The following is a 140580-nucleotide window of genomic DNA, read 5'->3' as shown; positions in this document are numbered from 1 at the left end:
CAGTCTACAGAGGTCTTTGAAAAACCTCCTCAGCCCCAAGCTGGAGAGAGAATGATAACAGCTGAGGCAGCTTCCCCCATGGAGACTGCCTTCCGCACTCCCTCATGGGCCAGCGAGGAAACCCAGGGAGTCATGGGAGGACCCCTACCTGGTGGCATCCTTAAGCCCTCAGAGGTCCCTCTGACTAGTCAGGGAGACAAGCCACCTTCTCAGACCCCTACGTACAACTTTGTGGGCAGAATCTGGCACAATGAGCATATCATGGGGGCTGACAAAGGCAGCCTGGAGCCTTGGAGCAGTCCAAGTCCAGCAATGGCCAGCAATGAGCCACAGGAGAAAGCTGGGGGGTGGGCTTTCCCAGACTCCTACTCTGGTGTGACAGTGGTCGAACTTGATGAAAGGTCCCAATCTTCCATGGAACAAGAGGCCATGGGGGAGGACTCTGGTTGGAAAAGTACTTTTGAATCTTGCTTGCTGATCAAATCGCAAAGTAATAATATGGATTTGAGGAGATCACAGTCTCCAAAATCCAATAAATGCTTCTCATTGAATACAAAGTCTGTTGCCTCAAGTTTAGAAGATCTACACTTTGAGGCACAGCTTCATAAGCTTGAGTGCCAAGGTTTCACAGATAAGCAGAAACAGGCTCAAGGCCAGGCCACTGATGTGCTCCTTCAAGACTGTGAAACTGGGGCCACTAGCACGCTTCTCAAAAACTGTCGCTCAGATATGTTCATTGCTGCAAACAACTTGCCTTCTCAGGAATCCCTGTCCTGTTCCCAGACCTTGTCCAGTGGAGGCACGACCAATTCCCAGATGCTCTATGATGTTTCATCAACCGGAGGGAGCAGCCAGGGGCAGCAGGAGGCCCTAAGGTGGCAGCCCCAACGTATGTGCCAGAGCAAGAAGTTTGTCCCCACTGATGGGAGAGGGAATTACAGGAGGTCCAAACTAGGACAGCGTAAAAAAGGATTGGCAGAACGGAGGGCCTACCAGGCCCGCAGGATGAACCACTCTGGCCAGGAAAAGGAATCAGCAGAGTCACTAAGAAGCAAGTCCCACCAATTTACCTTGAAGAAGGGACAGGTCCCTATAGAAAGCCACTTCAGAAAATGGATTAAGCAGCTTCTACAGTGGGTTTTCCCCAATAAAAGCAAAAGACCAGAAGAGCACCTGCAACGAGGCCAGCCTGTAGCAGCCACTACTGGCTACAGTAGCCACTACAGCAGCTACCAGACCCAGGAACCAGTCAAAAGTAGATTGATTACAGACAGCAGGACTGCTGAGGCTCAAGTTCTCATGACGGCTGTTGGAAAGATCCTAAAGGAGAAAATGGTATTTCACTATAGGCCTCATTCCTCGGAGTTAAATTGGTGCCGAGGAGAACTCTGGGCCCCATTAGGTCCACGTTACTGCTATCATAGGTTTTCCTCCTACCAAGAGCAAAGGAGAGTGGTGGGAGATACATCCTGCCATCACCAAGCTACCCCAATGGGCCACAGCTGTTCTAAAAACAGTGAGTGGACCAGTGCCAGGGGCACCAAATGGGCTGCCCTACCCAGGGAGCCAGGTCCCCCTCTAGGCAGAACTTGCCAGCATAGATCAAGAGTGACAAGTGTCTCCAGCCATAGCCTCCACTGTCCAAGGCACTGTCTTTTTCAGAAATAAACCTCTTTTGGTCAATCAGAACACACTTGTCACAGCTTTCCTGGTAGGAAATCTCTTCTCCAAGGAAAAAAAATGCATACCATTCAGATAAAAACTTTTTCTCTCATGTTAGCACATCATCTGTGTGCTAATGGCTTCTTCCTACCACAAATTTTATTGCTTCCTGAAATAATTCTTGTTTCTCATGAGAAGGGGTAGCCTATCTGTGCCACCGGGGGAAGGGAAGGGATCAGGGTCCACTCTTCCCAGGTGCCAGCTTTATCTTCCAGATGGGACAGGGCCGTGGAGGGAGGGTGACCCCAGTGTGGATGCTCACCCTCACCCCAATTCCCTCACTGCACCTTCAGTTTCCATAATACCAGCATTATGGAAACGAGCAACGGCATTCAGGACGTGTCAAGGTGAACTAGACTTAAAGACCTCCCCCTTCTCAGGATCCAGCTCAGCCCTCTCTCCCTCTCGTTCTCTACCTTGAACTTGTGCAGTGTAGGGGAGGGCTTGGCAGAGGCTGAAATTCCCCTCAGGCTCCAGAAAGTGTCAGAAATAAGTTCACATGTCAGAATAAGAGAGGAGTTTGGGGGTATGAGAAACCTCTTCCTCATGTCATGGGGGAGGGGGATAGATGACACTGCCCTGAAATCCCCTTCTTTCCTGGAAGGAGCTGGGATTGAGATTGGCCAGGAGTGTCACCCTCTCTCTGCCCTTCTTTTACTCTGGAGCAGTGGTGAGGACAAAGATCATACGTTCCCAGCTCCGAGAGTGTGTGGCGGGGAGCATGCACGCTCCCGAGGCTTCACCCACTCCTGCCCTGGAGGAGAGGACAGCCCTGCTCACGGACCCGCCTCGCATGGGGGGAGGGAAGGAGTGTCACTGTGTGTGCACTCACCTCACCATCTGGGGGTGGGACCCTGTGCCCTTAGGGTGGGATAGAGAGGAAGGAGGCTGGTGGCAGAGATGCCCGTAGATGTGCAGGGTATCACTGATCCTGCTCACAGTGCCGATTGTTTTGCTGTTCGCACTGTTCACCGAACCCAGGGTAGGCAAAGCTTGAGCTAAGAGTTTGGAAGAAGACTCAAGGAGCCATAGGAACTGCAGACACGTTTGTTCTCTCCTGGCTGGCACGGCAGCCATAACGCAGCCTCTCTCCTGGCCCCTGTAGTGGCAGCCATAACATAACCATAACATTGCCATGATACCACTCCAATGGAGCGCCGATACAGCCGCAGCCAGGGCTCGTAGTGAAGCTCACCCGGGTGCACCGCACACAACCCTCATATAACATAACCATGGTGTCCCTCCAGTCTAGCCCCTGTGGAGTAGCAGCCAGCGCTTTCATGGGAAAGCTCATACAAGTGTACTGCACAAAGCAGCCCGTGACTAAGCAAGTCCCTCATGATGTGCAAACGCAGTGCTGTAAGTGATCTCAGCCATTATATAACCATGCAAAGTTATTGTTTATAGAACATGGGGTAAGAGGGCATGAGAGCATGGGATGAGAGAACCTGATTGGTGCCATCTTGTTAATTTCCCCACATGCAGAGATCAAAGAGCCCTGGCATTCCACCACTGCCTACAGGCCCAGAGGAAAGAAGTTAGGAGCCTGGTGGCTCCTGGTGGCCCCACCTGAGTCTCCCCCTACTCTAGCTCCCAGAGCCCAGACAGAGAACATCTGGAGCTCATCCACAGAGGGCCAGGTTCCCAGAGGCAGTAGAGCCTCCGAGAAGGGAAGCTTCACTTCTCCACAAGTATAAATAATCAGCTTTCACAGGACCAGAAGCTTGGGACAGACTTCTGGTCTGTGACCTCTACCTACACCTGTGGCCCAAGGAGGCTTCCGGTGAGAGATAGGACTCAACAGGCCCAGGGACCATTCAAGGGTCATAGGAAGTCTCACCTGCTATCAGCCTTGCTCACCCCAGAGCTCAGAAGGGGAAGAAGAGGCCAGCAGACAGGATATGTCACCCATTGGTTGGAAAGTGACCTGTAGGTAGAAGGATGCCATCAGCTTACTTCCTTGGGCCTGTCCACACTGGAAAGTGGGGAGACAGGAGCAGTTCCCTAGAGCAATTCATGACTGTGTCACGGTCATTCCTGTGATGGAGAGACCTGCTCCAGGAGAGGCCCCTGATCCTTGAGACAGCAGGAATGGCCCTGCCCTTATGCCTGTCAGGACCCCACCATGTGGGACCTGGACCTAAGGTGTGGGGATCATCGGTGTGGGGATCATTGGCAACAGGCCTGCTTGTGCTGTGGTTTCTCCCAAAAGCCAGGTCCTGCCTCTGGATCTCATCCTTTAGGGAGAGCACAGCAGTGGGGACTTAGCCAATGCCTGAGAGAGGGGCTGGGACCCAGGCCACAGAATGCTCCCCCCAACTCTGGAGCTCAGGAGACAGTCCAGAGTTCCCCAGCATGGACCCTAGTCTGGCTGCTGCTGGGTCCTCTCATGGGCACCAAGACATGAGGGCGGGGGGTTGGGGGAGCTGGACCCCCAAGGCACTTGTCCAGAAGGATCACAGAAGAGCAAAACCAAGCAGGGGCACGTCCCTTCACCCTTCTGCTGTCGTAGGGGAAGAAAGGTGACCCACGGAGGTCCCCCCACTAAGAGTACCCACACTGACCCCACACGGGGACCTCCCACACACCCACCCTGAGAAATCTCACCCAGAGACTTCTCCAATCATCCCACAGAGACCTCTCTGAGACCTCCCACACACACCTCACAAGTGTTCTTCAGGCCCTGAGTATCCACCCCTGACAGGTCCTTCATAGGTCTGATGTCACTTAAACTGACAGCACAGAGAAGAAGGACCATCAACTGTTCCCTGACACCCGCTCCCCGAACTCTAAGACATCCGGGCATTGTAAGCATTTCCCCAAATGGGCTTCTCTGCCTGGAGAAACGCTCATCATTTTTGATCTTTTGTAACCACTGCCTCTGAATAGAAGAATTACAACAGACTTGCAAGTCTTGCCACAGATCTTCATTAGCTAGAGCTCTACCCCAAGACTTGTTGTTGTTGTTGTCTAGTCACTAAGTCATGCCCAACTCTTTGCAACCCCATGGACTATAACCTGCCAGGCTCCTCTGTGCATGGGATTTCCCAGGCAAGAATACTGGAGTGGGTTTCCATTTCCCTCTCCAGGGCATCTTCCTGATCCAGGGAACGAAACCAAGTCTCCTGCATTGGCAGTCGCTGAGCCACCACAGAAGCCTGTCCCACTGCTTAGTGAATCACAGATTTTAAATGTGAATAAAATGCTGTCAAACTCCAATGAGAGAAAGTATCTTAGTCACTTCCAGGGAGACGGGGTCAATATATATGTGTGTATATATATATAATTTCTTGGGATATCTGAATTGAATTTGGCAGATTTCCTTACTTGGAAACAAGGTAAAGACTTGCAGCAAATGGGCTCTAGGAATAAAATAAACCAACAAAGAATGTGGAGTTTCACTCACCTCCAAGGGGGCCGTGCGACTAACACAATATTTTGTATATAACAGCTTGTGTCAGGCTTGGGTTTTGTTTTATTTTTAAATGAAACAGGCTAAAGATTATGTGAAGATTTTTCAAATGAATCATGTATCTAGCTATATTCTTTTTTTTCCCTCTGACAAGAATATACTTTTTTTTTTTCTTAAAATGTGGTAATGCCCTCAAATGGAATTAGGCATATTTCCAAGATACGGTAAGGTCCTCATGTCCAGGTAACATAGATTAAATTGATGAGCTATTTAGAAAGATTCATTTTTAAAAATAATTCTTTTAAAATGTATAGTTTCCAAAAGTGAAGCAGGCTCCATTTTACGTTCACTACAGGGCTAAAAAAGGACGTTTTCCTTTAAATTGTGTGGAATCTTACAAAAGGTATCATTTAATCTATGCTTGATGTATGTGTGTATGTGCTCAGTCATGTCTGACTCTTTGCAACCGCATGTTCTGTAGACTGTCAGGCTCCTCTGTCCATGGAATTTTCCAGGCAAGAATACTGGAGTGGGTTGCCATTTCCTTCTCCAGGGGGATCTTCCCCCACACAGGGATTGAATCTGCATCTCCTGCATTGGCAAGTGGATTCTTTACCGGTGCGCCATCTGGGAACCATATGCTTGATATATACACATGACCTGATAAAATTGCCAGAAGGGACTTCTTCACTTCTGAATTGAAGAAAATGTACATAAATAATCAAAGTGAGAATTATAGTAAACAAAGTGTACATAAATCATCAAAATTCTTACTTTGTATATTCAGCCCTTTCCAAAGAGAGCACGTTAGTGATAATACATATGTATTTCTTGTTGCCCATAAACAACTAGGTTTCTTTGCCTTGTTAAAATCTACTTTAACGATAGCTGAAGAGCATTAGTTGTTGGTTCAGGCAGATTATCCATCAGGATGACAATATCACAATATCACAGTCCTTCCTCTAAGAGAAGCAGAGCTGACATGGGGGCTCTTTTGGCCTATTTATTTCAACAAAAATTCCCTTCTTGTATTTTCTATGATTTACAAATTTATAACTAATTTTCTATTTTACTTCCTTACTATCTCATTGAATCACAGCATAACGGAATGTGGTTGTTGATGTCCTTTAGTATTCTACTGGGTGGTATTTTTTTTGTAGTGAAAATTATGCAGTTAAGTTTCATGATCATAATAAAATGGGACCGATTAGAAAAAATTCCATACAGGAAATGCTTACAAAGTATATTATTTCCTTTTCAAGTTGACTGTCTTAACATTATTAGACTGATTATTCAGTCCTTTGAATTTGAATAAACTTAAAACTGAAGTTGAATAAACTTCAGTTGAATAAACTTAAAACTGAAAACAGACAAATGTTCATATTAAATAGTTTACTGCAATGACGTGTGAATGTGATTTCCCCCCCTTGGTAATTCACAGTTCAATAAACTGTGCAAAACTGCAATGAACAGTTGTGCAGTAAAGAAACATTCCCACCAATAATTGCATGTACATCTGTCATATGTTGCCTCAGATGATTTGTGTGTCCGACTTCCATGGCACAAACTTGCACCTTTACCCTGGATGAAACCTTCAAGGGGATTCTATCAATTAAAAAAAATTGTCAGTATTGCCAGACTTTATGGTCACCCATATTTTATTTTTAACAAGATTCACCTACAGCAAATATTATAAATGTTTTACCATTTATATATACCAAACTGAAAGGGATGCCCAAAAGTAAGATAATGGAGAAGATAGCAAGTCTTTTGTTTTTGACATTTTTTACATGAAAACGTGATTTCTAATCTACAGATTAAAGGCTGTCTCCATGATATTCAGAAACTCTTAAAAGTTTGGGTTTTATTTATTTATTTTTTTCCTTTATTTTTATTAGTTGGAGGCTAATTACTTTACAATATTGTAGTGGTTTTTGCCATACATTGACATGAATCAGCCCTGGATTTACATTGGTTGATGTTTCAAACAATTCTCACACTGATTATAATGAACCAGGAATTCTAGGGGAAAAAAAAAAAACATGGAGGGTGGCAATTATGTGATGACTTCTTAATACTCCAAGGGGTAAATTTGTTTCCCCAAATTGGCAGGAAACAAAACAAATAAAAGTAGCCAGTCTATCATATTAACCCTGAAGAGCTCCTCTTGATTGACTGCAACGCTATTTTCAGTTTCATACTTTTATTTTATAATGAACTCCCACAGGAAGTAGTTTTGGCAGTGTTTCCAAATACATACAAGTACATTTTCTGCTATACTCACACCATGGATACAATAGAGAATATCAAGGTCTGGATGATCCAGAAGCAAAAGGACTGCCTCTTTGAGATCAGTCAGATTCATAGTCTAGTAGCCTTAATCCCCGAATCCTCTGGGTTTCCAAAATATTAATTATGTTGTGACTTTTTAGTAAGTCCTTTCTAAACACCTGACATTCAAGGTTTTCAGGCCTCCTAACTTGTGCTCTCGCATCTTCCAAAAGTTGTTGGCTTATCTGTCTACTCTTTTTAGTTGGCTTAGCAAGTTTCATTAAAATGCAAAATTTACACATTCTTGATACTGCAATGTAAACCGGAAGTCTCTAGGAAAAAAGGAAGGAAGGGAGGAAGGAGAGAAGGAAGGAAAGGAAAGAGGGAGGGACTGAGGAAGTAGGGAAAGAAGGAGAGAAGGAGGTGAGGGAGGGAGGGAAGAAGGGGTGGGTGAGAGACCAAAACCAACTATTGTCATTTTTCAAGGGTCTGCTAAGTTTATAACTAAATCAAGTACCTTAGTTGGAAAGAGGATTCTACAATGATATTCCTTTCTTCTTATTATTGGTGTGTGAAACTGAAGAGAGCAGACTGTGATCTGAATCAAAAAGATAAAAATAAAGTTACCCATATCACTAAAATTACAACAATTAAATTATTTCTTAAGGCCAAAAAATTATACTTGTTAGACAAAAACATAGTAAAACTTAAACTGTCACAGTGCTGAAAAAATATTTTTAATAATTTAAATCTATACTTTAAGTTTCTACAAACAAAATATAGGTATAGTGCCGGGAGCCAGCACATGAGATCCTACCCATGACAAGGTCATGAGGGAGAAAACCTGACAGGCAAGGCGGATCAGGTTTTCAGGGATTCCGAAAAGCTGCCCCCGGCGCTCACCTTAAAGACGATATCTGTCTTTCTGATGCTTGCTTCAATAGACTACTCCCTAATTTCTGTGACACAGGCAGAAGGCCTTCCCCTGCTGCTGCTGCTAAGTCACTTCAGTCGTGTCCGACTCTGTGCGACCCCACCCCTGGGATTCTCCAGGCAAGAACACTGGAGTGGGTTGCCATTTCCTTCTTCACTGCATGAAAGTGAAAACTGAAAGTGAAGTCGCTCAGTCATGTCCGACTCTTTGCGACCCCATGGATTGCAGCCTACCAGGCTCCTCCGTCCGTGGGATTTTCCAGGCAAGAGTACTGGAGTGGGGTGCCATTGCCTTCTCCGGCCTTCTCCTATCTCTTTCCAAATAAGGATCAATTTAGAACTTTAATCAATAAGTTTGCTGGGTGGTGGAATTTTATGAGATTATCCAGGGTGAAAGGAGTGTTTTAATTTAAACTCCTTCGCTGGTATTTTACTTTGTTTGGCAAATACGTTTATGCCCTTGGTACTAATATGCATGACTGCTCATAATATCCTAATCATAAAATTGCATAAAGGACCTGATCATATAAAGGCCCTAATAAACATAGAGCCCTTTGGGGGGTGAGGAAGCCCTATTAGAAAACACAATAAAAATTATTCTAAAAGTAGCTATTGGGTTAACATTTGCTTGCTGTGTTTTTGCTCTTAATGTGCTAAGGTTGTATTATGGAAACCATTGTTAATATAGTTAAAGATCTAGAAAAATAAGAGCTTAGCCCTAGTGTGGTAACAATGAGATGGTTGTTAATCGTCAGCCAGGAGTGCTAGGCAGAGGCTGCCTTACTGAAGCCACACAGTCTGTGTGGGGTAAACCTCTTAGATAAATTCAACTGACAACTTCTGCAGAAGAATTGACTTTTATGGTTAACAAGGTTATACTTCTACTATGTTGTGACATGCTGTACTGTTGCCCTATGAGACTGTAACTTTTCTGTTAAGATCACCACAGAAACGGAAAATAGGTTTACATTCACCTGACTTGCATAAAATGTTAATAGGCCCCAAGGCCAGAAGATAATGTACAAGACCCTCATAAACAAAGAAGTATGCAGAAAACACCCTGGTTTCGTGAAGGACAAGCTGATGTAATGCTAAACTATCTTCCCCTTAGAAATGTACTAACTTAGGGTATAAAAGCTACGGTAAAAAATAAAGCTTTGCCAGACCCTGCTGCAAACACCCTGTCTGGTCTCTCTCTCTCTCTCTCTCTTTTTCTCGCCGATGCCGTTCATCCTGAGGGTACCCCTGGATCCTGCTGGGGCTGGACCCCGGCAGTATAGTTCATATACTTTACTTCAATTTGGTTATTTTAAAATCTGAGCCATAGCATATAGACTGCATAAAAGAATATTAATCATGAACATGAATCATGAATTTGAAAGATATTTTCAGTAAATAGATATATGAACAGAATTTTCAAAAGATTCTTTCTAACTTGTGCTAGAAATATAGTAGGAGGGATGTATGACTATAATTATGTAGAAATATATTAATTTTAGAGGGTTCAGCAAGATTTTGTGAATACTAATAATCTAAAAATAGGCTCAGGTAATTTAGATTACATTTCTTAAATTAAACTTCACAAGCATATAAAATTTAGCAGTCTATATGATATAAAATTTATATTTCCTAGGAAATAGTGGAAAACACATTTTGAAATGGAAAGAATTGGGTGCTTACAGATGTTACTGAGGAATAAAGTTTGATTGTAAATGAAGGTGCTACACAGTTGAGCAGAGCATGTAAGTATATAGACTTGAAGAATGGCGAACACCATGGAGAAAAAATTACAAAAAGAAATTGTCGTCCTCTGTGGCTCTCTTCTTCTCCTGCCTTCAGTCTTTCCCAGCATTAGGGTCTTTTCCGATGAGTCAGCTCTTTGCATCAGGTGTCCAAAGTATTGAATCTTCACCTTTAGTATCGATTTCTCAAGAGTCTTCTCCAGCACTGTAATTCAAAAGCATCAATTCTTTCATCAGCCTTCTTTATTATCCAACTCTCACACCAGTGCATCGACTTCTTTTTTATTCCTGCATTCCCTCATCTGCCCTTTGGAACTCAGAGAAGGTCTAGAAAAACTTTTTTCCCTCAAATAAAAAACAAGAGCACAGAAATGCTTTTGTATCTGGGACGGCCCCATAGGGCTGTGCTTGGCCACTCCATCTGTCCAGTATTGTCATTTATTCAGGGCAGGCATCTCTCCCTATCAATGGGGTGATCAGAGGCAACTGAATCCCTTCTCAGGGGATTCAATTTTGAATATTATTAGATTCAATATTATATTGGGGTTGCCAATATTGGCAGCCACAAGGAGCCTGATAAACCTAAGTCATGTGCTCTGCTGAGAGCTCTCCAGAGTCTTCTCTCCATAGCCAGCTGTCAGCAGCCACTTCCTGCTTCTGGGAGCCCCCTCCCGCCACCCCACTCCCCGCCTCCCACCCCGCCCCAGCATTTATCCCTGCTGTGACCTTCCCAGCACACTCTACAGATCCCCGCTGCACACTTTGCTTATTCCGTGTATGTTTTGGCTCAAATGTCAGTTTTCAGCCACTTTTGCCAAGCAGTCTACTTAGACTTCTAAGCCTCACTGCATATCCACCCCTTCCTGTCTTCTTTTCTTTGTAGAACTCACCATCAGCATCTGTGTGCTTTACTCACTTGTTTGCTTTTCTGCCTCCCCGTGGGAAGGAATTTTGTGCTTAGTGAAGCTTTTCGTGGTCAGCAGAGTATGTGGTCATGTTTTAACTTCTCTTTGCCACCTGGCCTGGGTGGCTCTCTTTGCTCACTTTCTAGCTCGGTTGCACGTTTAAAAGGTGGTTATCGGGGTGCTAGTCAGGGTGGGAATGTGTTTGCATAGTCCCCCTGTGGCTGGACCCAGAAATCCCCAAAAGTGGGAGTCATTCCTATTGTCAGTGAGAACTTGCTGGGGACTTCGCGACATCATCTCCAAGAGCTAGTCTCAGGGAGATCTTAGGGTGCCTAGGCAATAATTGTCAACATGGCTTTTTGAGATTCTAAGCTATATGAAGAATGCTGACAGCCTGTTTGCTAAGGTACATGGGGCTGTAACCATTGTAGGTCTAGTAACATCATCTTGGACATAAACAATATTTTCACTCCTAAGAGCTACAGTTGTATGTATACCTATGTATATGTATGCATACCTATGTATATGTATGTATACCTGTGGCTGATTCATGTTGATGTTTGACAGGAAACAATAAAATTCTGTAAAGTAATTATCCTTCAATTAAAAAAATAAAGTTTACAAAATTAAATTATATTTAAAAAAATCTACAGTTAGATATTATGTTCTTGACTGCTACTCAAATGTTTTATTTCCTGGACTCTAAGGAAAAGCATGGGTGGCAGCTTTAGCTCTCTTTTAATTTGGAGAAGACAACACTACATCATGAATATGACCCAGTAAAGCCTGAGCAGTGAAATTGAAAAGTGCCTGACTCTTTGCCACCCAATGAGAATTCCAGTCCATGGAATTCTCCAGGCCAGAATACTGGAGTGGGTAGCCTTTCCCTTCTCCAGGGGATCTTCCCAATCCAGGGATTGAACCAAGGTCTCCAGGATTTCAAACAAATTCTTTACCAGCTGAGCCACAAGGGAAACCCAAGAATACTGGAGTGGGTAACCCGTCCCTTCTCCGGCGGATCTTCCTGACCCAGGAATTGAGCCAGGGTCTCCTGCATTGCAGGCGGATTCTTTACCAATTGAGCTACGAGGGAAACCCAAAAGAGTGCCTGAGCAGGCATGAATGAAATACTCATTATGCAGTGCTTTTAGCAAAATTAAATTTGGAATGGGTGAAAGTATAGGTGTGTGTGGTAATTGTTATGCTTCATGGCAAGCAAATCACTGAGTAATATCAGTTTGCAAGATAAACCAGAAGTTTATATTTCTTCTCCTTTTTGTTTGTTATATGTTAGTGTTCACTTTGTCTCTGATACTTGTGGTTAATGATCATCGAGCCACCTTAGCGATTACAACTATAGACCCCAAACCGTCTTATCCATCTGTATCTTAGACACAGTTTGCTAGGAACTCACCAAATATTTGTTGAATGAGTGAATGAATCCCACTTCAGCTTCCTGCCAGCTCTGGTCTAGTGGTCTGTGCCTTTCCTCACTGAGTCCTGCATAGACCCAGTGTCCTAGTCCCGGGCCAACAGGCTAAGCTTGGAGCAGCCTCTCCCTTGTGCTTTGGAAGTCACTGTCACTCCTCATTTTTTAAGAGAACAGGCCAGGCTCAGATGCAGGACTGAAGGTGGAGGGTAGTGTGGAGGGTGCTGTGGGACTGAGGCAGGAGCATCTCCAGTCTCCTCTGCCCAGCCAGGGCCTTGATACCCACAGTGAGGAACGCCAGTGTCCAGGGCGTCCTGAAATCATCACTTCCTATCTCTGTCAATACAGGAAATGCTCCTGGTGGATTTGGAACCAGAAGAATAAAATTCTGCAATTTTTAAGTTTTCTGAACATGCATAACTTTATAAACAAACAAAAAAAAAATGGTTAAAACACACCACACACACAGCGTCCCGTGAGTCTTCGGACAGCAGAGTTGGCAGGAAGGTTAAGAGGTATTTGATTTTTTTTTTTCTTTGTGACTTAATGTTCTTTAAAAACCTGTCAGAATTTACCTTCAGGAAATGGAATGCTTTAGATTGTTTGGGAATGTAAAGATTCACACATCGTATAATATTAAAATGTATTTCATGTGTGATGAACATATAAATATTTCAGTCCTTGTGTCTTTGATTATGGGTTGTATATATCTGATTGTTTTAATGGTTGTTAATGATTTTTTAAAATATTGTGTCAATTTATTTTAATTGGAGGATAGTTACCTTAATATAGTAATGGTTTTTGCCATACATCAGTATGAATCGGCCACAGGTATACATGTGTCCCCTCCATCCTGGACCTGCTTCTCACCCCCCTCCCCACCACATCCCTCAAGATTATCACAGAGCACCGATTTTGGGTGCTCTGCATCACACGGCAAACTCGCACTGGCCATCTGTTTTACATATCCTAAGGTATTTGTTTCATTGCTATTCTTTCAAATCATCCCACCCTCTCCTTCTCCCACTGAGTCCCAAAGTCTGTTCTTTACGTCTGTATCTTCTTTGCCGCCCTGCACGTAATATTATGGGTACCATTTTACTAGATTCCATACATATGCGTTAATATATGGTATTTGTCTTTCCCTTTCTGACTTACTTCACTCTGTAAAATAGGCTCTAGGTTCATCCACCTCATTGGAACTGACTCAATGATTTTTCGAAAGATCTTATCTTTAACAGGAATTTAATTTGGGATTACTGTGTAATGAAGTATTTAGCCACCAGGTGGCGGTGTTACACAATGCAGACCTGGCCTAGGGTCTGATGAGACTAAAAACCGAAAATCAAACTGGGATTCCGTGGAACTGAACACCTTGAAATATGTTCATGTTAAAGCTCTACAGCAGTAAATGTGACCAAAACACTCAAGACAAAAAATAAAATAAAAATAAAATTTCCAAATAGGAGTTATTCATTCTTTGTTAATGTTTAGTATTTTTAGTTTCAAGTTCCAAGTAAAGTATATGTACAGTATACAAAAATTATATTAAAAGATTTAAGTACTATCCAAAATCAAAGAATACACATATAGGTATACACACATAAATATATAAATCTTACTGTTGTAGTTACAGCAGGAAACAATGACCTCTTTTGCCATAAGACGGCATTTAATTTTTCCACATTATTTATCTTTTTCTCAGCTATCAAAAAAGTAGCAATGAAGTTTATTTACTTATTTATTTTGTCTATACAGTTGCTAATTGCAAAATTGATAACTTGGACCGTCAGGAAAGGTAAAATTACATGTCAAAATGTCTTTTGAAAGTTCTGTCATGCTAATTACAGTTCTGTTGTAATGCAAAACTTAAAAATCCTTGCTCTGAGTACATTGTGTTACTATTTATTTGCTTGTTCATTTAAATTAGAAATAACCCCCCAAAATCATGCACATCTTTTGTGTTGTTTATTTTTAAGAAAAGTGCTATCTATGATATGTCTGTGGGAATTCAGAACAGTTACTAGTCAGTGAAAATCAGGTTCTTAGGTGCCATTTCCCTGACTAGAGAATGAATGATGGGTGCTGTCCTCTGGCTGTGGAGACAATTGATAACATTGCTCTGAATCCATCTGGGGCCAGCATGGATACTTATGTAGGAAGGCTCCTCAAACAAGGTTATTCTCGCTCTGCCAGAATAACTCATCACTCGGGTTTCATACTTTGCTGTTTTTGATGGACATGGAGGAATTCGAGCCTCAAAATTTGCCGCACAGAATTTGCATCAGAACTTAATCAGGAAATTTCCTAAAGGAGATGTAATCAGTGTAGAGAAAACCGTGAAAAGATGCCTTCTGGACACCTTCAAGCATACTGATGAAGAGTTCCTTCATCAGTGGGTTGCTGTAGGAAGCAACCAGTGGGTTGCTGTAGGAAGAAAGGTTCTCTACAAGTACCCAGGAAACACAGGACCCGAGAATGAGCTTTTCTTCACCAACCCACTCTGCGGTGATGTGCAGATTTGGAAAAGCTTTGGAAACTGGTTCCCCAGGCCCAGAAGGACGATGCCAAGCCCAGGGAAGCTCCCTGGGGTGGTGTCTCCTGAGTGGTCCTGCAGAGGTCAATGCCCATCAGGCTTGGAAGAGCTGCCCAGAGTCCTGGAGTGCTTAAAACCTTGGTCATCCCTTCCTCAGCCATCCATCCAGCTGTCCCTCTGACTCACATTTATGGAGGGCCTGTGTGTGTTGTGTCTTCTGCTTACAGAGGAGGGGACCAGGCAAGGGTGTGGATGGAGGGTGAGCGCAGGACTGGGCTCTGTAGGGAATTTAGGCTCCATGGTCTGTGGGAGTTGAAATATTCCTGCTTTAAGAATGAGTGAGCCATCACAAGTGCCCCTGATGCTGAGACATCAAGCACAAGGGGCCTGGAATGGCATACAAGGCTAGGGCACCGTCATACGGGCTGATTGGTGGAGGGCGTGTATATGCACTGTGAGTGGGTGGAGTGGTGGGTGGAAGATGGGGAAATAAGGATCCTCCACGACTTTGACTGTGACTAGTGGAAGAGAGATGGGTGCTGCAGCAAGAAGCTGACTCAGGTTGGAAAAGGAAAGTAGCTGCAGGTACCTTATGACATCCCCAGAGTCAGAAAGCTTACACACTCTGAAAAAAAAGAAGGCCATCTTCCCTCACTCTAATGGAAAACTCCACGTAACATCTGGAGCTAAGATCCTGTTGTCCAAATCCACATTCACTTCCAGGAATTTTCACCTGGTCTCAGGAGAGAGATGCTAGTTCCCAGTTATGGTGCTCCCCCATGTTCTTGTCAACAAAATGAATATGAACTATGAAATACCAACACAAAGAAAATAAGTAAAGAGTCATTAAAGTAAAAAGAAAGTGAAGTCACTCGGTCATGTCCGACTCTTTTCAACCCCATGGACTGTAGCCTACCAGGCTCCTCCGTCCATGGGATTTTCCAGGCAAGAGTACTGGAGTGGGTTGCCATTTCCTTCTCCAGGAGATCTTCCCAACCCAGGGATTGAACCCAGGTCTCTCACATTGCAGGCAGATGCTTTACCCTCTAAGCTACCAGGGAAGCCTAAAAGAGTCATTGCAAAATAAATAAATAAATAAATAAACCCAGAAGAAAAATGAAACCAACCCAAGGAAGAAAGGAATAGAGAGGGTGAAACCTGATCTAAAATAATGTTTGCCCCTTGGTACAGCTGTGCTTGATGCTTGATATTGATTATATTGGTTACACAAGTTGAGACTGTCCCTCCTGCTAGAGCAGGTTTGAATTGCATCTGTCCTCTATATTCAAAGTAGTCTAGGTTCACTGATGTGTCTGTTCTTTGAAAATTCAGGAACATTTCTATGGTTGCCTGGACTTTTAATACATCAGTTTCAAGAAAAGAAATGTTGAACTCTTCTAGTATTGTTTTTTTCTGAAATTTACTCATAACATAAAGAAATAAGGGAACTGAACAGAATGAAAAAATTATGATAGGACCAAACATAATGTTTAAGATAGAAAAAGACAATTGCTTTATAATCCATTGAATAAACTACTAATAACAATGATGATCTGCAGATTTTCATAATTTTCTCCAAATAAATTAGTCCACTATGAATCTGTTACTAGGTTATCTGTGTGTGATTATTTCATTCATTCAGTTCAGTTCAGTCACTCAGTCGTGTCCGACTCTTTGTGACTGCCTGGACTGCAGCACCCAGGCCTCCCTGTCCATCATCAGTTCCCAGAGTTTATTCAAACTCATGTCCATTGAGTCAGTGATGCCATCAAACCACCTCATCCTCTGTCGTCCCTTCTCCTCCCACCTTCAATTTTTCCCACCATCAGGGCGTTTCAAATGAGTCAGCTCTTTGCATCAGGTGGCCAAAGTACTGGAGTTTCAGTTTCAACATCAGTCCTTCCAAAGAATATTCAGGACTGATCTCCTTTAGGATGGACTGGTTGGATCTCGTTGCAGTCCAAGGGACTCTCAAGAGTCTTCTCCAATACCACAATTTAAAAACATCAATTCTTTAGCGCTCAGCTTTCTTTGTAGTCCAACTCTCACATCCATACATGACCACTGGACAAACCATAGCCTTGACTAGATGGACCTTTTTTGGCAAAGAAATGTCTCTGCTTTTTAATATGCTGCTAGGTCGGTCATAACTTTTCTTCCAAGGAGTAAGTGCCTTTTAATTTCATGGCTGCAATCACCATCTGCAGTGATTTTGGAGGCCCCCCTCCAAAAAAAGTCTGTCACTGTTTCCACTGTTTCCCCATCTATTTGCCATGAAGTGATGGGACCAGATGCCATAATCTTAGTTTTCTGAATGTTGAGCTTTAAGTCAACTTTTTCACTCTCCTCTTTCACTTTCATCAAGAGGCTCTTTAGGTCTTCACATTCTGCCATAAGGGTGGTGTCATCTGCATATCTGAGATTATTGGTATTTATCCTGGCAATCTTGCTTCCAGCTTGTGCTTCACCCAGCCCAGCAATTCTCATGATGTACTTTGACTATAAGCTAAATAAGCAGGGTGACAATATACAGCCTTGACATACTCCTTTTCCTCTTTGGAACCAGCATGTTTTTCCATGTCCAGTTCTAACTGTTACTTCCTGACTTGCATACGGATTTTTCAAGAGGCAGGTCAGGTGGTCTGGTATTCCCATCTCTTGAAGAATTTTCCAGTTTATTGTGATGCATACAGTCAAAGGCTTTGGTATAGTCAATAAAGCAGAAGTAGATGTTTTTCTGGAACTCTCTTGCTTTTTCAATGATCCAACAGATGTTGGCAATTTGATCTCTGGTCCCTCTGCCTTTTCTGAAACCAGCTTGAACATCTGGAAGTTCACAGTTCACATATTGTTGAAGCCTGGCTTGGAGAATTTTTAGCATTACTTTACTAGTGTGTGAGATGAGTGTAATTGTGTGGTAGTTTGAGCATTCTTTGGCATTGTCTTTCTTTGGTATTGGAATGAAAACTGACTTCATTATTCCCTGTTTTATTGGGTTGGCAAAAAAGGACGTCACCAGATGGTCAATACCGAAATCAGGTTGATTGTATTCTTTGCCAGCTGAAGATGGTGAAGCTCTATACAGTCAGAAAAAAAAAAACCTGGCACTGTCTGTGGCTGAGATCATCAACTTCTTATTGCAAAATCCAGACTTAAATTGAAGAAAGTAGGGAAAACCCCCAGGCCATTCAGGTATGACCTAAATCGAATCCCTTATGATTATACAGTGGAAGTGACAAATAGATTCCAGAGATCAGACTTGGTAGACAGAGTGCCTGAAAAACTATGGACAGAGGTTCATAACATTGTATAGGACGCAGTGACCCAGACCATTACCAAGAAAAAGAAATACAAGAAGTCAAAGTGGTTGTCTGAGGAGGCTTTACAAGTAGCTGAGGAAAGAAGAGAAGTGAAAGGCAAGAGAAAAAGTGAAAGATATACCCAACTGAATGTGGAGTTCCAGAAGGTATCGGGAGAAGAAAGAAAGCCTTCTAAGTGAACAATGCAAAGAAACAGAGGAAATGAATAGAATGGAAAAGACCAGAAAACTCTTCAGGAAAGCTGGAGTTATCAAGGGAACACATCATACAAGAATGGATGTGATAAACGACAGAAGCAGTAAGGACCTAAGCAGAAGATAGTAAGAAGAGGTGGCAAGAATACACAAAAGATCTATACAAGAAAGCTCTTCATGACCCAGATAACCATGATGGAGTGGTCACTCATCTAGAGTCAGACATCCTGGAGGGTGAAGTCAAGTGGGCTTTAGGAAACATTACTACAAACAAAGCTAGTGGAGGTGATGGAATTCTAGCTGAGCTATTTTAAATAATAAAAGATGATGCTCTTAAAGTGCTGCACTCAATATGTCAGCAAATTTGGAAAACTCAGCACTGGCCACAGGACTGGAAAAGGTCAGTTTTCATTCCAATGCCAAAGAATGTCTTAACTACAGTACAATTGCATTCATTTCACTGCTAGTAAGGGTAAGCTCAAAATCCTTCAAACTAGGCTACAGCAGTGTATGAACTGAAAGCTTCCAGATGTACAAGCTGGGTTTAGAAAAGGCAGAGGAACCAGAGATCAAACTGCCAACATCCACTGGATCATCGAAAAAGCAAGGGAATTCTACAAAAACATCTATTTCTGCTTCACTGACTATGCAAAAGCCTTTGACTATGTGGATCACAACAAATTGTGGAAAATTCCTAAAGAGATGGGAATACCAGACCACCTTACCTGTCTCCTGAGAAACCTGTGAGGTCAAGAAGCAACAGTTAGAACTGGACATGGAACAACAGACTGGTTCAAAATAGGGAAAGTAGTACGTCAAGGCTGTATATTGTCACTCTGCTTATTTAACGTATATGTAGAGTACATTATGTCAAAGGCCAGGCTGGATGAAGCACAAGCTGGAATCAAGATTGCCAGGAGAAATATCAATAACCTCAGATATGCAGATAACACCACCCTTATGGCAGAAAGTGAAGAGGAACTAAAGAGCCTCTTGATGAAGGTGAAAGAGGAGAGTGAAAAAGCTGGCTTAAAATTCAACATGCAAAAAACAAAGATCGTGGCATCCAGTCCCATCACTTCAAGGCAAATAGAAGGGGAAAAAGTGGAATCAGGTTTTATTTTCTTAGGCTCCAAAATCATTGTGGAATGGTGACTGCAGTTATGAAATTAAAAGACACTTAGTCCTTGAAATGAAAGCTATGACGAACCTAAACAGTGTATTCAAAAGCAGAGACATTACTTTGCCACCAAATGTCTGTATAGTCAAAGCTATGGTTTTTGCAGTAGTTGTGTATGGATGTAAGAGTTGGACTATAAAGAATACTGAGCACCGAAGAATTGATGCTTTTGATTTATGGTGCTGGAGAAGACTCCTGAGAGTCCCTTGGACAACAAGGAGATCCAACTAGTCAGTTCTAAAGGAAATCAGTCCTGAATATTCATTGGAAGGACTGATGCTGAAGCCGAAGCTCCAATACTTTGGCCACCTGATGTGAAGTGCCGACTCACTGGAAAAGACCCTGATGCTGGGAAAAATTGAAGGCAGGAGGAGAAGAGAGCCGCAGAGGAAAGAATGGTTAGATAGCATCACCGACTCCCCTGAGAGCCAGAGGAACAAAGGAAGAGGTTGGTGTTCTCACAATCAGAAAGCTTGTAAGAGGATGCTAAAAAATTGAGATCCAGACCTCTGAGAAAAGGGCATTTCTTTCTTGGTGTCAATACCACTGAATGGAATGCATCATTCTGGGAGTGAATGGAAAGAAGATAGCATCAGCTGCTGTTAGAATCCACTATTGCTACCAGGGAGCAGAGCTGATGCTGGAAAGACGGAAACAGATGAACAAGGAGGGTCTTTTGCCATTTCCTCTTGCTTGACAGCCTTACTCTGATGCCCACTAGTCACAGGACCTAACAAGGAAAGAAGTGGCCCAAGGGAAAGAGTTTGCAGAGTACCAGCCCCAATCAGTGTTTCCAAGCCAGGTGTGGAAGAGTGACCTTGGAGCCCAGAAGCAATGTTTAATGCCCAATGTCACTGTAAACAAAGAAGTACATGTTACAAATATATTTACATATCCAATTTATATGGATCTGTGAAATAGTTTGGAGAAGGAAATGGCAACCCACTCCAGTGTTCTTGCCTGGAGAATCCCAGGGACAGAGGAGCCTGGTGGGCTGCCGTCTATGGGGTAGCACAGAGTCAGACATGACTGTAGTGACTTAGCAGCAGCAGTAAAATAGTTATTGTTACAGATTCAGTAAGTGTGCATTCTTGTACACTACTGGTAGATGAGTAAATTAAGTCCTAAAGTGGTTATATCAATCAATATTTTTGCTTTCAGAAATTTATCCCTAAAGACACAATGAAAATTATGATGTAAGAGTTATGTACAAACAATTTACTAGGGTGTTGCTCATACTAATAAAAATCTTAATAACCCAAATAAGAAATGGTTAAGTACATTAAGGAGCATAAATATTATTTTATGCAATAGTTTAAAATTAGGTTTACAATGCAATTTATGGACAAAACGTTTATGGTGTAATGATTGAGATGTCATCTTTTCACTTAATAAATTTACCACAAGCATTGTTATTACTTTTTATTTTCTCCTCTCTATTGCTATATATTGTTTCTTATAATATATTCTATTAATAATAATAAAATAGTGCAAATAATAAAGTTAAAAAAATAGCATCACTGACTCAATGGACATGAATTGAGCAAACGCCAAGAGATAGAGGTGCAAAGGGGAGCCTGGTGTGCTGTAGTCCATGGCATCACAGAGTCAAACATAACTTAGTGACTGAACAACAACAAAAATTCCTTTGGTTTTTAAAATAAAAATAAAAGACATTTTTCATTTTCACAAAGAACTCTTCAAGTAGTATTTCAATTTCATTGAGTACAAAATGAAAAGAATGTTTTACTGCTAATAGGTCTTAAGGATTAAACGATGGAATATAACATTGGCTAGCTGTGAAAACAGCAATAGCCACAAACATATTGACTGATCATTATGTACCAGAAATTATTCTAGATATTTTCCTGTCTATCCATATGTTATATATCCTCAGGAGATTTGTCTTAAATAGTTTCCTAAAACATGAGAGACACAAAAAGTTTAGAGGAGCTTCTTGAAATGTAAAATTATAGAAGCCCTTTTATATCATTATATGAAGTGTAGTCTTTCTATTCAAAGCAACAGAGTCTGAGAACTTTTAAGCAAGGTTATAACTGTAATCATATATTTTTAGAGAGTTTAGAGGAAATTCCAGTAAAAGTGCTTCAATAGATTACCACATAGATGCAAATCTTCTGTTCCCAATATGCCAATATTTTATGGATAAAATACATAAGAGAAAAGCAAAGAGAAATACATAAGCTCTTAAGCAAAATCCACAATACCATGGACAAGAATGGGGCGAAAAGCAGTGAGTGAGCCTGAAGTCATGAAGCTAATGCCTGCCAGGTTCTGGGAATGAGGTCAATACCTGCAGGGAACAGGGGGATGTGTTTTACAAAACAATGTTCAGCTCTTGAAACCAGAGGCTGAAGTGGGACTTTTCACTCCTGGAATAAGAAGAAAAGTTACTGATGCCATCTGAGCCTGCAGCGTCCATGAAACAACCGATGAGAGAAGCAGGGATTCAAAGACCAGACCCCTGACCAGGATCTGAACCAAGCCAGTGCTGGGCTGTGGTGTCCCCAGCATCCCCAGGGGACAGGAGCTCTGAGTCACACTAGAACCTGATCCTGGGCTGAGAAGTCTAGGAGCCTGGTGGAAACAAGGACAAAACCATAAATACACCCATACACTGTATACACACATACACACAGACACACATACACACACACACACACACACTCACACACAATCTCTCACACCATACACACTCACACACAGATACAGACTCATTGTGTACACACTCATGCACACGTACAGACACACACCTCATAGACTCTACACACACACATCATAAACCATATCACTCACCACACACAGAGCTCACAGGCTGAAGATCCCTCTGCTCAAATGAGCCTACAAATTAAAGTTTAATTAAAATTAAGTTTAATTTTAAACTCTAAAGAAATCCAATGCTAAGAAAAACAGCAAACTTAAATTTTAAAAGAGTATTATTTCCAAATTTTGTGAGAAAATACTTCTCATTGTCAATGTTACACATTCCACAGTGTGCATTAACCCTATGCACTTTAAGTTCTATGCATATTAAGTTCATAGCTTTCTATAATACAGAAAAAAAGTGATCAGTATTCCTTGCAACTGAATTGAGAGGATAAATCTGCAAAAGGATGATGTGGTTTCCTAGTACCCTTTAGCTCTTGTGAGATATTACACTTTAAATGCATTGGTTGTTGATGGCAGTGGTGGAAAATTGTGACTAATGAAGAAAAAGATGCTTGCATAGGCCTTTGGACCAAAGGTCCCATGAAACAGGTCCTTATTAACTTCTGAGTCTCCAGCTCAGTACAAGGAGACTTTTGTTGGCTGTGAGTTTCTCCATTTGGTAAGTGTGGTTTCTACTCTGAGCGCTTTGTTGTTGTCAGTCACTCAGAAGTGTCCAACTCTTTGCGACTCCATGGACTGCAGCACGCCAGGCTTCCCTGTCCTTCACTATCTCTCAGAGTTTGCTCAAACTCATGTCCACTGAGTCAGTGATGCCATCCAACCATCTCGTCCTCTGTCGTCCCCTTCTCCTCCTGCCTTCAATCTTCCCCAGCATCAGACTCTTTTCCAATGAGTTGGCTCTTTGCATCAGGTGGCCAAAGTATTGGAGCTTCAGCTTTAGCATCAGTCCTTCCAATGAATATTTACCGTTGATTTCCTCTAGGATTGACTGGTTTGATCTCCTTGTAATATAAATAACTCTAAAAATCATAAAAGGTGTAATTGTGTACTTAGAGTATGTAAAGGGATCTCTTTCTTTGGGGGTGAAACTGATAACACAGAAAGATTTGAAACTCAAATGAGAAAACTGCTCCTGAAAATCAGTGAAAGAGGACAAGTCGACCTGCACTTGAACAAAGAGCTTAATGATGGGGTCTATTCTGAAGGGAGGATTTGAAGGAGCAGAAAGCGCAGTTAGGTGAATGACGAAATGATCAGTAAAACTTGTGGTACAAACCATGAGAAGACATGATATGGCAGGGACAGTTCTTTCATTATTTTCATTGCTTTAATTAACGTTAAGGAGTCATGCTATAATAGGAGAGTTTTACATAAATCATAACATAATATCAAGTTTGGTATTAAGTAAGGCGTTAAAATACATTTGCCAAACAGACTCATGGACTTTAGAAACAAGCTTAGCGTTACCAAAGGGGAAACATGGTGAGGTGGGATAAACCAGGGGCTTGGGATTAACAAACACACACACACTATATATAAAACTGGAGACGGCAACGGCGCCCACTCCAGTACCCCTGCCTGGAAAAGCCCACGGACCGAGGAGCCTGGTGGGCTGCAGTCCATGCGGTCGAGAAGAGTTGGACACGACTGAGAGACTTCACTTTCACTTTTCACTTTCATGTGTTGGAGAAGGAAATGGCAACCCACTCCAGTGTTCTTGCCTGGAGAATCCTAGGGACGGTGGAGCCTGGTGGGCTGCCGTCTATGGGGTTGCACAGGGTCAGACATGACTGAAGTGACTTAGCAGCAGCAGCATATATAACATAGATAATCAACAAGGACCTACCATATAGCACAGAGAGCTCTTCTTAATACTATGTAATAACCTATATGGGAAAAGAATCTGAAAAAGAATGGTTACATGCATATGTACAAATGAATCATCACTTTGGTGATTTTGTAAATCTACATGAAAAAGTCTGTTAATTGGAATGCATAGTAAAGATGTAACTTCTTCTTAATATCTTTGGAAATTTGACAAATGTCCCAAATCTCTTGCATTTACTATTAATTTCTAGTTGCATTTTTTCTCCACGGTGTTTGCCATTCTTCAAGTCTATATACTTATAAGTTCTGCTCAACTGTGTAGCATCTTCACTTACAATCTAACTTTATTTCCCAGTAATTTCTGTAAGCATCCAGTTCTTTCAATTTCAAAATATATTTTCTACTATTTCCTAGGAAAGAAAATTTTTTTATCATAAAAACTGTGAAATTTTATATGCTTTTGAAGTCTAATTTAAGAAATGTGATCTAAATTACCTGAGCCTGTTTTTAATTTATTTTAATTTGAGGATAATTGCTTTACAGTATTGTGTTGGTTTATGCCATATATATACATATGTATGTGTATATATATGTGTGTGTGTATATATATATATCCCCTCCCTTTTGAACTTCCCTCCCTCCCCACACCCCATGTCAACCCTCCTCTAGGCTGTCTAAGCCTATTTTTAGATTATTAGTATTAACAAAATCTTGATGAACCCTCTAGAATTGATTTAATTATATTTATACATATTTAAAGGCTTACATGTCTTCAACAATATTTATAAGACAAGTAGTTCAAAGAATCTTTTGAAGATTCTGATCATATATCTACTATTGAAAATATGCTTCAAATATGTTTATGATTAATATTCTCCTTTTAATGTGATCTACATGCTATGACTCAAATCTTAAAATCGCCAAATTGAAATAAAGTGTATGAAATATATATATATATATATATATATATATATATTTGTTTGTTTGTAGAAACTGAAAGTATAGATTTAAATTATTGAAGATATATTTTCAGCACTGTGAGGATTTTGTTTTATTATGCTTTGGCTTAACAAGTATAATTCTTTTGCCTTACTCAAGAAATAATACAATTCTTATAATTTTAGTGATATGCATAACTGGCTTATATTTATTTTTATCTCTTTAATTCAGATCACAAAGATTCTGCTCATTTTCAGGTTCACACACCAAAAATAAAGAGAAAGAAATAGTATGGTAGAATCTTCTTTCCAGTTAAGGTACTTGGTTTAGTTATAAACTTAGCAGTTCTTTGATAAATGACAATAAGTTAGTTTTGGTCTCTAACCCATCTCTTCTTTCCTCCCTCTCTCTCTCCCTTGCTCTCTCCCACCTTCTTCTCCTACCTTCCTTCCTTTTTTCCTTGGAGACTTCTGATTAAACATATCATACATTTTGCTTCCTAATGAAACTCACTAAATCAATTAGAGAAGAGAGTAGACAAATTAGTCAACATAATTTTGAAGATGGAAAAGCCTGAACAAGAGGTCAGGAGGGCTGAGAAATCTAAATGTCATGTGCTTAGAAAAGACTTGCCAAAAAGTCACACTATAATTAATATTTTGGAAACCTAGAAGGATTCGGTGATGAGGGACATCAGATTATGAATCTGACTGACTTCAAAGAGGCAGAAGCAGTTATGAAGATTCTGGATCATTCAGATCTTGATGTTCCCTACTGTTTCCCTGCTGTGAGTATGGCAGAAAGTGTACCTCTATTTATGTGGGATCACTGCCAAAACACTTCCTGTGGGAGTTTGCTATAAAGTAAAAGTGTTTGAGACTGAACACAGCATTGTAACCTATCAAGAGGAGCTCTTCTTGAATTATAGTGGTCCCAGAAGAAGAAGAAAAAAAGAAAGGATGTGATCAAATATTTGAGAAAATTATAGTTAAAACTTCCCTAACTTGAAAAGAAAATAGTCACCAAAGTCCATGAAGCCTAGAGAGGTACATACACATCTCCCTGGATAAACCCAAGGAGATATATGCCAAGACACATATTAATCAAACTACAGCTTAAATGCAAAGAAAAAAATATTAAAAGAAGCAAGGGACAAGTCACACATGATGTACAAAAGGATCTCCGTAAGGTTAACAGCTGATCTTTCAGCAGAAACTCTGTAGCCAGAAGGGAGTATCAGGATATACTTGAAGTGATGAAAGGAAAAAAACCTACAAACAAGATAACTCTACCCAGCAAAAATCACATTCAGATTCAATGGAGAAATCAAAAGCATTACAAATGTGAAGAGATAAGCAAATGTGAAGAAAATTCAGCACCACTACGTCAGCTTTGTAATGAAAATGTTAAAGGAACTTCTTTAGGCAGGAAACTCAAGGGAAGGATAAGATCTACAGAAACAAACTCAAAACAATAAACTAAATGGTAATTGAATCATACGTATCAACAATTACTTTAAATGTAAATGTATGAAAAGACACAGAATGCTGAATGAATCAAAAAACAAGACCCCTACATATACTGTCTAGAAAAGACCCACTTTGGGCCTAGGGACACATACAGACTGAAAGTGAGGGGCTGGAAAAATATATTTCATGTGAATGGAAAACAAAAGAAAGTGGGAGGAGTAATACTCATATTAGATAAAATAGATTTTAACATAAAAACTTTTATAAGAGACAAGGAAGGACACTGCATAATGATCAAGTGTTCAATCCAAGAAGAAGATATAACAATTATAAATATATATGCATGAAACATAGGAACACCTCAATACATGAGGCAAATGCTAATAGCTATAAAAAGGGAAATCAACAGGAACACAAGAATAGTGGCGGACTTTAACACCCCACTCACACGAATGGACGGCTCATTCAGACAGAAAATTAATAAAAATCACAAGCCTTAAATGACCAGATGGCTGTAATTGCTATCTATAGGACATGCCATCTAAAATCATCAGAATACACATTTTTCTCAAGTGCACAAGAAATATTTTCTAGGATAGATCACATCTCGCATCATAAATCAAACCTTGGTAATTTTTTCTCTATTTTTATTGCTTAAGCTTTCTCATTGTCTTTTAAAAAGTTCATTTCTATATAGCCTTCTGTTTCCAAGTGCCAAAAAAAAAAATTAAAGTTTTGCTTTTTGTATTTAGATTCTTAAATCAACAGGAAATTATATCTTTGCTTGCCGTAATGTAAGAATATCTTTTGCCACCATGATACCATGATAATTAGTTGTCCCAGTCCCATTGTTGACTAGTCCCTATATCAGAATATTAACTGAAAGTTTAAAAATTTTTAAATATTTTCAAAATTCTCATAGCTGAAGAAGTATAAAAGAAATTTGAGTTCTATGCCTAGGTTGATGGAAGGCACAAAATGCTATGTGGCAAATTTGGAGTTACACACAAGGGCATCCTGAGAGTAAAAATTCCTGGAATTAACCAAAACTACCAGGATAACTCCAGATTTTCAAAAGGTATTGATGGGGCTCAAGCAGAGATCTCAGAGGAACCAAGTGTTGTCTGAGTTCCAAGTATAAAGAATCGAAACTTGACTGATGTCTGTCTCTAACAGGATGAGAAGTTAGGTAAGTAGGGCTACAGAGTTGGGTGGCTGGGGAGGGGCACTGCCCTCTCTCCTATAGCCCCTGCCCACACTCAGGAGCCCTTTGTGACCAGAGCACTGCTCTATGATGGGGACCTAGGACTTTAGTCCCCCAGGATACACCCCGTGCTTAGTTGCCTGAGGACAGCAGTGTGATTCAGATGATGGAGAATCTTCTCTGCTCTCTTAAAAGCACTTTTGGCACTTGGCTGGACTCCAGTTCCACTTCCGGGGTGACTGAAACCATCTTTGTTATTCTGCTTGGACTGGGGCTCTTTTTCCTGTTCCATCCCTATCTCCAGAACAAACCAACTTTACCACCTCTTAGGAAACACAGAAACACCAAGAAGGTAAGGAACCCTTGGCCATGATCAACAAACACATGCTTCTCTCTTTTTTTCTATTATTTCCAATTTTCTGAATCAGCTGGAGAGACTCTTGAGATGGGAAAGAATAGAACATCTATTCTCAAGGAAGAATAAAACATCACCCCTCTAGGGACAAATTAGATTGGGCAGGGGACACAGTGAGCACTAGGATTTCTATCCAAATATTTCAGACCAGGTGTCCAAGTGTGGAAGAGGGTTTCAGGAAAAGTCCCAAATACAGTGACCAGGGGGTGAGGACTGGATACTTAGTTCATCTCAACTACGGTACAAGACTCTGAGCACCGGTTCGCCAGTCACAGGGGTCTTGGACGGGGGCTGAATGAGGGCAGTGCTGAAGCGCTGAGTCTCAGAGCAGGGTCTGGGGTGGGGCTCTGGATTGGGAAGCAGAGATCTACCTAAGGGAGATGGGATTCGCCCACGGGTCTGAGAATGTATGTGTTTCGTGAGCAGTGGAACAGTGAGAAAAGAAATCCAGGGTGAACCTCACATTGAAAATCCTACTTTACGTTCTGCAAGAAGGAAAACAAAATATTTTTGTCCCCTTTAAAAAAAAAATGAGTAAAAAGAAAGAAAAACCACAGGGCTCTGTTAGTTAAATGTAGAAAGTATGATATATGGACCCTGAGTAGCTGATGCTTGTCTAGAGAGGGGAGAATGAGAATTGGGTTCAAGGTCCTTGTTTTTTCTGTCCCCCAGCATCAAATGCAGCTGAGCGGGAGATGCAGGGGTAGGAAGACAGATAGAGCTTTGAAAGGTAGGTTCTGATGTTCAGCCTTGTGTCTCTCAGGGCCCTGAGGACCCAGCTCCCTGGGCTCCAAGGAGGTCAGCGGTAGTACTGTCCCTCAGTAAACAGAACCCCCAGGGAAGCTCCTGGGAAGAGAGCAGAATGCAAATACTTCCCAGATTCCCATGCAGAATGAAGTCCTGAGGGGCTTGGAAAAGGGTGTGGCCCAGCAGGGGTGTGTGGGCTGCTCTGAATCAGTAGCCCCTGGGTTGGGAGGTGGGACCTCTAGTTCTGAGCCTGAACGCAAGGTTTAACTTCATTCAGATTCCTCTGTGAAGTGACCCCTGCCCATTCTTCCCCACAGGCACTGTAAAGGCAGAAAGGGATAATGGATGCGGAAGCACTTTGTAAATGATAAACCCTTTCCTGAGCTTCACCATCATTGTCAGGCATTATGTGGCCTTGGGTGCTGGTGCTTGGGCTCCAATCTCCCAGGGGTGTCCCCTTAAAGAGACAGTGTACTCAACCTCCTATAAGACCCCTAGGCCCCTGTCTTCACCACCATGACCCAGTCTGCTGATTTCCAGCTTGCAGAGATTGCCTGAAAGAACTGGAAGAGGTCCGGGACTTGGCTTCCCATCTGCAAAGGTAAAGAACCTTCCCCATCTCTCCTGGGTTTCTCTTCCTCCCAGAACCTCTGGTGTTATCCCAGGGATGCAGGCAGCCTGGGGCTGAGTTGGGAGGGGGAGTCCTGGGGAGTGGGGAATATCTAAAGCCCTGGGGTGAGGACAGCAGGAGCATTGTGAAGTTGCATGGGGGCCAGGGAGGGCTGTGGGCTGCAGGTGCCCACCCTGGCTTGGCCTGCCCAGCCCTCCTGGCCCCAGGGACTCCTGGCTGCAGCTTGTGCCTCCTGTCTCCTGCAGACACCTGGGGAAGATTACTGACATGGACACCATTCATCAGCTCTCCTCTCAAGAACCCCCTGGTGAGGCGTGCAAGGAAGCCCCTGCTGGAGCCCACTAGCCATGTAGGCAAGAGGCTGCTCCCACCGTGTCCCCACCTCTGCTGACTGAGCAGCCTCCGTCTCAGGCCTCCACAGTTTCTCCAACATCAGCGACCTCAGCTTCTGTTCACTTAGATTCCTCCCTGACTCTCTCTCAGCACCAGAGCTTTTCCTTCCCCTGGCCAGACTTTCACTCCGGCCACCCGCTCTTTCCCCTCCCCTGCCATGCCCTCCTGACCCAGGGGCTGCCCTGTAGTATAACAGACTCCTCTGCCCCCCTCCCCACCAGGCTCTATGATGTGTCTCACTAAGGATGACTCCCTAGCACCCCCACTGAGCACCATCTCACGCAGCTCGTACCCCTCTCCCCTTGGAGACCAGCCATCTCAGGCTTTGTTCTTTAAGCTGTACCCTTTCAGCCCTGACTTGGTGGCAGGGGACTGCCAAAGCCTGAAGTTTCTCTACCTTGATACACTTGAGTCCCAGCAAGGACACCTTCCCCGCCATCCATCAGAGGTCTCATTTCGGGGAGACCCCACACACAGGTAGAGGCTGGTAGCCTCTCTTTTGTCATCCTGGATGTCCAGAAGCTGTTGGAGGCACTGATCACCAAGAGAGTAGAACTGAAGATTTGGAAGAAGAAAGAAAAGGAGTTGGAGGCAGGCTACCATCTGACTTCTTTGGGGAAGAGGATCAAGTCACTTGGTGACAAGCAGGACACGTTGGGTTGCCAACACTTGTGGAGCATAAAAGGCAAACCAGAACAACTGCTTGGTCCTGAGAAGCCCCTGTATCCCGACATTGTGGGGGACCATCTACAGAAGATAGGCAGCCAGCTCTTTCTGTATAGTGGGTCTCTGGTGGCGACTGTCACAGTACTTGGGTATCCTCTAGAGCTATACCCTATCTTAGTCAATGAACTCTCTGATGCTGAACCGTTCCAAATTCAAGCTAAAGTAACTTCACAGCTGTCATTTCCCCAGCTCTTGACCCACCCTGTGACCCAGGCTCAACTTCAATCCTTGACTGAAACCATGCCCCAATGTCAACCACCACTTTGGGTTCAGTTAGAGACCTCTGACCATGTCTAACCCTATTTCCCAATCTGACCATCTCTTCTCAGCCAGATTAGGTATTGTGAAGTATCTTGCCCTAGAGTCCAAACTAAGGCACAATCATTCATCCAAACGCAATTCAAATCCTGAAATGTCACTTTTTGTAAAAGCAGCTAGAGAGTGGAAGAACTTCACCCTGTTTGGTTAAAAGATCTCAGCAGGTGTTTAGCCAGGTCACTCCCAACCTTCCCCAGGAGAACAGGTCTTCCCAGGCCCACAATTCTGTCTCCATCCTTCTTGGGGATTTGATCAACTTTGAGGTTTGGGAGAAACTGGAGCACCACCTTTCCAAAAGGTTCATGCAGCAGCAGAGTGGTGTTCCCTGCAGAATGCAAGCATTGGATTGGATACAGCCTCAGGATCAATTCCCAAGACCTTGTCAGGTACAGGGCAAGAAGTGGCCCTCAAGGACCCCTCCAGGTCCAGGCAAAAGCAGCCAGGATGCACAGTCCAAGTGCCCAGCAAAGATCCCACCAGGGAAGGACCTTCACCAGGATATACATCAGAATTTGGGGAGGATCCTAAAAGATCTGCACATGACCTCAGCCAGCACCACAGCGAAGGCTCCAAGAGTGAGGCTCGAGTCACAAAGAGAGTTGGGCCCAGGCAGGAAGCATCCAGAATAAGATTTGGGAGTCCTTATGGAAAGGAAGGCAGAGCAGATCCCTGAGTGTCCAGACCCTGTGGCTGTACATTGTTTGAGACTAGATGACAACCTTGTCTCAGACTTTCCTGGACAAAGTCTCCTCAGTGAACAGAAAATCCAGATTCCTCTCAGGATAGTGAGGCCTCCATGAATACCTCCCATGAGTCTCTGGTCCTCAGTCCTTATATTCAGCAGGGTCTGGAGGCACATATAATAATGTTTTGGGTGAGGCACTGGTATGGGGCCTACCCCTCAATGTCCTCAAGTTCATACTTAGCTTGAAGTTGACAAAGGTTCACTGCATACCCCTCCCAGGATCCAACTTGAAAGCAACTTGTGAATCTGGGGACCACTCAAAAGCCTAGTTAACCAAGGTCTTGGGAGAACCTCCTCAGCCCCACCCAGGATAGAAAGTGAAAACAACAGAGGCAGTTTCCCCCATGGAGAGTCCCGTCCCTGCCCACTGTGGGCTGTAGGAGGACCCTCACCTGGCGAGGTCCACAGGCCTTCAGAGGTTCCTCTGACTGGTCAAGAATAAAGCCACCTCAGGCCCACAAACATAACTTCATGGGCAGAATCTGGCACAATGAGTCTGTCATGGGAGCTAACAGAGGCAGCCAGTCCAAGGCCATCAGTGAGCCTCAGGAGGAGGCTGGGGTGGGCCTCTCTAGACTCTTGTTGTAGTGCGATAGTAGGGGACTTGGACACATGGCCCCAATCTTCCAGGGAACAAGAGGCCATGGAGGAGGACCCTGGTTGGAGAGGTACTTTTGAACCTAGTGTGCTAATAAAATCCTAAAGTATTAATATGGATTTGAGGAGATCACAGTCTCTAAGCTGCAATAAAAGCCTCTCCAATACAAAGTCTGTTCCTCAGAATTGAAAGAGACATGTGTACCCTAATGTTCATCGGAGCACTGTTTACAATAGCCAGGACATGGAAGCAACCTAGAAGTCCATCAGCAGACGAATGGATAAGAAAGCTGTGGTACATATACACAATGGAATATTACTCAGCCATTAAAAAGAGTGCATTTGAATCAGTTCTAATGAGGTGGATGAAACTGGAGCCTATTATACAGAGTGAAGTAAGTCAGAAAGAAAAACACCAATACAGTATACTAATGCATATATATGGAATTTAGAAAGATGGTAATGATGACCCTACATGGGAGACAGCAAAAGAGACACAGATGTAAAGAACAGTCTTTTGGACTCTGTGGGAGACGGTGAGGGAGGGATGATTTGAGAGGGTAGCGTTGAAACGAGTATATTATCATATGTGAAGCGGATCACCGGTCCCGGTTCAATGCATGAGACAGGGTGCTCAGGGCTGGTGCACTGGGATGGCCCTGGGGGATGGGATGGGGAGGGAAGTGGGAGGGGTTTCTGGATGGGGAACACACGTGCACCCAGGTCGATGTTTGGCAAAACACACTGCAATATTGTAAAGTAATTAGCCTCCAATTAAAATAAATAAATTAATTTTTTTTAAAGTCTGTTTCCTCAAATATAGACAATCTACAGGCTGAGTTTTGTAAGCTTGAGTTTCAAGGGTTTTGTAAGCTTGAGTTTCAAGGGTTCACAGACCAGAAGAAAAGGCTGGACCAGAAGAAAAGTGCTCCTTCAAGACTGGGCCACTAACATACTCCTCAAAGACTATCACTCAGATATGTTTTGTAAGCTTGAGTTTTGTAAGCTTGAGTTTCAAGGGTTCACAGACCAGAAGAAAAGGCTGGACCAGAAGAAAAGTGCTCCTTCAAGACTGGGCCACTAACATACTCCTCAAAGACTATCACTCAGATATGTTTTGTAAGCTTGAGTTTTGTAAGCTTGAGTTTCAAGGGTTCACAGACCAGAAGAAAAGGCTGGATCAGGGGAGTGCTCCTTCAAGACTGGGCCACTAACATACTCCTCAAAGACTATCACTCAGATATGTCAATTGCTACAAACACTTGGTATTTGCAGGAATCTCTGTCCTGTCCAGGGGAGGCACGTCCAATTCCCAGATGCCCTAAGACCAGTTGTTCCAGTGGAGGGAAAAAGCAGGGGCAGCTGGAGGCCCTGAAGCAGCAGCCCCAACATCAGAGCCAGAGCAAGAAGTTATCCCCACTGGTGGGAGAGAGAATCACAGGGGTTTCAAACTAGGACAGCATGAAAAATGTTTGGCAGAGTGGAGAGTCTACTGGGGCATTGGATGAGAAAAAAGATTAAGCAACATCTGCAGTAGATTTTCCTCTATAAAGGCAAAGGATTGGAAGAGACACTGCAAAAAGGCAAGTCTGCAGCAGCCACTGCCCAGAGCCAGGGACAAGTCAAAAGCAGCATACTTATGATACCAGGACTTCTGAGGCTCAGGCTTTCGTGACAGCTGTTGGATGGAGCCTAGAGGAGAAGGTGGTGCTTCACTGTGGACCTCATACCTCAGAGTTAAGCTGGTACAAAGGAGAACTCTAGGACCCATTAGGTCCACATTACGGCTCCCATAGGTTTCTCTCCAACTAAGAGCAAAGGAGAGTGATGGTAGATACAGCCCACCATCACCAAACTATCCCCACGGGCCACAGCTGTCCCACAAAGAGTCAGTGGACCAGTCCCAGGGAGCCAGCCCCCACCCCCAACCCAGGCAGAGGCTAGCAGCATGGATCGAGAGTGACAGGCTATTCCCTCCACTGTCCAAGGCACTGTCTCTTTCAGAAATAAACCTCTTCCGGTTAATCAAAACACAATTGTCACAGCTTTCCTGGTGGGAAAACTTTTCTATAAGAAAAAATGCACGCCTGGCAAAGAGAAAAAATTTTTCTCTCTCAAGTTTAGCACATCTTCTCGCACATCTTCTCTGTGATAATGATTTCTTCGTACCACAGATTTTATTGTTTCCCAAAGTGAAACTTTTTTCTCATGAAAGGTGAGTGCCTCTCTGCACCCTGCTAGAGGGAAGGGAAGGGATCAGGGTTCACGCTTCCCAGGTGCCTGCTTTGACTTTCAGATGGAACAGGGCCGTGGAGGGAGGTGGACCTCAGTAGGATACTAATCCTCACCCCATTCCCTCACTGCACCTTCAGTTTCCATAAAACCAGCATTACAGAAACAAGCAACAGCATTCAAGACATGCCAAGGTGAACTAAACCTAAAGACCTCCTCCTTCTAAGGATCCGGCTCAGTCCTCTCCATCTGTCTACCTTGAACTTGTGCGGCTGTGGGGAGGGCTCTGCAGAGGCTGAAATTCCCCTCAGGCTCAGAAATTATCAAGAGACAGGTTCACATGTTGGAATAAGGAGGGGAGCTTGGGGACAGTGCTGGCCCGAGTCCAGAGGAGGGAGAAACCTCTTTCCCATGTCAAGGTGGGATTACCTGACACTGCCCTAGAAGCCCCTTCCCTCCTAGAAGGAGCTGGGATTGAGATCGGCCAGAAGCATCATCTTCCCTTTGTCTTTCTCGTGCTCTGGAGCAGAGGTGAGGATGAGGACCACACTCCCAGCTCTGAGGGTGTGCAGTGTGGAGCATGGAGGCCCCCAAGGGCCGGTCCACCTCTGCCGCGGAGGAGAGGACAGCCCTGCTCACAGCGCCCACCTCCCCTGGGGAAGGAGCAGGGGTGTCACAGCATGTGCAGTCATATCACTGTCTGAGGGTGGGATGCCGTGCCCCTAGGGTGGGATGCAGGGGAAGGAGGCAGGTGGCAGAGGTGTCCATAGATGGTGCAGTGACCAAGGAGCCCCTGGCAATGCACCACAACTACAGGCCCAGAGGAAAGAAATTAGGGGCCTGGTGGCTCCTGGCGGCCCCACCCCAGAGTCTCCTCTCTACTCCAGCTCCCAGAGGCCAGACTGTGTGAGGCCACCTGGAGCTCCTCCACAGAGGGCCAGGCTCCCAGAGGCAGTGGAGCCTCTGAGCAGGGATGCTTCACTTCTCCACAGTGTAAATCAGCTTTCACAGGACCGGGAGCTTGGGACAGACTCATGGTCCATGACCTCTACCTTACTCATGTGGCCCAAGGAGGCTCCCAGGGAACAGGTGGGCCTCAACAGGCCCAGGGACTGTGCTAGAGTTGTAGCAAGTCTCGCCTGCCCTCAGCCTTGCTCACCGCAGAGCCCAGATGGAGAAGGGACTAGCAGACTGGATGTGTCACCCAGCGGGCAGGAAGTGACCTGTGGGGAACAAGGGTGCAGTGAGCTTTCCTCCCCAGGCCTTTTCATAGGAGAAAGCCCGGGAGACAGGAGCAATTGCCTAGAGCAATTCAGGGCTCCATGTCAGTCACTCCCACGGTGGAGAGTCCTGCTCCAGGGGGCTCCCCTGATCCAGGAGGCAGCAGGAATTGTTCTGCCCCCGTGCCTGTCAGAACCCCCACAGGTGGGACCAGGACCTGGGTGGGCACAGCCCTGCTTATACCGTGGTTTCTCCCTTGATCCAGGTCCTGCTCTGGGTCTCATCCTCCAGGGTGGGTGCAGCAGTGGGGCTCAGCTGGGGCCAGAGGGAATGGCTGGGACCTAGGTTACAGTGACCGCCAGAGCTCAGGAGAGGGGGGCACAGAGCAGCAACCTTGAGCCTGGATGCTGCCAGGTCCTCTGAGGGGCATCGAGAGGTGAGTGCTGGGGTGGGGGTTCCGGACCCGCTAGACACCTGCCCAGAGAAGTGAAACAGAAGGACACTGCACTGCTGGTCCTGTTCGTGACGCCAATTGTCTTCCTGTTCACACTGTACTGTTTGTTGAACCCCAGGTAGGCAAGGCGTGAGCTGAGATGCTGGAAGAAGACTCGAGGCGCCGTAGGAACTGCAGACACATTTATTCTCTCCTGGCTGATGCAGCAGCCATAGCATAACCACACACAACAACCCTGCCAGGCTTTTCCGGGTGAAGCTTCTACAGATGTACTGCATAAAGCAGTCCATGACCAAGCGAGTGTCTCATGACGGGCATGTACAGTGCTATAAATGATCTCAGCTGTTACATAGTCATTATTTACAAAATGTGGGGTGAGAGAGCCTGAACACACAATCTTGGCCAATTTGCTCTCTCCCCACAAACACCGACAGAACAACAAGAAACAAGAAGGAGCAAGTCCCCAAGCCCTTCGCCTGCCTTCATGGGCAGAAAGGTCAGCGATGGGGTGTCCCCCACTGTGTCCCCACGCAGAGACCCACACTGACCCCACATGGGGACCTCCCACACACCCACTCTGAGAAATCCCACCCAGAGACCTCTCAGAGCATCCTACAGAAACCTCTCTCTCTGAGCCCTCCCGAACACGCACCTCACAAGTGTTCTCAAGATCTGAGTATCCCCCCACTGAAGGTCCTTCAAGGCGGGTCTGATGTCACTTAACAAACCAGCAGCACAGGGGAAGGACCAGTGACGCTGCCCTGACCCACCCCCAGAGCTCTAAGACAGCATTGCCCCAGATGGGGTTCTCTGCTTGGAGACAGGATCACGCTCTTGACCCTTTGTAACCATCGTACCTGAACACGAGAATCACAGCGTTCACCTCCTGCAGGCCTGCAAAAGTCTTTCCTCCAGAGATCTTCAGTAGCTTGAGCTCTGCCCCAGGGATTAGGGAATCACAAATTTTAAACACGAGTCAAATGCTGCCAAACCTGCAATGAGAGGCAAATATCTTATTGTCTTATTTTATTCATATTCCAGTCAGATGGTGCCATATCATATTTTTAAAAATTTCTTTGGGGATAAGATCTGATTTCAAGATGCAGATTTCTTTACTTTGGAAACAAAGTAAAAACTGCGGTAAATGGGTTCTAGGAATAAAATAAAGCAGCAATAATAAGGCGTGTGGTGTCTCACTCATTTGCCAGGGGACTGTGCAACTAACACATTATTTTGGACACACAGTTTGTGTCAACTTTGTGGGTTCTGCTTTATTTTCAAGTGAAACAGGCTAAAAATATCATGAAGATTTTTCAATCAGATATCTAGCAAAACTCCTTTTTTGTCCTCTGGCAAAAATACACTTTTTTCCCTTAAAATGTAATAATGCCCTCAAATAGTATTATGCATATTTCCAAGATATAATAAGGTCCAAATGTTCAGATAACATAGCTTAAATGAATGAACTATATAGGAGTTTTCATTTTTAAAATAATTCTTTTAAAACGTACAGTTTCCAAGATGCAGGCAGGCTCTATTTTATGTTCATTACAGGGCTAAAAAATGACACTTTGCTTCAAATAGTGTGGAATTTTATAGAAGATATCTTTTCACCTATGCTTGATATATACACATGGCCTAATAAAATTACCTGAAGGAACTTCTTCATATCAGATTGGAAGAAAATGTACATAATAATCAAAGTGTGCATTAACGTACACAAAATATCCAACAGTCATCAAAATCCTCGCATTGTATATCCAGCCCTTTCCAAAGGGAACCCTTTACTGATAATACATAATGTTTCTCAATGCTCATAAACAACTATTTTTCCTTGCCTTGCTAAAATTTACATTGATCATAACTGTTGCACATTTATCATTGTTGAGTTAGATTATCTATCAGGATGACAGTATCATCCCATCATTTAGGCCCCTTTTGGGCCTAACTATTTCAACAACAAAAAAATCCCTTCTTGTATTTTCCATGATTTACAAATTTATAATTAATTTTCAACCTTACTTCCTTATAATTTCATTGAATCACAGTGTGATGGAATGTGGTCATGGATGTCCTGTAGTATTCTACAGGGTGGTGTTTTTTTGCAGTGAAAGTTATGCAGGTGAGTTTCATGATATTAACAAAATGGGACAAATTAGGAAAAATTCCATGCAGGAAATGGTTTGCAAAGTGCGCTATTTCCTTTTCAATTTGATTATTATTCAGTTGCTTGAATTTAAGTTGAACAAGCTGAAAACAGAACATAAACAAACATTCATAATAAATAGTTTATTGCTTTGGTGTATGAATGCATTGTCCCTCACTAGCAATGCATAGTTCAATAAATTGCACAATTGTAATGAACAGTGTGCAATAAAGCAGCATTCTCATTAGTCATTGCACCTGCATCTGTCATATGTTGCTTCAAGTGACTTGCGGATCCAGTTTCCATAGTATAAACTTGCCCTTTATCCTAGATGAAGCAATTAAGAGGATTCTATTTTAAAAACATTGTCACTATTGCCAGACTTCATGGTCACCTGTAGTTTTTTTCCTTAAAATATTCACTTACAGTAGATCTTATAAACATCTTACCATATACATGATATATATATATATATATCATATATATATATCTCAACAGAAGGAATACCAAAAAATAAGATAATGGATAAAATAATAATTTCTTTGCTTTTGACATTTTTCAGAAAAACATGATTTTTATCTACAGATAAATGGCTGTCTCCATTATATTCAGAAAGTTTGGTTTTGAAGTTGATTATGTTTAAAGTGATTCTCACACTGATTATAATGAAGTAGGCATTCTAGGAAAAACGTGAAAATGAAAGTCGCTCAGTCGTGTCTGACTCTTTGTGGCCCCATGGACTATACAGTCCAGGGAATTCTCCAGGCCAGAATACTGGAGTGGGTAGCCTTTCCCTGATCCAGAGGATATTTCTAACCCAAGGATCGAACCCAGGTCTCCTGCATTGCAGGTAGATTCTTTACCAGCTGAGCCACCAGGGAAGCCCAAGAATACATCAATGGGTAGCCTATCCCTTCTCAAAGAGATCTTCCTGACCCAGGAATCAAACCAGGGTCTCTTGCATTGCAGGCGTATTCTTTACCAACTGAGCTGATGACTTCTTAATACTCCAAAGGGTAAATTTTTTTTTTTTTTACCAAATGGACAAGAAAGAAAAAAGAAAAAGTAGTCAGTCTACACTTAATTCTGCAACTCCCCTTGATAGGTTACAATGCTGTGTTCTGTCTCATATACTTTTACTTTGTAACAAACTCCCACAGGAAGTGTTTTGGTAGGGTTCACACATATATACAATTTCTGCCATACTCACAGCAGGGAGCATCAAGATCTAGGTGATCCAGAAGCTTCAGAACTGTCTCTGGCTCTTGGAAGTTGGTCATTTTCATAATCTGGTGTCCCTAATCCCTGAATCCTTCTAGGTTCCCAAAATGTTAATGATCTTGTGACTTTCTGGCAAATCCTTTCTAAAAACCTGATAGATTTTTCAGCCCTCTTAACCCTACACTCAGGCTCTTCTCTCTTGCAAAATTATGTTGACTTATTTGTGCACTCTTTTTCCTCTTTAGTTGGTTTAATGAATTTCATTAGAAAGAAAAAAATGTATGCATTTTTGAATCTGCTATCTTTAGCCAGAAGTCTCTAGGAGACAATGAAAGAAAGGAGGGATGGAAAAGAGGGAGGGGAGGAGGGAGAGACAGAAGAAGTGGGGGTGGAAGGAAGGTAGGAAAGCAGGAGCAAGGCAAGGAGGGAAGGAAGGGAAGAAGGAAAGAATGGAGGGAGAAAGGAAGGAAGGAAGGGGTGAATTAGAGAACAAAAGCAACTTACTGTAATTTTTCAAGGACCTGCTAAATTTGTACCATATCAAGTATCTTAGTTTGGAAAGAAGATTCTACCATGATATTCCTTTCTCCTTATTGTTTGTGTGTGAACCTGAAGGTAAACAGAATCTGGGATCAGAATCAAAGAGATGAAAATATATAGGCAAGTTACCCATATCACTAAAATTACAAGAATTAAATTATTTCTTGAGTAAGGCAAAGGAATTATACTTGTTAGAAAAGACACAGTAAAACTAAAATTCTCACAGCTGAAAATTATTATTTTAAATAGTTAATAACAAATTATTTAATTATTAATTATATAATTAATAAAATTAATTAAATCTATGCTTTCAGTTTCTACAAACAAAATAATATGTGTATTTCATATACTTCATTTCAATTTGGCTATTTTAAGCTCTGAGTTGTACCATGTAGACCACATGAAAAGGAGAATATTAGTCATAAACAGATTTGAAAGGTATGTTCAATAAGTAGATATATGATCAGAATTGTCAAAAATTCTTTGAACTGCTTGTCTTATAAATGTTGTAGAAGGTATATATGACTATGTAGAAATATGTTAAATCAGTTATAGAGGATTCAGCAAAATTTTATGAATAATAATCTAAAAATAAGCTCAGGTAATTCAAATTACATTTCTTAAATTAGACTTTAAAAGCATGTAAAATTTAGCAGTGTAGGATATAAAATTTTTCTTCCCCCCAAAATAGTAGAAAACACATTTTGAAATGGAAAGAATCAGAAGCTTATAGATGTTACTGAGGAATAACGTTTGATTGTTAAGTGAAGATGCACCACAGTTGAGCAGAGCTTATAAGTATATAGACTTGAATAATGGCGAATACCATGGAGAAAAAATATAGCAAGAAATTAATAGTAAATGCAGGAGTTTCATGAAATTCGGCAAAATTTCAAAGACATTAAGAAAAAAAATATTTTTTGCTATACATACCAATATCACATGGATCACACAGCCTTGTGTAACTCAATGAAATGTTGAGCCATGCCCTGTAGGGCCACCCAAGACAGACGGGTCATGGTGGAGAATTCTGACAAAATGTGGTCCACTGGAGGAGGGAATGGCAAACCACTTTAGCATTCTTGCCCTGAGAATCCCATGAACAGTATGAAAAGGCAAAATGATACTACAGTGAAAGATGAACCCCCTAGGTCGGTAGGTGCCCAATATGCTACTGGAGAAAAGCAGGAAAACAGCTCCAGAAGGAATGAAAAGCCTGAGCCAAAGTGGAAACAACACGCAGTTGTGGATGTGTCTGGTGGTGAGAGTCAAGTCCGAAGCTGTAAAGAACAACACTGCATGGGAATCTGGAATGTTAGGTCCTTGAGTCAAGGTAAATTGGAAGTGGTCAAACAGGAGATGGCAAGAGTGAACATCGATATCTTAGGAATCAGTGAACTAAAATGGACGAGAATGGGTGAGTTTAATTCAGATGACCATTGTATCTGCTACCATGGGCAAGAATCCCTTAGAAGAAATGAAGTAGCTCTCATAGTCAACAAGAGTCCAAAATGCCGTACTTGGGTACAATATCAAAAATGACAGAATGATATTGGTTCCTTTCCAGAACTAACCATTCACCATCATAGTAATCCAAATCTATGCCCCAACCACTGATGCTGAAGAAGCTAAAGTTGAACCATTCTATGAAGACCTACAAGATCTTCTAGAACTAATACCAAAAAGAGATGTTCTTTTCATCATAGGGGACTGGAATGCAAAAGTAGGAAGTCAAGAGATACCTGGAGTAAAAGGCAAGTTTGGGCTGGAGAACAAAATGAAGCAGGGCAAAAGCTAATAGAGTTTTGCCAAGAGAATGCACTGGTTCTTGCCAAGAGAACCCTCTTCCCACAACATAAGAGAAGACTCTACACATGGACATCACCAGATGGTCAATACCAAAATCAGATAGATGATATTCTTTGCAGTCAAAGATGGAGAAGCTCATACAGTCAGCAAAAACAAGACCAGGAGCTGACTGTGACTCCAATCATGAGCTCCTTATTACAAAATTTAAACTTCAAATGAAGAAAATAGAGAAAAGCACTAGGCCATTCAGACATGACCTAAATCAAATCCCTTATGGTTATATAGAGGAAGTGAGAAGTAGATTCAAGGGATTTGATCTAATAGATAGAATGCCTGGAGAACTATGGATGAAGGACTCTTTGAAATTAGAACAATTTCTAGCACCATACACAAAAACAAACTCAAAATGGCTTAAAGACTTAAATGTAAGGCCAGAAACTGTAAAACTCTTAGAGGAAAACATATGCAGAACAGTCTTTGACTACATAATAGCAAGATCCTCTCTGACCTACCTCATAGGGTATTGGAAATAAAAACAAAAATAAACAAATAAGACCTAATTAAATTTAAAAGCACTTGCACAACAAAGGAAACTATAAACAAGATTAAAAGACACCTGTCAGAATGGGAGAAAATAATTGCAAAGAAAACAATTGACAAAGGATTAATCTCCAAAATATATAAACAACTCATGCAGCTCTATATCAGAAAGAACTAACAACCCAATCAAAAAACAGGCAGAAGACCTAAACAAACATTTCTTCAAAGAAGACAAACAGATGGCCAATAAACACATGAAAAAATACTCAACATCACTCACTATTAGAGAAATACAAATCAAAACTATAATGAGGTATCACCTCACACCAGTCAGAATGGCTATAGAGAATGTGGAGGCAAGGGAACCCTCTTGCACTGCACTGCTGGTGGGAATGTAAATTGATAGAGCCCCTATGCACAGCAGTATGGAGATTCCTTAAAAAACTAGGAATAAAACTACCGTATGACCCAGTAATCCCATTACTGGGCATATACCTTAAGAAAACCACAATTCAAAATGATGCATGTCTAGGAATGCCTACGAATTTGGTGGCCAACTTTTCTGGATACACTGATACAGCCTGAGGCTCTGGCTGAAATTCTCCTTGAAACTTGTAAATCAATCACATATTCTTTAGAAAATAAGACCTACTCATCTGTGAGAACAGAAGCTTTATCTGTGATAGAATTGCTGCTTAAAAAACTTGAAGAATCGAAACAGTGGGAAAGTTTGACACCTGAGTGCAGAGTGGTCCTGATTGAGTCTTTAGGAACCATGGAGACAGACAGCAGACCTGAGCTGCAGGAGAAAGCATCGTTACTGAAGAAAACACTTGAAAATCTGGAATAAATTAGAAGGGGAAGAAACAAAACAAGTGCCATGTTCATTGGGGTTTGAAACGGTGGTATTCTTTGAAAAACCAAGTGGGGAAAGTAAAGATTAATCTGTAGCATGCATCATTCCTTGGCTGAAAAAAAAAAAAAAAAAAAAATGACGCATGTACCCCGATGCTCATTGCAGCACTATTTACAGTAGCCAGGATGTGGAAGTAACTTAGACATCCATTGACAGATGAATGGATAAAGACGTTGGGGTACATATATACAGTGGAACATTATCCAGCCATAAAAAGGAATGATATTGAGTCCATTGTAGTGAGGTGAATGAATGTAGACTGAAGTAAGTCAGAAAAGAGAAAAACACATTTCTACATTAATGCCTATATATGGATAATGCATACATATGGAATCTAGAAAAATGGTACTGATTAATCTTTTTGCAGGTAAGGAACAGAGATGTAGACATAGAGAACAGGCTTGTGGACCCAGCAGGGGAAGGAGAGGTTGGGCTGAATTTAGCAAGTAGTAGTGACATATATATACTACCATATGTAGAATAGATAGCTAATGGGAAGCTGCTATATATCACAGGAAGCCTGGCCTGGTGCTTGGTGAGGAGCTGGAGGGATGGGGTGTAGGAGGTAGGAGGGAGGCTCACGAGGGTGGGAATACATAACGTATATGCTTTATATCATATATATACATTATACATATATATACATAACTGTATAGCAGAAATATTATAGTTATGATGAGTGACTCACATGGCTATACAGCAGAAACGCCCACAAGCATGGTAAAGCCATTATCCTCTAATTAAAAACAAATATCTTAAAGGTATGTTGAACGATCCACCCACAATGTCCTCAGCAGAATGCCCTTCTGAATGTCTCCCACTGGATGTTCCAGGGAAGGATTTTCTCCTTTCCCACAGGCTGGGCCATTACACATGGATGCCCACCAAGCCTGCACAGTGAAGTCTTCTCATTTAACTGCCACTGAGACCAGTACCATCCTTGGAATCCTGGGGCAGGACCCTTCCATGCCCAAGGAGCAGCAGTTGGCCTCATACCGGCAGTTTCTTTGGACAGTTGGAGGGCTTGGAGCTAGACTTTCAGGCCTCTCTGCTCCACCAAGATCTCCAGGAGGGGAAACCCTGGGACTGATCATGTCACTATGAGCAAAGATAGAACTACCTTATTCTGTAGGGTGAATGATTATAAGCCTCTACAAAACATTTCAAGAAGGTATGTAAGGCCCACATCATCTGTAGTTCTTTTCTTATTAATTTACCAGTAATAACTCAATTACACCTTTAAAAAATATATCAACTTAGAGATATACTTACAGCTGGGTTTCAGGGATTCTGCTTTCAAAAGAATATTCTTTAGCTGAATTTATATTTTCTTTTCTTACAAGTTATAACAGGAAATGGTATTTTGAAACACAACTTGTGCTATGTTTAAATATATGATGAAATTAATGAATTAGGAAATTAACTGTTTATTACTCTTAAATATTCTTCAGCTCATTCTCCTGATTTGTCAAGTGTAAAGTTTTGACTGAGGTTTAAAATAATGACAGTTTCTGCAAGCTACCTCTTTTTTTGCTGTATATTTAACAATAATAACAAAGTGTGCCCACAATATACAGATACAAAGGTGAGGAATAGATGGGGAAATATCCTCATGTTTGTATAGGGGCTTTCCAGGTGACTTAGGGGTAAAGAAACCTGTCTGTCAATGCATGAGACCTGGGTTTGATCCCTGGATCAGGAAGATCCCCTGTGGAAGGAAATTGTAAGCTACTCCAGAATCTTTGCCTGGAGAATCTCTAGGACAGAGGAGCCTGGTGGGCTACCGTCCATGAGGTTGCAAAAGAATGATACATGATTTGATGACTTCAACAACAACAACAACTTGTTTGTATACACACATACACAGTTTTCTGAATATATATTTTGGATGCTTCTAACTAGTCTGCCAGGTAAATATATACTAATATTTCATTTTGTGTCCTAATTCAGAGATGCTTTTAATATGCTTAGGTTCACATCAATCCTAGGAGCTGGAACCAAATTGCTTTCCAGGAATGTGGCCCAGTGCCAACACTAGTTTCACTGTTATTTCTTCTCAGGACATATTTTGATTTGTGTTTGTCTTGTGTCTTCTCAAAACTCTTTTATGTGTGTTTTGTTCAAAAGCAGTTATTTCCTTTTAAATTCCATAAGAATTTGTTCAAATGTTGAACAAAGTTTGCTTCTTTGAATATTAACATGCAGGAAAGCCTGCTCTAGAACATATTTTTTTCACCTAAAAGCACTTCATATCAGGTGTCACATGTAAGTATATGTGAGATGCAGCCTCATTTCAACAAATTCCACCTAAATTACACTCAATAAAAAAGCAGGTAAATAGATAGCCAGTGGGAATTTGCTATATGACTCAAGGAATTCAAACTGGGGCTCTATAATAAACTAGACGGGTGGGAATGGGCGGGAGGTGGGAGGGAGATTCAAGAAGTAGGGGACATATGTACACCTATTGTTAATTCATGCTGTTGTATGACAAATCAAACCAATATTGTAAACCAATCATCAATCAATTAAAAATGAATAAATATTAATTTTTTAAAAAGCATCATAATTGAGCCTAACAAAGTTTTGGAGATCAGATTTGAAGAAATGTTTTAAGTGGGGCTTCCCCAGTGTCTCAGTGGTAAAGAATCTGATTGCAATGCAGGAGACACAGGAGATGTGGGTTTGATCCCTGGGTTGGGAAGATCTCCTGAAGAAGGGAATGGTAACCCACTACAGTATATTTTTGCCTGGAGGATACCGTGGACAGAAGAGCCTGGCTGGCTTCAGTCCATAGGGTCACAAAGAGTTGAACACAACTGAGGAAACTTAGCACACATGCATGCATTATTCAAGTACATTAAGTTCAGAATCTGTGTTATTAACCCTTACAGTAAGGATATAATATGTTTTCAGTTTTCAATAACAATAGAAATATTAAAAATTGTGTAATTTGTTTCTATAGGGCACATCTTTTCTAAGGTGCTCAGGTGAAAAAATAAAGTGAATGTGTTAGTCAATCAGTCATTTGTCTGACTCTTTGGGACGCCATACTACCTTTTCATACTGTATGAAACAGTATGAAAAGGCAAAAATATAGGACACTGAAAGATGAACTCCCCAGGTGGGTAGGTACCCAATATGCTACTGGAGATCAGTGGAGAAATAACTCCAGAAAGAATGAAGGGACAGAGCTAAAGCAAAAACAACACCCGGCTGTGGATGTGACTGGTGATAGAAGCAAAGTCCAGGGCTGTAAAGAGCAATATTGCATAGGAACCTGGAATGTTAGGTCCATGAATCAAGGCAAATTGGAAGTGGTCAAACAGGAGATGGCAAGAGTGAACGTTGACATTTTAGGAATCAGCAAACTAAAATGGACTGGAATGGGTGAATTTAACTCAGATGACCATTATATATACTATTGTGCGCAAGAATCCTTTAGAAGAAATGGAGTAGCCATCATAGTAAATAAAAGAGTCTGAAATGCAGTACTTGGATGCAATCTCAAAAATTATAGAATGATCTCTGTTCATTTCCAAGGCAAACCATCACAGTAACACAAGTCTATGCCCCGACCAGTAATGCTGAAGAAGCTGAAGTTGAATGGTTCTATGAAGACCTACAAGACCTTCTCCGAAGTGGGCCTTAGAAAGCATCATTACAAACAAAGCTAGTGGAGGTGATGGATTTCCAGTTGAGCTATTTCAAATCCTAAAAGAAGATGCTTTGAAAATGCTGCACTCGATATGCCAGCAAATTTGGAAAACTTAGCAGTGACCACGGGACTGGAAAAGGTCAGTTTTCATTCCAATCCCTAAGAAAGGCAATACCAAAGAATGTTCAAACTACCACACAATTTCATTCATCTCACACACCAGTATGGAGAAGGCAATGGCAATCCACTCCGGTACTCTTGTCTGGAAAAATCCCATGGATGGAGGAGCCTGGTAGGCTGCAGTCCATGGGGTTGAGAAGAGTTGGACACGACTGAGAGACTTCACTTTCACTTTTCACTTTCATGCATTGGAGAAGGAAACGACAACCCACTCCAGTGTTCTTGCCTGGAGAATCCCAGGGACGGGGGAGCCTGGTGGGCTGTCATCTATGGGGTCGCACAGAGTTGGACACGACTGAAGCGACTTAGCAGCAGCAGCAAGGCCCATTTGACTTCACATTCCAGGATGTCTGGCTTGGTGAGTGATCATACCATCGTGATTATCTGGGTCATGAAGACCTTTTTTGTATAGTTCTGTGTATTCTTGGCGCCTCTTCTTAATATCTTCTGCTTCTGTTAGGTCCATACCATTTCTGTCCTTTATTAAGCTCATCTTTGCATGAAATGTTCCCTTGGTATCTCTAATTTTCTCGAAGAGATCCCTAGTCTTTCCCATTCTATTATTTTCCTCTATTTCTTTGTTTATCTCTCATAAAATGAAAGCAAATAGATCCACTCTAAGATACCTCTTGGTCAAAGTGTGACCAAGCAAAAATCTTGAAAGTAGTAAGAAAAATGCTGTTCTACATGTATGAGGGGACCACAATATAATCACTGACTTCCAATCAGAAACAGCAGAGGGAAGCTGTGCGATGACATATTCAAAGAGATGAAAGGAAAAAAATGTCGACCAAGGATTCCATCTCTAGAAATAAGGATATTCCCAGATAAACAAAGACCAGGAAAATTTACTAATAGCTGTCCCACATATGACAATTACTGAAGGAGAATGCATAAACTGAAAAAAAAAAAGAAGCTTGAATCTAAGATTTGAAAATGCTGGATTGATTTGTTACAGGATTTATGTGTATCTGCACAGAATGTCCCGAACTTTTTATTGATTTCAGAAACAAAAGGATGCTGCTGGAAACTTACGAAAAAGTTACTTTGAAGGTTTTACTCTTTCAATTTGTTTTATACTTTATATCACTGTAAATTTTGAGTAATTATTGATTTAATTTTTAAGCCCCTATAACTGAATGTAGTGAAGATTAGCTGAAATTTTTTAATTTAAAAAATTGCTCTAAAAATTCTCATGGCTAAAGATGTATGAAAGAAATATAAGTTCTATGTTTGGGTTGATGCATGTCACAAATATACTATATGGAAATTTTGGGGTTGCAGACAAGAACATCCTGAGAGTAAAAATTCTTGGGATTAACCAAAATTATAGGGACAACTCCAGATTCTTCAAAGCTATTGATGAGGTTCAAGTAGAGATCTCAGAGGAACCAAGTATTGTCTGAGTTCCAGGTGGGATTAATTGAAACTTGAATAATATCTATCTCTAACATGATAAGAAAGTAGGATCGGAAAGCTCAGCAAAGGGAGATGAATAGAGCTGCGGGGCTGGATGTTTTGGGAGGGACCACAGTCCAGCCTCCTCCCCTATTACTCCCTCCCCACCCTCAGGAACCCTTTTTGACCAAATCACAACTCTGTGATGGGGGTCTAGCACTTTAGCCCCCAGTGCACACCTTTTGCTCAGTTGCCTGAAGGCAGCAGTGTGAGTCAGATGATGGAGAATCCTCTCTGTTCTCTGAAAAGTACTTTTGATACTTGGCCCCAGTTCCACTTTGGAGGTGATTAATGATTGATCAGGAAGGTAAGGGACCCTTGGCCCAGACTCACAAGTACATGATTCTCTCTCCTTTACTATTATTATTTCCAAATTTCTGAATCAACTAGAAAGACTCCTGGGATGATAAAGAACAGGACATCTATTCTCAGGGAAGAATAGAGCATCATCCCTTTAGGTACAAACCGGGATGGGAGGGCATACTGTGAACACTAGGATTTCAATCCAAAGATCTCAAACTAGTTTCCAGGTGTGGTGGAGGGCTCCCAGACAAGTCCCCAAATACAGGGTCTGAGGACTGGATACTGAGTTCAGCCTTAGCATAGGACAGACTCTGAAACCAGTTCTCCAGATGTGATCAGGTGTCTCTGACCAGTACTAATCTGAGGTCACTGCTGAGGCCCTGAGACCCTCAGAGCAGGGATTGGAGGGGGCCCTGGTCTCAGGAAGCAGAGACCTAACTGACAGAGCTCACATTCACCCTTAGGTCTGAGAATGTGTGCATTTCTTAAGCTGAGGAACAGTGACAAAAGAAGTCCAGCATGAATCTCATGTTGAAAATCCTTCTTTATGTTCTTCAAAGAAGGAAAACAGAAAATATCTGTATCTGCTTTAAAAATGAGTGAAAGGAAAGAAAATCCACAGAGCTCTGTAAAACATAGAAAATCATATTATGAATGGACACTGAGTGTCTGATGCTTGTCTAGAGAGGAAAGAGAGAAAATGATCCCCTGTTCTTTTTTTTTCCTCTCAGCATCAAATGGAGCCAAGGGAGAGAAGCAGGAGCAGGAAGAGAAATGAAGCTTTGAAAGGCGAGTTCTGACCTTCAGCCCTGTGTGCCCTAAGCATTATTCTCCACCTCTCTGGCCCTGGAAAAGGTCAGTTTTCATTCCAATCCCAAGAAAGGCATTGCCAAAGAATATTCAAACTACCGCACAACTGCACTCCTCTCACACGCTAGCAAAGTGAAAGTTGATCAGTTGTGCTCAACTCTTTGCGACCCCATGAACAACACAGTCCATGGAGTTCTTCAGGCCAGGATACAGGAGTGGGTAGCCTCTCCCTTATCCAGGGGATCTTCCCAACCCAGGGATCAAACCCAGGTCTCCTGCATTACAGGCAAATTCTTTACTGACTGAGCCAGCAAAGTAATGCTCAAAATTTTCCAAGCCAGGCTTCAACAGTACGTGAACTGTGGTGTTAAAGCTGGATTTAGAAAAGGCAGAGGAACCAGAGATCAAATTGCCAACATCATTGGATCATCGAAAAAGTAAGAGAGTTCCAGAAAAACATCTACTCCTGCATTATTGCCTATGCCAAAGCCTTTGACTGTGTGGATCACAACAAACTGTGGAAAATTCTTAAAGAGATGGGAATGACCTGCCTCCTGAGAAATCTATATGCAGATCAAAAAGCAACAGTTAGAACTGGACATGGAACAACAGACTGGTTCCAAATAGGGAAAGGAGTATGTCAAGGCTGTATATTGTCACCCTGCTTATTTGACTTAAATGCAGAGTACATCATGAGAAACGCTGGGCTGGATGATGCACAAGCTGGAATCAAGATTGCCAGGAGAAATATCAATAACCTCAGATATGCAGATGACAGCACCCTTATGGCAGAAAGTGAAGAAGAACTAAAGAGCCTCTTGATGAAAGTGAGAGAGGAGAGTGAAAAAGTTGGCTTAAAGCTCAACATTCAGAAAACTAAGATCATGGCATACAGTCCCATCACTTTACGGCAAATAGATGGAGAAACAGTGGAAACAGTGTCAGACTTTATTTTTTTGGGGCTCCAAAATCACTGCAGATGGTGACTGCTGCCATGAAATTAAAAGATGCTTGCTCCTTGGAAGAAAAGCTATGACCAAAATAGACAGCATATTAAGAAGCAGAGACATTACTTTTCCAACAAAGCTCTGTCTGGTAAAAGCTATGGTTTTTCCATGAGTCATGTATGGATGTGAGAGTTGGACTATATAAAGAAAGCTGAACGCCGAAGAATTGATGCTTTTGAATTGTGGTGTTGGAAAAGACTCTTGAGAGTCTCTGGGACTGCAAGGAGATCCAACCAGTCCATCCTAATGGAAACCAGTCCTGACTATTCATTGGAAGGACTGATGCTGAAGCTGAAACTCCAATACTTTGGTCACCTGATTTGAAGAACTGATTCCTTAGAAAAGACTCTGATGCTGGGGAAGATTGAAGATGGGATGAGAAGGGGACAATAGAGGATGAGGTGGTTGGATGGCATCACCGACACAATGGACATGAGTTTGAGCAAGCTCCGGGAGTTGGTGCAGTCCATGGGGTCGCAAAAAGTCAGACACGACTGAGCAACTGAACTGAATTGACTGTGGCCATGAGGACCCAGGTCCCTGGACTCTGAGAACACAGGTAGCAGGGCCTGTAACTCAGGAAACACAACCCCCAGGGAGGCTTCTGGGTAGGAGAGCAGAACCCAGATACTTCCCAGATTCCATATGCAGGATGAAGCTGTGAAGGACCTGGAAAAGGGTGTGGCCCAGTAGGTGCATGTGGAACGCATTGCACCAGTAACCCCTGGTTTGGGAGGTGAGATCGCTGGGTTCGACCATGGACAAGTTGTTGAACTTTGCTCAGATTGGTCTGTGGAGTGACCCCGGCCCATTTGCTGCACAGCGGGGGTTGTGAGATCAGCAAGGGGTGAAGGATGTGGAAGCACTTGGTAAATGATACATCCTTTCATGAGTTTCATCAATACTCTCAGGGATCATGTGGCCTTAGATGCTGATGCTTGGGCTCCAGTATCCCCCCACTTAAAGGGACAGTGCACTCAGTCTCCTATAAGACCTCTAGGCTGCTGCCTTCACCACTGTGACCCAGTCTGCCAATTTCCAGCTTGCCAAAATGGCCTGGAAGAACTGGAACAAGGCTGGGGCCTGATTTCACTTCTGCAAATGTAAACAATCTTCCCCTTCTCTCCTGGGTTCTTCTTCCCCAGAGTTTCTGCTATGAGCCCAAGCCTGCAGGGAGCCTGGGGCTGAGCTGGGAGGGGGAGTCTTGGGGGCAGGGCATGGTAAAAGCTCCGGTGTAACGGACAGCAGTAATATTGTGAAGTCAGCTTGGGGGCCGTGGAGGGCCATGGGCTGCAGGTGCCCACCCCTGCCTGGCCTGCCCAGCTCACCTGGCCTTGGCAGCTCCTGGCTGCAACTTGTTCCTCATGTCTCCTGCAGCCACCTGGGGAGGATTGCTGACAGGTACAGCTTTCATCAGGTGAAGACACCTGGTTAGATGTGCAAAGCAGTATCTGCGGGAGCCCATCAACAATGCAGGGAAGAGGCTTGCCCAACATGTCCCCAGCTCCTCTGGCCAAGTGGCCACTCCCTCGGGCTTCTACCATTTGTTCAGGTTCAGTGATTCCATTCTTCCATTCATTCCCATTCGTCCCTTAGCGCCTCTCCAACACCAGAGAGTTTCTTTCTCCTGGACAGCCTTTCACCAGGGTCACTTGCTCTTTCTTCACCTCACCTCCATCAGCTGCCCTGCTGAATCTCACTCAGGGTGACCTGGTGGCCCTGCCACTGAGCGCCATCCCACACAGGTCATCACTATCCTCTTGGAGACCAGTCATCTCAGCACATGTCCATTCAAGTTGTCGCTTTTCAACCCCCTCTTGCTGGCAGTCCCCAGTGCCTGGAGCTTCTCTACCTTGACACACTTTGAGTCCAGGCAAGAACACCTTCCCCTCCACCCATCAGAGGCTTCATTTCGGGAAGACCCCATAAACAGGCAGGCAGATACCATGTCAACCTGGATATCCAGAAACTGCTGGAGATACTAATCACAAGAGAGTAAAACTGAAGATTTGGAAAGAGAATAAAAAAGAGGAGGAGTCAGGCTACCATCTGAATTCTTTGGAAAAGAAGATTCAACCACCGGATGACATGAAGGACACCTTTAGTTGCCAACACTTCTGGAGCTAAAAGGCAAACCTGAACAGCTTCTTGGTCCTGAGAAGTCCCCATATTCTGACATTTTGGGGGACCATCTACAGAAGACAGGCAGCCAGCTTTTCTGAGGTCTCCCTTTTCTGCACAGTGAGTCTCTGGTGATTACTGTCACAGTACCTGGGTCCCCTCTAGAGTTATAACCTATCTCATTCAATGAATGCTCTAAGACTGAGCCATTTCAAATTCAAGCTAAATTTACCTTCACAACTTGTCAATGGTCAAGGGTTTCATCACCCTGTGGCCCAGGCTCAAACTCAGTCCCCAACTCCAATCGTGCCCCATTGCAACCATCACCTCTAGGTCATATGGATACCCAGGGCTGACCCCTACTCTTGACTCCAACCATGCCCCAATGTCAGCCATCATCTGAGGCTTCCATGGAGACCTAGGCCCACCCACACCTCATGGCTCCAACCATGTTTCCGTGTCAACAACCACCAACTTAGGCTCAGGTGGAGACTCAAGTCTTGACCTGTACCCTTGACTCCAAACCATGCTCTGATGTCAACCACGACTTCAAGCTCAGTTAGAGACCACTGCCCATCTTTCACCTGTCTCTCAGTCCAACCATCTTCTTCTCAATACCAGATTAGGTCCTGTGAAATATCTTGCAGCCCAAACAAAATAAGGCACAATCTTTCATCTCAAATGCAATTCAAAACCTGGAGTGTCACTTTTTTATAAAAGCAACTAGAGAGTGGAAGAAATTTACCTTAATTTCAGCGGGTGTTTAGCCAGGTCACTCCCAACCTTCCCCAGGAGAACAGGTCTTCCCAGGCCCACAGTTCTGTCTCCATCCTTCCTGAGGATTTGATTAGCCCTAATTTTTTGGAGAAACTGGAGCACCATCTTTCCAAAAGGTTCATACAGGAACAGAGAGGTGTGCCCTGGAGAATCCAAGCATCTCAGAAACTGATACAGTCTCAGGATCAATTCCCAAGACCTTGTCAGGCACAGGGCAGGAAGCAGCCCTCACGGCCCCCTGTGGGTCTAGGAAAAAGCAGCTAGGACACACAAAAGATGAGGTTTAAGTGCCCAGCACAGATCCCACCAGGGATAGACTGCGCCACGATGATGGGTAGAGCGTGGGGAGGAGCCTAAGAGATCTGTGCGTGATCTCAGTCAACCGCCCCCCCCCCCCCCCAGTGAAGGATCCAAGAGGGAAACCCAAGTCAGGAAGAGAGTTGAGCCCAGGCAGGAGGCACCCAGAAATCTCAGGAGTCCTTATAGAGAGGAAGGCAGAGCAAATCTGTTGAGAGTGAGATCCCTGTGAATATCTATTATTTGAGGCTTGCTGCCAACCTTGTTTTAGACATTCTTGGAGAGACACATGCTCCCATGGAGACAGAAAATCCCAGACTCCTCTCAGGATGGGGAACCCTCCATGAACACCTCCCATGAGTTATTGTTCTCAGTCCTTATGTTCAACAGGAGCTGGAAGCACATAAAATAAGGTTTCAGGTGAGGCACAGGTGGGACCTATCCTTCAAGGTCCTCAAGTTCATACTTAGCTTGAACTTGGAAAAGGTTCAAGAGTCCACCTTGAATGCCACCTGTGAATCTGGGACCACTCAAAAGCCCAGTTAACTGAGGGCTTGGGGAAACCTCCTCTGCCCCATTCAGGAGAGAAAGTGATAACAGTTTCCCCTACCTCGATCCTGAGATTCCCCTCTGAGCTCACTCACAGGTGAGTGAGGAAACCCAAGGATCTCTGGGAGGACTCACGCTTGGTGACATCCACAAGCACTCAGAGGTCCCTCTGACTGGACAGGAAGACAAGCCACATTCGTGGGCCTCCACATAAAGCTTTGTGGGGCAGAATCTGGCCTGTGAATCTGTTGTGGGGACTGACAAAGACAGTTCAAATCCAGCAAGGGTCAGGAATAAGCGACAGGCAGAATCTGAGGGGTGAGCCTCCCCAGAATCTTGCTCTAGCGTGACAGTCATGGGACTTGATGAGTGTTCCCATTCTTCCAGAGAACAAGACATTGTGGAGGGGGACCGTGCTTGGAAAGGTACTTTGGGACCTAGGGTGCTGATCAAATCCCTAATCATTTGATTTGAGGAGATCATGGTCTCCAAGTTCAATACAAAGTCCATTGTCTCAAATCCAGAAGACCTACGCTTTGAGGCAGTGTTGTAAGCCTGAGTTCCAAGGGTTCACAGACCAGCAGAAAGAGGCTCAAGGCTGTGCCGCTGCTGCGCTCCTTCAAGAGTATGCAACTGACACGTTTCTCAAAGACTGTCACTGGAATATGTTCCTTGCTGCAAACATCATTCCTCTGTCCTGTTCCCAGACCTTGTCCAGTGGAGACATGTCCAATTCCCAGAAACACTGTGATGTTGCATCGAGTGGAGGGAGAAGCCAGGGAAGCAGGTGGCCCTGAGACGGCGGTCCCAAATATAAGAGCCTGAGCAAGAAGTTTGTCCCCACTGATGGGAGAGAGACGTAGAGGAGGCCCAAACTAGGACAGCATACAGAAGGATTGGCAGAACGGAGCACCTACCAGACCCATAGGATGAGCCACCCTGGCCAGAAAAAGGAATCAGCTGACTCCCTAAGAAGCAAGTTGTGACATTTAATCCAGAAGAAGGGACAGGTTCTTTCAGAAAGCCACCTCAAAAAAAAAAAAAAATTTTAAGCAGCCTCTGAAGTGGATTTTCTCCAGTAAATGCAAAGGACCAGAAGAGCCCCTGCAAAAAGGCAAGCCTGCGGCAGCCACTACCCAGAACCAGGAACCAGTCAAAAGTTGATTGATGATGGACAGCAGGACTGCTGAGGCTGACTCTCATGACAGATGTTGGATGGATCCTAAAGCAGAAGATGGTGTTTCACCATGGACCTCATGCCTCGGAGTTACATTGGTGAAAAGCAGAACTCCAGAACTGATTAGGTCCACAATGCTGCCAACATAGGTTGCTCTGTTTTCAGGAGCAAAGGATAGTGAGGAGAAATACAGCTGGTGATCACAAAGCTACCACCACTGGCCACATCTGTCCAAAAAAGAATAAGTGGACCAGTCCCAGGGACAGTAAGTGGGCCGTCCCACATAGGGAGCCAGGTCCCCCACCAGGCAGAGCCTGCTACCATGATCAGAGCGACAAGTGTCCCAGGCTGTCCCCTCTACTCTCCAAGGCAATGTGTCCTTCAGAAACACACCTCTTCTGGTCTCAGAACATGCTTGTCAAAGTATTCCTGGTAGGAATATTCTTCTCCAAGAAAAAAGGCATATTTTGAAGAAAAAAAACATTTTTTCTCTCGTTAGCATGCCCTCTGTGTGCTAATGGTTTCTTCCTACCACAAATTCTATTGTTTTCTGAAATCAGTGTCTTCCCTTATGAGAAATGGTGGTCTGTGTGTGTCCTGGTTGGCTGAAGGGATGAGGGTCCATTCTTCCCAGGTGCCTGCTTTGATTTCCAGATGGGACAGGGCCAAGGAGGGAGGTGGACCTCAGTTGGATGCTCACCCTTCACCCCGGTTCTCTCACTGCACCTTCAGTTTCCACAATGCCAGCATTACAGAAAGGAGCAATAGCATTCAGGACCTAAAGACCTCCCCCTTCTCAGGATCCATCTCAGTCTTCTCCATCTCTCTGTCTACCTTGGACTTGTGTGGTTGTTGGGGAGGGCTTTCAGAGGCTGAAATTCCCCTCAGGCTCAGAAAGTATCAGAGACAGTTTCACATGTTGGAATAAGGAGGGGAGTTTGGGGACAGTGCTGGCCCAAGACCAGAGGATGGAGAAACCTCTTTCCCATGTCAAGGTGGGATTACATAACACTGCCCTGGAGGCCCCTTCTCTCCTAGAAGGAGCTGGGATTGAGATCGGCCAGGAGCGTCACCCTCCCTCTGCCTCTCTCATGCTCTGGAGCAGGAGCGAGGATGAGGACCACACACTCCCAGCTCTGAGGGTGTGCAGTGTGGAGCATGGAGGCCCCCAAGGGCCGGTCCACCTCTGCCGCAGAGGAGAGGACAGCCCTGCTCACAGCGCCCACCTCCCCTGGGGAAGGAGCAGGGGTGTCACTGCATGTGCAGTCACCTCACTGTCTGAGGGGGGGATGCTGTGCCCCTAGGGTGGGATGCAGGGGAAGGAGGCAGGTGGCAGAGGTGTCCATAGATGGTGCAGTGACCAAGGAGCCCCTGGCAACACACCACAACTACAGGCCCAGAGGAAAGAAATTAGGGGCCTGGTGGCTCCTGGCGGCCCCACCCCAGAGTCTCCCCTCTATTCCAGCTCCCAGAGCCCAGACTGTGTGAGGCCACCTGGAGCTCCTCCACAGAGGGCCAGGCTCCCAGAGGCAGTGGAGCCCCCGAGAAGGGAAGCTTCACTTCTCCACAATGCAAAGAATCAGCTTTCACAAGACTAGAAGTGAGAGAGTCAGTTCCTAGGTGGGTTGATAAGAAGTCTAGGGGTCCCCAAAGAGAGAGGGGTCTGGAATTCTCAAGGAGGAAGAAAGGACAAACTTCTTTTCCCCTCTACATTCCTTATAATTATATGACAATAATATATCCTGCCTGATGACAGTCTCTGGAAAAAAAACCTTCTGGCTAATCCTATTATCTTAAAATGTAAATTATGGGAGTAGGTCTACTGAGGTCTTTACAACCTCCAGACATTCTTTTGATTCACTGTAATAACTAATTGGAGAGTATATAACTCCATTGCTAACACTAGCAAGGGGGTACTCTTTCTGCCCCCTTCTGATGCCTATGCCAGAAGCTCTATCTCCTTTATACTTTAATAAAACTTTATTACACAAAGCTCTGAGCGATCAAGCCTCGTCTCTGGCCCTGGATTGAATTCTTCTCCTCCGGAGGCCAAGAATCCCGACGGCTTTTCATGTGTCAGCAACAACCTTTCAGAAGCTTGGGACCAGGACCAGGGTGGGGTGGGGCAGTGGGGATAGGCCTGCTTGTGCTGTGGTTTCTCCCTGGATCCAGGTCCTGACTCTGGGTCTGATTCTCCAGGGCGGACGCAACAGTTGGGCCCCAGCTGGGGCCTGTGGAGTGGGGGGACTGAGATCTAGGCCACAGAGTGATTTCCAGAGCTCAGGAGAGGGGGGCACAGAGTGGGAACCCTGAACCTGGCTGCTTCCAGGTCCTCTCGGAGGCATTGAGAGGTGAGTGCTGAAATGGGGGGATCTGGACCCCTTAGACACCTGTCCAGAGAAGTGACACAGAGGGACACCTACAGAACAGCAAGAAACCAGAAGGAGAAAGTCTCTGAGCCCTTCTCCTGCTTTCATGGGCAGAAGTCAGTAATGGGGTGTTCCCCACTAGGAGTCCCCACAGAGACCCACACTGGCTCCAATCAGGGACCTCCCACACACCCACTCTGAGAAATCTCCCCCAGAGACCTTTCAGAGCATCCCACAGTGACCTCTCTCTGAGCCCTCCCACACACATCTCTCAGGTGTTCTTTATGATCTGAGTATCCACCCACTGACAGGTCCTTCAAGGTGGGTCTGATGTCACTTATCAAGCTGCCAGCACAGGGGAAAGCCCAGTGACAGCACTCCGCCCCCACACCCCCAGAACTCCACGGCACCTGGATATCGTCAGCACTGCCCCAGACTGGGTTCTCTGCTTGTAGAAATGACCATGCCTCTCTGTCCTTTTGTAACCATTGCCTCTGAACAGAATAACCACAAGGTTTCAGCTCATGTAGACCTGCAAAATCTTTTGCTGCTTAGGCCACTCACGGCCACGCTTGCATTCTCATCACCCCTTTTAGGACCAAAGTAGAAAGAATCTACTTCAAAATGAAAGAGGAATAGGCATTGTGGGGAGACAGCAAATTAGCCAAGGTGGCCTGTTTATGTTTTGTAAATAAGGACCTTGTAACAAAGGTCTGACTCCTGGTGGCTCAGATGGTAAACTGTCTGCCTACAATGTGGGAGACCCAGGTTCGATCCCTGGATTGGGAAGATCCCCTGGAGAAGGAAATGGCAACCCACTCCAGTACTCTTGTCTGGAAAATCCCATGGACGGAGGAGCCTGGTAGGCTACAATTCATGGGGTCGCAAAGAGTCAGACATGACTGAGTGACTTCACACACACAACAAAGGTCCAGCTAGTCAAAGCTATGGTTTTTCCAGTAGTCATGTATGGATGTGAGAGTTGGACTATAAAGAAGGCTGAGCGCCGAAGAATTGATGCTTTTGAACGGTGGTGTTGAGAAGACTCTTGAGAGTCCCTTGGACAGCAAGGAGACCCAACCAGTCCATCCTAAAGGAAATCAGTCCTGAATATTCATTGGAAGGACTGATGTTGAAGCTGAAACTCTGATACTCTGGCCACCTGATGGGAAGAACTGACTCATTTGAAAAGACCTTGATGCTGGGAAAGATTGAAGGCAGGAGGAGAAGGAGAGGACAGAGGATGAGATGGTTGGATGGCATCACAGACTCAATGGACATGAGTTTGAGTAAACTCCAGGAGTTGGTGAAGGACAGGGAGGCCTGGCCTGCTGCAGTCCATGGGGTCACAAAGAGTTGGACACGACTGAGCGACGAACTGAACTGAACCGAAGCTTGTCACAGCTGAGATCATTATAGCACTGTGCGTGCCCGTCAGGAGGTGCTCGCTCAGTCTTGGGTTACAGCGTGCAGCACACCTGTATGGCCTCCACCCGTATAGCCGTGGGCATTACTGCTGCTGTGACCAGTCTGTGTCTGCTGGGTCCGCCTCCAGAGGTGAGGGGAGAATAGAGCGTGTCTACAGTTGAGTCTGCTGCGTCAGCCAGGAGAGAGGTTGTGTTGTGATAGGTTATGCCATGACCGTTGCCAGAAGAGAATAAATGTGTCTGCAGTTCTTCTGCCTCCTCGAACCTCCTTTCAGCCTCTTAGCTCGTGCTTTGCCTACCCTGGGTTCAACGAACCCCGTGTGTGCGGTGTGAAAGCAAGAGGATTGGCGCTGTGAGCAGGATGATCAGCCATACAGGCAGTGAGGTGTGAAGGAGGGCTGAAGTCCTCACTGTGTCAAACGCTGCGATCTGATCCTATTCCTGGCATTACCTTTTTAGAAACCTCTTTACTGTTCGCAAGAAAATGAAAGATAATAGGCTTGTCATGTGCTTCTGATTATCTAGTGACCAGCCCCCCTAATATCAGGAAGGATAATATTTACCAAGATGAGATATTAGCACACACACAAAAAAGAATGAGCATGATTCCATAGCAAATTTTGAAAACACTAAACTTTAGGAAGAATGGTGCAGTGAGAAACTATTTCATTCTTAAGTTTTCTTTCAAACTTAACTTGATTGGTCAACATATCTCTAACTTTTACTACCATTTAGATGCTTTATAAGCGTAAATTTCACATGTGTTGTTTTTAGTCGCTAAGTTATGTTTGACTGTTTTGCAGTTCCATGTACTGTAGCCTGCCAGGCTCCTCTGTCCATGGGATTTTCCAGGCAAGGATGCCATTTCCTTCTCCAGGGGATCTTCCCGGGTATCAAACCCATATCTCCTGGATTGGCAGTTGGATTCTTTACCACTGAGCTACTATAGACACTTCCAAAAGTACATCCAAAGTACACATAAGTCAAAGACATAAGACATTGAATAGAAGATTAAATGTCCTGTTAGTACATAAGATAACTCATAAGAATAATATTTGAATATATTGGGTTAAATAAAATATATTATAAAAACTATATACACATTATCAAAATTAATTTCATTTGTTTATTTTTAAAAAATATGCCCCCTAAGAAATTTGGAATTGTATATGTATTTACATTCTAGGCTTGCGCTGTGATTTTTCTGCACAGCTCGAGTCTAAATGGAGACCCCAAACCCTCCCAGCTCTGCCACCCTATGGTTCTGTTGTGCTATTGTGACAAGACATGTGTCAGTCTGCTGAGGCTCCATAACTATCACAGACACAGGGGCTTAAATAACAAAATTTCAGTCTCACAGTTCTGGAGGCCAGAAGTCCAAAGTCAAGGTGTAGACAGAATTGATTCCTTCTAGCAACTATAACAGAAGGATGCGTTTCAGGCTTCCCTTCTTGGCTTGTAGATGGCCGTCTTCTTCCTGGGTCTTGTATTGTTTCCCTCTAGGTGTGTGTGTGTGTCAAGTGTCTAAATTTCCCCTTTTTATAAAGATACCAGTCATATTGGAATAAGGCCCACCATAATGACCCGAGTTTAACTTGGTAATCTCTGTAAAGAACTTTCTTCCCTATGAGGTCACATTCTGAGTTTCTGGGGGTTATGACTTCAACATATTAATATTAGCAGGGACACAATCCATGTCCATAACAGGATATGGCAGAAGAATTTCCCTCTGGATGATTAGTACAGTTTGTCAAATCGATAGGAATTAACAGGATTCTAGCACATTCCTTATAGGATAGCATCTTCTGCCAAATCCTGTACATTTATAGATCTAGCTGGTTTACACAGCTCTCCAATGACAGTGACAGGGAATTCTATTCTGATGTCATTCAAAGGTTCAACTTGTTTCAGATCTTCCTCCAAAGACTCAAAATTTAGCTTTTTCTGAACTATTTTGATTTTTCTGGTAAAGGAAACAGCTATTTCAATGCATGACTGATTATTGGTGTCACTGTTGAAGTGTTTAAGCTTAAAACGACACTAAGATTGGAAAAAGATTTTTTGATAATATTTATTTATTCAGCTCTCCCAGGTCTTAATTGTGGGCATGCAAGACGTATCTTCCTTGAGTGTGTGGGATCTTTTCAGGATGTGAACTCTTAGTTGTGGCAGGTGGGATTTATTATAGTTCCCTGACCAGGGATTGAACTTGGGCAGCCTACATTGGAAGTGTGGAGTCCTAGCCACTGGACCACCAGGGAAGCCCAGCAAAATTCATTTTATTACACCTGCTGCAATTTATTTTCATTCCTATCTCAGTTAAAAAAAAAAAGGTTTCTGAATTTTAAAATCCAATTTAAATATTTGCATATTTGTCTGTTTGAAAAAATTGGCATCACTGTAAATGTGCAAAAGTAGACCAGTTCAGATTTTGGGGCTTATACAAGTGCATATTGCAGAAGGGCACAAATATCTTTTTTAAAATATAAAGAAAGAAAAGAAGGGTTAAAAAAGCACTTCAGCAAGTCCTGGCTTTTGATGGCTTGCTGTGGAGGCAGGATTGAAGGAATTTGTAGTATAGAGATGCTTTTGCAAATAATTACAAGAATTTGCTTTCTGAGTTGATTTGAAGTCACATCTGACCCAAGTCAACTCCATTTAGGTGTGGGTGACGACAAGAACACTTGAAATCTCAGGAATTCCTAAGGGACTGAAACGAGCTCAAAAGTATGGAGCCACAGCTAAGCAGCTGAATGTCTGGGTGCCCACCTTGGCCTCATGCATCGTGTTGGGGACAGTTTCAGCATCATGGCCACTGAATGTGTGTTTACAGGTGACTGGGCCCAAAGATGGCAAAAGCTCCACAGCAGTGGCTTGCAGTGGGATTGGGTTGATTCTTCCTCATCTGAGACACTGAGAAAATCAGGGGACAATGACTGGGACTCCCCTACATGGAGGGAGCACTCAGGGGACATGGCCGGCAGATTCAAGCACAGGTGCATGGACCTTTCAGCACTAAGATCCTGTGATCTCACCACATTTTGTCTTGAAATCCCCAAAATTTAACTTTTGGTCCTTTTAAACACACTATCTAATAAACAATAACCAGTTTAACTTTGAAATGGCTGATTACCTCTTATTATTAAGTAAGACTTAACAGGCTATGTAAGTGATTTTTCACAGAGGAAAGCAGAGGAGACGGGTAAAAGTCATCTCTGCCCAGAAGTATTTCTCAATTCTTTTTCTGTTTAATACAATGTTCTACCCATATTACTATCCTAACTAATGTTCTTTTGTTTGAGAGCAGTGAACATCTCCTCACAGTGATTTAATCCAAAAAGGGAGAGATTTCTCTGATGGCATCATTGTAATGGCTTGGAAGCTTCCAGGAGAACCAGAACCAGAAGCTGGAAGAGCTCAGGATATGACACAGCCGCTCTAAGTTAATCTCCTCTGGGGCCTCTGCCCTGTCTTCCCAGGTCCTCTCCCAATGTGGCTTTGCTTTTCTTTATAGACTCGATCTATCTGCTTTCCTGTGTACTTGGCAAATATGGCAACAGAGAGGTCCCAAATTTAAATATTCTAAAGTAATCTACAAGGACAGACCAGCCTCCCCCAATCCCAATTCCCAAGTTCTGGAGAGAGAACGTGGTTGCCCTAGTTAGGGACAGTTGTTCCTCTTTGACCTCAGCTCTGGCTGACATAGGATCAAGCAATAAAAATATAGCCAACCTGGAGGTGGGGTTGGAGCAGGCTTCAGAGTCAGAAAATTGGAACAGAGCAGGCTTCCCTAGTGCTCAAACAGTACAGAACATGCCTGCAATGAGGGAGACCTGGGTTCGATCCCTGGGTTGGGAAGATCCACTGGAGAGGGGAATGGCTACCCACCCCAGTATTCTGGCCTGGAGAATTCCATGAACAGGGGATCCTGGTGGGCTACAGTACATGGGGTCACAAAGAGTCAAACAGGACTAAACCAGTTTCACTTTCTTACTTTTAGACACATCAAAAGTATTTACTACAGTTATCTCATTCCACTACAGCCCTTTTTTGGGAGGGAGGGGCTGGTTTGTAGTAAGATCAACTCACTGAAAAATGTGGAAAGCTCATATCTCTTAGACCCAGGGAAGGAAAATTAACCACCGTCTCATGTCTGTGGTCCTCACAGTCCTTACTTTTAAGTTTATGAAAAAGCTCATCCTTTCATGAACTTTAGAATTAAATAAGTAAATGTGTCTAGGAATAGTGTACAAACAGTTGGTGATCCATCTGCCAAAGCAGGGGAGGGAAGCAGTGGGCAGGAGGTCACTAGACCTCCTCCCATCTAGTCAGGGATCCCAACACACTCACTTCTCGAAGGTAAAACTTTTCTGCTCTTCCCTTTCCCATCCTCAGTCTTTTCTTTGACTCAGGACCTCCTGTCTCTTCCTCAGTTTGATAGAGTTAAGACTTCAGGGTTCCAAAAAGCAGTGAAAGTGACTCAAATTTAAAGCCTAGATTGAAACCGCATCTTTTGAAATTCAACACTAAATTCACAGTCTGCGTCAGCCAGATGATTTATACCTGAAAAGTGAACTATAATATTATTTCCCTTGAAGGGAAAAGTATAACCATTTCAAATGAAATGAGAGAGTGTGTGCTGTGAAAGAGGAAACAAAGATTCCTGATAACCATGGATCTTGGAACAAGGTTTGTTCTCCACAGGGCTTTCTGCTCTTATCATCCCCAACCTTGTTGAGTTTTGAATCTCATACCTAACAATGCAAACAATATGTCAGGAACTCAAGGTTGAAACTGGATACAAAATAGAGATCTGGCATTTTGTGTTCACAAAGATGAGAGCAGAAGACAGTCATTCTTCTAACACTTTCATTATTAAGACTATGGGACCTCTGATCTTCACCACATTATCTGAGTTACTAAAAACGGAAGTGGGAAGAAAGCTGTTGTATGCAAGGTGTTGGCAAACAAGTGCAAAGAATGCAAAAAACAAACACAAAAAAGCTTTTATTAATGAGTGAGGATCAAGGAACTGCAAAAGTAAAATAGGGGATAATGAAATAAAGGCCACAATATCTAGTAGCAGAGTTATAGTGGACTGATTTGTTTGGAGAAAATTATGAAAAGCTGCAGGTCATCATTAGTGACAATAGCTTATTAAATGGATTACAAAACAATTATGTTTTTTCCTTCCTGAAGATTATGTTTGATTCTGCATAAACTAATTCCCTGATTCTATTCAGTTCCTTTATTTCTTGGTGTCACAGATAATTTTCAGAAAAACAATGCCATTGGAGTTCAATATTTTTTTTCCTGAAATTGATATATTACAGGCCTGGTAACTGTGGGAATGTTCCTGAATTTCCAAAGAATAGATACATCAGTGAACATGGACTATTTTGAATAGCAATTCAAACCTGCTCTAGCAGGAGGGGCATCTCACCTTGTGTAACCAATATGCTCAATATTAAGCTTCAGGTACAGCTGTATCCAGGGGAAAAACAATAGCTCATATCAGGTCTTACCTTCTCTATCCCTGCCTTCCTTGAGTTGGGTTCATTTTCATCTGTTTTTTTGTAATGACTCTTTACTTATTTTCTTTGTGTTGGTATTTCATAGTTCATATTCATTTTGTCGACAAGAACATGGGGGAGCACCATAACTGGGAACTAGCATCTCTCTCAGAGGCCAGGTGAAAATTCCTGGAAGTGAATGTGGATTTGGACAATAGAATCTTAGCTCCAGATGTTACGTGGAGTTTTCCATTAGAGTGAGGGAAGATGGCCTTCTTTTTTTTCAGAGTGTGTAAGCTTTCTGACTCTGGGGATGTCATAAGGTACCTGCAGCTACTTTCCTTTTCCAACCTGAGTCAGCTTCTTGCTGCAGCACCCATCTCTCTTCCACTAGTCACAGTCAGAAAGTCGTGGAGGATCCTTATTTCCCCATCATCCACTCACCACTCCACCCACTCACAGTGCATATACACGCCCTCCACCAAACAGCCCTCATGACGGTGCCCTAGCCTTGTATGCCATTCCAGGCCCCTTGTGTTTGATGTCTCAGCATCAGGGGCACTTGTGATGGCTCACTCATTCTTAAAGCAGGAATATTTCAACTCCCACAGACCACGGAGCCTAAATTCCCTATAGAGCCCAGTCCTGCGCTCACCCTCCATCCACACCCTTGCCTGGTCCCCTCCTCTGTAAGCAGAAGACACAACACACAGAGGCCCTCCATAAATGTGAGTCAGAGGGACAGCTGGATGAACGGATAAGGAAGGGATGACCAAGGTTCTAGGCACTCCAGGACTGGGCAGCTCTTCCAAGCCTGATGGGCATTGACCTCTGCAGGACCACTCAGGAGACACCACCCCAGCTCTGCTGGGCATGGCATTGTCCCTCTGGGCCTGGGAAACCAGTTCCCAAAGCTTTTCTGAATCTGCACATCACCACAGAATGGATTGGTGAAGAAAAGTTCATTCCCATCTCGTGTGCCTCCCAGGTACTTGCAGAGAACCATTCTTCCTCTGTCAACCCACTGGCAGAGAGAGAATAACCTTATTTGAGAAATGAAGCCACCTCATTCCTTCCCACATAAGTATCGGAGCTTTCCATGCTGGCCCCAGATGGTATCAGAGCAATGTTATCAGTGATCGCCACAGCCAGAGAAGGACAGCACCCATCATTCATTCCCTATCTAAGGAAATGGCACCTAAGAACCTGATTTTCACTGACTAATAACTTCTCTGAATTCCCACAGACATATAGGTAGCATTGTCCTTTAAAATAAACACATAAAAAGTGTCTGATTTGGTGGATTATATTTACCATAAATATACAAGCAAATAGATACTAATAAAATCTATTGAGAGCAAAGGCTTTTTAAGTTTTGCATGATAGAAGAATTATATTAAGACAGATCTTTCAAAAGCTATTTTGACAGGCAATTTTACCTTTCTTGACAGTCCAAGATATCAATTTTGTAATTAGCAACTGTATAGACAAAGTAAATAAGTAAATAAACTTCATTGATACTTTTTTGGTATCTGAGGAAAAGAGAGAAATATATGTGGAAAAGTCAAGTGCTGTTTTATGAGAGAGGAGGTCATTTTTTTCCTGCTGGAACTACAACAGTAAGATTTATCTAGTTATGGGTGTATACATATATGTCTGTCCTTTGATTCTGGATAGTTATGAAATACTTTAATATTTTTATATATTGTACAAATACTTTACATGGAATTTAAAACTAAAAATATTAAACATTAACAAAAAACAATGAATAACTCCTATTGGGGTAATTTATTTTTATTTTACATATTGAGTGTTTTGGTCATATTTACTGCTGCAGAGCTTTAACATAGACATATTCAAAAGTGGCCACTTCCACAGCATCCCAATTTGATTTCAGTGTTATCAGACTCTGGACCAGGTCTGCATTGTATAACACGCCCCCGTGTCTGAATGCTTCATTACACAGCAACCCTAAAGAGCTGTTTAGTAGCTAAGTGGTCCACTGGAGAAAGGAATGGCAAACCACTTTGGCATTCTTGCCTTGAGAATCCCATGAACAGTATGAAAAGGCAAAAAGATATGACACTGAAAGGTGGACTCCCCAGATCAGTAGGTGTTCAAGATGCTACTGGAGAAGAGCGAAGAAATAGCTCCAGAAGGAATGAAGGTATGAAGAAGCTGATCCAAAGCAGAAACATGTCTGCAGAAAGTAATACAACACTGTAAATCAAATAATTTCCTGATGCTGGGAAAGATTGAGGGCAGGAGGAGAAGGGGATGACAGAGAATGAGGTAGTTGGATGGCATCACCGACTCGGTTGACATGAGTTTGTGTATAAACACCGGGAGTTGGTGATGGACAGGGAGGCCTGGTGTGCTGCAGTTCATGAGGTCGCAGAGTCGGACACGCAACTGAAGTGAACTGAAATCAAATATACACCAATAAAAAGTAATTTAAAAAATTTTAAGAGAAATAACTCTATATAAAATACATGCCTGGAAACAAAGGCAGTCCATGGGGTTGCTAAGAGTTGGACACGACTGAGCGACTTCACTTTCATTTTTCACTTTCATGCATTGGAGAAGGAAATGGCAACCCACTCCAGTGTTCTTGCCTGGAGAATCCCAGGGACAGGGGAGCCTGGTGGGCTGCCGTCTATGGGGTCGCACAGAGTCAGACACGACTGAAGTGACTTAGCAGCAGCAGCAGCAGCAGTCCTTGGGCATGAGAACAGGCTAGGGCGGGGCTGCCCTCCCCAAAACCTCTTCTCTTTGGTGATGAAAAAGGGAAAGAACAGATGGCAGTCAAATTAGATGAATACTTCATGAATTCCCATGTTTAAATCAGAAGATTTTCCACTTCATTTTGGAAAATCTTACTTTATTACAAATTATTAATCAACAAAGATGCTACTGCAATCAACTTTAAAAGACAAAAACAAAATTGTATTGACGACTTTTTCATGGGCAGCTGATAGACATGTCCAAATAAAAATCTGGTGGAGAATGAATACTCAGTTATTCTGTGCTTCCTAGATACTCCTTAACCTTAAGTATCTTAATGTTTTTGGTAGAAATCACAAGGCCCTTAATAGCCCCAGACATCAAAGAAGCTCAGCCCTATGATGTATTTTCCATAAAATTCAGTTTAGTTTAGTTGCTCAGTCATGTCCGACTCTTTGCGATCCCATGGACTGCAGCACGCCAAGCTTCCTTGTCCATCACCAATTCCCGGAGCTTGCTCAAACTCATGTCCATTGAGTCGGTGATGCCATATAATTATAGCTCTTTTAAAAGGATCAGCACTACTCCAGATATGTTTTTGTTTGTAATTCAAAGATGATCAGCTTATTTTTCTGCTTATTCAGTATAGAAATTACCACCAAAAAATAGCCAAGTAAGGTAGTGAAGATTCTCTTCAAGTCAAAGAAAGGCATCTCTTGAATCAGAGTAATCAATCCACATGCAGCTCAGTATTATTTATTCCTTTGCAAAATGCCTCAGTGATCCACATTATGATGTGTATACATGTTTATTCTATATTTGCATTATGTAGAGGCCTTACATACTGATTTTCAGTTATCCCACCTTCACAGAGAAATGTATCAATGTATTACATATCTATTCATACTCACTACATGAAGGTTTTCTTTAAAGTTGCATAGAGGTGGAGGTGGTGGGAAGGTATAAACTTCCAGTTATAAGTCCTTGGGTTGTAATGAACAGCTTTATGAAATAGTTACCACTGCTCTATGATATATATGAAAGTTGTTAAGAGAGTAAATCTAAGAGTTCTCACAAGGAAAAAATGTTTGCTCTTTATTGTATATATATATATATATGAGATGATGGAGGCTAATTCAACTATTTGTAGTAATCATTTCATAATAAATGTTTAAACCATTATGCTATACACCTTGAAGTTATACATTGTTATATGTCAATTATATTTCAATCAAACTGGGGAAAATTTTCAAAATAAAGTTGCACAGAAAAATAAGCATAACAACACTGCAAACAAATGTCTCTGCCCGAGTTTCACAGATTTATTTCCTTTTCTTCCAAATCACATCAAATATCACATGGTCCCCAAGTAGTCTCTCTGGACCATGTGTGAAGAGATGGTCATCACAGCCCCTTTGGTAGCATTGCTTTTGCTCTGGGAACCCTGAAGGAATAACGCCGCTTGCTGCTAAGATGCTGAACCATTTGCTTCTCTTGATCATCTGGTGTTTCAGAAGATACCAGCTCCTCTCCATCTACACATATTTTAAAACAAAACAATGTCATTTTTTAAAATGTTAAGAGATCCCATCCATTAATCTCACATTTTCTCTTGATAATTTCACAACTGTTAAGGAACTGCACAAATATCATATTGCTCTGATTTCTTAAAGTTCATAGTGGATGAACATGGCAAATTTCTCAAGAATAGTAACAGAGCATTAATGAAAAGAATTTAATGTTTGAGGTAAGCAATACTTAAAAAGAGATCTATTGTGACTTTTATCTACAAAATGACATCATTTCACTGGAAGGAGAGGGCAATCAAGTTGGTGTCTTTTCACTTTGCTGTTTTTCTCCTACCAGATTTTTGTGGCTAAAGGATATCAAAATAGTCTTTTATGCTGAAAACAATTATAATGATTGTAACTGAGCAAAGCATTTCTGAGGCTCCCTGCAGGAGGAAAAGGTACTGAGGTGGAGTAAGGGGACCCCACTTCCCTTCTTCTGGAGGTAAGAGTCAGTCTCTACTTGTTGCTTATTCCGATCTTTGGGGAAGGATGTACCCTAAGAATCTAGGACTTACTCTGTTTCAGCCCTTCATATCTAGAAGTCAATAAACTGTCACTCAGAAACCCTCAAAACTGTGTTAAGACTCCAAAAAGAAAATAAGAGTGCTTCTATGGGTTAAATGGTGTCCCCCTAGAAGACGTTATCATAACCCCCCCCCAACCCCCGCAGCTGAATGTGATATACCTTATTTCCAATTAGGATCTTTGCAGATGATTAAGTTAAGATGAAATCATTGGGGTGGGCCCTAATCTGATTGTGTCCTTACAAAAAGAGGAGATTTGGACGCAGACAAGCACGGGGGAGTACCCACATGAAGGTGAAGGCCCATGTCAACGGTGACGTATCTGAAAGCCAAGGAACAGACTCCCAGCAAGTCACCAGAAGTTAGCAGAGAGACACGGATAAGGTTTTTTCTCACAGCCCTGAAGAGGAACCAGCCCTGCTGACAACCCTCATCTCTGATTCTGGTCGCCAGGACTGTGAGAAAATACATTTCTGTGGTTTAAGCCACTCAGTCTATGGCAGTCACAACAAACTAATTCTCTGCTGTGCTAGATATTCCATCCTATAAATTAAATAAGAAAAAAGAGAGAGAGAGAAATGAACCCGTATGACTGGTCTCACACTTCATATCTGCTACTGTTTTTGACGTGGGCGGGAGAAGAGGGAGCCGGTGACGCGCGGACGAGGACTGCTTCCCAGCTGTGCGCTAAAGCTGACGCACGTCTGGTCGCAGAGCCTGCTGGGAAATGAATGGCTCTTCACAAGTGACCGTTCAAATGGTTGATTAGTATTTCCAGGTGTTTATGTCCAACCAGCAGTCCTGCTTTAAAAATAGCCAGAGTGTGCCACAAGTAAATGTTTTTATCTCTACTGCTATGTGAGGATGAAAGAGAAATACGTTGCCATGAGCACATCCCAAGACTGTGAGTAAAGGGCACAGACATTCACGTCAGACTCTCTCCACTCACTGACTCTGCGACTTGGGGCATTCAGCTAGAGACATGGTTTCTTAGAAGAAGTTTTACTAAGAAGAAGTTGTTTCTTACTTGTCTTCTTATTTTTGAAATATATTAATCTAATTGTCTCCAAAAGAAAAATATTTAGGGATCCTTCACTATTCAAGGGTCGAACCTAAAATAATAAAAAAAGATTACCATTTCAGTGAATGCTTTTTAAAAATTAAGTTATATGACTATTTGCTTACATATAAAGAATTAAGAATAAATATATTCTGTTTACATTGCCCCCTCAGAGTAACCTAGTCTCAAAAAAACCAGTTAAAAGAAATAGATGGTGTTACAAAGGCATACTGATAAAATTTCAGAAACATGAATATTACAGATTAAAAAAACTGAATATTACTAACTTAAATAGGTATATGTATTTCACTCTTCTATTAACTTTTTGACAGTTATTATATTAGTAACTAAAAGATTTTCCTGAGAAGATGCATCTGTCTTGTGAATTCATTCTATCAAACTAAGTGTGACTTGTTCACATTCAGAATGCTGGAAAAGTATATTTTAATTTTTTATGTAGTGGGACAGTACTTACAAAAGTTTTTGTTGCTGCTGATATTGTTTAAAGTGGGGCAAAATCTCACATATAATTGTGAATACTTCCTTCAACCTTTCCTATATAAATTTCCTTTTTGATGGCTCAAGCTATGTATACTCCACATATGTCAGAATTAATTATTCTTAAATCTTCAAACATGGGCTTCTCTTAACAAAATAGCAGTATTTTTACTGTAAAATTTTAATGTATACTTTAAATTATTTACAGTATAGATACAAAATTTTTATTTTATTATGAATCTGAAATTCTAATTGAAAATCAGAGCTGAAGCACAGCTTTGGTTATATACTATTCCTTTTTCTGCCAGTAAAATTTTCCTTCACAGGATGCAAAATTATACTAAGTGAAAATTAGTGATAAATACAAGTGACTAAAGTGAAAGTGGGAAGTAATATCTGTATTGTATGATATAAATATGCATGTGTGTGCTCGGTCACTTCAGTCATGTTTGACTCTTTGCAACCCTATGAACAGTTGCCCACCAGGCTCCTCTGTCCATGGGATTCTCCAGGCAAGAATACTGGAGCGGGCTGCTATGCCCTCCTCCAGATGATCTTTCCGACCTGGGGACTGAACGTGCATCTGCCTGCATCTCCTGCACGGCAGGTGGATTCTTTACCCACTGAGTCACCTGGGAAGCCCGAAATATGCATATTTTATCTATGTAAATAAACAGCACACATTTATATCATGAAAATCCTACTTTATATAATGCAACTAAATATCACAAGAGAGTTCTTGTACTAGTAATGCAATTAACCAATTTGGTTTCTGTTGGTTATTTTTAGTCTTAGCTAAGCCTCTAAATTACCAAGTACACATTAGAAAGTCCAGCAAATGCACAACTGAGTTTCCATATTCAGTCAGTAATTCATCAGTCACATGATCTCAGTGTTGAGTCACCTTCTTGAGGGGGATGGTCTGGATCCAGTCCATGGTGTTCACATCAAAGATGTCCACTGCGTTTTCACTGTACACTGAGAGATATGGGGCATTGTAACCTGGGAGAAGGGGAGGAGGTGACAGCAAGGGTGGGCTTCAGGATTCATTTTTCAATTAGAATTTTTTATTAGGATAATTATAAATTGACGTGCAATTGTAATAAATAACAGAAAGAACTCTTGCACATTCTGCCCAGTTTTCCCTATGTAACATTTTGCAGAACTAGCATATTGACAATGATAGAGCTGACCTATCCATCTTAAGCAGATTTCCCTAGTTTTACTAGCACTCGTGCACATGTATGTGTATGTGTCATATACATACAGTTTTACCACTTGTATAGGTTTATGTGTCCACCACCACAAGATACAGAATAGTTCCAAGGATCTCCCATGATGCACTTTTATAATCCCACCCACTTCCTTTCCATCTTCCTCTCCTTCCTTAATCTCTTACTCCATTTCTAAAATTTTGTCATTTCAAAAACGTTATGTACATGGAGTCATACCGTATTCATGATTAATTATATCTGCTAAGCCCAAATACACTTTAAGAAAAACTTCAGGTTGGAAACCAAAGAGAATCCCTCAATAATATTTTAATTATTATATAGTAGCTGCCTCAAAATCTTTTTTAATAAACAGGATTAACATAAATTAAAATGGCAAATAAATGATGCACATGTGTCAAACTGTAGACTAAAACACATGCGTAAAATCTGACAATGATCTTTCTAATGCCTTCATCTAATAGCAGCGTTATTAAGTAATTTCATAACTTTTCAAAATCTATGAATCCTAAACCATGTCAGTTCACTGAAAGAGTATGGCATAAGATTAGAAAAGTATATGTGGGGAGTAAAATCAATGAATAATAAAAACAGTTGATTTCTCATCAGAAATGATGGATGTTAGAAAACAGTAGAATGACATTTTTAAAGTGTTGAAAGATAAAAATGACTCAGTTTTTTAGCTGACCTTCTCAGACTCACTAGTTTAGATTAAGCTTTCCTCCTTCATGCTCCTATAGAATACTGTACTCCCTATCAGAGCACTTGCTTAATTATTGATCTCATACCATGATTATAATCTCCATAAGGATTCACTCTGTCTGTTTTACCAGGTTTAATATTGTGCCCTTAGCCTTTAGCATAGCAAGTTGTTCATATTAAGTGGTCAATTACTATGCTCTAAGTGAATAAAAAAGTTGTATTAAAATTATAAAATGATAGCCTGCATCAATAAAATATCAAATAAGCTAAAATTATTTTATTTTAATTTAAATATTTAAAATTATTTAATATAAAATTATTTGAACATTCTATGTAGATTTTACATAAGCTAAACCCAAAAGGCAAAAAGTAATTTACTTAGTAACTATTTCTAACAGTTAGTTAATGCTTATGTGATTTTAAGTGACCATGAGGACATCTACTTAGGATCTTACAAAAAAGCAACAACTTGGGTTAAGAATATATTCAAGGTAAGTTATCCAATGAATATAGTAAACATTAAAGGCTGTGATTTCACACGTTTGACTTAGATATAACTTCTTTAGAGCTCTTCTACTTGAAAAGACATAGATAACTTAGGAAAAATCTTCAGTGATGCTTTCAAAAATTAAAGCTGTCATTAACAATATTTAGTCATAGGATATAAAACTGTAACAACAAGGACAGAAGGGTACAGAGAGACAAGAAAATAAATCGTAAGATAGCCTTACAGCAGTAAGTTGGAGGTGCTGGCCACATCAGTTCCACTGGCCTAGATCTGAGGCCCCTGCCGTCAGCGTAAATTCCGATGCTCTTGAAACATAACAGATACTCAATACTAGAGATCTCAACCGCACAGAGGGCATCCACTGGTTGATGAGCGATAAACGACAGTGTAGGGTCATGGAAGTGCAGCATCCTGCATGGAACGCCTTCTCTCCTCAAGGGGAATCTGAGGAATCCTGACTGAAATCCTACACAGAGCTGTTCACTGAAGATGCCCATCCACTGGACAGTGGTTGGGATTTGGAGCTCTTTAAATTTTCGGTGAGAAATTTTATTGCTCTGAAACAGCTCGTAACAGAAGACTTGGCTTTTCCTAGCCACACAGAGGCATGTGTGGGCCCCTTGGCACACTGTTCCAGAAGTCATGGTGTGGCAGCCTTTGGTTTCCACCAGCTTGTGACTATCAGTCTTTCCTCCGTCCAAAACGGACATGGGAAATAGCTGCACGTGGTGACTTCGCCCTGAGATCACTGCGACCATCTGGCCATGGGGGATAAGCTCAATTTGGTGAATCTTCTTTATGTCACCGACACGAATAATTTCTACACATTTAAACATATTTGTAAGTCATTTTCAAATTCAAAATATTTGTATTTACTTATTTCAAAAGTTCTCCAAATTTCACCCAAAGCAACTAAGAAAGGTCCTAATAAAAATGACCTAATAAATCTTCTTAATGTCATTAACTTGACTATTTTCTCTACAAATAAAATGGCAAGTTCTCCTTCAAATTGGAAATGTTTTCTTATTTTTAAAAAATCTCTTTATTGAGGTATATTGGACATATAACAATATATTAGTTTCAGGTGTACAACATCATGATTCAATATTTGTATGTATTGAGAAATGGTCACCAAAATAAATCTAGTCAATAGCCAACACCATATATAATTATAATTTTTTTCTTGTAATAAAAACTTTTGCAGTCTACAAACAATAAATGCTGAAGAGGGTGTGGAGAAAAGGGAACCGTCTTATACTGTTGGTGGGAATGCAAACTAGTACAGCCACTATGGAGAACAGTGTGGAGATTCCTTAAAAAACTAGAAAAACCATACAACCCAGCAATCCCACTGCTGGGCATACACACCGAGGAAATAAGAATTGAAAGAGATATGTGTACCCCAGTGTACACTGCAGCACTGTTTACAATAGCTAGGACATGGAAGCAACCTAGATGTCTATCGGCAGATGAATGGATAAGAAAGCTGTGGTACACATACACAATGGAATATTACTCAGCTATTAAAAAGAATGCAGTTGAATCAGTTCTAACGAGGTGGATGAAACTGGAGCCTATTATACAGACTGAAGTAAGTCAGAAAGAAAAACACCAATACAGTATATTGATGCATATATATGGAATTTAGAAAGATTGGTAATGATGACCCTATATGAGAGACAGCAAAAGAGACACAGATATAAAGAACAGAAGGCGAGGGTGGGATGATTTGAGAGAATAGCATTGAAGCATGTATATTACCATATGTGAAATAGATCACCAGTCCAAGTTCAATGCATGAAACAGGGCACTCAAAGCTGGCGCACTGAGACAACCCAGAGGGATGGGATGGGGAGGAAGGTGGGAGGGGAGTTCTGTGGCTGATTCATGTCAATGTATGGCAAAACCCACCACAATATGTTAAAGTGATTAGCCTCCAATTAAAATAAATAAACTAATTAAAAAACTTTTTTCAATAAACTTTCTTAGCAATTTTCAAATATGCATATTATTAACCATAGCCACTTGCCTGTACATGACATAACCAAGACTTATTGATGACGGGCAGTTTACACCTTTAAAACCCCTTCACCCATTATCCCAACTTCCAACAACCTCAGTTGTTCTCTGTATCTGTGAATGTGTTTGTGTTTAGATTCCACGTAAGTGAGATCATATGCTATTTATCTTTCCCTGTCTGACTTTTTCCACTTTGAGTAACACCCTTGAGGTTCATTCATACTGTTGAAAATGGGAAGAGTTCTTTCTTTCTTATGGCTGAATTAAATATATATAATTGTTATTGTTCAGTTGCCCAGTCATGTCCGACTCTGTGACCCCATGGACTGCAGGACTGAAGGTCAGGCTTCCCTGTCCATCACCAACTCCCAGAGCTTGCTCAAACTCATGTCCATTGAGTTGCTGATGCCATCCAACCATCTCATCCTCTGTCGTCCCCTTCTCCTGCCTTCTATCTTTCCCAGCATCAGAGTCTTTTCTAATGAGTCAGCTCTTTGCATTAGGTGCCCAAAGTACTGGAGCTTCAGCATCAGTCCTTCCAATGAATATTCAGGATTTCCTGAATATTTCCTGATTTCCTTTAGGATTCACTGGTTTAATCTCCTTGCAGTCCAAAGGATTCTCAAGAGTCTTCTTTAACACCACAGTTCAGAAACATCAATTCTTCAACACTCAGCCTACTTTATGGTCCAACTCTCACATCCATACATGACTACCGGAAAAACCATAGCTTTGACTATACAGACTTTTGTTGGCAAACTAGTGTCTCTGCTTTTTAATATGCTGTCTATGTTGGTCATAGCTTTTCTTCAAAGGAGCAAGCATCTTTTAATTTCAAGGCTGCAGTCACCCTCTGCAGTGATTTTGGAGCCCAAGAAAATAAACTTTGTCACTGTTTCCATTGTTTTCCTGTCTATTTGCTATGAAGTGATGGGACCAGATACCATGATCTTAGTTTTTTGAATGTTGAGTTTTAAGCCAGCTTTTTCACTCTCCTCTTTCACCTTCTCAACAGGCTCTTTAGTTTCTCTTCACTTTCTGCCTTAAGGGTGGTGTCATCTGCATATGTGAAGTTATTGATATTTCTCCCAGCAATCTTGATTCCAGCTTGTGCTTCATCCAGTCCAGCATTTCTCATGATGTACTCTGCATGTAATACAGAGTTAAATAAGCAGGGTGACAATATACAGCCTTGACATACTCCTTTTCCAATTTGGAACCAGTCCATTGCTTCACGTCCTGTTCTAACTGTTGCTTCTTTATCTGGATACAGACTTCTCAGGAGACAGGTCAGGTGGTCTGGTATTCCCATCTCTTTAAGAATTTTCCACAACGTCTTGTGCTCCACACAGTCAAAGGCTTTGGCATAGTCAATGAAGCAAATTTTTTTCTGGAATTCTGTTGCTTTTTCTATGATCCAATAGATGTTGGCAATTTGATCTCTAGTTCCTCTGCCTTTTCTAAATCCAGCTTGAATATCTGGGCATTCACGGTTCACGTACTGTTGAAGACTGACTTGGAGAATTGTGAGCATCACTTTACTAGCATGTGAAAATAGTGCAATTGTGGGGTAGTTTGAGCATTCTATGGCATTGCTTTTCTTTGGGATTGGAATGAAAACTGACCTTTTCCAATTCTGTGACCACTGCTGAGTTTTCCAAATTTGCTGGCATATTGAGTGTAGCACTTTCACAGCATCATCTTTTAGGATTTGAAATAGCTCAACTGGAATTCCATCACCTGCACTAGCTTTGTTCATACTGATGCTTCCTAAGGCCCACTTGACTTCGCACTCCAGGATGTCTGGCTCTAAGTGAGTTATCATACCGTCATGGTTATCTAGGTCATGAATATCTTTTTTGTATAGTCCTTCTGTTTATTCTTGCCACCTCTTCTTAATATCTTCCGCTTCTGTTAGGTCCCTACCATTTCTGTCCTTTATTGAGCCCATCTTTGCATGAAATGTACCCTTGGTATCTCTGATTTTCTTGAAGAGATCTCTAGTTTTCCCTATTCTATTGTTTTCCTCTATTTCTTTGCATTGATCACTGAGGAAGGCTTTCTTATCTCTCCTTGCTATTTTTTGGAACTCTGCATTCAGATGGGTATATCTTTCTTTTTCTCCTTTGCCTCTCACGTCTCTTCTTTTCTCAGCTATTTGTAAGGCCTCCTTAGACAACCATTTTGCCTTTGTGCATTTTGTTTTCTTGGGGATGGTTTGATCATCGCCTCCTGTACAATGTTTCAAACCTCTGTCCATAGTTCTTCAGGCACTCTGTCTATCAGATTTAATCCCTTGGATCTATTTATATGTATATATATCTCACATCTTTATCTGTTCATCTGTTGGTAAACATTTGGGTTGTTTTTATATCTTGACTGGTACAAATAATGCTGCAATGAACATGGAGGTACAGATATGTTTTTGAGTTAGTGCTTTTGTTTTGTTTGATAAAATATCCAGAAGTGAAGCTGTTGGATCATACAGTGGTTTTATTTTTAATTTTTGAGGAACTTCAATACTGTTTTTCATGTGCCTGTAGCAATATACATTCCCAACAACACAGTACAAAGGTTCTCTTTTCTCCGCATCCTCACCAATATTTGTTATTTCTTGGCTTTTTAATAATAGCCATGTTAACAGGTGTGGGATGATATCTTATTGTGGCTCTGCTTTTCATTCTCCTAGTGATCTTGAGCACCTTTCTTGTACCTGTTGGCCATCTGTATGTCTTCTTTGGGAAACTGTCTATTCAGATTTTGTGCCCATTTTTTAATCAGATTGCTTAGCTTTTTTGCTATTGAGTTGCACAAGTTCTTTATGCATTTTGGATATTAACCCCTTATAAGCTATGATTTGCAAATATTTTCTCCCATTTGGTAGGCTGCTTTTACCTTTTGATGGCTTCCTTTGCTGTGCAAAAGAATGTTTTTGTATTTTTAAATTCTTTCCAATTATTACTCCATTGGGTTTAAGTCATATTCTAATAAAATCACAGACATAAACTTAGAGGATAGATTTGAGGACAAAAAAGGATAGGAAGAGAAGAGATAAAAAATTATATGTTAAAAAGAGATAATTATTCCAGAGATAATATAATTACCTTAATCATAAAATTAGTATAATAAAACACTCAACTTAATCCTGATATTTCAGATAGCAAGGCAAACATCCTTCAATGTCTGACGAATAGAAATATGCTGCTTTTCTTTCTTTCTTTTTTTTTTTTGCCTTGCTGCGAGGCTTGAGGGATCTAGATATCACCAGGGATAGAACTTAGGGTCTTGGCAATGAAAGCGCTAAGTCCTAACCACTAGATAGCCAGGAAATTCCGAACTGCTTCTTCAGGGAAAAATAGAAAAACAACACTGTCCTCTTTTTTCCTGGCACTAATTTGATTCCTTTATCGCACAAATATTTGTTGAGTGACTACTATGTGCCAGGCACTTTTAAGTGCATGGGATACAGTGCTGAACAAAAAGACACAAGGCCCTGCTCTCATGCTGGCCCCTGGTGACCTTTCATGGGTCTTCTCACCAGGACCGGGACGCCTTTCATGGAGAATAGCTAATGTCTTTCAAATGCAGGTTCTCCTTTATCTAACTTATCATTTGAATGCAAGACATTCATTATGCTACATTAGAATAGCTCCTCTTCATTTCAGCTATTCGCCCATTACTCCCTCAAGCAACTATGAGAACCAAACAAAAACAAACAAAACAAACAGAGAATTCTGCTGTCTTATCTGGGAAATACTAAATGTATGTTGTTACTCTTCATGGTGCCAATGAACTAGTGAGGGAAAGGGCATTCAAGCAGAGTGTTTTCCTCCATGCATCAACTGGAAGGTGGTACATTAAATTCTTACATCACACTTATTAGGTAAAATCCCTTCTGAATATATATGGACTCCCTACTACACATAAAATAATTAACAAGGGCCTACTGTATAGCACAGGGAACTCTATTCATATTCTGTAATAATTACATGGGTAAATAATCTGAAAAAGAATGAACAGGTATAATTGAATCACTTCACAGTACACCTGAAACTAACACAACATTGTAAGTCAGTTATATTCCAATAAGAAATTTTTTAAAAACATGTTTGAACTCTGGAGGATTATGGATGTCTGAAAGTAGGCAAGTCATCCTGTGACTTGAAAACACATCAAACCAGATGTGGACAAAAGAGAACAAATTTGATATATTATTATTAAACTTTAAAGTTATTCCAGAACATTAAAGACTCTCCTTACCATCTATGATAACGTGGACAACAAATAACCCTTCTTCATTTCCCAGAGCAATTCTTTTGTGATCTATATTTGACAAATAAAAACATCAAGGAATTTGGGGGCAAACCAAGTGAATCAATTTATCAGTGTTGAAAAATTTTAGAAGTCAAATTAAATATATAATTAGAAATATCCAATGAAAAGAAACATAAGAACCAATAATTTGTACTATGATTCCTTCAGATTACACAAGTAAGCATTATAAAACATGGTTTTTCTCAATAGAAAGATCATTTTGTAAGGTAATCTTTATGAATACTTGAAGAAAGCATAATAGTTAAGTAATGATATACCTTCATATTTGCTATAAGTGATGTTTCACAAATGAAAAAATTTCATAAAATAATTTGTCAGTGAGCATGACTTGAGCTACAAAAGCATGGGGGTGTGTGTCAGAACACAGTGAGAACTAAAAAATGCAGATACCACAGTAAGTGAAGACTTTGAATACAGAGCACAGAACTTAACATATACAAGTTCATTTAATCCTCTCCATAACTGAAAAACTGGAATTATCTGCATTTAACACGTAAAAGCTTAGTAACTAGCTCCATGTCACCAAGGAGGCAATAGCTAAGTGGCTCTTATTGTCACCATTATCTAATGCAGAAATATGCTGTTTAAGAAAGGCAAGTATTCTTGCTTACTGATAAAACTTTCAGTATCAATCTTGGCAATTCATTCATTGATTCCTTTGCTTTTCATTTATTTACTGAGTATTGGGTGTTGGGATTTGAAGGACAGTCTCTGCCCTCAAGGTAAGTAGTTCATAGTTACACACAGGGTCACACTCTTTGTCTGTTTGGGGTCAGATGTATTTGGAAACTAAGAATTTTTCAGACTTGAAAAGGTATAGCTGTAGATTAAAGAAACACCCCCTTTAGGCAGAGAACCACAATATAATCAAATATATTTTTGCAGAGAATCTGATGAATAGCCATGGGATGGAGGAAGAAGGACCTCTCCCCTCACCCCCACCCCCTGCCACCCATAGAGCGAGCCTCATTCAATCAGGTTTTGCTGACAAATGAGTTGTGGATAAAGTTAACGTTTTCAGATTTCGACACTGGGACTGTGGTGAGGGGTGTGAACCTAGCAGGATAATGTTGTAAATCCATACCTATGATTGCAGCTGTCTGGGTGGTTTTGATCAGGGGTAGATTGCTGTCATAAGCCTCTTTCAGAACATAGATTGACCGGTCTCTGGAATGTCTTTTTCTCAATATCTTGTGCAATTCACTCAGCACGCCCACCCACTCATTCTTCTTATTCTCGCTATCTGCTAAGATTGGGATTGAATATCTATTACTAGGTGCTGAGAGCTGGAAAGCTGTGACCTAGAATGATGTAAGGAATATCTAGGTTATAAGAAAGCAGACATTCTCTATGCCAGCCTGTCTAGCATTTTTCCATTACACTCACAACTGGTAAATGACACTTTTAATAATATTACCCTCTTCCTAGTAGTAAAATAGGTGATGTAAGCCATCAGAGCCAGGCCAGAAGGAAAATGTCAGAATCACTTCTATTTTGATCCTCATAAAACCACCAGTGTTATCTGACTACCTAAGATCTTTTACTTCATCAAATGAAAATAACTACTATTTATTTCCTGGTGGCTCAGAGTGTAAAGAATCTGCCTGCAATGCAGGAGACATGGGTTCCATTCCTGAGTTGGGAAGATTCCCTGGAGGAGGAAATGGCAACCCACTCTGGTATTCTTGCCTGGAGAATTCCATGGACTGGCTACAGTCCATGGGGTCGTGGCAAAGAGTCCGACATGCCTGAGTGACTAACACCTTCACTTTCATTGTCGCTGTACCAGGAACTGCTCTAAGAAATTTACATGTGCCAATTGAATGAATCCTCACAGAAAACTCAGTGGGTAGTTAGGATTCTTCTCTCCATTTTATGGGTGCGAGGACAAGAGCACATCTGGGTAGAATGCAGGCAATCTGATGCCAGAACCTCCACTCTGAGCCTCTATTTCTTCAGTTCTAACACACACTTTTGCACCTTTAGATTATCTCTGAAATGGCAATTATTTGTGCAATTGCAATCATCACAATCAATTGTGATGCTACAGAATGCTCAGTAGTTTTTTGTTGTTACATTAGAAATATTCAGAAACACTCATGCTATCCTGACTGCTACATGTCTATAATTTATATCATTACTCAGTCAGTCAGTTCAGTCGCTCAGTCGTGTCTGACTCTTTACGACCCCATGAACCACAGCACGCCAGGCCTCCCTGCCCATCACCAACTCCCGGAGTCCACCCAAACCCATGTCCATTGAGTGGGTGATGCCAGCCAACCATCTCATCCTCTGTCGTCCCCTTCTCCTCCTGCCCTCAATCTTTCCCAGCATCAGGATCTTTTCCAATGAGTCAGCTCTTCACATCAGATGGCCAAAGTATTAAATGGCAAATCAAATTTAAATTTTAAGTTGTATAATTAAGCTTAAAGTCTACATTGCTATATACAACTTTTTTTTGTGATCATCAAGTAAGCATCAGTGATATAATAAGATACCACTCTAAGTCAGTTCCAAATAGCCAGATCTTTGTAGGGGCTCTCGGTGGTTGAATAACATCTAAATAAATGTCTATCTTTGGGTTAAGGAACTAAGAATACTCTTGTATGGCCTTTGTTAAGGCCAAGATTTCTAGGCTGACTAACCACAAGGGTCTCAAGGGAATAACAACCCTTGCTCTTTCTGTCACCTATTGTACCCATTCCAGAATCACTTTAATTTTTACATGAGTTTTAAAAAGCAGAGTGTCTATTTTTTAGATTGCAAAATAACATCTTCCCCCAATTTTTCCATTGTGTTCTCTTGGTTTGAATCTGAATTATGGCTTCAAAATGTTGCTTCAGAGAAGACTTATTTTACAAAATGACTATAGTTTTAGAAGCTGCATACTCATGTTACTGCAGGTCCATGAACTGACCTCCCTGTACACCTGACCTGGAAGAATCTTCCTCTGTCATTGTTTCCCCCTCTTCTTTCCCATCCTCTGCCCCAGCACTGTTCTGTTTTGTAAGCTTTCCCTGTTTTCAGCTGTGAATCATATCTGTCTGATTGCCTTAGTGTGGAGTGAATGGACACACTACGGAATATTTGTATTTTAAATCTTAAGTTTAACTGTAGGATGAAAGACCGTGATACTTGCAAAAACCTATTTATAGTATGTTTGAATAAGACTTAGGGGGCTAGATTTCTTGTGGCAAGTGGAATGGAGTGGGGAACAATTCCACAGCCCTTCTAAAATCTTAACCTCCAGGTACTAATACCTTTACCAGCCCAAGGAAGCTTGAACCCTATGAACAGACAAGAAAGGGATGAAACAAAATGCATAAGGGATCCAACAGCAGCATGGACACTTACCTTAAACATACGAGGCATTTCCTTTCTCCTTGCAGGAACAAAATCAGAGGGCCAGACTGAACTGACAGAAAAAGCTCCATCCCTGCAGGAAAAGCAAGACTCTGGGAGTGAGTAGAATTGCCTGAAAGTGAGTACAATGATACACAGACAAAATCCTCAAACTTAATTACCCTGACTTTTAACATTCTTTTTTGTAGGAGCTGACAGTGATCAAAATATTGTAACAGCAGTTCTCAGCCAGTTGCATATTATCAGAAAACCCAAGTTAACTCTGGGCTGTTCATGGTGGGGTCAACTCCCTGTGACTCCCTATTCACAGGGAGCTAAGGAAGGAGCGCATGTCCGACTGCAAAGCCACTGGCCCTGGAGTATGGGCCATATGCGCTCAGATCAGCTTGCTTGTGTATTTTGTCAATGTTACTGAGATACACTTGGCATGTAATAAACTAAAGTAGACAATTAGATAAGTTTTGATTTATGTATACACCTGTGAGATCATCACCACAGTGTAGATAATGAATGTACCCATCACCCCCAAGTTTCTTGGAAAAGCTGTGTAACCCTTACCCTTCTCCCTCCTTGGAACTCTTCCTCACTCCCCCACTGATCTGCTTCCTATCACTCTAGATTAATTTGCATTTTCTAACACCTTATAGAAATGGAAAGGTACACTATATGTTCTTTTTGTCTGACTTTTTCTTAGCATAATAATTTTGAGATGCATTAGTGTTGCTGCATGGATGGGTACTTCATTTCTATATATTGATGAATAATATTTCATTGTATGGATATGCCACAGTGTATCCATTCACCCATTAATGAACATTTGGCTTATTTCAAGTTTGGGATGTTTTAAATAAAGGTGTTATGAATGTTAATGTCTGTCTTTGTGGACATATGTGTTCTCTTAGGGAAATACCTAGGAGGAGAATGACTAGATTGGAGAAGGCAATGGCAACCCACTCCAGTACTCTTGCCTGGAAAAATCCCATGGATGGAGAAGCCTGGTGGGCTGCAGTCTATGGGGTCGCACAGAGTCAACATGACTGAAGCGACTTAGCAGCAGCAGAAGCAGAATGACTAGATTATATATTCACTTCGGTTCAGTTCAGTTGCTCAGTAGTGTCTGACTCTTTGTGAACCCATGAACCGCAGCACGCCAGGCCTCCTTGTCCATCACCAACTCCCAGAGTTTACTCAAACTCATGTCGATTGAGTCGGTGATGCCATCCAACCATCTCATCCTCTGTCGTCCTCTTCTCCTCTCACCTTCAATCTTTCCCAGTATTAGGGTCTTTTCAAATGAGTCAGCTCTTTGCATCCGGTGGCCAAAGTATTGGAGTTTCAGCTTCAGCATCAGTCCTTCCAGTGAACATTCAGGACTGATTTCCTTTAGGATGGACTAGTTGGATCTACTTGCAGTCCAAGGGATTCTCAAGAGTCTTCTCCAACACCACAGTTCAAAAGCATCAATTCTTAGGTGCTCAGCTTTCTTTATAGTCCAACTCTCACATCCATACATGACTACTGGAAAAACCATAGCCTTGACTAGATGGACCTTTGTTGGCAAAGTAACGTTTCTGCTTTTTAATATGCTGTCTAGGTTGGTCATAATTTTTCTTCCAAGGAGTAAGCGTCTTTTTATTTCATGGCTGCAGTCACCATCTGCAGTGATTTTGGAGCCCCCAAAAATAAAATCCACCACTGTTTCCACTGTTTCTCCATCTATTTGCCATGAAGTGATGGGACCAGATGCCATGATCTTTGTTTTCTGAATGTTGAACTTTAAGCCAACGTTTTCACTCTCCTCTTTTACATATTAGGTGTGCATTTAACTTTTTAAATATTTTTTAAAGTGATTATATGATTTACAAAGCAATGTATGAGAGATTTAGGTTTTCCACATCTAAGTCCTCCAATACTTGAAACAGTCTTTAATTTTAGCTTTTCTTATGGATGTAAAGTGATATCTCATGGTTGTTTTATTTGAATTGCCCTAATAATTAATGACATTGAGCATCTGTTAATGTGCTTATTTGACATATGTATCATCTTCTCTATTGGAGTATCTTTCCAAATTCTTTGCCCTTTTTTAAAATTGAGCTATTTTCTTATTGTTGAGTTTAAAGAATATTTTTATATATTTGATATGTAAGTTCTTTTTCAGATATTTGATTTGCCACCAGTCCACAATTTCTATTGCTTCTCTTAACAGTGTATTTCAAAGAGCAGAAGTTCTAAATTTTGATGAAATCCAATTTATCAATTTTTAAATTTTACCTGTTGTGCTTTGATGTTATATCTAAAAATTATTTGTCTTATACAAGATCAGAAAGGCTTTATCCTAAGTTTACTTCTAGGTACATTATAGCTTTAGGTTTCACATTTAGTTCTATCATATATTTTGAGTTAATTATTATACATAGAAAAAGTATAGATCAAAGTTGATTTTTAAATATATGGATATCTAAAATTCCATACCATTTGTTGGTAGCTATTATAAGATGTTGAAAATACTGTACATATTAAAGTAACAGAATAGAAAATATATAAATATATTTACATATATATGTTACATATTATAAATATATATGTTTTTAATGTGTATTATATATATTCTATATATTTGGGTATATTTATTAATTTGTTCTTTATTTCAAAATTGTTTTGACTTTTCTAGCTCTTCTGCATTTCCCTATGAATTTTAGAATCAACTTGTCAATTTCTTTTTTTATATTAAACACTCTCCAATAAATTTTTTTTTACTTATACATATATTCACTCTGTTTTAGATTCTTTTTCCATAGACTATTGAGTAGAGTTCCCTGGGCTATACAGTCAGTCCTTATTAGTTATCTATTTTATATATAGTAGTGTATATGTTTTCATTCCAATCCCAAAGAAAGGCAATGCCAAAGAATGTTCAAACTACTGCACAATTGCACTCATCTCACATGCTAGTAAAGTAATGCTCAAAATTCTCCAAGCCAGGCTTCAACAGTACATGAACCGTGAACTTCCAGATGTTCAAGCTGGTTTTAGAAAAGGCAGAGGAACCAGAGATCAAATTGTCAACATCCGCTGGATCATCGAAAAAGCAAGAGAGTTCCAGAAAAACATCTACTTCTGCTTTATTGACTATGTGAAAGCCTTTGGCTGTGTGGATCACAAAAAACTGTGGAAAATTCTGAAAGAGATGGGCATACCAGACCACCTGACCTGCCTCCTGAGAAATCTGTATGAAGGTCAGGAAGCAATAGTTGGAACTGGACATGGAAAAACAGACTGGTTCCAAATTAAAAAAAGAGTATGTCCAGGCTATATATTGTCACCCTGCTTATTTAACTTACATGCAGAGTACATCACGTGAAATGCTGGGCTGGATGAAGCACAAGCTGGAATCAAGATTGCTGGGAGAAATATCAATAACCTCAGATATGCAGATGACACCACCCTTATGGCAGAAAGTGAAGAAGAACTAAAGAGCCTCTTGATGAAAGTGAAAGAGGAGAGTGAAAAAGTTGGCTTAAAGCTCAACATTCAGAAAACAAAGATCATGGCATCCAATCCCATCACTTCATAGCAAATAGATGGAGAAACAGTGGAAACAGTGTCAGACTTTATTTTTTTGGGCTCCAAAATCACTGCAGATGGTGACTGCAGCTGTGAAATTAAAAGACGCTTGCTCCTTGAAAGAAAAGTTATGACCAACCTAGACAGCATATTAAAAAGCAGAGACATTACTTTGCCAACAAAGGTCTGTCTAGTGAGAGCTATGGTTTATCCGGTAGTCATGTATGAATGTGAAATTTGAATCATAAAGAAAGTTGAGCACCGAATATTGATGCTTTTGAACTGTGGTGTTGGAGAAGACTCTTGAGAGTCCCTTGGGCTGCAAGGAGATCCAACTAATTCATCCTAAAAGAAATCAGTCCTGAATATTCATTGGAAGGACTGATGCTGAAGCTCCAATACTTTGACCACCTGGTGCAAAGAGCTGACTTACTGGAAAAGACCCTAATGCTGGGAAAGATGGAAGGCAGGGAGAGGAGGGGGTGACAGGATGAGATGGTTGGATGGCATCATTGACTCAGTGGACATTAGTTTAAGCAAACTCCAGGAGACAGTGAAGGACAGGAAAGCCTGACATGCTGTAGTCCATGGGGTCTCAGAGTTGGACACAACTTAGTTAGTGACTAACTAACAACAACAATATGCCCAGGAGTGGAACTCCCGGATCATATGGTGGCTCTATTTTTAGTTTTTAGAGGAACCTTCATACTGTTCTCTCCATACTATTTCCACCAGCAGTGTAAATGGGTTCCCTTCTCTCCATACTCTCCAGCATTTATTGTTTGCAGATTTTTCTGTGGCAGCCATTCTGACTGGTGTGAGGTGATACCTTATTGTAGTTCTGATTTGCTTTTCTCTAACCATTAGTAATGTCGAGCATCTTTTCACATGCTTTTAAACCATCTGTATGTCTTCTTTGGAGAAACGTTTCTTCAGATCTTCTGTCCATTTTTTGATTGGGTTGTTTAGCATTTTTTATATATATATTGAGCTGCATGAGCTATTTGCATATTTTAGAGATTAATCCCTTCTTGGTTGCTTCACTTACAAATATTTTCTCCCATTTTGAGGGTTGTCTTTTCTTTTGTTTACGGCTTCCTTTGCTATGCAAAATCTTTAAAGTTTGATTAGGTCTAATTTGTTTATTTTTGTTTTTATTTTCATTAGTGTACTCTAGGAGTTGGATTGAAGCTTGTCAGTTTCTACAAAAAGAATTAAGAAGCCTACTGGGATTTTGATTAAGACTGTGTGGAACTATAGATCAACTTTGGGGACACTCACATTTTTTAAAAACTGAGTTTTTCAATGCATGAACACAGTGTCTCTCTCCATTTATTTAAGTCTTCATTAATTTCTCTCATCAATATTTTATAGTTTTCAGTATACAAGTCTTACATAACATTTGCCAGATTTATATCTAAGTATTTAATATTTTGATGTTATTGCAAATGTATTATTTATTTATTTTTGATTTCTGATTCTTTATTGCTAGTATAAAGAAATGCAATTTATTTTAGTATATTGATCAAGTATCCTGCAAACTTGATAAATTCCTTTATTAGTTCTAAAAGTATTTTTAGACTACATTGAATTTTCTGCATACTTATTTTGTCTATGAATAATTGTCCTTCCTTCTTTCCAACCTGGAAGTATTTTGTATTTTTTCCTTCCCTGGCCTGGATATCCAATACAGTGTTAACTAAGAGTGGTGAGATCAAATATTTTTGTCTTTTTTCTGATCTTATGGAGAAAGTATTCACTCTTTTGCCACTAATTATGATGTCAGCTTTGGGATTTTCATAGGTGTCTTTTATCAGGATGAAGAAACTCCCTTCTAAGTGTCCATCAAGAATATATAAACACATTTCATCAAATGTCTTTATTGTATCTATTGACATGATTGTTTCCATTTGTTTATATGATAAAATACATTGATTATTTAATGTAAACTGGCCTTCTTGAGATACACTACATTTGCTCAAGATGCAAAACAATTTTTACATAATATTGAATTCTATTTACTAACATTTTGTAGTTTTCCTCACATGCATTTGCTGATCAATATCTTGCTGAATCAAGCCAGATCCTCTGTAGGGCCTTGCAGAGCTAGTGCATGATCTCAGTCAATCCCTTTTCCTCTCCCTCTCCCTCTCTCTCTCCTTCTTTCTCGTCTCTGATACTCTGTCCTGTCAACTCAGGACCCTGGGCCCCTCTGGACTCTCAGTTATATCACTTCAGTACAGGGTGTTCACCTGGGTTTGCCTGGAATTCCCATTTTATGTACTGGAAACTCTCACAAATCAGTAACCTAGGGCAAGTATAGCGCTCACCTCACTTGTTTCCCTTCATTGTCTAATGTTTAGCACCTTAAATCATTTTTTTCTTGTTATTTCAGAGGAAAGGTTAAATATAAATATGGCCCTTGTTACTCCATCTTGGTTGAAAGTAGAAGTCTGTTTAATCTAGCTCAGTTGATAATTTTCTACTTCTGCCACACTTTGAACAAACTCATTTCCTTCCCCTAATGCTATCATCCCCCATCTTGGACACCCTTAACATCTGTCAATGTGACCCTCAGTTTTTCAGTCTTGATGACTTACAAACCTCAGTACCATCTGGTATTGTTACTCTTTTCTTCATCTTCTTTTTTCTGCCACTCACCATGTCCCATGAGGTAACTTCAGTAATATTTCCTGCACCCATTTTTCTTTGGTAATTCCTGCGGCCACCATTTTAATGCAGACTCTCGTCTGATCTGAAGGATGGACAGTTGCAGACTGGACTTCTTGGCTCCAACTCTGCTTTCATTTTCCCTGTGCCCAGCATCAAACATACACACACACACACATACACACACACACACTCCTAAATTAACTTTTGATTAAAAATCTACTTCCAGACTAACCTTACTAAAGTCACCTTCAAGATTATCTACTTTCCTGTATCAGTTATTCAATGTACTACCAAATTTCTGACAAAACTATTAGCTGAGGTAAAGAATATAGAAAAGTGCTTGTTGCTAAGCAATAAAAATAAGATAGGATGAATACAGAGACCCACAGAATCTGTGATAAGCAGAAAATTCAGGCTGAGCAACCATACAGCCATCACAGTACAGGCTACACCTGGTAAATAAGTATAAAAGAATAATATGCACAAGTTGCTGTTTACCTGGAACCATAAGAAGTGAAGGAACCACCCAGGGTGCGTGCAGAAAAGGAAGGAAAGAAGGCCAAGGGCAGATGCTCTGAGATACTAAGAGGAAAGTATAGAGGACCCGAAAAGATTTGGAAAAGTCAGGGGGAGCAGAGAACATATTGCCTTTTCCTGAGTAGGATACACTTGCTATAATTTCACTGATTCAGTATTTTTTATTAAACACTTAAACAGTGTCTGGAGTGAAGTCAAAAACAGCAAAGTAAGGGTCTCTGAATATTCTCTCCTTCATAAAAAAAAATCAGAAAACTATCAAAATTCATCAGAAACAACCTTTACAGAACTTATAAATTAACCAAGCTTTGTGGCAACCTGAGAAGAATTAATTTTTTAGAAAATCAACTGAAACTTAGTAAGAATTATGAGCTTTGTGGTAGTTTAACTAGCCCTAGCACTATGCTCTATTTACAGCTCCTCACTAGACTTGAAAAATGGACATCTGTATTCACAGTACATCCAGGAAGTGGAAAGAGGAGAAAGGAGCTGGTGTATGGCTTGATTCAGAGCTCTCCATGGGAAAAGTCTATTCCCCAAGGTGCACTTAAAGAAAACAATTTCATACAAGTATTTTAACTGTATAGCTGTCTACCCAGTACTTAGCAGTCAGACAAGAGTTATATATTAACCAAAAATCTTAAAAGGAAAAGACAGAAACTGAGATATCCATAAGGGTTCTGAGAAGCTCTGACATATTGCTAAGAATCTTGATCATCATGCACACGCATAGAACTGTGAACATACTTAGGGTTATGTATATACTCCGGAAAGACCAGAGAAGGACACAAGTTCTCACCTCTGACATTGAATGTGTATATAAATGGTTTTCACCAGACTTTGGAGGCTTTCAGCCATTATTTCTTACAATGTTCTTGAGCATTTGCACAAGTAGAAAGTGTTGTAAACTGCCTGGCTGAGTGTTGAAGAAGTGCTCCCATTTGCACCCAGAGCCCTTCAGCAAAGTCTAGGAGATTCATTGGTTCCAAAAATTTAAAGAAATCTCTGCAAAATCATTAGCTGACTACTAAGTTAACAAAAGGGAAACTTCAGTAACCATATATGACTAAGAATAAAGACTTTACTGATTAGTTGAAGAAAGTCATTGAACAAGCAAACAACTACAACAAACAACAATAACGAATCCTGGAGAAGAGGTATAATTTGATAACCAGAGTTAGCAGTGGTATTATCTGAAATGTTTTATATATATATACATAACATTGCAAGGAAGCACAGAAGTATGACCAATACACAAGGAAAAAGAGCATCTCTGAGGAATGCCAGATGTTGGATTTACCACACAAAGATTTAAATCAGCTATTTTAAATACATTTGAAGACCTAAATGAATCCATGCCTAAAGAAATAAATACAAGTATGATAATGATGACTCAACAAATAGGAAATATAAATAAGGAAATATAAATTATAAAAAGGAACCAAACAGAAATTCTGAGGTTGAAGAGTCCAACTGAAATGAAAAATTTACCAGAAGGGCTCAACAACAGATCTGAGCAGGTAGAAAGGAGAACCATTGAACTTGAATATAGGACAAATAATACTATCCAATCTGAGAAAAAGAAAGAAAAAAGAATGAAGAACAATGAACAGAGCATCGGAGTCTTTTGGGAAACCTAAAGAATGCTAAAATATGTTTAATAGAAGTTCCAGAAAAAAAGGAGAGAAGACGGGGTAGAAAAAAATAATTCAGTGAAAATCTCAAATCAATTTATAACCTAACTTCCCATCTTAAGAAACTAGGAAAAGAGCAAACTAAACTCATACCAAACAGAATGAAGGAGATATAAATTTCAGAGTGGAAATTAATAAAACATATAGTATAAAAATAAGAGAAAATGAAGAAAACCAAACAAAATTGACAAACTTTTAGCTAAACAACCAAGAAAAAAATCAGGGAAACCTCAAATTACTAAACTCAAAAGTAAAATAGGAAAGAAAAATAAAGTAGGTACTTTACTTCTGATCTTCCAGAAGTTAAAAAGAAGCATAAGGAGATACTATGAATAAGTTTATGCCCACCTCCCAAGTTAAACAGTTCTACCTGAAATGGAAACACAAGTCCCCCCAACCAGGAAGCTTTCACAAGGCACTGGTCCAACCCCACCAGAGGAGAGCAGACTCAAAAATTAAGAGGAATGAAAAGAAATGAGGACAACATTAAGGGCACCAACATTTGAATCATAGGAATCTCAGAAAAAGAGGAGAAAAAAGAAAAGGTATGAGAAAACATTTGCAGAGATTATAGTCAAAAATTTCCCTAACAAGAGAATGGAAATAGCCACCCAAGTGCAGAAAGCCAAGAGAGTCCCATACAAGATAAACCCAAAGAGAAACATGACAAGAAACATACGCATCAAACTAATAAAAATTAAAAGTAAAGGAAAAAAGGTTAAAAGCATCAAGGGAAAAGCAACAAATAACATATCAGGGGATCCCTATAAGGCTAACAACTGATCTTTCAACAGAAACTCTGCAGGCCAAAAGCGGGCAGCAGGATAACTTAGAGTGATGAAAGGAAAAAAAAAAACTTACTACCAAGATTACTTTATGCAACAGGATCTCATTCAGATTCAAAGGAGAAATCAAAAGCTTTACAGATAAGCAAAAGTTAAGAGAATTCAGCGCCACCAAACCAGCTTTACAACAAATGCAAAAGAAACTTCTCTAGACAGATAACACAAGAGAAAGAAAAGGCCTACAAAAACAAACCCAAAATAGCATAAATGATAATAGGATCATACATATCAAAAATTACCTTAAATGTAAATGTATTAAATGTTCCAGACAAAAGACATTGATCGGCTGAATGGATACAAAAACAAGACCCCTCTACATGCTGTCTACAAGGGACACTTTCAGACTTAGGGACACATTCTGACTGAAAATGAGAGGCTGGCAAAATATATTCCATGCAAATGGAAATCAAAAGAAAGCAGGAGTGATGCTTTCTTATTTCAGTTAGAACTGTTTAATTTGGGGGGTGGGCATAAAATTATGCATAAACTCAAAACTTATTCAAAGCTCGTATCAGATAAAATAGATTTTCAAATAAAGACTAGACAAGGAAAGACACTACATAATGATCAAGGGATCAATCCAAGAAGAAGATATAACAATCATAACAATTATAAATGTATATGCACCCAACATGAAGCACATCAAATCAATATGTAAGGCAAATGCTAACAACTATTAAGGGAAATTGACAGTTAACACAATAATCGCAGGAGACTTTAACACCCCATCCACACCAATGGACAGATCATCCAGACAGAAAATGAATGATATATTGGGACATTTGTACCTAATTGATATTTACAGAGCATTCCATCCAAAAATAGCAAATTTCACTTTTTTCTAAAGTGTATGTGGAACATTCTCAATGATAGATCACAAATCAAGCATTGGTAAATTTTTAAAAAATTGAAATTATTTCAAGTATATTTTCTGACCACATTCTATAAGATTAGATATCATCTCAGGGAAAAAAAAACTATAAAAAACACAAACATATGGAGGCTAAATCATACGCTTCTGAAAAACCAAGATGTCACTAAAGAAACCAAAGAGGAAATTAAAAAAAAAATACCTGGAAGCAAATGAGAATGAAAACGTGACAACTCAAAACCTATGGGATGCAGTAAAAGCTGGCTAAGAGAGAAGTTTACAGTAATACAAGACTACCTCAAGAAACAAAAGAACCATCAAGTAAACAACCTAACTATACTCATAGAGCAACTAGAAAAAGAATAATAAAAATACTCCAAAGTTATCAGAAGGAAAGAAACTATAAAGATCAGAGCAGAAATAAATGAAAAAGAAATAATGGAGACAATAGCAAAGATCCATAAAACTAAAAGCTGGCTCTTTGAGAAGATAAAATTAACAAACCATTAGCCAGACTCATCAAGAAAAGAAAGAAGACTCAAATCAATAAAATTAGAAACAAAAAAGGAGAAGTTACAACAGACAATGCAGAAATACATAGGATCATTAGAGACTACTACGAGCAACTCTATGCCAATAAAACGAACAACTTGGAAGAAGTGGACAAATTGTTAGAAAAGTATAACCTTCCAAGGCTGAACCATAGAAAATATGAACAGGCCAATCACAAGCACAGAAATTGAAACTACAATACAAATCTTGCAAGAAACAAAAGCCTGGGATCAGATGGCTTCACATACTTCACAGGCAAATTCTACCAAAGGTTTAGAGAGGAGCTACCACCTATCCGGCTCCAACTCTTCCAGAGAATTGTAGAGGAAGGAGAAACTCCAAACTCATTCTATGAAGCCACCACCACCCTGATAACAAAACCAGACAAATACACAATCAAGGAAAGAAAATTACAGGCCAATATCACTGATGACCATAGATGCAAAAATCCTCAACAAAATTCTAGCAAACAGAATCCAACAGCACATTAAAAGGATCACACACCATGATCAAGTGGGCTTTATCCCAGGGATGCAAGGATTCTTCAATATATGCAAATCAATCATTACGACACACCATATTAACAAAGTGAAAGACAAAAAACACGATCATCTCAATATATGCAGGGAAAGCTTTTGACAAAATTCAACACCCATTCATGATTTAAAAAATTCTCCAGAAAGTAAGCATAGAAGGAACCTATCTCAACATAATAAAGGCCATGTATGGCAAACCCAGAGCAAATATTATTCCCAATGGTGAAAAATCAAAAGCATTTCCTCCAAGATCAGGAGAAAGACAAGGATGCCCACCCCTGCCATGATTATTCAACATAGTTTTGGAAGTCCTAGCCATGGCAGTCAGAGAAGAAAATGAAATAAAAGGAATCCAGATTGGAAAAGAAGAAGTAAAACCCTCACTGCTTGCAGATGACATGATACTATACATAGAAAATTCTAAAGATTCCACCAGAAAATCACGTGAGCTAATCTATGAACATAGTAATGTCACAGGATATAAAATTAATACACAGAAATCCCTTGCATTCCTATACACTAACAATGAGAAATCTGAAAGAGAAATTAAAGAAACAGTCCCATTCATCATTGCAACAAAAGAACAAAATATCTAGGAATAAGCCTATATAAAGAGACAAAAGCTGTGTGCAGAAAACTATAAGACACTGAAGAAGGAAATAAAAAAATGACACAAACACATGGAGAGATATATACATGTTCTTGGATTAGAATAACTAATATTGTGAAAATTAATTATTCCAATTAATCAGTGGTATTTTTCACAAAACTGGAGCAGAAATTTTCATGATTTGTATCAAAACACAAAAGACCCTGAACAGCCAAGCCAATCTTGAGAAAGAAAAATAGCTGGAGAAATCAACCTTCCTGATCAGAGTATACCACAAAGATACAGTCATCAAGAAAGTATGGTACTGGTACAAAAACAGAAATATAGACCAATGGAATAAGATAGAAAGCCCAAGGAAAAAACCCTTATACCTATGGGCACCTTATCTTTGACAAAGGAGACAAAGATATACAATGAAGAAAAGAGAGCCTCTTCAATAAGTGGTGCTGGGAAAACTGGGTAGCCACATGTAAAAGAATGAAACTAGAACACTTCCTAACACCATATACAAAAATAAACTCAAAATAGATTAAAGACCTAAATGTAAGGGCAGAAACTATAAAGCTCTTAGAGGAAAACATAAGCTGTAAACTCTGACATAAATCACAGCAAGATCCTCTATGACTCACCTCCTAGAGTAATGGAAATAAAAACAAAATAAATAGGACCTAATTAAACTTAGTCTAGTCAAGGCTATGGTTTTTCCAGTAGTCATGTATGGATGTGAGAGTTGGACTATAAAGAAAGTTGAGCACCAAAGAATATCAATTCTTTTGAACTATGGTGTTGGAGAAGACTCTTGAGAGTCCCTTGGACTGCGAGGAGATCCAACCAGGCCATCCTAAAGGAAATCAGTCCTGAATGTTCATTGGAAGGACTGATGTTGAAGCTGAAACTCCAATACTTTGGCCACCTGATGCGAAGAACTGACTCATTTGAAAAGACCCTAACTTTGGGAAAGATTGAAGGCAGGAGGAGAAGCGGACAACAGAGGATGAGATGGTTGGATGGCATCACTGACTCAATGGACATGAGTTTGAGTAAACTCCGGTAGTTGGTGGTGGACAGGGAGGCCTGGCGTGCTGCAGTCCATAAGGTTGCGAAGAGTTGGACACAACTGAGCAACTGAACAGAACTGAACTGAATTAAACTTAAAAGCTTTTACACAACGAAGAAAATTATAAGCAAAGTGAAAAGACAGTCCTCAGAATGGGAGAAAATAAATGCAAATGATATAACTGATAACAGATTAATCTCCAAAATATATAAGCAGCACATGCAGCTCAATATTAGGAAAACAAAGAGCTGAATCACTAAATAGGCAGAGGACCTAAATAGACATTTCTTCAAAGAAGACATACAGATGGCTAATAAACATATGAAAGAGTGCTCAATGTCACTCCTTATTAGAGAAATGCAAATCAAAACTACAATGAAGTATCATCTAACACCACTCAGAATGGCCATCATCAAAAAATTTACAAACAATAAATGCTGGAGAGGATGTGGAGAAAAGGGAACACTCCTAGGCTGTTGGGAGGAATGTGAACTGATACAACCACTGTGGAGAACAGTATGTGGATTCCTTTAAAACTAGGAATAAATTTCCCATTTGACCCAGCAATCCCACTATTGGTCATATATCCTGAGGAAGCCACAGTTCTAAAAGATACATATACCCCAGTGTTCACTGCAACACTATTTACAATAGCTAGGACATGGAAGCAACCTAGATGTCCACTGATAGATGAATGGATAAAGAAGATGTGGTATGTATATACAATGGACTACTACTCTGCCATAAAAACGAATGAATTTGAATCAGTTCTAGTGAGATGGATGATCCTAGAGCCTATTATACAGGTAAGTCAGAGGGAGAAAAACAAATATCATATACTAACGCATATATCACTGGAGAAGGGAATGACAAATCACTTCAGTATTTTTGCCTCAAGAACCCCATGAACAAGGGATGTGCTCAGATAGTAGAGTAGAAGGATGTGCATTCATCTCCTCCTATGAGAGAACCAAGATTACAACTAGCTGTTGAACAACCATCAACAAGAGGATACTGGAACCCACCAAAAAAAAAATACTCCACATCCAAAGACAAAGAAGAGGCCACAGCGAGACAGTAGGTGGGATGCAATCACGATAAAATGAAATCCCCTACCCTCTGGGTAGGTGACCCACAAACTGGAGAACAATAATACTAAAGAAGTTCTGCCACTGTTGTGAAGGTTCTGAATCCCACGTCAGGCATCCCAGCCTTGGGATCCAACAAAGGGATGAGAATCCCTAGGGAATGTGGCCTTGAAGGCCAGTGGGATTTGATTATAGGATTTCCACAGGACTGGGGGAAACAGAGACTCCAGTCTTGGAGGGAAAAAACAAAATCTTGCATGCACCAAGACCCAGAGGAAAGGAGCAGTGATCCTACAAGAGACTGAACCAAAACTACCTGCTAGTGTTGGAGGGCCTCCTGTGGAGGCCTGGGTTAGCAAGGGCTCATCACAGGGACAAGGGCACTGGCAGCAGCAGGCTGGGAAGGTCCTCTTGACACAAACCCTCTTGGATTTAACCCTACCTTAGAGCCTAGGGCTGGGTTACCTCAGGCCAAACAACTAACAGAGAGGGAGTGCAACCCCACCCATCAACAGATATTTGGATTAAAGTTTTACTGAACAAGGCCCTGCCCACCAGAGCAAGGCTCAGTTTTTCCCACTGCCAGGCCCTCCCATCAAGAAGCTTACACAAGCCTCTTAGCCTCATCCATCAGAGGGCAGACAGAAGAAGCAAGAAGAAGCACAGTCCCACAGCAGCTAAAACAAAAATCATATTACAGAAAGTTAATCATGATGAAAAAAGAGAAATTTATGTCCTGGATGAAGGGACAAGATAAAGCCCCAGAAAAAGAGCTAAATGAAGTAGAGATAGGCAAACTTCCAGAAAAAGAATTCAGAATAATGATAGTGAAGATGATCCAGGATCTCAGGAAAACGATGGAGGAGATGCAAGAAGCATTTACAAAGACCTGCAGGAACTAAAGAACAAACAAACAGAGATGCTACTAGAAGGAATCAGTAGCAGAATTACCGAGGCAGAAGAAGGGATAAATGACCTGGAAGACAGAATGGTGGAAATCACTGGCACAGAACAGAATATAGAAAAAAGAATGAAAAGAAATGAAGACAGCCTGAGACCTCTGGGACAACATTAAACGCACCAATATTCATATCATAGGAATCTCAGAAGGAAAAGAGAAAGAGAAAAGACCTGAGAAAATATTGAAAATAGCTGAAAATTTCCCTAACATGGGAAAAGAAATAGTCAACCAAGTTTAGGAAGCACAGAGAGTCCCAGGCAGGATAAACCCAAAGAGGAAAACACCAAGACACACAGTAATCAAACTGACAAAATTACAGACAAAGATAAAATATCAAAAGCAACAAGGGAAAATGACAAATAACACACAAGGGAACTCCCATCAGGTAATCAGCTGATTTCTCAACAGAAACTACAAGGCAGAAGGGAATGGCACAATATATTTAAAGTGATGAAAGGGAAAAACCTACAACCAGGAATACTCTACCCAGCAAGACTCTCTTTCTGATTTGATGGAGAAATCAAAAGCTTTCCAGACAAGCAAAAGTTAAGAGAATTCAGCACCAACAAACCAGCTTTACAGCAAATGCTAAAGGAACTTCTCTAGGCAAGAAACACAAGAAAAAGAAAAGACCTACAGAAAATAAACCCAAAACAATTAGAAAAATGGTAATAGGATCATACATATTAATAATTACCTGAAATGCAAATGGATTAAATGTACTACAAAAGACATAGACTGGCTGTGTGGATGAAAACATGTGCATGTATGCACTTCCACTTAGCACATGACTCTGCTCGACCCCCAAAATTGTATGTAATTATTTTATATTATTAAGTCAATCATGTTCCCATTATGACTTGGAAAAAAAAAAAGAATCCCATTAACAGTATGAAAATATAAAAGATATGACACCAGAAGATTAGCTGCCACATCGGTAGGTGTCCAATATGCTACTAGGGAAGAGCAGAGAAATAGCTCCAGAAAGAATGAAGAAGCTGGGCCAACCAAAGATGGTTGGATGGCATCACCAACTCAATGGACAGGAATTTGAGCAAACTCCAAGAGATAATGAAGGACAGGAAAGCCTGACATGCTGCAGGCCATAGGGTCGCAAAGACTTGGACATGACTTAGTGACTGAACAACAACAAATACCACATATATATGGCATCTAGAAAAATGGTATTGATCAACCTATTTGCAGGGAAGCGATGGAGACACAGATGTCGAAGATGGACTTGTGGACACAGTGGGGACAGAGTGGGATGAATGGAGGAAGTAGTGTCAACATATATACACTATTGTGTGTAACATAGGTAACTGGTGAGAAGTTGCTATGTAGCACAGGAAACCCAGTCTGGTGCTCTAAGACAACCTAGAGGGGTGGGATTGGCAGGGGTGGGGAAGAAGGAGGCTCAAGAGGGGAGGTATATGTGTATAATTATGGTTGATTAATGGTGTCATACAGCAACAAGACATTGTTAAGCAATTTTCCTCCAATTAAAAAATAATGTAATAAATCATGGGAGTTAAGGGAAAAACAACGATCTCAAGAGACATAAGAAACCATCTGTCAATATCCAACAACACCTTTCCAGATAAAAAGACTCAACAAACCAGGAAGAGAAGGCCAGTTTCTCAACCTGACAAAGGGCATCAGTCATGAAAAATGAAGTCCTGATACATGCTCCATGGGTGAGTCTTGAAAAATTATGCTTAGTGAAAGAAGCCAGTCACAAAATTCCACATGTTTTATGATTTCATTTATATAAAAATTTAAAATAGGCAAATCCATAGAGATGGAAACAGGTTAATGGTTGTCAGGGGCTGGGGTCAGTGGTGAATGTAGAATGACTGCTAATTAATAAGGGTTTTTGTTTTTTTTGATGTGATGAAAATCTAACATTAGGTTGTGGTGATGGTTTTAAAGCTTGTGATATACTAAAAACCAGTGGATTGTACATTTTTAAATGGTGAACTTTATAATACATAAATAATATCTCAATGTAAAGAACTTTTGGTTTTGAGGTTGTATTTCCTTTCCTGCTATGCACATGTGCTGTTCTGTGCTAAGTCACTTCAGTCATGTCCGACTCTTTGTGACCCCGTGGACTGCAGTCCACCAGGCTCCTCTGTCCATGGGATTCTCCAGGTAAGAATACTGGAGTGGGTGGCCATGCTCTCCTCCAGGGGATCTTCCCGACCCAGGGATCAAATGTACAGCTCCTGCATTGCTGGCAGATTCTTTACTGCTGAGCTAACAGGGAAGTCCTGCTATAAACACATGCAAACATAATTAGAAAATAAACTTCTGACTAAAAAAAAACTCTTACAAATATTACACAGTTATAATCCACACCTAAGAGGTAATGATGCAAACTTTAGGCAAAAATCTTTTTTAAAGTCCTCATGGGAATGGTGAAAATTGGGGACTTAATGTAAAGTTGTGACAACACTACTTAAAAGAATATCAGAAACCATTTTTATTCCAGATCTTGTTTTGATAAAAACATTCTCCCTTTCAAAGCTTACCTCATGTCAATTACTTGACTCACTACAACATTCGGTTTTGAGTCTTCTTCATTCATATCATATAGGAAGAGTTTGAAGTCACAAACTATGGCCAATGCCCTCTGCCATCCTTTTTTCATGCCTGCTTTCTTTGGAATCTTTAGTTTTTATTTTTCAAGAAACAAATAAAAGCAATCCAAGCTGGAACATCAAAGACTACACAATTATTACATATAAAATTAAAACAATACAAATGTGTTACAAATATATCACTTTTCTTGGTAAAAGATTGGAACCCAATGACATAACATGATTAAAATTTAAAAGCAAGGCAATTCTTTTGATTACCAATAATTCATGTGCATGAAAAATATATTAAATACTATTTCAATTAACACAAGCAATTCTTTCAAATAACAGTCACAGCTTTGCCTCTAAGGTAACATTAAATTCAAATTGGGTAACTCCAAAATCACCTCAGATTTTAAATATTTTTGAGGAAGATTTTTTTCACTTTTAATCTCATAAGTTATTATTGCTGACTGGAAGTCAAAGTCACATCATTAGGACAGATTTTAGCATTTGTTCAAGCCAGCATTAGCAAGGTAATGTCTAAATAGAAAACTTTGGGAAATTTGAAAATATCCTATTGGGGACAGCGACTCTTAGTTCTGAAATCATATTCTTAGGATGCAAAACATATTTTCAATTTAATATAATTAATATTGTATAACATATCATAAATACTTCTGACAGATATTGTACATGCATTTTGAAAAGTGATTAATAAACTCTTTAAGAGTTCATGGGAACCCAGAACATTGACACTTACCCAGACATGGCCTTCATAGGCTGTTCCCAAGCCTTTCTGTGGGTCTAGGCAGAAGGCACCTTCCTTCTGATAAAAAGGCACCGGACAAGCTCTTGGAGCTTTTTCTACACAGGCTGTGTGACATGAGAACCCACATGCTTTTTGGAGGAAATAGAGAGAGATGATTGTAGGGGGTAAAATGGGTTGACTCCCTCAACCCCCACTGCAATTCTGTCTACTCTATCCTAGAGATCAAAATGCTAAAAACTACCTGTCCCAGACTCCCTTGGAACTAAGTTTTGGACCTGACGTAAGTTCTGCTGGTAAGATAACCTTCTGTGAGACTCTGAATTGAGTCAAGCTAGGAGAGCTGCAAAATGCAGCACATCAATTTTACTGGCTTGGATATTGACAGGAAGTGACAGCTGCAGGAATGGCTTCTGAATTGGATGAAAGCTCTCTTCACTCTGCAGCAGCAGGGTGTTTCTTGACACTGGCAGAAGTTGCAGGTTCTGAGGGCTGCAGCAGCAGTGGCAGCTTCCAGATTCACCATCTTCTGTGACCCTGGTGGGAGCCGTACCCGGCTCAGCAGAGACGGAGTGATGCTGGCAGCAGGAAATGCTCTGGGAGCTCAGCTCAGAAGCTGCCTCTGCTGCCCTAGGAGGATTGCATGGGCACATCATTCCCCATGTAAAATCCCACTTTGTTTAATACGCTGGGATGCATTTTTGGTTAAGGCATCTCTGATTGTCAAAGTGCTGAGGACAGGAAAGCTGTCCTGCTCCACACTGTGTGTTCATGAGTGGGCACTCGAGAGACTGGCTATTAGTACAGAGTCTGTTCCCTAGGATGAGGTATGAGGTGTCTGTGTGGCACTGTGATATACTGTTTGATACTTCCCAAACTATATTTCTTTCTTTCAGTGATGTCATAATAAATTCAATGAGTAAAATAAAAGGATTACAACTCAAGGCTAGCATTCTATTTTCCTGTTACATAAGCTGGTGAATGTGGTCCTCACACTCTACTATTGCTATAGAGAACAAAATTTATCAAACATTTTCCTGATAACTGTGGCCTTGCCTGAAGACTACACAGCACACCTCCCTGGGGTGTGAGGGTATGAGGCTCTTTGGAGAGAGGTATCTTCAGAAGCCCCCATAGGAAATAGGTTCAGAGGGATTTTTAGTAAAGCGATCAGTTCACTGTCATGCTTCCACAATTCAAACAGAACAAAAGTTCTGACTGAATACTTGCATTCCTTCATAAATGATATCTTGAAATCCTAATCCTCATGTGATGGTATTTGGAGATGGGGTCCTTGAGAGGATGCGGGAGTGGGGCCCTCCTGAATGGGATTAGTGCCGTTATAGAAAAGACCGCACAGAGCTCCTTGGCTCCTCCACCCGGTGAAGACACAGCAAGCAAGCAGCAGTCTGCAGCCTGGAAGAAGGGCTCGCCAGAACCGGGCCACACTGCCACTCCAATCTGAGACTTCCCGCCAGTGAGGAACGTATGACTGTGTTGGGAAGCCACCCAGTCTCTGTACTTTGTTATGGCACTGAGGTGACTAAAACACTTAGACACAAGAACTATGAGTCTGACTCCATGTGTCCCTTCCTCAGATCTCACCGTCACAGGTGCAGCCTTGTCTTATCAAACCCACCATCAGAGACGTGCACTGGTGACACTTGGTGGGAGCGGTAAAGGATGTGAGGAAAAACCGGTGGGCCTTATGCTACAAAACAAAGAGACCAAACGCACATTGATGGTTAAATAATTTTGAATAGGTCATTCTGGTGATTCCTTCAACCCATCCTGCCCCAAACAAAGAAAAGCAGCTTTCCCTTTTCTCACCAGCACTTAAGATTCTTGCCCCTAAGTACTTCACAACTGGAAAATTCTGATTTAAAAAATCCAAAAATACCAAGAAGAGAAAGGGGGTGTGGAGGAGTAGAAGAAAAAAGAGAACTGTTTAAGTGGTGATCAAACGTACATTACTACTACTTGGAAGCAGTAGCAATAAATAAAGCCTGACTTTTATTTGCGCTGATATGTTCTGAACATTTAAAAATTCTAGATTGACAGATTTTTCAAATGATTCCTTTATTACAAATGGAGTCAAAATTGCCTAGGGGGAGGGGTAGCAAAAATAATATGGTTTTTAAAATCTTCTTTAGAAGAAAGAATAATTTCAAAATTTTATCTCTACAGCAAATTATGTGTTTCATTTTCTACTATCAATAAAAAAGAATGTGCTCCAGGAAATGGAACACTCCTATTAAGTTAAGCAAGACCTATTATACCTTCAAGACAGAAGGCACCCTGAAATTTCTCACTGAGACCCCAATAACTAAAACTGTAGATGTTTTCACAGAATTATCAACTTCACAACCCACTATAGATTTTCCATTTCTTTATCATGTCTTTCTGATCTGAAATTATTGTCATAAAATAGCAATATGTATAACAAAATTATAACAAAATCTGGTTTTCCTAAACACTAGTTGGCAGTTTTCTCACCATCCTGTGTCTGTTTCCTAATCTGTGAGGAGGACAGACTTGCACTCTCTGCCATGTGCCATGAGTAGTGTGTGTACAGGGGCTCCTTGCTCTTTCTCAGATGATCAACTTACTCCTCTCTTCAGCACTGCAAGTCACCCCTGCCTCCTTAAGAATCTGGTCTCTCTAGTAACTGAATCCTTCTGGGTGTGCAAAATCTTGGTTATCTTGTGACTTAGCAAGATAACTTTTAAGCCTTTCTAAGGCTTAAAAGCCTTTCTAAGCCCTTGACATTGAGATTTTTCAGCCTTCCTAACCTCTCACTCAGGTTCTTCCATCTTCCAAAATTACATTGACTTATTTGTCTACTTTTCTCCTCTCTTTGGTTGGGTTAGTAAGTTTCATTAGAAAGCAAAAAAAAAGGTATGCATTTTTGAATCTGCTATGTTTAACCAGAAGTCTCCAAGGAAAATAAGAAGGAGGGAAAGAAGGGAAAAGAAGGGAAGGGAAGGGGTAGGTTAGAGACCAAAATCAACTTGCCATTTTTCAAAGACTTGCTAAATTTATAACTAAATCAAGTACCTTAGTTGGAAAGAGGATTCTACTATGACATTCTTTTCTCTTTATTGTTGGTGTGTGAACTGGAAGGTGAGCAGAATCTGTGATCTGAAACAAAGAGACAAAAATGAAGATAGGTAAGTCACCCATATCACCAAAATTATAAGAATTAAATTATTTCTCAAGTAAAGCAAAATAATTATATTTGCTATACAAAAAGACAGTAAAAATAAAATTCTCACAGTGCAAAGAATATGTTTTAAGTAATTTAAATCTATGCTTTTAGTTTCTACAAAAAATATATACTTATTTCATATACTTTATTTCAATTTGGCTATTTTAAAATGCATGTCATAACATGTAGACTATATTAAAGAAGAATTTTAATTTTGGCTGAACCCTGCAGCATGTGGAACTTCCTCTAGCACTTACTGAACATGTGACAACTGCAGTGGAAGCATGGACTCTTAACCACTGGGCTACCTGGGAAGTCCAAAAGAATATTAATCCTAAATATATTTGAAAGATAATTTTAACAAGTAGATATATGATGAGAATCTTCAAAAGATTTTTGAACTACTAGTCTTATAAATGTAAAAGTAATTTATGATTTGAAATATGCAGAAATATACTAAAACAATTATAGAAGGTTCAGCAAAATCATGTGAATACTAATAATCTAAAAATAAGCTCAGATAATTTATATTACATATCTTAAACAGACTTCAAAAGCATATAAAATACAGCAGTCTATGCGACTGGAAAAGGTCAGTTTTCATTCCAATCTCAAAGAAAGGCAATGCCAAAGAATGCTCAAACTACTTCACAATTGCACTCATCTCACACACTAGTAAAGTAATGCTCAAAATTCTACAAGCCAGGCTTCAGCAATATGTGAACTGTGAACTTCCAGATGTTCAAGCTGGTTTTAGAAAAGGCAGAGGAACCAGAGATCAAATTGCCAACATCTGCTGGATGATTCAAAAAGCAAGAGAGTTCCAGAAAAACATCTATTTCTGCTTTATTGACTATGCCAAAGCCTTTGACTGTGTGGATCACAATAAACTGTGGAAAATTCTGAAAGAGATGGGCATACCAGACCACCTGACCTGACTCTTGAGAAACCTATACGCAGGTCAGGAAGCAACAGTTAGAACTGGACATGGAACAACAGACTGGTTCCAGATAGGAAAAGGAGTACGTGAAGGCTGTATATTGTCACCCTGCTTATTTAACTTATATGTAGAGTATATCATGAAAAATGCTGGGCTGGAGGAAGCACAAGCGGGAATCAAGATTGCCAGGAGAAATATCAATAACCTCAGATATGCAGATGACAGCACCCTTATGGCAGAAAGTGAAGAAGAACTAAAGAGCCTCTTGATAAAAGTGAAAGAGGAGAGTGAAAAAGTTGGCTTAAAACTCAACATTCAGAAAACCAAGATCATGGCATCTGGTCCCATCACTTCATGGCAAATAGATGGGGAAACAGTGGAAACTGTGGCTGACTTTATTTTGGGGGGCTCCAAAATCACTGCAGATGGTGACTGCAGCCATGAAATTAAAAGACGCTTACTCCTTGGAAGGAAATTTATGACCAACCTGGATAGCATATTAAAAAGCAGAGACATTACTTTGCCAACAAAGGTCCATCTAGTCAAGGCTATAGTTTTTCCAGTAGTCACGTATGGATGTGAGAGTTGGACTATAAAGAAAGTGGAGAACCGAAGAATTGATGCTTTTGAACTGTGGTGTTGGAGAAGACTCTTGAGAGTCCTTTGGACTGCAAGGAGATCCAACCAGTCCATCCTAAATGAAATCAGTCCTGAATATTCCCTGGAAGGACTGATGCTGAAGCTGAAACTCCAATATTTTGGCCACCTGATATGAAGAGCTGACTCATTTGAAAAGACCCTGATGCTGGGAAGGACTGAAGGCAGGAGGAGAAGTGGACGACAGGGGATGAGATGGTTGGATGGCATCACCGACTCAGTGGACATGAGTTTGAGTAAACTCCGGGAGTTGGTGATGGTCAGGGAAGCCTGGTGTGCTGCAGTCCATAGGGTCACAAAGAGTCAGACACGATTGAGCCACTGAACTGAACTGAATGAAGGAAGGTTGCTTCCAAGCTTGGGCACTTATAAATAAAGTACCTAAATATATCCATGTATTATAATAATTGTAATATAATATAATATTATATGATATATTATATATTATATAATATAATATATATAAACATATATATATAATATATATATAAACTCATATATAAAAATATATTTAAACATATATTTAAACATATATGTAAACATATATATATGTTTATATATAAACATATATATAAACACACAAACATATATAAACATATTTATTTACATATATATAAACTCATATTTTATATATATATGAGTTTATATATATATTAATTTATATATATTTTATATATATGAGTTTATATATATAAAACTATATTTTATAAATATAAAATATATATTTAATATATATAATAAATATAATATATTTATAATAATATATAAATATATTATATATTATATATTTAATACACATAATATATAATATATTATATATAATAATAATATAATATATAATTATATATTATATTATAAATATAAATATATAATTATAATTATATAATTATAATATATCATAATATATTTTATAATATTATATAGTAATACATATATCAATACATATTATATTAATATCATTAATAAATTAATTAATTTAAATATAATCAATCAATTAATTATAATTAATTATGTATTAATAATTACATTAATTTATAAATAATTGTTTATAATTAATTAAATATAATTAAATTAATAATATAGTATATATTAATATATAATGTTAATTATATAATTATATATAATAATATTATATATTAGTGAGGATATGTATAATGTATATATAATATTATAAATATATATTATAAAATATAGTATATATTAAATATATAATATAAATTATAAAATATATATAAATGATATATAATTATATATAATATAATATAACAAGTATATAATATAATACAATAAGTATATAATATATTAATATAAATATATATTAAATATATAATTTATATATAAAATATTATATATATTAACATAATTTATATAATATATCCATGTAATATAATAATAATATATCCATGTATTATAATCCAGAATTTTGTGTGGAGATAAATTTTTATTTCATTTGATTAATATCAAGGTACATGATTCCAGGACTGTATGGTAAGACTGTTAATTTTGTAAGAAATGGCTAAACTGCCCTCCAAAGCAGCTGAACCATTTTGCCTCCTGTTAGCAGTGAAGGAGAGTTCCTACTGCTCTGCATTTTGCCAGCACTTGATGTTGTCCGTGTCCCGGATTTTGATGTGTAGTTGTATCTCATTGTTTTAACTTGCATTTTCTGATGACATATATATGGACATCTTTTCCTACGCTTATTTGCAGTCTATGTATCTTCTTTTTATTGAGGTCTCTGTTTAGTCAACCCATTTTTAATCAAGTTGTTTGTTTTCTTATGGTTGAGTTTTAACAGTTTTTGTATTTTTGGATGACAGTTTTTTTTTTATCATATTTGTCTTTTGCAAATATTTTCTCCCTGTCTGTGACTAGTCTTCTTAGTCTCTTTTACAGAGCAGAAGTTTTTAATTTTAATAAAGTGCAACTTATCAAAAATTTATTTTGTGGCTCATGCTTTTGACTTTATATTTAAGAAGTCATTATCTAACTCAAGGTCGCTGAGACTTTAACCTATGTTGTAGTTTTGCATTTTAAAAGTAGGCTAATGATCCATTTTGAATTAATTTTTTGAAGAGTGTAAGGTCTGTGTCTAAGGTTTATATTTTTTGCATGTGCTAGTCCAGTTTTTCAAGCACTATTTGTTGAAGAGACTATCTTTGTTCCTCTGTATGGTTCTGGGCATTTAATTATATTTCATTGGTCTATTTGTCCATTCTTTTGCCTTAAAAACAATTGAAATTCTGACACACACGATAACATGGGTGAAATATGAAGATACTATGCCAAGTGAAATTAGCCAGACAAAAAGGGGCAACTATTATATGACTCTACTTATATAAAATGTATAGAATAGGCAAATTCATAGAGATGCAAAGTAGATTAGTGTTTACCAGGGATTGAGGGGAAAGGAAATGTCAAGTTATGGTTTAATGAGGATAAAACTTCTGCTTGTGGAGATGGAAAATTTTGAGAAATAAATACTGTAATAGTTACATTTGCAGAACACTGTGAAAGTAATTTATTCCACTGAACTCTACACTTAAAAGTGAATAAATGGAATATTTTATGTTATGCCAGTTTTGTTGTTGTTGTTCACTAAGTTGTGTCCAACTCATTTGTGACCCCATGGACTGTAGCCTGCAAGCTCCTCTATCCATGGGACTTCCCAGGCAAAAATACCAGAGTGGGTTGCCATTTTCTTCTCCAGGAGATCTTTTGGACCCAGAGATTGAACTCATGTCTCCTGAATTGGCAGGCAAATTCTTTACCACTGAGCCACCTGGGAAGCCTTTATGTATATTTTCAGTTCAGTTGCTCAGTCGTGTCCAACTCTGCAACCCCATGGACTGCAGCACGCCAGGCTTCCCCGTCCATCACCAACTCCCGAAGCTTGCTCAAACTCATGTCCATTGAGTTGGTGATGCCATCCAACCATCTCATCCTCTGTTGTCCCCTTCTCCTCCTGCCTTAAATCTTTCCCAGCATCAGGGTCTTTTCCAACTAGTCAGTTCTTCACATTAGGTGGCCAAGGTACTGGCGCTTCAGCTTCAGCATCAGTCCTTCCAATGAATATTCAGGACTGATTTACTTTAAGATTGACTAGTTTGATCTCCTTGCAGTCCAAGGGACTTTCAAGAGTCTTCTTGAACACCATAGTTCAAAAGCATGTATATTTTACAACAGAATAAGTAAGTAAATAACTAAATAAAGCTGATATGTGATAGAAGTGACATTACAAATTATTAGGAGTTGATAGACTAGTCAATGAATTGGGCCTGGGACAACTAACTATCATGGTATCATGGTGGCAAAAGTCAGATTCCTACTTCAGAGCAAACAAAGATGTAATTTCCTGTTGATTTAAGGACCTAAATGCAAAAAGCAAAACTTTAAATCTTTTTGGCCCTTCAAGGACAGAAGGATAGGATAGAAATGGAGTTCTTAGAAAAGAATTAAAAACCTCAAACAGTAAAAGGAGAGAGATATATTTTACTAATAGAATGAAAGACCTCTACATGACAAAATGAAAGCAATAATTAGATACCACTTCATACCTACCAGAATCACAAAATTTCAATGGTCTAGTAGTGACAAGTGTCGACATGGGTATAAGGAAATGAGAACTCTTATGTGCTGCTAAGTGCGAGTAGAAATTGGTTTTTAAAAACTCTATTCCCAGCAAGGTGAGATGAGTGTGGATGAGTGTACTCTCCCAGCACAAGGAGAGTAATCTAAGGTAGCGACACAGAACCCATGCAGTGTGAGAAGTGATGAGGCAGCTGCAGAGATGGCAGATTGCTCACAGAGCACAGAGGTGACAGAATAATAAGTATATTGAGAGTAATAAAGGATCAAGTTTATCACTGTCACAGAAAGAAGCTACCAAGGTAGAAAAGGAGAAAACTAGGATGAAACCTATAATGTTGGCTTGGAATTAGAGGTATAAATGTGTGTATGAACTCACAGTTTTTATAGGTAAGTACCCGCTCCAGTACTCTTGCCCGGAAAATCCCATGGACGGAGGAGCCTGGTAGGCTGCGGTCCATGGGGTCGCTAAGAGTCGGACATGACTGAGCGACTTCACTTTCACTTTTCACTTTCATGCATTGGAGGAGGAAATGGCAACCCACTCCAGTGTTCTTACCTGGAGAATCCCAGGGACGGGGGAGCCTGGTGAGCTGCCGTCTATGGGTCAGACACGACGGAAGCGACTTAGCAGCAGCAGTTAGATAAGTAGGTAGGTGAGTAGGAGAGTAGAGATGATAGATGAACAGATAGATGACAGATACACAGATACATAGATTTCTACATAGAGATGGATATATAAATATATTTTTCTCTATCTCTATCCAACAAGCATTCTGGAATAGTGACATCCCATAGCAACGAGCATACCTAACACCCAGATCTTGTCTTCTAAATACCATTTTCCACTAAAAGCAATCAGTGCTCCTTGGAGAGATGGCTAAATCTATGGCTGGCAAAATACAAGATGAGCTATACAACCACTCGAACACTAGAATAAATTATGACTATAATGGATTGTAAGCAATGGAGTAAAATGAAAAACTATGTGTCCATACAGATACAAGTAAATTGCAAATTGTTAAGAAATGTGGTACTTACTGCTTCAAAGTACCTCTATACAAAATACTTATTAATTACAAAGGGAAAAAAGTAATTTCACAATGGACAGGGCTGGAATTTCCCACCTAAGTGCAGAGGTCAAGTAAGCATGATCAGCAATGGAATAAATCAAAATCATGTACCACCTGATAGCATATAAGGAGAAGACCACAGCATCACTTCTGTGATATTTTTGACAAACATGCATAACCTGAATCAAGTCACGAGAAAGCATTTGTAAAATGAGAGATATTCTATTCTAAACCAGCCTGTGATTTTTGAGAGTATCAAGGTAATGAAGTCAAAGAAAGACTTTAGCAAGAGACTAATATGGAAAGAGACTTCCATATGGCAAGAAACTAATGAGAGACAACCAAGAGCAAAGTACAATTTTGAACTGCTTTTTTTTTTTTGCAATAATGGACACGAGGGGTCGGTTAGTGACACATGAATGGGTCTGAGGATTAAATAGTCGATAGTGACGCATCAGTGTTAGTGATGATGGTTGTACTGTATATGAATAAGATGTAGGAGAATATTCTTATTTGTAAGAAGTATGAGATTAAGTATTCAAGGTGATGGAAAATCAAATGACAACTTTCAAATAGTCTAGGAAAAATAAATATATACCACACTTGAAGTATTTCTGTAAAATTTGTGACTGTTTCAAAAAATTAAAACCTTTGGCAAAATTATGCATTGAAAATATGCATTTCTACTAGCTAGTAACTAACAAATTCTCCCATATGTATATAGCCAATCAGGTCCCAACAGGCTCTTTGTAATAGAGAAATTATAATAAGGAAAAAAAGACATCAATACATAAAAAGGAACATAGTTATATAAATCATGGTTATGTATAAATAAGTACATTTATAATCTGGAATACTACACAGCAGTTAAAGATGAACTGTCTTGACATGAATACATGCTGTGAAAATAGTACATTATTTTCACAATAGGGATATTATTTGTGTATTTTGAGCAGACCAAGCAATCCTTTGAAATTGAAGAACACATGCCTATGATATAAAATATAAGAGGGTGGACAGAAGAATGCACACTATTTCAAAACATCGGATCACCTCCCAGGACAAAAGAATGCAGTTAGATGGGCTCAACTGTTCAGTATCATTCCAATTTTCTTTTTATCTGAACAAAAATGGCAAACTGTTTTCTTAATTTGTGGGTAATAGGTATATGGGCTTGTGATAGATTATTCCTTGTACCTTCCTCCATGAGAGAGAGATTATTAAAATTTTAAAACAATAAAATAAAATTGTTATCAACATTTTAAACGCTCTGAGTAGAATTTGAAAACAATGTCTGACCTGGCTATAAACCACACTGAAATTTTCCAAACTAAACCACGTATCTCTGGGAGAACTCGCCACCTAGTCCCCAGGATTCCAAAGTGGGTAGCGAGAAACCCTACCCAGATTAACCAGGGTGAGTGAGATGCAGAGGAGGGAAATAGCATTTCTGAAGATGGAAACTATGAGCTGGGAGACACCAAACCCTTTTATTTCTGGAGGAAACATTTGCCGAGAGTCATGTTCTCTGATTATCATAAAGGGCCACAAAGAGTTATTTTGTGTGCCGTCATGTGAGACATAAAATGATCTTACATTTTAGTAAGAACAACAGCAAGGTATTTTTGTCTCGTTTTGTTTGTGGATTTTGTTGTTGTTGTTGTTGTTGTTGCATGATGGATGGCCTCAGGAGGACTATTTGTAGTTTTTGTTTTAATTTAATGTTAGAATATAGTGATTTATGGGCTTCCCTGGTAACTCAGCTGATATAGAATCTGCCTGCAGTGCAGGAGACCCCAACTTGACTCCCGGGTTGGGAAGATCCCCTGGAGAAGGGATAAGCTACCCACTCCAGTATTTTTGGGCTTCCATGGTGGCTCAGATGGTAAAGAATCTGCCTGAAATTCAGGAGACCTGGGTTGGATCCCCGGGCTAGGAAGATCCCCTGGAGGAGGGCAAGGCAACCCACTCCAGTATTCCTGCCTGGAGAATCCCCATGGACAGAGAAGCCTTGTGGGCTACAGTTCATGTCATTGCAGAGGGTCGGACAAAACTGAGTGACTAAGTACAGCACAGTACATGTATTGTTAATCCCAAACTCCTAGTTATCCCTCTCTGCCCTGCCCAAGTTTCCCCTTTGGTAACCATAAATTTGTTTTCAAAGTTTGTGAGTCTGTTTAGCAAATGTATTTTTATGCTTTACCTAATACCAGACTTTATGTTGTGATAAGACTATGTAAAATATTTCTGTTACAGCTTAACTCCTTGATGTTAATTAAAACCACTGCAATATTGTGAAGTGATTAGTCTCCAATGAATAAAAACGGATGAAAAAAATAAATAAATAAAGCAATGCAAATAACGAGAGTTCTCTCCCTGCCAGACCATGTCCCCTCATGGACATGGTTATCAGTTAAACTTAATATTAACTACTACCAGATAAACTTAATATTCTCTATAGACTGTTCCTATCTAAGCAATGCATCTGATTAGAGAGAAAGGGCACTGTTTCTGAACAGGATTCAGTCTCCTTTTGTCTGGTACCAGTGAAAAGTTCTGAAGCAAATCTACCCCAGAGAGGTACCTTCACTGTGTCTGCTTCGTCTCCACTATACGAAGATGGAGATGTGGACCCAGAACTGATGTAAAACTTGATCTTTAGATTCTGTTCAAATATATTGTCAACTGGATCGCCCTAGAAAAACAAGTTAGGGAAAACAAAAATTCAAGAGATCCCTGTATAGAATTCAGCGCTCTTAACAGAAGTCATGAACATAACATTACTTTCCAATAATGGGTGATAAAACTGTAATTTTAGTATTTTTTTATAAGAAGTATGTCAACATGCATAACTGTAGCCAAACTCCTTCAATGCTGGACACAGCTGCTCCCACCTGCACCTCTGAGCACTTCTCTTCAGAATGTGCTATTTCACAATCCATCATTCCATTCCATGCGGAAGTACTGTGGCATTAAAAAAAAAAAATTGAGCAGATGGATTCCATTCACAGTGGGTTATAGAGAAATGAATCGGAAACTAAAGATAAGAACTCTGTCCCTGAGGGCACCTAGTGAAGAGGTTCAGACTATGTCACCGCCAAGTATGTCACTTGGGCATATTGATTACTTAAATTAAAGTACTTGAGACATAGCGTTGCAAGGACACTCTGACTCTCGTTTGTTTTCCTGAAGGAAGAAGGATACAGATCTTCCCTGTGAAAATCACCCTCCCTGTGCCAGGAGGAGGGAAAAACTTTACCACCAGAGACACAGAATTCAAGGCCAGGAAGGCTGCATAAACAAAAATATGATTGTTAAACTACCCATATATTCCTTGTTACTTCACTATTCATGACTCATAACCCAAACCCTTTTGTCTTATCGTTTCTTCACAAATATATTGTTCCTTTGCCTAAAAAAGTATAAAAGCTTCCTTACTCTGGTCACTTAAGGTCTTCTTTCTCTTGGGAAGGCTCCCAGGTATATGTAAAAATTTAACAAAATGTGTATGCTTTTCTCATGTTATTCTGTCTTATGCCAGAAGTCTTAGGCCCAGCCAGTGACCAATAGAAGGAAGACAAGAATTTTTCCCACCCACAGTGAATTAGGCATTAAATGAAAGTAAATGAAACTGACCTTGGTTGTGTGACTAATGGCACCAATGTAAACCCCTGCTTATTTAATAGCATAGAAATACTGGCACCCAGGGGTCAACACCTATTATGGTCAGAATTTTTGTGACTTTACTTTGGAAGATCATGTAGTGAGTGATTTCCAAAGTTATAAAGTTTCTTAAAATGCAGAGGCAACTCCAAGATTTTTATATAAGTGAGGCTCAATCGGAAGATGAGGTGAAGCTATAGGTCAGCTTTCCTGGGGTTGCATACACACAGTGAGTGTTTCACATGGTACTAGAGAGTGTTTTGCTGTTTTCTTTACACATAATGTTTAATATGCATGAGATGATGGTGGTGGTGGTTGTGGCTCCTTAAATCCCCAATGCCCTGTTCATTTTCATAGGTTGGATACAGTATCTTCCATTGTTAATTCATGTGACTACTGTTGTGAAATATGACTTATTGTTCATATATTTTATTGATTTTTTTTTTTTTTTGGTGTGGAGAATTTAAAAGTCTGTTTTGGGGATTGATTCCAGGTACAATTTTCTATGTGGCACAGTGGTAAAGAATCCACTTGTCAATGCAGAAGACACAGGAGACGTGAGTTTGATCCCTGGATCAGGAAGATCCCCTGGAGTAGGAAATCGCAACCCACTAGAGTATTCTTGCCTGGAAAATTCCATGTACAGAGGAACCTGTCAGTTATAGACCATGGGGTCCCAAAGAGTTGGCCATGATTGAGCAACAGAGCGTGCACACACAGTTTTCTATGTGGCTAATATTTTAGAGATCAACAAGGCTCCCAACAAAATACTTGAGCCTAACACTGTAAGTGTTACTCGCTCACTCCCATCCAACTCTTTGCAACCCCATGGACCATAACCCACCAGGCAACTCTGTCCATGGAATTCTCCAGGCAAGAATATTGGAGTGGGTAGCCATTCCCGTCTCCAGGGGATCTTCCCGACCCAGGGATCAAACCTGGGTCTCCTGCATTGCAGGCAGATTCTTTACCATCTAAGGCACCAGGCTGGAAATTTAAAACTGGCAAGATTGGCTGTCACTTATTGCTAATAATATAACCAAGGCTATGGTCTTCCCAGTGGTCACATATGGTTGTGAGAGTTGGACCATGAGGAAGGCAGAGTGCTAGAGAATTGACGCCTTTGAACTGCGGTGCTGGAGAAGACTCCTGAGAGCCCCTTGGACAGCAAGGAAATAAAACCAGTCAATCTTAAAGGAAATCAACCCTGAATACTCATTGGAAGGACTGATGTTGAAGCTGAAGCTCCAGTATTTTGGTCATCTGATGCAAAGAGTCGACTTATTGGAGAAGTCTCTGATGCTGGGAAAGATTGAAGGCAGAAAGAGAAGAGGGCATCAGAGGATGAGAAGGCTGGGTGGCATCACCGAAGCAATGGGCATGAACTTGGGCAAACTTTGGGAGATGGTGAGGGACAGGGAAGCCTGGTGTGCTGCAGTCCATGGAGTTGTAAAGAGTTGGATATGACTGTGACTGAACAACATTGCTAATAGGCTTGTTCCCTGGGAGGGCCAAGAGCATTACTGTGGGCATAAGCCAGCTAGCTATATGACACAGCTACCAGCAAAACAAGTAGATAAGGAGTTAATTTACTCCAACCAATGAAGAATCCCTTCAGAAAGTTATCCGTAATCCAGGTAGCTGACCACTGGAGAGACCCTTCTGTCCTCTCCCAGCCCCTGAATCTTGCTTTTAAGCTTTAAATTAGGCAACATAGAGTGAAACCCTGAAACTCAAGACACCCCACCCTCTATGCTAGTAAAATCAGAGCTCTCGGTCTACTTTCTCTCCCATTCTATCTGCCACCTTGTTGTGTGGCCCTGGGGTGTGCCATGTACCCTCCAGGGCCTGTGAGTGATCAATCGTGTTCCTCAAATTTCCCTTATAGTTTTTACTTAGGTGCATCCTGCTATCATAATAAGAACCACAAGGCTTGGGCCAGACACACAGTGGTCCCTGTGGTGATGGAGAGGATTGCGTGTGGCACTCACTACAAGTACTACGGCCCAGGTGAACGCCCTGGGCATTCCTAGCCAAGAGCATCACTATCAATCAGCTGAGACTACAAAACATAGAGTTTAATTTTACTCAGTGTGTTGTCTTTTGTGTTTGACTTTTTTCACTCAATGTTATGCTAATGAGATTCATTCATGGTGTTGTGTATAGCTGTAATTTATTCATTTTTATTGCTCTTGTGTATTTCATCCCATTATTAGAGCCTACTTTCTTTATTCATTCATTTTGATGGACATTTGTATTTTAGCTATTACAACCATTCTTGTACATACCTCCTGGCATAAAATATGCAAGCATTCCTATAGGATATATTTCTAGAAATGGAATTACACAATATGCAGATTTATATTTCTTCAAATACTTAAATTTTTTCAAATACTCCTCTGGCAGTCCAGTGGTTAAGACTTCACCTTCTAGTGCAAGAGGTGCCTACTCCATCTCTGGCTGAGCAGCTAAGATCCCACAAGCCCGTGGCCAAAAAACCAAAAACATAAAATAGAAGCAATATTGTAACACATTCAGTAAAGACTTTAAAAATGCTCCACGTCAAAAACATCAGAGAACAATATGGAGATTCCTTAACAAACTAGAAATAAAACTACCATATCACCTAGCAATCCCTCTATGGGCATATACCCTGAGAAAACCACAATTCAGAAAGACACATGTACCCCAGAGTTTACTGCAACGCTATTTATAATAGCCAGTACATGGAAGCAACCTAGATGTCTATTGACAGATGAATGGATAAAGAACATGTGATACATATATATATAATATATAAAAAATATACATATATATGTATATACATGTACATACATATATGTATATATATATAATATACATATATACACATATATAATATATAATGGAATATAACTCAGGCATAAAATGGAACAAATTTGAATCAGTTGTAGTGAGGTGGATGAACCTAGAGCCTGTTATACAGTGTGAAGTAAGTCAGAAAGAGAAAAACATATATAGTATGTTAATGCATATATATGGAATCTAGAAAAATAGTACTGATGAACCTATTTGCAGGGAAGGAATGGACATGAAGACATAGAGAACAGATGTGTGACCACATTGCAAATTTCATGAAGAGAATGGAATTTTATCAGGATTATATTGAATCTTGATATTTTATATTAAATCCTTAATCTTGATTGAATTGATATATTATCAGTAAACTCATACAGGGGCTCTGTATCGACCTACAGGGGTGGGATGGGGAGGGAGATGGGAGGGAGGTTCAAAAGGGAGGGGACATTTGTGCACCTGTGGCTGATTCATGTTGATGTTTGACAGAAAACAACAAAATTCTGTAAAGCAATTATCCTTCAATAAAAAATAGATTAATAAAAAAAGAAGAATTAATGTCTTTATAATATTGAGTCTTTCAATCTAGTGTTATAGACTTACTATTTAACTTAGGCCTTTTCAAATATCCCTCTTTAAATTTTATAATATTTCTTCCGAAGCCTTCTAGCTATTGTTAGATTTGCTTCTAAATATTTGATTCCTTATGCTATTGTAAATGGTGTGTGTTTTAAAAGGTAATTATTTAATATTCTAATATAATTACTTCATATCATTTAATATTCATATAGAGAGATGCATTTGATTTGCGTACATTGATGTGACATATATTTATTTCTGTATATTGACATTGTAGTCAACATGTTCTATACATATACTATACTCTGTATATTGATTTTCATATGCTGATACAGTAGTCAACCACCTTGCTAAACTCTTAATAATTCTAATAATTTATGGAAAAGATCCTCAATTTCATAATGAATTTTATGTTCATAAACATAAAATTTTTTATTTTTTCATTTTTATACTTTTTTCACTTTATACTTTTCATTTTTATATTTTATTCATAAATATAAAATAGAAAAGCATCAGTATTTCACCAATATACAGTTATATTATACAGTTATATATAATACAGTATATTATATATATACATATATAATAATTATTTTATATATAATGGTGGCACTAGTGGTAAAGAGGGCTTCCTAGGTGGTGCTAGTGGTAAAGAACTCACCTGCCAAAGCAGGAGATGGTAAGAGACATGGGTTTGATCCCTGGGTTGGGAAGATCCCCTGGAGGAGGGCATAGCAACCCACTCCAGTATTCTTGCCTGGAGAATCTTATGGACAGAGGAGCCTGGTGGACTTCAGTCCATAGAGTTGCAGAGTCAGACATGACTGAAGTGACGTAGGGTGGAGGATAATAATATTATATAACATAAAATAATAATTATATAATATTAAATATTGTTATTATATATGACTTTTGTTGCTGATATCTTTGATCAGATAAAGAAAGTTCTTTTTCTATTTCTAGATTGGGAAAAATGGTTTTGCTTCTCTATCATAAAAGGCTGTTGAATTTTTTCAGATGTTCTTATGCTTTTATTGAAATTATATAATTTATATTTTTAATCCATGAAAATCAAGATGGTGGAGTAGAAGGACATGTGCTCATCTTCTGCAAGAACACCAAAATCACAACTAGCTGCTGAAAAACCATCAACAGGAGAATGTTGGATCCCACCAAAGAAAGATACCCCATGTCCAAGGGCAAAGGAGAAGTCCCAGCAAGATGGTATGAGGGATGCAATCACATTTAGAATCAAATCTCATAACTTCCAGAGATGCTTGGAGGGTGCAAACGAAACCTTATGCTCATGAAGACCCAGAGAAAGGTGCAGTGACCCCCACGAGAGACTGAACCAGACCTGCCTTTGAGTGTTTGAGGGTCTCCCGTGGAGGCACAGTCAGCAGTGGCCTGCTGTGGAGACAGGGGTTCTGGCTGCCACAGACCTGGGAGGCACAGTGTGTGGCCTAAGTCCTCTTAGAGGAGGTTGCCATCAGCCCCACCATAGAGCCACCGAGCCTACAAACTGGAGACCAATTACACCAAAGACGTTCTTGCACTGTTGCAAAAGTTCTAGGGCCCACAACAGATTTTCTAACCTGGTGATCCAACAAACGGACTGAGATCCCTCCGGGAATTTGACTTTGAAGGCCAGTGGGATTTGATTACAGAACTTCCATAGCACTGGGGAAACAGACTGTTGGAGGATCAAACAAAACCTTGTGCACACCAGGACCCAGGAGAAAGGAGCAGTGACCCCACAAGAGACTGAGCCAGACTTTTAATATTTTTAATCTGTTACTGTGTTATATTTTTAATCTGTTACTGTGTTATGTTGATTCATTTTCTAAAGTGAAACTTTGTGTATCAGTTCAGTTCAGTTCAGTTCAGTCCCTCTGTTGTGTCTGACTCTTTGCAACCCCACAGACTGCAGAATGCCAGGCTTCCCTGTCCATCATCAACTCCTGGAGCTTGCTCAAACTCATGTCCATCGAGTCGGTGATGCCATCCAACCATCTCATCCTCTGTCGTCCCCTTCTCCTCCTGCCTTCAATCTTTCCCAGCTTCAGGGTCTTATAATACCAAATTGGTCATGCTGAGTTATTCTTTTTATTCTGTTCAGTAACTTTTTTTAAAGACTTAAAATTTTTTTCAACAGTTTCAGGATTTCATGAGAATTCCCGCTGTATAGCTAAGAGTATACAAAAGGTCAGATTTGGTATGTGTATGGTGCAGATGTTCTATACTGTTGCTGCTGCCGCTAAGTCTATTCAATCATGTCCAACTCTATGCAACCCCATAGATGGCAGCCCACCAGGCTCTGCCGTCCCTGGGATTCTCCAGGCAAGAACACTGGAGTGGGTTGCCATCGCCTTCTCCAATGCGTGAAAGTGAAGTCGCTCAATTGTGTCCGACTCTTTGCGACCCCAGGGACTGTAGCCCACCAGGCTCCTCCGTCCTTGGGATCTTCCAGGCATGAGTACTGGAGTGGTGTACCATTGCCTTCTCCAGAAGTATACTGAGAACAGTGCATATAATCTTTGAAGTGTTCCAAGGAATGCCATGGCAATCAGCACAGCTGAAGCCATGCATGTTCTTGTTAAATTTCAAACTAAAGTTCAAAGAATGCTTCTGTAACTTCAGCCAAAATCCTGGATTGTATACATTTATCCTTAATGAACACATGAGCATTGTTATCCTAGCCTTACCCTCGATAATCTTTTAATGAGTGGCTAAAATGTAAAGCTGTGTTTTCAGTTAAGACAAAACCTGTATTTTTCACAACAGGTATAGAACCAACAAAATACTCATTAATGTCAAAAGTAGAATTCTGTATGTTCACCAGTGAGATTAGACTATAATTTCCTTCTAAAATATTTCTTATCAGGTTTTGGTATAAGGTTACTCTAACCACATAAAATAATTTGGGGACTGTCTTAGTCGACTACAGCTTCCAAAACAAAATACCATGGATTAGGTAACTAAACAGCAGGCATATATTTCTCATAGTTCTGGAGGCTGGATGTTTTAGATCAGGGTGCCAGTGTGGTTGGCTTCTGGTGAGAATTTTCTTTCTAGCTTGCAGACAGCTAGCTCCTCACTGTGCCCTCATATAGAAGAGACCACCAATACTATCAGACAAGGGTCTCACTCTCACTCTTATGATCTCATTAGTTGTTTAGTCGCTAGTCATGTTCAATTCTTTGTGATCCTATGGACTATAGCCCACCAGGCTCCTCTGTCTATGCGATTGTCCTGGCAAGAATACTAGAATAGGTTGCCATGCCCTCCTTCAGGGGAATCTTCCTGACCCCAGGATCAAACCCACATCTCTTAACTCTTCCTGCATTGGCAGGTGGGATCTTTACCACTAGCATCTCCTGGGAAGCCCATAAATATACATAAGGATAGATAAAAAAATATAGATAGTATAAGAAATTGTCTCATATAAATAGATCATAAATCAATTCCTTAAAAAAATAAAAGGTTAAACATATATATATATATATATATATATATATATATAAGGAATATAAAAAGATACAGATATTATAGGGAATTGGCTCACATGATTATGGAACATAACCAGAAGGAGATATTGATACGCAAATAGATATTGATATAAATTCCTGTTGGTTCTGTTCCTCTGGAGAACCCTAAGACAGATATTGGTGCTGAGAAGAGACTGGTTCCAAATTGGGAAAGGAGTACGTCAGGGCTGTATATTGTCACCCTGCTTATTTAACTTATATGCAGAGTGCATCATGTGAAATGCTTGGCTAGATGAAGCACAAGCTGGAATCAAGATTGCCAGGAGAAATACTAATAACCTCAGATATGCAGATGACACCACCATTCTGACACCCTGGCAGAAAGTGAAGAAGAACTAAAGAGCCTCTTGATGAAGGTGAAAGAGGAGAGTGAAAAAACTGGCTTAAAACTCAACATTCAAAAAACTAAGATCATGGCATCCAGTCCCATCACTTCATGGCAAATAGATGGGGAAACAATGGAAACAGTGACAGACTTTATTTTTCTGGGCTCCAAAATCACTGTAGATGGTGACTGCAGCCATGAAATTAAAAGACACTTGCTCTTTGGAAGAAAAGCTATGACAAACCTAGACAGCATATTAAAAAGCAGAGACATTATCGACAAAAGTCCATATAGTCAAAGCTATGGTTTTTCCATGAGTCATGTATGGATGTGAGAGTTGGACCATAATGGAGGCTGAGCACCAAAGAATTGATGCTTTTGAATTGTGGTCTTGGAGAAGACTCCTGAGACTCCTGGACTGCAAGGAGATCAAACCAGTCAATTTTAAAGGAAATGAATCCTGGATATTCATAGTCAATGGGGTCACAAAGAGTCGGACATGACTGAGTGACTAACACTTCCACTTTCACATGAATGAACCCACAGGACATTATGGTAAGTGAAATAAGCCAGTTACAGAATGACAAATACTACATGATCCCACTTATGGGAAGATTCTAAAGTAGTCAAACTCACAGAAGTAGAGAGTGGAATGCTGGTTGCCGATGACTCGAGGGGAGGAAAAGTGGGGAAACGTCTGTCAACGAGTACAAAGTTTCACTTATGCAAGATGAATAAATTCTGGAGATCTTTGGTACAAAGTTGTGCCAATAGCTAACCATATTGCATTGTGTACTTGAAAACTTGTTAAGAGGGCTTATGTTAAGTGTTCTTACAGGAATTCCCTGGCAGTCTAGTAGTTAGGACTCCCTGCTTCCACTGCTGAGGGCCTCGGTTCCATCCCTGGTCAGAGAACTAAGATCCAGCAAGCAATGTGGGGGACAAAAGTGTTTCTACAACAACAATAAAAAGAAGCACAAGGAAATTTTTGGAGGTAATGGACATATCTATTACTTTGATTGTGGTGATAGTTTTATGGCTATATGTGTATGTCCAAAGTCATCAAATTGTATACATTAAATATGTACATCAGTTGTACATCAATTGCACCTAAATAAAGTTTTACAAAATAAATAGATAAAATGAAACATCTCTATTAACTGTTACAGTTCTTAGTTTCCTGACTGGAACCAGACACATATCCAAGGATTCCCCAAAAACAGAATGGGTAAATAAACTACAGTATATTCACATAATGGATGATCACATATATTGAAATAAGTTGAACATATTATTTCTACACATAAATGAGACTCACCCACTCAAAGCTGTGACACAAAAGAACGTGTACAGCGTGATTCTACTTACATTCTAAAATTAAATCCTCTTTTTTAGGGATGCATACATTCATTGAGTGTAAAAACATAACAAAAAGCAAGGTGAGTGGCAGAGTATCAATTGCCCCCAGCAGAAAGAGAGGGTTTGCTCTTTCTGAGGAAGGGAACACTTGTGGGGCATCAATCATGTTTCCGATCTTCACCCGAGAGCAGGTAACAGAGGTGTTTTATGTACTTTTCTTCATGTGTGTCAGAGTTCACAATGTAAAATATTTTGTTATTTTAATTCTAATATAGATGACTTTACAGCCTATAGAAACTTGCAGCCTTACTTCCATGAAAACTGTTTCTTTGTTATGTGCGTATGTCAAGCCTTCAGTCCTCTCCCATGGAATGATACTAAAAGAGTTTTATTGCAAAGGGAAGTGTTACTCAGAGCATCAGTGACTTCTGAAGTGGCTGCAGCACATACCCAAGAAGTTTAGTACTTACTTCACACTGAGCCATGGCGTTAGAAGTTGTATTAAAAAGTGCCAAGGAAGATGAACTTGGGTCTTGTAGCCCTAAACCTGGAAGACAACAACAAGCAGTTTATAAATAAGAAAACTGAAACTAACATTCATGCCTTTTTCAACCTTAATCTTTTAAAATTGTTTTCAGACCATATTTTTGGAGATAACCTGACTTATTATGTGCATGCGTGATAAGTTGTTTCAGTTGTGTCTGACTCTGTGCGACCCTATGGACAGTAGCCCACCAGGTTCCTCTGTCCAAGGAATTCTCCAGGCAAGAACTGGAGTGGGTTGCCATGCCCACCTCCAGGGGATCTTCCTGACCCAGGAATCAAAACCACGTCTCTTAACATCTCCTGCATTAGCAGGCAGGTTCTTTAAAGCTAGCGCCACCTGGGAAGCCCTTGTATACATCAGTTCAGTTCAGTTCAGTCGCTCAGACGTGTCCGACTCTTTGCGACCCCATGAACTGCTGCACGCCAGGCCTCCCTGTCCATCACCAACTCCCAGAGTTTACTCAAACTCACGTCCATTGAGTTGGTGATGCCATCTAACCATCTCATCCTCTGTCGTCCCCTTCTCCTCCTACCTTCAATCTTTCCCAACATTAGGGTTACTTCAAATGAGTCAGCTGTTTGCATCAGGTGGCCAAAATACTGGAGTTTCAGCTTGAACATCAGTCCTTCCAATGAACACCCAGGACCGATTTCTCTTCGGATGGACTGGTTGGATCTCCTTGCAGTCCAAGGGACTCTCAAAAGTTTTCTCCAACACCACAGTTCAAAAGTATCAATTCTTCTGCGCTCAGCCCTCTTTATAGTCTAACTCTCACATCCATACATGACCACTGGAAAAACAATAGCCTTGACTAGACGGACCTTTGTTGACAAAGTGATGTCTCTGCTTTTTAACATGCTGTCTAGGTTGGTCATAACTATCCTTCCAAGGAGTAAGCGTCTTTTAATTTCATGGCTGCCAGCACCATCTGCAGTGATTTTGGAGCCCCCAAAAATAAAGTCAGCCACTGTTTCCACTGTTTCCCCATCTATTTGGCATGAAGTGATGGGACCAGATGCCACGATCTTAGTTTTCTGAATGTTGAGCTTTAAGCCAACTTTTTCATTCTCCTCCTTCATTTTCATCAAGAGGCTTTTTAGCTCCTCTTCACTTTCTGCCATAAGGGTGGTGTCATCTGCATATCTGAGGTTATTAGTATTTCTCCTGGCAATCTTGATTCCAGCTTGTGCTTCATCCAGCCCAGTGTTTCTCATGATGCACTCTGCATATAAGTTAAATAAGCAGGGTGACAATATACAGGTTTGATGTACTCCTTTTCCTATTTGGAACCAGTCTGTTGTTCCATGTCCAGCTCTGACTGTTGCTTCCTGACCTGCATACAGGTTTCTCAAGAGGCAGGTCAGGTGGTCTGGTATGCCCATCTCTTTCAGAATTTTCCACAGTTTCTTGTGATCCACACAGTCAAAGGCTTTGGCATAGTCAGTAAAGCAGAAATAGATGTTTTTCTGGAACTCTCTTGCTTTTTTGATGGATGTTGGCAATTTGATCTCTGGTTCCTCTGCCTTTTCTAAAACCAGCTTGAATATCTGGAAGTTCACAGTTCACGTATTGCTGAAGCCTGGCTTGGAGAATTTTGAGCATTATTTTACTAGTGTGTGAGATGAGTGCAATTGTGCGGTAGTTTGAGCATTCTTTGGCATTGCCTTTCTTTGGGATTGGAATGAAAACTGACCTTTTCCAGTCCTGTGGCTGCTGAGTTTTCCAAATTTGCTGACACATTGTATAAATATACATATTTAAATCAAAATAGGTTTATATTTATTTTTATATATTAAATATGTCTGAGAATTATGCATCTCAAATGAAATAATTTTAGCAAATTTATGTTAAATTTATAATGAAACTATATAAATAAATTATGTAAGTTTTCATGAATTAACTCCTGTGTGTCAAGTCATTTTTCTTTTCCTTAATAATATTACATTTAAATAGATTTTGAAGCATTTTTAGAAGCCTCAAGGGGATTTCAGCAATATGGTCATGCCCATGATGGATGTTTTTTCTATGTTAGCTTCTCCCCACAGCAGGAATAAATTTCAAATTATTCCTCCCAGGTACCCAGTATCTGTTAGTATCCACAGGAGATGGCTTCCAGTACCCCTTGTAGATACCAAAGTCCTCTGATGCTCGAGTTCTTTACATGAAGTAATGTAGTATTTGCATGTAATAACCTGCCCACATCCTCCTGTATACTTTAAATCATCTCTAGGTTATCTATAGTACTGAATACAATGTAAATGCTATTTAATAGTTGCTGGAAGTTGGGAAATTCAACATAAATTCTATGTAAATAGCTGCTGGTGCACAGCAAAGTCAAGTTTTCCTTTTGGAAACTTTCCAGAAATCTTTTATTTTGTATTTTTTATCTGAGTTGGGTAAATCCACAGACATGGAACTCACAAATATGGAGGGTCAAATGTATGCATTTCTTAGCCTAAGTTATCTATAAGAAGAACACAGGCAGAATAAAACAAATGTTAATTATACTTAAAAGTTTTATGATAGTATCAAGGCTTTATTTATTTAGACAGAATAAAATATTCAACTACAAGTTTCTTTTTTTCCTTAAAGGAATTTTAAAAAAATTCCATACATTAACCTTTAGCAATTGTACTAACTTTAAATATATTAAAAAATAAAATCTTATGGTATGATTACAGCTTTATTTAAATACAAGAGAAGAAAAAGTATGAATTTAGACCTTCTCCAATAGGCATACATTTAACAACTGATATTGCCATGACTGTGAATTTTCCAGCTCTAAATCACTAACACAATTTCTTAATAGTCAAATAAGGAATTGTGTTCAGAAATGTCACATAATACTGCATAAGGATTGTACTGTTCTGCAGCATTCAAGGGAAAAAATAATGGTAAAAATAAAACTGTGACAAAAAAAAGTGAAACAGTGACAGACTTCATTTTGGGGGGCTCCAAAATCACTGCAGATGGTGACTGCAGCCATGAAATTAAGACCATTGCTCCTTGGAAGAAAGGTTGTGACCAACCTTGACACCATGTTAAAAAAGCAGAGACATTATTTTGCCAACAAAGGTCCGTCTAGTCAAGGCTATGATCTTTCCAGTAGTCATATATGGATGTGAGAGTTGGACTACAAAGAAAGCTGAGCGCTGAAGAATTGATGCTTTTGAACTGTGGTGTTGGAGAAGACTCTTGAGAGTCCCTGGGACTGCAAGGAGATCCAATCAGTCCATCCTAAAGGAAATCAGCCCTGAATATTCATTAGAAGGACTAATGTTGAAGCTGAAATGCCAATACTTTGGCCACCTAATGCGAAAAACTGACTCATTGAAAAGACTCTGAAGCTGGGAAAGATTGAAGGTGGGAGGAGAAGGGGACGACAGAGGATGAGATGGCTGGATGGCATCACCAACTCAATGGACATCAGTTTGAGTAAACTCCAGGAGTTGGTGATGGACAGGGAGGCCTGGTGTGCTGCAGTACGCGGGGTCGCAAAGAGTCGGACACAACTGAGTGACTGAACTGAACTGAACTGAAAAATAAAACTTCATGTTAAAAGCTTAAAATGTTAACTTGATAAAGTATTGTGATAATATATAGTCTTTGTTTTTAGGTTCCTTCAAAAAAATGTCAAGCCTAGCACTACTGCCACTTATCAAGGTTTCGGGGTTCTGAAGGGCCCCATCTGCTGGTGCTCTGTACTGAGCAATATCCTGGCCTTGATTCCTTTGCTGGAGAATCTGCCCTGAGGCCACCACCACCTGAACTTGCTATATCAGTTATTCTATATTCAGTGCATCACTTATTCTACCCTTCTCTTGAATTAGGACCTATCTTGGTTCTTGTCTTTGTAAGGATACTCAAGTTCTTTTCAATTGTTTCTTCTATTGTCCATAAAAAGTCAACCAACAAATATTTATTAGACAAATATTTACTTCCAGAATTTGCCTATCCTGAATTCCTGATTCACCTATTCCCTCCCCTCCAGAATGTTGATCAGCTCTTGAAGGTTCATCCCACTCTGATACAATCCAATGTGAACCAAAAAACTGTGGAATGAAAGGAAAGGTGAACTCAGACAGGTAGAAACTCCACTAACATACTTGCATAAGAAGCAGTTTCTGTTGAGAAAAATGAAATATCCCTTCAGTTAAAGGTAACACCCACAGTTTATTTTTTTATTAAATTCTATATAAAATGGAGTATTAGCCATAAAAAAGAGTGAAATTGGGTCATTTGTAGTGGTGTGGATGAATCCAGAGTCCGTCATACAGAGTGAGGTAAGTCAGAAAGAGAAAAACAAATATATATTAGTGCATATATATGGAATCTAGAAAAATAGTACTGATGAACCTAGTTTCAGGGCAGGAATAGAGATGCAAACACAGAGAAGAAACTTGCTGACACAGATGGGGAAGAAGAGGGTGGGGCGAACTGAGAGAGTAGCATTGACACATATACACTTGTGTGTATAAAACACGTAGCTAGTGGGAAGTTGCTCCATAACACAGGGAGCTCAACCTGATGGTCTGTAACAACCTAGAGGGGTGGGGAGTGGGAGGGAGGCTCAGAGGGAGGGGCCATATGTGTACTTATGGCTGATCTACATTGTTGTATGGCGGAAACCAACACAACATTATAAAGCAATTATCCTCCAATTAAAAGTTTTTTTTAAAAAATGCACCATGGGAAAAAAGTGGAGGAGGATCAGAAGCATCCTGATGCAAAATCTGAGGCATCTCCCATGATGATGTCTCCTCAGCTGCACTTGGCCATCTCCCCACTTTGGCTCCTCCAGCTCTGAACACAGACATGCACTGCCTTGACTCTGTCTAATTTAAATAGCAGATTTTCTCACTGCCGGAGTGGCTTTGTCTTATGCTGTGACACATGGGAGCTTCCAAAAACTGGGATGTGATTGGTATAAAATGAAAAAAATTTATTACAAAAAGGTCTTTATAAAAGGTAATTCCACTTAAAGTAAAATACTTTGCTTCCACTGTGATAGAAAAATCTCTAAGTTGTATGAAATAAAACCGAACAAAATGACTCTTTGAGCATTTTATCAAACAAGAGTAGACACACACACACCCCTTAACCTTGGGCTCCAAACTGGCTTATGAGAGCTAATCTTCCACCTGCATAGTAAACTGGTTCTCTTGCAGTTAACTGGACTCATGGACATGGAGTGCAATAGGTACTGACTTAGGCAACAGCTAGCCCCATACCCTTTTAGATCTGAGCTTCTCACCTTTATTCGGGTGTTCAATTTCTAACCACAGGTCAGATTGGTACTTCTCTCTGGCTTTCATTTTACTAAAAGAGGCAGAGAAAAGGGAAGACACCATTAAATGCAAAGTGCAGGAGACTGACCTATAAGTGGATTTCACTTAGCTGGAATGTGGGGCTAATGCAGTTAAAGACCTCAGTCAAGCTGAATTTATTACTTACAACATTCCAAATAAACCATATCAGGACTTGTTTCATAGGGAATTGAAATAATGGAGCAAATAAATATATATACATATACTATTTTCTGTCTGATTTACATGCCTACTTTTGAGCAAATGAGATGAACTGAGATGCTCTGTGCATAGATGAAATAATGTGTTTTTTTCTGGAAGATTACACAGATAGCTCTTTACATTGTAACAGCCACACACTGAGGAATGTCTTTTTCATGTTTAAATGAAGTATACTGGTCTTATAACTGGATCATTTGTAATATATGAAGCTTTTGGCTTTAAGCATTTCAACTTTTGCACTGAAGTTGATTCAAATGTTAATGATGACAGTTAAGTGAATTAGTCTTTAAGCCTGAAAGAGGCCCTCAGAGGCTTATATTTCTTCTTGACTCATTAAAATGACTCTTTTGGAGCACACTGATGTAGGAGACAGCTGTCATGTTTATATTTTCACACTGGTTTTGAATTTTCTTTCTTTTCTTCCTTTTACGCTCTCATACTACACCACCTCAAATACACTGATGTATTTATTAGCTATGCTTACTGTCTATTTGTAGGATCATCATATTGTCATACATACTGTTGGAGTTTAACTTGCTCTATGTTTGTGGTAAGAATGAAACAAACTGCTTTACTGGCCAGCAAGCAGAATGGAGAGGGGCACCCTTTAAAAAATGCACATATTGCCGTGTGCAAGTTACAGCTATAATTAAAAAATACATGGAAACTAACCTCAGTAGACGTTAAAGGTCATTTAATAGTTAAAGGTCCATGGGAAATATGACACATTTTGAGTTTACCTCATTCTATTGCTATTCAAAACATTTTTTCTACATATGCAAGGTATTTCTCACTAGAGGATTTGGGGTACCTGTGAATCAAGGAAAATTTTTTTTATTTTATAACAGCTTTATTGAGGTATAACTCACATACACGAACTTCACTTTAAGGTGTAAATTCAGTGGTTTTTAGTTTATCCATAGAGTTGTGCAACTGTCACCAGTCTCCAACTGTAGGACACTTTCACTATTGAACAATAACAGTAATGAATCAAGGACAGTTTGCAAATAAGGGGAAAACAATAAGGAGACTGCAAATAAGGAGAAATGTCATTCACAGATGGTTTAGTTTTTAGTATATTGATATCATTATGTAGAGATACTGGAATCCATTAAAGCCTGTTGAAAGTACATATGTCAAAATTAACTAACTGCTTTCAAACTTTCATCTCTTTTCATAGAAATAAATCTGTTCTTTAAAAAAAAACCCACCCTTTATGTCTTAGGAAGAAACTAAATGCAACATTTTGCAACCAGATAGTAAAACAATTATTTTAAAAATGGTATCAGTTGGTCTCACCGGTTTAGAGTGACTGGCACAGCCTCTGGAAGGATCTTTCTGGAAATTTGCTCTCTGTCCAAAGCTGACTCCAATGTGATCACAGCTGACATATCCAGTTTATCGCATCGCTCCATTGGCCCTGGCATTTTCTACAAAATCAGGTAAGTAGGTTTTGAGTTCCATCTTAAGTTTACAAAATTTTAAATCAACTCTAGAAAAAGTTAGAAGGTGCTGGGGACTATTAGTTTTCTTGAATAGTAAACAGAAAACTGATTGCTAAAATGTATTATTTTTCAATAAATTTGGGGAGAGTATTAAAAATTCATATGAACAGTCTCATTTTTATCCTTATAATTTTGATAACTGCCTCCCTTTCCAAAAAAGTAGGGCTGATCTCTTATGAAAAGGCAGTTTTCAGGTTGAAATCCAATGAATTGAGATTATTCAGCAAGTTTATTATCATCATTTTAGTTTTGCTTTTTTCCATTTTATGAGCCTTCCTGGGCTGTGACTGACACTCACTCTTGCTCCTAAAACCAAGCTGGAATTTCTTAAAGACTCCTCTTCTTTGGTTTTTTCTAACATCATGTTCTGAGAATCTTTTTCATCCTTGATGCTATAATATAGAAAGTAAAAGACAGATAAAGGCAAACATGGAAAAAAATTAATCAACCTAAATGAGGATAAAGAAAGATACAGGACAGCAAATCTTAGCATAAAGTATTTCAAGAGTCATAACAAATAATTTCTGACCAACAGAAAAGAGTAAAAATCTAGAGATACCTCCAAAATACATATCCTGGATTTTTATAATGCTCATAGAAAATGTGAAATGGTTGACCAGATTTAGGACACATGGGACAAGAGTAGACTACTTCCAGGTTCAGATCATGTAGTTGGAGAAATCATTACTTCAGGGCAAAGATAGTTTTCAGTCAGTCAGTTCAGTTGCTCAGTCGTGTCCGACTCTTTGCGACCCCATGGACTGCAGCACGCCAGTCCTCCCTGTCCATCACCAACTCCTGGAGTTTACTCAAACTCATGTCCACTAAGTCGGTGATGCCATCCAACCATCTCATCCTCTGTTGTCCCCTTCTCCTCCTGCCTTCAATCTTTCTCAGCATCAGGGTATTTTCAAATGAGTCAGTTGTTCTCATCAGGTGGCCAAAGTATTGGAGTTTTCAGCTTCAACATCAGTCCTTCCAATGAATATGCAGGACTGATTTCCTTTAGAATTGACTGGTTTGATCTCCTTGCAGTCCCAGGGACTCTCAAGAGTCTTCTCCAACACCACAGTTCAAAAGCATCAATTCTTCGGTGCTCAGCTTATAGTTTTACTGACTTAATTAAGGAAGGTCACTATTCCAAACTGGTTCTTCTTAGAGACTAATTTAAATATTAATGTAATCATTGAAAATCTATACTACCCCCATATGTAAAATAGCTTACTGGTAAGCCCCTCAGTGGCTCAGCTGGTAAAGAATCTGCCGGCTAATGCGGGAGACACAAAAGATACAGATTCGATCCCTGGGTCAGGAAGATACCTCGGAGAAAGAAATGGCAACCTGCTCCAGTGTTCTTGATTGGAAAATTTCAGGGACAGAAAAGCCTGGCAGCTGCAGTCCATGGAGTCACAAAGAGTCAGACACGACTGAACATGCAGACACACACACACACAAGCATTATATACAGTCTATACTACTTTATTAATATAATAGCAATAAATCTCCATTCCCAGAGGATTGCTCAGTTAATGGGATAGTTAGTCCTATAACTCTCTAGCAAACTCTGAGGCTGGCAAATAAAAAATGCAAGTATAAAAGCAAATGAAAGAAAATTTTGGACATGCAAAGAGGTAGGAAGTGTATGACACAGACTTTTCTGAAAGAAGTCCTCCAGGATGTTCTCTAGTGCAAGACAAACACTGAATTCAAGAGAGAGGGAAAACAAGAAACACAAGAACACAGAAATATAATTAGTAACTTATGATTATGTCTAAAATATTGTCAACAAATAATAATCTGGATCTAAACTCCCATATGATGCTAGAGTTAGAACTGGAGTGGAACTATCAGAATTATTTTTTAATTAATTAATTTATTTTAATTGGAGGCTAATTACTTTACAACATTGTGGTGGGTTTTGCCATACATTGACATGAATCAGCCATGGGTGTGCATGTGTCCCCCATTCTGAACCCCCCTCCCACCTCCCTCCCCATCCCATCCCTCTGGGTTTTCCCAGTGCACTGGCTTTGAGTGCCCTGTTTCATGCATCAAACTTGGACTGGTGATCTATTTCACATATGGCAATGTACATGTTTCAATGCTATTCTCTCAAATCATCCCACCCTCGCCTTCTCCCACAGAGTTCAAAAGTCTCTTCTTTATATTTGTGTTTCTTTTGCTGTCTCGCATACTGGGTCATCATTATCATTCTTTCTAAATTCCATATATATGCATTAATATACTGTATTGGTGTTTTTCTTTCTGACTTACTTCACTGTATAATAGGCTCCAGTTTCATCCACCTCATTAGAACTGATTCAAGTGCACTCTTTTTAATAGCTGAGTAATATTCCATTGTGTATATGTACCACAACTTTCTTATCAATGGACATCTAGGTTGCTTACATGTCCTGGCTATTGTAAACAGTGCTGCAATGAACATTGGGGTACAAGTGTCTCTTTCAATTCTGGTTTCCTCAGTGTGTATGCCCAGCAGTGGGATTGCTGGGTCATATGGCAGTTCTATTTTCAGCTTTTTAAGGAATCTCCACACTGTTCTCCACAGTGGCTGTACTAGTTTGCCTTCCCACCAACAGTGTAAGGGGGTTCCCTTCTCTCTGCACTGTCTCAAGCATTTATTGTTTGTAGACTTTTTGATAGCAGCCATTCTGACCAGCGTGAGATGGAACCTCATTGTGGTTTTGATTTGCATTTCTCTGATAATGAGTGATGTTGAGCATCTTTTCATGTGTTTGTTAGCCATCTGTATGTCTTCTTTGGAGAAATGTCTGTTTAGCTCTTTGGCTCATTTTTTTTATTGGGTCATTTATTTTTCTGGTATTGAGCTGTATGAGCTGCTTGAATATTTTGGAAATTAATTCTTTGTCAATTGCTTTGTTTGCTATTATTTTCTCCCATTCTGAAGGCTGTCTTTTCACCTTGCTTATAGTTTCCTTTGTTGTGCAAAAGCTTTTAAGTTTAATTACGTTCCATTTGTTTATTTTTGCTTTTATTTCCATTACTCTGGGAGGTGGGTCATAGAGGATCCTGCTGTGATTTATGTCGGAGAGTGTTTTGCTTATGTTTTCCTCTAGGAGTTTTATAGTTTCTAGTCTTACATTTAGATCTTTAATCCATTTGAGTTTATTTTTGTGTATGGTGTTAGAAAGTGTTCCCGTTTCATTCTTTTACAGATGGTTGATCAGTTTTCCCAGCACCACTTGTTAAAGAGATTGTTTTTTCTCTATTGTATATTCTTGCCTCCTTTGTCAAAGACAAGGTGTTCACAGGTGCATGGATTTATCTCCGGGCTTTCTATTCTGTTACATTGATCTATATTTCTGTCTTTGTGCCAGTACCATGCTCTCTTGATGACTTAGCTTTGTAGTATAGTCTGAAGTCTGGAGAAGGCAATGGTAACCCACTCCAGTGTTCTTGCCTGGAGAATCCCAGGGACGGGGGAGCCTGGTGGGCTGCCACCTATGGGGTTGCACAGAGTCGGACACGACTGAAGCGACTTAGCAGCAGCAGCAGCAGCAGCAAAGTCTGAAGTTAGGCAGGTTGATTCCTCCAGGAACTATCAGAATTCTTAACCAAATGCAAAGAGAATACAAAAGCCCTACTCTCAGTGTCTCCACTGCCACTTCAATCTTTATGAAGCAGTTAGTTCTCGTAGAATAATGACTCTGCTGGATTAAAATCAACGCCTACCAGTAAATGGGCAAATTCCCTTAGCACCTTAGAAAAGATATGCCCTATAGAAATAGAATGACACAATTTTGAATATTTTAATCGTTAACAAATACTTAGAGCATCTTGTATCCTAACCATAAGAGGTAATATCAAAGATTCTGAATTTAATGTAGTTGAAAAATACATTTGTTTGAATCTGATCTCCAGAAACTTTGTTAGGTTCAATTATGATGCTTTTGTATTAAGTGTAATTAAAGTGGAACTTTCTGAAACGAGCATGCATCTCACATATACTTACATGTGATGCATAATATGAAGGACTTTTAAGAGAAAAAAATATTTTCTAGTGTGGCCTTTCTTGCATGTTAATAATCAAAGAAGCAAACTGGATGCAATGTTTGAACAAATTCTTAGGGAAATTAAAAGGAAATAATTGGCTATGAACAAATCATAATGAAAAGAGTTTAGACAGAACACACAAACCAAAATATGTGCAGGGAAGAAATGTAACAGTGAGACTAGTGTAGGTACTGGTCACATATTCCTGGGAACCAATTTGGTTCTACCTCCTAGGACTGATGTGAGTCCAAATATGTTAAAAGCATCTGAGAATTAAGACACAAAATGGAAAATTATTATGTATTTAGCTGGCAGAGGAGCTAAAAGCATCTGAAATATATACATTCAAAAAATCATGGCAAATAGATGGGGGAAAAGTGGAAACAGTGACAGATTTCATTTTCTTGGGCTCCAAAATCACTGAGAATGGTGACTGCAGCCACAAAATGAAAAGACCCTTGCTCCTTGGAAGAAAAGCTATGACAAACTCAGATAGCATATTAAAAAACAGAGACATTACTTTGCCAATAAAGGTCCATATAGTCAAAGCTATGGTTTTGCCACTAGTCATGAACTGATATGAGAGTTGGACCAAAAAGAAGGCTGAGCACCAAACTGATGCTTTCAAACCGTGGTGCTGGAGAAGACTCTTCAGAGTCCCTTGGACAGCAAGGAGATCAAACTTTCGGGAAATCAATCCTGAATATTCACTGGAAGGGCTGATGCTGAAGCTAAAGCACCAATACTTTGGCCACCTGATGCGAAGAGCTGACTCATTAGAAAAGACACTGATGCTGGGAAAGATTAAGGACAAGAGGAGAAGGGGATGACAGGGATGAGATGGCTGGATGGCATCAATAACTCAATGGACATGAGTTTGAGCAAACTCTGGGAGATAGTAAAGGACAGGGAAGCCTGGCATGCTGCAGTTCATGGAGTTGCAAAGAGTCAGACACAGCTTAGCAACAGAATAACAACAACATACCCAAACCTCAAAAGATATATAGATACACATATACATATATGTATGTGTGTGTGTATATCTATACATATATGTATGTATATATATAATTTTGCCCCATTATTTTATCACTCACTCTCTCTCCATATTTTTTTCTAAATTATTTGAAAATAGTTGCAGACACAAGAATTTATTACCCCTTAAATACTTAAATATAAGAACACTTCTTATATAACCACAGTACAAAAGTAAAAAGCTAGAAATTCAACGTCAACACACTATTAACTGAAATATAGTCTATATTCAAATTTTAAAAAATTGTTCTAGTATATATTTACATGTTTGTATATACACACATATATATGTGTGTGTATATACATATTTGTATTTGCATATTGTGGACACACAACTTTTTTGTTGTTATTGTTAAACATACACCAAAAAAGAGTTCACAGAAAGTGTCATAATTTTAAGTCTCAATCAAAACCTTAGACTTGATAAATCAGGAAAGTGAACTGAAGGATGTTTGATAAACACAGTTAATTTCCTAATTCATTAATTTCATGATGTATTTAAACATAGTGTGACCTGTACTTCAAAGCACCATTTCTTGTTATAATTTGTGAAAAAAGAAATTAGAAATTTAGCTTAAAAAGTATTTTGAAAGCAGAAGTCCTGAGATCCAGCTCTAAGTATAAACGCTATATAATATATATTTTTAAAAAGTATAACTGAGTTATTACTGGTAAATTTGGAGAAGAAAATGGCAACCCACTCCAGTATTCTTGCCTGGATAACCCCATGGAGCCTGGTGTGCTACCATCCACGTGGTTGCAAAGAGTCGGACATGACTTAGTGACTCAACAACAACTGGTAAATTAATAGGAAAAAAACTGTAGATGGGCCTTACATACCTTCCTGATGCGTTCTTTAAGGGCTTGTAATCATTCAACCTACAGAATAAGGAAGTTCTGTCTTTGCTCATAGTGACATGAACAGTCCCAGGGTTTCCCCTCCCGGAGAGCTTGGTCGAGAAGGAAGGCCTGAAAGTCTAGCTCTAAGTCATGCAATTGTCCAAAGGATCTGCCGGTGTGAGGCCAACTGCTGCTCCCTGGGGCTGGAAGGGTCCTGCCCCAGGGTTCCAAGGTCAGTTCTGACTTCAGTGGCAGTTGAGTGAGAAGACTCAACTGTGCAGGCTTGTTGGGCATCCATGTGCAGTGGTCCAGCCTGTGAGAAAGGAAGAAATCATTCCCTGGAACACAGAATGTGATTCATCCAGGAGGGTATTCTGGTGGTGACATTGTGATACTAGATCATTAGACATAATCTTTGACTTGAACTTTCATATATAACACACATATATGAAATAGATATGAATTTATATTGTTGTTGTTCAGTCACTAAGTCATGTCTGATTCTTTGTGACCTCATGGACTGCAGCGCTCCAGGCTGCCCTGTCCTTCACTATCTCCCAGAGTCTGCTCAAACTCCATTTGAATTTGAAACTGATTCAAAGTCCATTGAACCAGTGATGTTATCCAACCATCTCATACTCTGTCGCCCCCTTCTCCTCCTGCCCTCATATATATATGAATATATATATGTATGCATACTAAGTCACTTCAGTTGTGTCCAACTCTTTGTGACCCTATGGACTGTAGCCCACCAGGATCCTCTGTCCATGGGATTCTCCAGGCAAGAACGCTTATTTTTATTTTTAGTTTGGTTTCCACATGATTAAATCCATGTTAGCAGCTTGGGGAGGAATTCCATCAAACTGATGTTACGTCCCATAGTACTCTGTAGGATGGCACATACTCCAATACTAGGCACCCCAGGGGCACTTGATGGCCATTTGCCTCATTGTTGGTGATATTAACATTGTTTGGGTAACCAGATTGTTTCTTGACTATAAATTTTCTTGTTTCCATTTCTAACTAATAAGCTGTTTGGTAGGAAAAATATTTCAAAACTAAGCAGTTATCCTGTTTTTCATCAAACTTTCACTCATTGATCATTCTTAATATGCTCTGAAGCAAGTGTGCATGCTAAGTTGCTTCAGTTGTGTCTGACTCTGTGAGACCCTATGGACTGTAGCCCGCCAGGCTCCTCTGTCCAAGGGATTCTCCAGGTAAGAAAACTGGAGTGGGTTGCCATGCTCTCCTCCAGGGGATCTTTCTGGCCCAAGGATTGAACTCTAGTCTCTTACAACTCCTGCATTGGCAGGCAGGTTCTTTACCTCTAGTGCCACCTGGGAAGCCCAGTGCTCTGAATACACATCTCCAATGCCATCATTTCTTCTATATGATTAATTAGCATTCACTGTAAGAAACAGCTTTTCCTTTTCTCTCACTTATTATGTAGTCATTAATTTATTTACATCAGTATATACTCATGGGCTCCTATTTCATCTTATTCCTTAATTATTTTGAAGCTCAGTTGTCTCCTTTATTAGTCAGCTCAGGCTACTATAACAAAACATCATAGGCTTGTTGACTTGGACGACACAAATGTATTTCTCACAATTATGGAGATTACAAGTTCAGGAGCAAGGCATTATAAAGGCAGGTTTCATCCCAGGGCTGCTTCTCTGGGCTTGTAGATGGTTGGTGTGCACTTGGAAAAAGCAGGGGCGTTCAGATGTCTCCTGCAAGTGCTTCACTCTCACGATCTCATCAAACCTAGTCACCTCTCAAAAGCCCCACCTCCAAGCCCATCTCATTGGTGGTTAGAATTTCAACATATGAATTTAGGAGGGGATAAAATGTTCATTCCATCTAGACAATTATCTCCTGTTTGCCAAAGGGAAAGATCAAAACAACGCTTAAGTCCTTTTCACAAGTTCCAATATTATTTGAAGATTTTACTGCTTTCTGGCATAAGATGTACCAAGGTCATCTTATTCTTTCACTGTCTGAAACATGGAGTCAAGAATTTTCCAAGGACCTTTGTTTTTATTTTATGGGGAGTGGTATTTATAAAACAGCATGCTATTATGTGCTCGTTGCTACTGGCTTATAAGTGCTTCTAGATCCTCTCGGCAGAAAGAACTAAATGAACATGCAGACACATACACACATATACACATACATACACAGATCCACATACCACACAAATACACATATGCTTCACACACATGCCTATAAACATACTACACATGAACACACACATACATCCAGAGACACAGAGGCACAAACATATATATATATATACATATATATATATATATACACACATATATGTATATAAGCTTTGTAAAAATAATAAAATGAAACACAAAATAGATATTTTTAATATGATTCTTGTGCCTGATACCACCACAGAACTTCACCTCTTACGAAATGGAATAAGAGTCAAGGAACATGGCGGACAAACCCTTTAGAATCGGGAGTTACAGTCTCTTACATACCTGAGAAACAGCCGTGAGGCATGCTAAGCTGAGTGGCTGTTGTATGTCTAAGCAATATCTTGAGTCCTACATGTGCTGTGTCCAAAATCTCTATTTCTAAAGTCACAAAAGTCACACACATTTACTCTAATGTTGGAATAAATATAAATAAATATAATAACAATTCTTAGTTTTTAAAACAGAGATGAATACCTGCTTTCCATGAGGACTTTGCTATTCAGGGCCCTCTTTTTTTTTTCACTATGTTTTAATTTATTAGTTGAAGGATAATTGCTTTACAGAATTTTGCTGTTTTCTGTCAAACCTCAACATGAATCAGCCATAGGTAGACATACATCCCCTCCCTTTTGAACCTCCCTCCCATCTCCCTCCCCACCCCACCCCCTAGGTTGACACAGAGCCCCTGTTTGAGTTTCCTGAGCCACACAGCAAATTCCTGTTTGCTATATATTTTACACATGGTAATGTAGGTTTCCCTGTTACGCTTTCCATACATCTCACCCTCTCCTCCCTTCTCCCCCTGTCTGTAAGTCTATTCCCTATGTCTGTTTCTCCATTGCTGCCCTGTAAATAAGTTCTTCAGTACCATTCTTCTCGATTCCGTATATATGCGTTAGAATACAATATTTCTCTTTCTCTTTCTGACTTACTATCAGTCTGTATAATAGGTTCTAGGTTCATCCACTTCATTAGAACTGACTCAAATGTGTTCCTTTTTATGGCTGAGTAATATTTCATTGTGTATATATACCACAACTTCTTTATCCATTCATCTGTCAATGGACATCTAGATTGCTTCCACATTCTAGCTATTGTAAATAGCGCTGCAATGAACAATGGGATACATGTGTCTTTTTCAATTTTGGTTTCCTCA

At 40.2% G+C, this 140580-nt stretch overlaps 1 protein-coding gene across 1 annotated transcript; it reads right to left on the bottom strand.

Moving 5' to 3' along the window:
• Positions 1-83641: 83641 nt before the first annotated feature.
• Positions 83642-137282, bottom strand: LOC122673018 (serine/threonine-protein kinase MRCK alpha-like). Its single transcript, XM_043870540.1, has 11 exons — positions 137212-137282; positions 131600-131693; positions 131096-131226; positions 129523-129587; positions 124192-124268; positions 113997-114107; positions 105004-105087; positions 103552-103657; positions 101941-102077; positions 101130-101266; positions 83642-83699 (listed from the first exon to the last, which is right to left on the bottom strand). Exons 1-11 carry the CDS (start codon positions 137280-137282, stop codon positions 83642-83644), a joined length of 1071 nt encoding a protein of 356 aa, XP_043726475.1.
• Positions 137283-140580: the final 3298 nt, after the last annotated feature.

The sequence above is a fragment of the Cervus elaphus genome, chromosome 16, assembly GCF_910594005.1.
Source record: "Cervus elaphus chromosome 16, mCerEla1.1, whole genome shotgun sequence".
Taxonomy (NCBI): Eukaryota; Metazoa; Chordata; class Mammalia; order Artiodactyla; family Cervidae; genus Cervus; species Cervus elaphus.
The sequence above is the reverse complement of the archived record's forward strand: the minus strand, read 5'-3'. Positions and strand labels throughout refer to the sequence as shown.

Bases quoted from the DNA above. Each gene is read 5' to 3' on its own strand.
- LOC122673018 (XM_043870540.1), bottom strand. From the start codon at position 137,282: ATGAGCAAAGACAGAACTTCCTTATTCTGTAGGTTGAATGATTACAAG. The intron at 102,078-103,551 runs GTGAGATCTGAG...TCCTCCAAAAAG, and splicing joins ACAAGGCTGCACCTGTGACG to CATGTGGGTTCTCATGTCAC. The intron at 83,700-101,129 runs GTAAGCTTTGAA...ACTCACTCCCAG, and splicing joins AGTCAAGTAATTGACATGAG to AGTCTTGCTTTTCCTGCAGG.